Source organism: Salvelinus sp. IW2-2015, linkage group LG7, assembly GCF_002910315.2.
Source record: "Salvelinus sp. IW2-2015 linkage group LG7, ASM291031v2, whole genome shotgun sequence".
NCBI lineage: Eukaryota > Metazoa > Chordata > Actinopteri > Salmoniformes > Salmonidae > Salvelinus > Salvelinus sp. IW2-2015.
In genome coordinates this window covers 24184051-24328229 of record NC_036847.1, presented here as the reverse complement: position 1 = coordinate 24328229, position 144179 = coordinate 24184051, and the positions used below count along the sequence as shown (strand labels likewise).

General features: G+C 43.0%; 7 protein-coding genes and 1 pseudogene across 12 annotated transcripts; 2 read left to right on the top strand and 6 right to left on the bottom strand.

Annotated features, from left to right (window-relative positions):
* The window catches only part of LOC111966957 (double-strand-break repair protein rad21 homolog A-like), an 18191-nt pseudogene extending 6399 nt beyond the window's left edge, over positions 1-11792 (top strand).
* A 1358-nt stretch (positions 11793-13150) lies between these two features.
* On the top strand, positions 13151-19813 carry LOC111966658 (syntaphilin-like). Of its 2 annotated transcripts, none has more exons than XM_023991516.2 (5): positions 13151-13282; positions 14866-14956; positions 15169-15303; positions 15660-15809; positions 16094-19813. In XM_023991516.2, the coding sequence occupies exons 2-5, from the start codon at positions 14913-14915 to the stop codon at positions 17361-17363; spliced, it is 1599 nt and encodes a 532-aa protein (XP_023847284.1). In that variant the 5' UTR covers positions 13151-13282; positions 14866-14912; the 3' UTR covers positions 17364-19813. The 2 variants fall into 2 exon arrangements, with proteins under 2 accessions (XP_023847284.1, XP_023847282.1); XM_023991514.2 differs by having other exon boundaries at positions 14842-14956.
* On the bottom strand, positions 19588-21482 carry LOC111966674 (peptidyl-prolyl cis-trans isomerase FKBP1A). Of its 2 annotated transcripts, none has more exons than XM_023991543.2 (5): positions 21377-21482; positions 21214-21261; positions 20590-20702; positions 20216-20388; positions 19588-20028 (listed from the first exon to the last, which is right to left on the bottom strand). In XM_023991543.2, the coding sequence occupies exons 1-4, from the start codon at positions 21462-21464 to the stop codon at positions 20260-20262; spliced, it is 378 nt and encodes a 125-aa protein (XP_023847311.1). In that variant the 5' UTR covers positions 21465-21482; the 3' UTR covers positions 19588-20028; positions 20216-20259. The 2 variants fall into 2 exon arrangements, with proteins under 2 accessions (XP_023847311.1, XP_070300665.1); XM_070444564.1 differs by having other exon boundaries at positions 19588-20054; positions 21377-21475.
* An 11156-nt stretch (positions 21483-32638) lies between these two features.
* On the bottom strand, positions 32639-40473 carry LOC111966956 (sodium-dependent lysophosphatidylcholine symporter 1-like). Its single transcript, XM_023991892.2, has 12 exons — positions 40360-40473; positions 39924-40048; positions 39680-39812; positions 38953-39031; positions 38709-38798; positions 38052-38173; positions 37888-37971; positions 37520-37603; positions 37315-37427; positions 36840-36983; positions 33492-33665; positions 32639-33255 (listed from the first exon to the last, which is right to left on the bottom strand). Exons 1-12 carry the CDS (start codon positions 40465-40467, stop codon positions 32892-32894), a joined length of 1620 nt encoding a protein of 539 aa, XP_023847660.1. The 5' UTR covers positions 40468-40473; the 3' UTR covers positions 32639-32891.
* Positions 40474-52776: 12303 nt separating this feature from the next.
* Positions 52777-57032, bottom strand: LOC111966662 (protein FAM110A-like). Its single transcript, XM_023991520.2, has 2 exons — positions 56749-57032; positions 52777-55245 (listed from the first exon to the last, which is right to left on the bottom strand). Exon 2 carries the CDS (start codon positions 55043-55045, stop codon positions 53786-53788), a length of 1260 nt encoding a protein of 419 aa, XP_023847288.1. The 5' UTR covers positions 55046-55245; positions 56749-57032; the 3' UTR covers positions 52777-53785.
* A 3215-nt stretch (positions 57033-60247) lies between these two features.
* Positions 60248-101719, bottom strand: LOC111966651 (prickle-like protein 2). 2 transcript variants are annotated; one of them, XM_023991505.3, is made up of 11 exons: positions 101438-101719; positions 84219-84301; positions 68346-68529; positions 67559-67672; positions 67166-67303; positions 66744-66947; positions 64205-64391; positions 63162-63500; positions 62589-62897; positions 61937-62320; positions 60248-61847 (listed from the first exon to the last, which is right to left on the bottom strand). In XM_023991505.3, the coding sequence occupies exons 1-11, from the start codon at positions 101477-101479 to the stop codon at positions 61378-61380; spliced, it is 2454 nt and encodes an 817-aa protein (XP_023847273.1). In that variant the 5' UTR covers positions 101480-101719; the 3' UTR covers positions 60248-61377. The 2 variants fall into 2 exon arrangements, with proteins under 2 accessions (XP_023847273.1, XP_023847274.1); XM_023991506.3 differs by having other exon boundaries at positions 63189-63500.
* A 6723-nt stretch (positions 101720-108442) lies between these two features.
* LOC111966673 (proteolipid protein 2) lies at positions 108443-119834 on the bottom strand. 2 transcript variants are annotated; one of them, XM_023991542.2, is made up of 5 exons: positions 119538-119834; positions 111904-112059; positions 111592-111690; positions 111311-111425; positions 108443-110422 (listed from the first exon to the last, which is right to left on the bottom strand). In XM_023991542.2, exons 1-4 carry the CDS (start codon positions 119631-119633, stop codon positions 111321-111323), a joined length of 456 nt encoding a protein of 151 aa, XP_023847310.1. In that variant the 5' UTR covers positions 119634-119834; the 3' UTR covers positions 108443-110422; positions 111311-111320. The 2 variants fall into 2 exon arrangements, with proteins under 2 accessions (XP_023847310.1, XP_023847309.1); XM_023991541.2 differs by having other exon boundaries at positions 111329-111425; positions 119538-119830.
* Positions 119835-129325: 9491 nt separating this feature from the next.
* Positions 129326-141625, bottom strand: LOC111966663 (synaptophysin-like). 2 transcript variants are annotated; one of them, XM_023991521.2, is made up of 7 exons: positions 141541-141625; positions 140183-140248; positions 134548-134672; positions 134128-134326; positions 132165-132356; positions 131697-132029; positions 129326-131518 (listed from the first exon to the last, which is right to left on the bottom strand). In XM_023991521.2, exons 1-6 carry the CDS (start codon positions 141556-141558, stop codon positions 131727-131729), a joined length of 903 nt encoding a protein of 300 aa, XP_023847289.1. In that variant the 5' UTR covers positions 141559-141625; the 3' UTR covers positions 129326-131518; positions 131697-131726. The 2 variants fall into 2 exon arrangements, with proteins under 2 accessions (XP_023847289.1, XP_023847290.1); XM_023991522.2 differs by having other exon boundaries at positions 132165-132293.
* Positions 141626-144179: the final 2554 nt, after the last annotated feature.

Below are 144179 nucleotides of genomic sequence, written 5' to 3'. Positions count from 1 at the left end.
ATTCTATGTTGTGCACTTAAATGTGTATGTGTTTGTAAATTATTTTAAATGATCAACCTAATGTTGTATCTTATTTTAAATCATCAACCTAAATCTACCTTTTTAATAAACTCAATTATGCAATGTGGATCCCCTAGGAATATACAGTCTCCATCTGAAATATTCAACGTACTTTCATGCGCTAGGCAAATTGTCCCAAATGAACTGTGTCCCTGACACTTCCTTTTAAAACATTCATTCTTGGTATTAGTGCGCCGACTAAATACCCAATGCACCACAATTACACGGCAAACTTATCTTTCTTATTAGACACAACCTTCGCCGTTATATCCACGTTTACCTCACACCTCACATACACAATAGGTTCGCCGACCTATTCTCACACAAATTAGTAGATCTCTGTTCTACTCAGTGCATTGCATTCGCTATCATATGGTAATTTAACCTCATTAGTCCCCGACTATTCTCATATTTCCCACACTCATGTCTTCACATTCACACAGTACATTTCATTTACACATTGCATCTTTGAATGATTTTGATCAAATAAAATTGCATTTACCACTCTCGGTATGATATTGTTTATATACTAGATAGAACGTTAAATTTGGTAACTTACATCAGACTTGTATCTCACAAATAAATTTGGATAATGCCAATATGCAGAACTTTAGTATTTTATACAATAGGTATCTGCTTACCTTTTTAGTAGACCGGTCCTGTTTTGTGAGACACGTCGTCTGACGAMAGTCAGTGCCAATTGGCTGGTACGCCAATGTCCAGCGTTCCTTTTACCAGATCACCGTCGGGGATCACCATGAAAGAGATTTGCGTCAGTTCAAATCTGGTATCAGGACAAAATGTGATTCAGAGTCACCGAATATATTTTAAGTATTTTAATTAAACTCAAGCGATAAATGGTAAATGCAATTTTCGTATATACGGGTTCACTGTATCTCCGCGCAGGGTAGAACAGGGAACTGGCAGGAAGTACGTAAACAGCTGTTCTTATACCRTGATGACGTAGTTCCAACGCGTCTGTTGGCCTATCACAGTAGAGGCTGAGCGCGGTTCCAACTTTGCTCAGCCTATGCTGGCACTCGAACTTGTCCAAGTCCCTTAGTGCTCTCTGTCCACATCTGGTTGTTGGGTAGATTAGATCCGTCTTGTGTCTTCCCCGATGCTACACTCAAACAGTTCCTAATATGGTATTGTCCAGTAATCTACCCTCCCTGGTTGGCTTAGAGATATGCACCCCTCCCCTCTCCAGATTGACCACAGCTTTTATGGCCTGTCACTCAATGTTGGTCAGTCTTTACACACCTACACACACATCTGTATTGTTTGTGTGTGTGTGTAACAAAACAATATTCATCTTCAAACAATATGCTAGCGGGCTATAGTGCATAAACATAAATCCTAACAATAATATGACAGTTTATCGTGAAGCTAATAGCAGTGATGCTATTACTGTGTAACTCCAGTACGGCAACGGGCAACATCTGAAAAATAGCGCACTTGGTAGTGTGTACCGGTGCTCAACCAGTCGGCAAAAGCCAACATCACCCATGACGTGGCGTCGTTAGTCGTGTACTTACTTTATATAGGTATGCACGTAAGATTTGACATCAGTTTTGCACATCGGCAGGTATATGTTCACCGATATATCGTGCATCCCTATTTTCAATAGATCATGGGGGTGTGGAGGCTTCACGTAGCAGTATTTATGATGTTTATATCGAAAAGTAATTTATTTTCTCTCCCCTCTGACCCTAGTGCCATAGGTGTTGTGGACCATTTTTCACTGAATCAGTGCCGAACAGAGGACATCACCCTCAAAGAGGATTTTGGAAATAGCTTTCTCACATTTGATGACTTTGGTAAGGGTTAGGGTTGCTACTCTACAGTGCCTGCCTGTGTCTCTTTCAATGTTATTTTCCTTCTCACCATAGCACACCTTTCTCTCCTCCACTCACATTGCTGTCAGTAACTTACTCTGACTTACTCTGTGTCTAATATTTGTAGGTGATGAGACCCAGTCTCACCAAGGGGGCATGTTAGATGTGAGTTTCCTGAGCCTGGCCTAGCACGGAGATGCTTTTGGCGAYGAGGACAAAGGCATTGACATCTTGGGTAATGTCCCGACCTGGATTTTTAGCAGCAGATTCACTTGAAGATAACATATCTGTTGCACATCTGAACACATCGATAAGAGACAATACTGCGCAGCCGTATTCATCGCCCTGGCCAAGGCTTTCGAGTCTGTCAATCACCACATTCTTATTGGCAGACTCGACAGCCTTGGTTTCTCAAATTATTGCCTCGCCTGGTTTACCAACTACTTCTCTGATAGAGTTCAGTTTGTCAAATCGGCGGGCCTGTTGTCCGGACCTCTGGTAGTCTCTATGGGGGTGCCACAGAGTTCAATCCTCGGGCCGACTCTCTTCTCTTTATACATCAATGATGTTGCTCTTGCTGCTGGTGATTCTCTGATACACCTCTACACAGACGACACCATTCTGTATACTTCTGGCCCCTCTTTGGACACTTTTAACTAACCTCCAGACGAGCTTCAATGCCATACAACTCTCCTTCCGTGGCCTCCAACTGCTCTTAAACGCAAGTAAAACTAAATGCATGCTATTCAATCGATCACTGCTCGCACGTGCCCGCCCGTCCAGCATCACTACTCTGGACAGCTCCGACTTAGAATATGTGGATAACTACAAATACCTAGGTGTCTGGTTAGACTGTAAACTCTCCTTCCAGACTCACATTAAGCATCTCCAATCCAAAATTAAATCTAGAATCGGCTTCCTATATCGCAGCATCCTTCACTCATGCTGCCAAACATACCCTCGTAAAACTGACCATCCTACCGATCCTCGACTTCGGTGATGTCATCTATAAAATAGCCTCCAACACTCTACTCAATAAACTGGATGCAGTCTATCCCAGTGCCATCCGTTTTGTCACCAAAGCCCCATACACTACCCACCATTGCGACCTGTACGCTCTCGTTGGTTGGCCCTCGCTTCATACTCGTCGCCAAACCCACTGGCTACAGGTTATCTACAAGTCTCTACTAGGTAAAGCCCCGCCTTATCTCAGCTCACTGGTCACATAGCAGCACCCACTCGTAGCACGTGCTCCAGCAGGTTATCTCACTGGTCACCCCAAAGCCAATTCCTCCTTTGGTCGTCTTTCCTTCCAGTTCTCTGCTGCCAATGACTGGAACAAACTGCAAAATCTCTGAAGCTGGAAACACTTATCTCCCTCACTAGCTTATAACCTTTCTCACCCGGGGTTCCGCTAGCGGAACACCCACAACATTCCGCTGCCTTCGCAGAGCGCGAATTCAAAAAATATTTTTTTGAAATATTTAACTTCCACACATTAACAAGTCCAAACAGCAAATGAAAGATAAACATCTTGTGAATGCAGCCAACATGTCCGATTCTTAAAATGTTTTACAGCAAAAACACAATATATATTTATGTTAGCTCACCACAATAGCCAAACACACAACACTATTTATCCACCGCATAGGTAGCTTTCAAAAAACCGACAAAATATAGATATATTAACCAAGATACACTAACCAAGAAACAACTTCATCAGATGACAGTCTTATAACATGTTACACAATACATTTATGTTTTGTTCGAAAATTTGCATATTTGAGGTATAAATCATAGTTTTTACATTGCAGCTACAATCACAAATAGCACCGAAGCAGCCAGAATAATACAGAGAGCAACGTGAAATACATAAATATCTCATAAAAACATTTATGAAAAAATACATGGTGTACAGCAAATGAAAGATAAACATCTTGTGATCCAGCCATATTTCCGATTTTTTAAAAATGTTTTACAGCGAAAACACAATATAGAAATATATTAGCTTACACCACAATAGCCAAACACACAACTGCAATTTATTCACCGCAAAGATAGCTTTAGCAAAAACCAGCAATAAATATAAATAAATCACTAACCTTTGGACAACTTCATCAGATGACAGTCTTATAACATCATGTTACACAAAACATTTATGTTTTGTTCGGAGAATGTGCATATTTAGAGCTGAAAACCGTGGTTTTACATTGTAAAAATGTAGCAACTTTTTCCCAGAATGTCCGGATATATTTCTTGACACTCACCTAATCTGACCAAATAACTCATCATAAACTTTACATAAAAATACTGTTTGTATGGCAAATGAAAGATACACTGGTTCTTAATGCAACCGCTGTGTTAGATTTTCAATAACTTTAGTACGACATACAGCTTGCGTTATTGCAAGACAGCGCCGCTAAAAGGGCGGAGAATAGGACTAAACATTTCACACAAAAATATAAAATAACATCATAAATTGTTCTTACTTTTGTTGAGCTTCCATCAGAATCTTGTACAAGGAGTCCTTGGTCTAGAATAAATCGTTGTTTGGTTTTAGAATGTCCTTTTCTCCTGTCGAATTAGCAACCTTAGCTAGCCAAGTGGCGCGAACATGTCCATCTTCTCTCGACGCAAACAACGAAAAACTCCAAAAGTCTCGATAAACGTTGAATAATCTGATAAAACTCGGTTTGAAAAAAACATACTTTACGATGATATTATCACATGTATCAAATAAATCAGAGCCGGAGATATTAGCCGTGTATACCGAACGCTTTTCAGAGGCAATCTGGGGTTCCTTCTCGCGCCTTCGAAGACAATGACCTTTCCAGACCTGTCACTCCAAAGCTCTTGTTCGACCTCAGATCAAGCTAGACACCCCATTTCACCTCCACTGCCTGTTGACATTAGTGGAAGGCATTGAAGTGCATGTATATCGATAGATATAAGCCAGTTGAATAGGCAGGCCTGGAACAGAGCCTCGATTTCAGATTTTTCCACTTCCTGTCTGGAAGTTTGCTGCAAAATAGTTCGTTTTTACTCACAGATATAATTCAAACAGTTTTAGAAACTTGAGTGTGTTTTCTATCCAATAGTAATAATAATATGCATATTGTACGATCTAGAATAGAGTACAAGGCCGTTTTCATTTGGGCACGATTTTTTCCCAAAGTGAAAATAGCGCGCCCTACACACTAACAGGTTTTAAGCACCAGCTGTCAGAGCAACTGTCACGATCGTCGTCTGGAGAAGAGAGGAGGACCAAGGTGCAGCGTGGTTAGTGGTCATTATTTTAATTAAATATAAACACTTGACAAAATCACAAAAACGATAAAACGAACAGTCCTGTAAGGTGAACACACAAAACAGAAAACAAACCCCACAACACAGGTGGGAACAGGCTACCTAAGTATGATTCTCAATCAGAGACAACGATAGACAGCTGCCTCTGATTGAGAACCATACCAGGCCAAACACAATAGAACACCAGACATAGAATGCCACCCAAACTCACGCCCCTGACCAACCAAAAAGAGACATAAAAAGGATCTCTACGGTCAGGACGTGACAGCAGCGCACAGATTACTGCCCCTGTACATAGCCCATCTATAATTTAGCCCAACAACTACCTCTTCCCCTACTGTATTTATTTATTTATTTTGCTCTGCACCCCTTATTTCTATTTCTACTTTGCACATTCTTCCACTGCAAATCTACCATTCCAGTGTTTTACTTGCTATATTGTATTTACCTCGCCACCATGGCCTTTTTTTGCCTTTACCTACCTTATCTCACCTCATTTGCTCACATTGTATATAGACTTATTTTTCTACTGTATTATTGACTGTATGTTTTGTTTATTCCATGTGTAACTCTGTGTTGTTGTATGTGTCAAATTGCTATGCTTTATCTTGGCCAGGYCGCAGTTGCAAATGAGAACTTGTTCTCAACTAGCCTACCTGGTTAAATAAAGGTGAAAATAAATAAATGAAAACATCAAGAATGTTTCAAAGGCAAACCTATGCAATGTCTCAAACCCCTTTCCAAATCCTGAATAGACTTCATGGCCAGTTTGTCACGCCCTGACCATCGTTTGCTTTGTATATTTATATGTTTTGTTTGGTCAGGGTGTGATCTGAGTGGGCATTCTATGTTGTATGTCTAGTTTGTCTGTTTCTGTGTTTGGCCTGATATGGTTCTCAATCAGAGGCAGGTGTTAGTCGTTGTCTCTGATTGGGAACCATATTTAGGTAGCCTGTTTTGTCATTGTGAGTTGTGGGTGATTGTCTATGTGTTAGTTGCCTGTGGCTGCACTGTTATATATAGCGTCACGTTCGTTTTGTTGTTTTGTATTAGTTTGGTTAGTGTTTCTTCTTAAATAAATAGAAGAATGTATTCACTTCACGCTGCGCCTTGGTCCTCCTCTCTTCCACATTACGACGATCGTGACACAGTTCCAGTGAGAATGCTTTTTTGATGGACCTTTTCCCAGCCGAACCACAAAATGTGATTCCAGAGATTGCTCCCATGAACATTAACCAAGAAGGTGATTTTTTGTGTTTATTTTGGTAGTCTTTTAGGAAACTTTATACCCTGTCTAAATATTCAGTGTAATTGTAGATTGATATGAAGTCTCATCTGTATGAGACTACCAAAGACAGTACGGTATGAAGATAAGCAGAAACTGCTTCTCCAATAGATATCCCTGGTAGCGCTTGTAGGCGATGTCATGGCGTCGTTGGCTAGCTAAGCTCATGCGCAGAAACACGTCACCGGGTCTAACAATCGTCTTGTGCCGAACTGCTCGAGCAGTTCCTTTGATGTAAAGTTGTTTTTTACAAAAATGAAAACTACTACTGCTACTTTAACGAGGTTGGAGTAATAATGTTTTCAACTACTTAAGACATTGGCTCAAATCTAGGTTGTGACTTGATTTAGAGGAAAATGTACAACTAAGGAATCATTTTTCACTTCTCTCATTGACTTCTCAAACCCCATCCTGGCTGCTTGGTCTGTTTCACCAGCGTTCCCAGAGGTGTTCCCAGAAGTCTCGCGATGTTGCGCCTCTGGGTTTAGAATCTCTGTGGTTATACTTTGTGCAAGCATTGAAGCACCCTCTCTCACAGCAAGAGGCAACGCATACTGGAAAAKTATAATTTCATTATTCATGTGCTAATTCCACTTTGCTGTAAACTTTGCAGGAAGTAAATTAGATTTTTCCGTTGTTGAAACCTTTCCCAAAATTGGGAGCTTTATCATTATTACGCTATACAGTGAAATATTAATCAATTGTATGCTCTCCGTGTCTACTTTTTGTTATCACAATAGTAGACTGAGACAGCATGCCCTTCATTCCACAACCCTGCATTGCAGGTCGTCCAGACTCTCCTACATCTGTACCCATGGAGGAGGATCGCCTTGTCCTGAATGAGACAACCCCTGTCCTGAATGAGACGACTCTGTTGGTCAATGAGGAGGAGGGCTTCGCTCTGGAGCCTGTCGCTGTGACCCGTAAATATTTACCTGCCTAACAAGCAACATCTTGGCACCACAAGGCCATTCTCCAAAGCACACTTACTGTCCCCCAAACACAATTATCTAACTGGACACAACCTATATCATATATCAAAGCCATAAGTAACACACTACCTTAGTTATTATCTGTGGTGGAAACTCCCAAGTGTGAAAAGCACAGGTAAGGTAAGCCATTGGAGTTAAACCTTCTGTTTGTCCTTAGCGACCTTAGAGAGGAAGAAGGGGAAGAGAAGAAGGAGACTGGTGGTGGACCAGGCCAAGGAGCTGTCCAACCAGGCCATCAGGGAGCAGCTCACTGACTATTCAGATCTCACTGCCCCACTGGACATAGCCCCACCCACCCACCCACCAACTCATGCAATGGAAAGAGAGTGGAGGGGTGGACAGACTCTTCAGTCACCTCTGTGCCCATGTCATTCATCCACACCTTCAACAGGTAATCAGGGTGTGAAATCAACTTATGTCCCATCATAGGTTGACATATTTACCTTTAATCAAATCAAATTGTATTGGTTGCAAACTCATATTTAGCAGCTTGCATTTATAGCTCCAACAGTGCAGTAATATCTAACAATACACAACAATACACACACATCTAAAAAGTAAAAGAATGGAATTAAGAAATATATAAATATTAAGACGAGCAATGTCGGTGTTCGCAGTATAAATATATATACTGTATGTGATGTCATGTATAGACAATATGAATAGAATATGTAGTATATTTGAAGAATAATATATGTACAGCAATAGTTAAATAGGATAGGCCTTGATTAGAATACAGTATATACAGTTGAAGTCGGAAGTTTACGTACACTTAGGTATGCGTCATTAAAACTCGTTTTTCAACCACTCTACACATTTCTTGTTAACAAACTATAGTTTTGGTAAGTCGGTTAGGACATCTACTTTGTGCATGACACAAGTCATTTTTCCAACAATTGTTTATAGACAGATTATTTCACTTATAATTCACTGTATCACAATTCCAGCGGTCAGAAGTTTACATACACTAAGTTGACTGTGCCTTTAAACATCTTAGAAAATTCCAGAAAATGTCATGGCTTTAGAAGCTTCTGATAGGCTAATTGATATCATTTGAGTCAATCGTTGGTGTACCTGTGGATGTATTTCAAAACCTACCTTCAAACTCAGTGTCTCTTTGCTTGACATCATGGTTAAATCAAAAGAAATCAGCCAAGACCTCCACAAGTCTGGTTCATCCTTGGGAGCAATTTCCAAACACCTGAGGTACCACGTTCATCTGTACAAACAATAGTACGCAAGTATAAACACCATGGGACCACGCAGCTGTCATACCGCTCAGGAAGGAGACGCGTTCTGTCTCCTAGAGATGAACGTACTTTGGTACGAAAAGTGCAAATCAATCCCAGAACAACAGCAAAGGACCTTGTGAAGATGCTGGAGGAAACCGGTACAAAAGTATCTATATCCACAGTAAAACGAGTCCTAAATCGACATAACCTGATAGGCCGCTCAGCAAGGAAGAAGCCACTGCTCCAAAACCGCCATAAAAAAAGCCAGACTACGGTTTGCAACTGCACATGGGGACAAAGATCGTACTTTTTGGAGAAATGTCCTCTGGTCTGATGAAACAAAAATATAACTGTTTGGCCATAATGACCACTGTTATGTTGGGAGGAAAAATGGGGAGGCTTGCAAGCCGAAGAACACCATCCCAACCGTGAAGCACGGGGGTGGCAGCATCATGTTGTGGGGGTGCATTGCTGCAGGAGGGACTGGTGTATTTCACAAAATAGATGGCATCGTGAGGTAGGAAAATAATGTGGATATATTGAAGCAACATCTCAAGACATCAGTCAGGAAGTTCAAGCTTGGTCGCAAATGGGTCTTCCAAATGGACAATGACCCCAAGCATACTTCCAAAGTTGTGGCAAAATGGCTTAAGGACAACAAAGTCAAGCTATTGGAGTGGCCATCACAAAGCCCTGACCTCAATCGTATAGAAAATTTGTGGGCAGAATTGAAAAAGCATGTGCGAGCAAGGAGGCCTACAAACCTGACTCAGTTACACAATCTCTGTCAGGAGGAACCAGTGTTCCATGACTATGTACACAGGTCAGCAACCTCTAAGGAGCATGGTAGAGTAACCCGGTGGTAGCCGGCTAGTGACAGCGACTAAAGTTCAGGGCAGGGTACTGGGCGAACGCCGGGTAGTGGTGACTATTCAACAGTCTGATGACCTTGAGGTAGAAGCTGTTTTTCAGTCTCGGTGCCAGCTTTGATGCACCTGTACTGACCTCACCTTCTGGATGGTAGCGGGGTGAACAGGCTCGGGTGGCTGAGGTCCCTGATGATCTTCTTGGCCTTCCTATCTCATTTGTTATACTAAAAAGTACAAGTTTAGCTTAAGAATGTTGTTCCACTTACGTCAAGCCTTCAATATATAAATGTTGGATTCCATACTTAAGTGAGGAAATTGAGTTCACATCTGTAACCAGTGATGTATAGCAGCAGTGCATTTTTTGTTTTAACAACTGCCCCCATTCTGCCTCTGCAGCTCTATTCCAGTGATATGTTTCGGGGGAAAACAGATCGAGTGGGCAATGACGATGACCTTGAAGAGATGAGACAGGAGAGACATGAGGGTAGGAGGTCATATTCACACAGAGCAACAATTTTATAGAAATGATCGTCTGAGAATACAAGTCATTACATTTCATGAAATTGGGAGAATTGAATTTCACATTACCTTTGAACTGTTATGTTTCCTATTTGGGTTAATAAATTTTATATGTGTGTATACAGTGGAAAGCGATGTGAGCGACCTGCCCAGTGAGTTCAGTGTCCTGCATGAGACTATGGATCCTGAGAGAATGGGACACAATGTGGAGCTCACTCCTCTGCACCACCATGGGACTGACAACCCATCTGAGGACGTCTGGAACGCAGTACATGTAAAGAGTTCAACATGAACACCAGCTAAGCTTTTTTTTTCGCCATTAAAAAGTGTTTACATAACCTTTATTCAACCAGGTTTTCCCATTGTCTATAACTTTTTCTGACAACATTCCTTGTTCCCCCTTTCTCCTTTTCTCTCTTTTTCTTGTCTCATAGGATGAGAGTAGATTTGAGGTTTCTCACCCTGAGCTTCCTTTGGAGGATTCCATGCATGTTCATCCTTCTGGAATGGAGAGGGAAACTCCATCGAATGTGACATGGAACACACAGGTTCTTTCACATGCATTGAATACACACACAGAAACACACACATACACACACGCTTACAYACAGAAAAGCACAAACGGGGCCTCCTGATTGGCGTAGCGTTCTAAGGCGTTACTACAGACCCGGGTTCGATCCCTGGCTGTGGCACAGCCAGCCGTGACCGGGAGACCCATGAGGCGGCGCACAATTGGCCCAGCGGCGTCCGGGTTATGGGAGGGTTTGGCCGGCCGGGATTTCCTTGTCCCATCACACTCTAGCGACTCCTTTTGGTGGGCCGGGCGCCTACAAGCTGATTTCTGTTGCCAGCTGGACAGTGTTTCCTCTGACACATTGGTGCGGCTGTCCTCCGGGTTAAGCGAACAGTGTGTCAAGAAGCAGTGCGGCTTGGCAGGGTCGTGTTCCGGAGGACGCATGGCTCTCGACCTTCGCCTCTCTGGAGTCCTTAGGGGAGTTGCAGCGATGGGACAATACTGTAACTACCAATTGGATATCACGAGAAATTGGTTWAAAAAATTGTGTGGTGTGATGTACTACGGTACACTCTGTAATGTGTTGTTATACCAAACTACAGTCTATGGTGGACAGCCAGGATGACTTTGAGGAGAGGAGGATGACCAGCCGAGCACAGGAACTACTAAACACTCTCAAAGTAAGAACTCAGTACCCCTATGCAGCAGGGCATTCATTCTTACCCTTTGTCAGCTTTTTAGCTTGATTACAATCAGACCCAGAAATCCACCGAGTCACAGATGACGGATTTAAAAGATTAAAGGACATGATTAGGGGACAGTCGGTGGAAGTGAAATTGCTGCAATGTGCGATTGTGTGTTGTGTTATAACAAACTGGGATCGGATTTTCCCTGCTTTTCTGACATGTATCCTTTATATAATCAATCCGTAACTGACCTATCCCCTATAAACAAAATTCAAATGTTTCTATGTTGTCCTGATGACATCCCTAAATAGATTCAGAGCAGCAGAAGCAACGCCATGTTCAGCCTGCAGACGCTGTGTGAGAGGAACAGTCGCTCCCAGGCCTCGGCTACCTTCTTTTGCCTCCTGGTGCTGAAGAAACAGCAGGCCCTGGACCTGCACCAGAGCGAGCCTTACGCTGACATTATAGCCACACCTGGACTCAGGTTCTAAGAGGCGAAGACGCCTGCTAATTGTGCCTTGTTCATAGACTCACTGCTATCTGTCAACAACTGCACAAAACTCTAGCGGTCTAGACACCCTCGTCATACGTGGACCTTAGGAGGGTAGCATCTCATAGCATGGACACTAATTAAGAACTGATTACACCAATAAATATTATTTGGATAATATTTATCAAACTGGGTTGTGATATCCAGCACTAATGAGATAGTTATGGCACCTCTATGTATCTCCCAGGACCCAGACCCAAGTCACTCCCTTTGTGAGAAAGCAGGGCCTGCTACAAGACATAATTTGGACTGGAGAGGGTTAACATCTGATTTGTCTCATTGGGTCAGAGTAAAGGTTTTGGAATGTTCTGTTGTTTTGTTCAGGAGCTTTAGGTTTACTTTACTTGTTTAAATAAGATGGTTTTGTTATTGTTCATTATGCCGACAGACTAGGATTTGTTAGATTTACCAATTTCAGTAATTTAATAAGGGTAGTTTTAGTTCAGTGTTGTAATTAAGCAATTGTTTTTAATCTTAACGATCTGTAAGTATAACAGTGAATCTTATTCAATGAAATGTATGAGCAGCCTTCAATGTTTGTAAAGTATGTATATAAAGTCTCAATTAAAAGAAGTACAAGTTCACCATAGAAGGATGTTGAGCTAATACTTTGAAGAGTAATGAGGATACAATGGCAATGATTTTAATGAATCTATTTCAAAATTACACATCTACATACAACACTGTTGCCCTGGCCTGATGCATTTTTGGTTCCAAAAACCCATGCCCCTTGTAAATAAACATGTTGGCAAGATACTACTATCAGACCATCCCCAGATGCCCCACCATCGGTAGGTGTTAGATAATTGCCGAATGATGCGCCATGATTCATTGTGTCAAAGAGAATCCGATGCATTGTACGTAATTACCAAAATATCTTCGTAGCAGGTTCTCAGGCCTGTGTGAAGCTAGCCACAATAAGGATTAGCCACAATCGGAATTTGCGGTTCACCTTCAAAATAAAAGGCTGATACCCCATTTCATGGACTGAAGAGCCATAGGTAAGGCTGTATGTACATTGCAATATGAATGTTCATTACAATAGGCTGAATATTGAGGTGATTTCCCACATTTAAAGTTCCTTAGTATGAGCTATGACGCTATTTGTGTAAACTTCAGAATTGTAATCCTTGGATGTCACTTGAGTATTTTTTAATTATTGTCTTGTTGAATTTATTTAATAACATTCCGACCTTGTTTAGCATTATCTAGTGCAATTATTGCGTGATTCCACTTTATTTTGAAGGCGTTACAGCAAATTCCGCTATTGTGGCTAGCTTCACACAGGTGGCTCCCGGCATGGACTCACATCAGTAGCACAGTAACCATCTACATGCCACTGGTGACGGTTCTCAGGCGTCCATACACAAGTCCGACGGGGACATATTCTACTCCACGATGTAGGACTATTTATCGGCCTGCGCAAAAATGGTAAATGTTGGGAATCGTAACATCTTGTTAGTGTACTGCTATGTCAGAGATCACAGTCAGGTAATCGCTGCATCAGAGAGGAGGCTGGTGTATTGAATCCCAGTAGCCTATGTAGGGCACAGCCAGGGCTAAATTCGTTTGTCACCTATTTCTGCCTCGTCCCGAAGATTCCAAACGTTGGATGGAATGTTTGGGTTCACCGGAAAGTGATGTTGGCTGGTAGGATTTTGCTTTTAGATTTGCACTGGTATATAATCTATGRTATAGTAGTTGTTTTCTATAATGTCAATGTCTCTCGTAGTGACGCACGGAGATGCAACTGATATTTTTAGTGCTAATGGCTTTCTGCGTCTTGTCCATTCATCAACAGCGCACGCGTCTATAGGAAAAGAAGACATTGATTAAAATATTGGCAATTTTAGTGGCAATATTCAGTTTGTTCATGAGCGAAAAGCCTGTACAGCGCTCCTTGCCCTTCTGCATTGTACAGATGACGTAAAGCACCATGCTCAACCTTATTCAGTAATTTCACAGAAACCTAGGTAGGTGGCATTAATGTGAATCAAATGATCAGCCAACATTAAACCTTATTCCCGTTAATTCACCCTCATCCTACAACCCAGTTATGCCGTCTGATGCTGCTCACAATTACATAAGAAGTACATTGCTTGACCCACCACCTGTTGTGCAGGGGCTCTACATTATCCACTGTAGGGTAGGCCTAGTTGTGATCCCTGGCTCTCCCATGCTTTCCTGTATTGATCAATTGTACTGTGTACTCAAATGTCCCATTGGCACAGTGACAGTAGACAACCATATCACATGGCATATCACAGACATGCCATGTCTTTGTATCTCTGAGCTGCTTTGTGCTCAGCAGGGATTTTCTCTTTGATCATACTTTTTTGCTCTATTATTGTTTGAGCTAGGCTGCTCAGCTCAGTCAGCCACAGATGTGCTGATGCTGCAATCCTGTTTGTACAACACTTTTWAAAAATCAGTTTCTGTACCAACTGGTCTGGTTTTGTTTTGTTATGTTATTTGTCATTTTTGGCTCTTGGTTCATTGGATTTTGCCGGTGGATATTAAGATTTCTGTTTATTCCCGGCTGTCTGTGGTTACCAGGGATGGGTTGTGCAGCAGTGAGATGGGCGATGGACTCACAGAATGCCCTGTCTCTGTCCTGGTCTGTCCTGTGAAAGGCTTCTTTATCTGTTGAAGGGCTCCTGATGGCCAGACTGGTTTACTCATCAATGGGCTCCTAACATGCAGGGCAGTCATGGCCACAACAAACAGTAGGCCTACCACCCCCCCCCCCACCCCCCCACCCCCCCCACCCCAAAAAATACTTTATTATCTTATGATGAATGTGTATTTTTAATACACAGCTTGAGACCATGACARAGGATTATGTCCTTGCCCAGGGATTAAAAGTGGTATCTGGTGGGTAGAGGAAATGTCCACAAAATGGATTGCTTTTCTATGTTAGTTTTTAATGGATTATCTCCTGTCTACATCCATTCTGTTTTCTCTATCTTTGTACATTATGTATTGTACAGTCCAACTGTAAGCCATCTTCCTAGACTTCATCTTGGAGCCAGCAGCAGAGTGATAGTGGTGGTCCACACCCATGTCACTTCCTCCCAGTCGGAAGCCCTCTGCAGGTCAGCGCAGGTACTGCTGCTGCCGTCTCTTGCTATTGTCTTTTTTTGCTGTGTGATGATCCCAAGTGATGATGTATGAAAATGTTAGGGTAGTATAGTACCACATGTATATTGAGTGAGTTTTTGGAAGCAATCCATTGATTTTGTTTGTTTTCTTAATGTTTGTGACTGAAGATAAGAGTCTCATCAATGTGTAACATTAACATAGCCTCTCTGTTACAGGCGGTCAGTGGCTACTAGCAGTGGGCGCCATTCCCATAGCAATGCCTCCAATACCAACACTTACCCCACCAACACTTACCCTGGCAGGGCTAGTGAGGGCAGTCCTACAGCCCGGACATACCCTGGCACACCCAGGTAAGACACAGCATCTGTACATCAAATGCAAGACACAAGCAAACATTGTTTTGTTTTAGGAATCTTTTTAGGAATCCTACAGCCCAAAATATCATGCAATAAAAATGATTCAGAAGAATACCAAGCAAATGTTTTCAGAAAAAGGTGCAGCATCTGCCTTGCAATAAAAGGGGGGGGAAAGCATTTAATGTAGTCTTGAGATTCATAATTTATTTTAAAAACCGAAAGACCCCACTGATATCTTCTAGCCTCTTCCCCAGCCTCTGTTATGATGGCAGTTTTTATCTGATGATTGATCTCTGATGCATAACTGGTAACCACTATACACTCTCCTTCACACCCCTATGCAAACCCAGGTGTCAGGCGAAGCACACCACCTGCAGTGATAACCATGGGATCCGTCCCCCCACACCAGAACAGTACCTCACACCCCTGCAGCAGAAGGAGGTGTGTATCAGACACCTGCGAGCCAGGCTAAGGGAGAATGTTGAGATACTGCAGCACAGGTGAGTCCGGAGGGATGTGTTGTGACACAAGCAGAATGTTCCTGATCAATGTGATACTTCAGATCTAATGGCCAATAGAAGTGTCTCATTCACAACCCAGCTCTTGGGTTGCATGTAACCACGCTATGACTACAAAAATAGCAACATCAATAACGGTCTTCCATTTCACTACAGAAACTGGGATTGTATCTCATGCCTCTCAAGGCAAACAACACATTGATTACTTTTCCTTGGGAAGCCCTCATATTCTCAAACCCCTCCCCCTCTCTCCTTCTCTCTCTCAGGGACAGTGAGATAACTGAGATGAGGACCCAGTTGTGTCGGATGCAAGAGGACTGGATAGAGGAGGAGTGTCATCGTGTGGAGGCCCAGCTTGCTCTAAAGGAGGCGCGCAGGGAGATCCAGCACCTACATGAGGTTGTGGAGACAGTACGATCAAATCTCGGCACCCCAGAAAAATCCCCCCACAATCAAAAGCCATACCTTTCACCGCAGGGACCCAGACCTGTCAAGTCCCGCTCCTGTGGTTGCTCCCCAGCCAGCACCCTGAACCGCAGCACCACCTACACCCGGCTGAGCAGTGAGGGCCTGCATCTGGGCCTGCATCTGGACCGCAACGGAAACGTCCCAGGGCCTGACCTGCGTGCAGCGGCACGGGCAGAAGGGGGACGGACCCACCTGCTCCTGGAAGCAGCCCTTCTGTCAGAACAAAACCCAGCCGGCTCGGCCCGTGGCCCCTTCTCCTCCACCATGCCACACTCCTCCGCCTACGAGAGACTGTACAGCGGGGGGGCTGTCCTGCCTGTCTCCCACTCCTGCCATTCCCTAGGTAACAGCTGCAGGTGCAGCGGACACACCTACATCCCGCATCACCACCTCTTCCTGCACCTCCCTCAGGAGGAGCCCCCGGCTGCAATGGCAGCGGCTGCTGCTGCTGCCCCCGTGACAGATGTGAAACCGGAGGTCCGATCCCAGGCCTGCAGCCCCACCATGACCTGGGTCTCAGAGGAAGGAGGGGGAGAAGAGCTAAGCATCATCTCCCTGGCAACAACCGACATCACCCCAGCCTACTCTGAACAACAACCGTTCCCTACCTTCTTGTCAACCTCCCCTCCTCCCCAGCTCTCCTACAACCTAGAACCACTGCCTCCAGATGGCCCAGTGGAGATGACAATAATGCCAACAGTGGCCCAAACCTGCCAGCCCAAGCCTGTGTCATTGTATTCACCAGAGAGGCAAGGGAGCGTGACAGTGGTGGAGAAGGAGGAGGCTGTTGAAGTTGAAATCGTTGTGGAAGGGGAAGAGGGGGAGGAGGGGGCTCCCCAGCGGAACTTCTGGAGCCGATACTTCCTGGTGGACCTGTTGGCGGTGGCCATGCCGGTAGTGCCAACAGTGGCCTGGCTGTGCCATGGGGCCCCGCGGGAGGTCATGCCTGTCTACCACATTGGCTCTCTGCTACGGGGTTGCTGCGCTGTGGCCCTTCACTCTCTGCGACGCAGGGGATGTGGCCGGGGCCATGACCCCACAAGCATGAATGGGGCGAACAATATCTGACAACTTTACTCTTTAGTCCCCTGACTCCCCTCACAGCAACCATGCAACCCCAACCTCTTACGAGCCACAGCCACAAAGGCAATTATACAGACTTTGATTTGGACTTAAACTCCTATTGCTTTTTATTCTCCACCCACCACGTCTGATTTGAGGATGAACTTGAGATTTACATGATCCGATTGTATTGCAGTTGACCTTTGTGAATTTTGTTTATTGGTTACAGCAGACAGGAATTAGGCTAATTGTATAGTTCAAGCCTGTTTCTGTTAGATTTGTAATCATGCCTTGCTATCAAAGAAAATCTAATGCAATAGTGATTTGATGGGGAATGCATGAGCCTGCTTAAATTGACTTTTTGACACTAGTCTACAGTGTCTCCCGTAACTGTACATTGCATGTAACCCTGAGAAATGTTCAGCCTTTTGCCATTACCTCACTTTAAACAGACTTGCTACATTTGAACCTTGAAGACTTTGATGTATGCTTCATGAATCTTCTAGTGTTGTCTTTGAAATTGGGGTGAATATGGTTCATCTTGTTAGAAACATCAGCAACATTTTATTTTAGTTTCTAGAGCTAAGTGAATGAGGGATCTGAGTAGGAGTTCTAGTTGAATGTCTTTGAAAACTTTATTTTCTCAAGAAAATAGATAGAAAGATACACGTGTTTGCACAACGACCAAGAGATAGAGAATCTATTACATTTCAGGGATCCAAAGTTTATCTTCTGGTTTCATTCATTTTATTTATAGTCCAAGGATAAGATAAACATTCTGAATAAGACTAGCACTGTCATTATCSATGCAAATGCTGAATGCCAGTGCAAGTCATAAAAAATGCCAACTAGGTATTTATTGTTGTTAAGGCACATATACCATTTACTAAATTTCGCAATTTACAATTAAGAATATGATCAATAGTTAGCCTAGATATTTGTTTCAAACATTGCACTTTTTTTCCCACCTTTGGGACTATACTGTACTACTTGAAGTTTGTAGTGGCTTTGCATGTCATCAAACATTAACCATGCCAGTCTTCTTTAGAGCCACATCGTGCCGCTAATGCTACATTGACGACAATTATTCAAATTCAGTGGTCAAAATCAATGAGGAAAAAGCAATGATGAAATGTCTTTACTTGGGTTGATAAATTGCACAAAAAGCTGTAGAATGCAAAGTGTAAATAGGTCTGGGTGTATTTCCTCTTCCGTTTGAAAATAAACTGAAAGTTGCCTTTGTGTGTCATCTATTGAAGTGTGCTCTGAGAGAATTAAGGACGCATTAGAGACGCCTGGGAATCAATATGAAATAAAAATAAATTCAAAGTCTCTTTTTGAAGTTGATAGAACATCCTGTCAAAAGCTCTAAGGGATGAGGAACAATTGTTTTCAACCAATGGGGTGAGAGTTGACTCACTGTGTTTGGGGAAATTTAATTTTACAGATGCATAGCTTGCTGAACAAGTTCCTTCAAATCTRGTTTTAGCACTTTACTAATCCTCCTCTGAAAACAAAATCATGCAACTTCACAAATCTTATGGTACAATTATGGAATAGTACTGTGAATGATATTTGGCCCAAAACAAAGGGTCTCTTTTGCATTCCCTTGTGATTACTAATGGTGTTCAAACATGCCCTCAGCACTTCTCAGAGCAACACTAGAAATAATTGGTATACAGTTGTCAGATACTGTGCAGCGTTAAATCAATGATACAAGGAAAATTGGAGAAATCAGACCAAACTATCCTAGTTTAGAGAACAAGGTCAAGCCTACTGGGGAATAAAGGGTGATAATTTTATAGAAACATACCATMTAAAAATTCACCCATTTTGTTGCTTGAGGATAACTACACCTGCCAGCATGTGAGTTCTGCACTATAATAATGACCATCTTTAATTACACATGTAATATTTGGCCTTACCAAGTGTGTGCCACGCTTGTTTGTCTATTCAGTGTTTAATACAGAAAGGTAACGCTACTGGGGAAAATATATATTAACCAAATCTTTAAAAAATGATTTAAAATGAAAATGCCACCCAAAAAACCATTTAGCTATTTGTTTCATTAGTCCATTGTTGGTAGTCCCAAAATATTTTGAATGTCAGCAATCATACCAGCAGTATTTCTGTATTTTGAAATATCTTGAAAACTTGATTGCTGACTTGGAAAACATTTTGGGTGGTTTTCATTTCAGTAAACTTCTGCAATCCAATTACATTACTCCAATCCATTTGGGGAAAGTCATTTATTCATATTTTTATTTCTCAATTATCATGTCCACAATAACACATTTTCTGAAAAGCAAGGCCACTCAGAGCCACAAGAATGAGATCAAATTGAATATTTGTATAATGATACTTTATCCAAAATTGTGTCAGTACCTACCCCTGATGGCAGGTATGACTTACAAATTTCACAACAAAAAAGACCATAAAAAMATACATAACAATAAAATGACATGACATCTGAAAGGTATGGCCTATGACTTGTTAGGGTGTTCTACTACAAGATATATCAAGAATAAGGTATTTTAAGCAAGTGACACATTTGAATGTAAATGGAAAGGAGAGTGAAGTGGTAAAGCTGTAGATGTGAGTCTTTTACAGGAGTCAAGTGCATTTATCTTCCTTTTGCCTTTTCGTCCATGTTCCCGAGATAGGAGTCAACCTGTAGAAGGGGACAGGGATGCAATTCTGTGGTTAACAGAACAGACACGRCATAGGGGATTATGAGAGATGAGCACCAAAGCTTGTTAAAACACACCAATGAGCACTTAAGCTCATACAACTATAATGTACTCCAACAATGTAGTAGTGCAATTTGAACAGGATATTTGTCTGTAGAATTGTCTCACCCTGAAAATCTGAGTGGAATTAAACATGTAAGTGCACACAAACATCACTCCAGGCCCATCAGCTCCACGTCAAAGATGAGGGTAGAGTTGGGTGGGATGATACCAGGGTGCCCTTTGCTGCCATAGGCAAAGTCCGGCGTGCAGGTCAGAGTTGCCCTCTGGCCCACACTCATCTGTGGGGAAGGTGAACCAAAAAGAGAGGTCATAGTATTATTGTCGAGACACCTCTAATATAACCCTATAATGGCTTGTGTCCTTGCAAATCACCCACAAGCCAATTTTTAGATTTTCTAAATGATTGAAACAAGTGGTGCAATCGTACAAGAGAATAATGGGGATATCTAATGCAAACACACCCAGGAGACCCTTCTTACCTGGCCAACCCCCTCCTCCCAGCCACGGATCACCTCCTGCTTGCCAATCTTGAACTTGAAAGGCTTGCCCCTGTCCCGGGAAGAGTCAAACTTGGTTCCATCAGTCAGTGAGCCTGCGATAGGATTGAGAGAAGATAAACGTTAGTTATACTTGCCGAGTTAAATTAAATAAATACAGCCGTGTACCTAAATTACATTATGTCCCCTCCCAAATTGTTAGCTAGTATCCATGGATTAAAATATTTAATTACAGTCCACTGGACAAACATTATCGGCTACTGGCTAACTAGCCAACTTATTTGCTAAAGATACATTCATCTTAATTAAATCCATTCTCACTGATTTGAGAAAACTGTCAATTAGCTAGCTTGCAAGTAGTAGTATGGCAACTAGCTACAAACGTTAGCTTAGCTGGGGTGTAACGTTACAACTACTTTAACCGTAGAAAAATGACTTTATTTAAATTAACTAAGCAAATCGTCTAACTAATTGTTAATGTCCGTTTGTCCGTTTGGCAGATTACACACATTATATAAATATAACATTTACTTTGTTGCCGACGCAAGTGGATAACTGACAATAGCTAGCTAAGCTATCAAGCAAGTGGCTAGCTTGCTGACTCACCGACATAATGCACAACGCATGTCTGTCCTTTTTTGGGAAATGTCTGTCCTAAAAGATGGAAGAAATTGAAAGAATTAGCTATGTATTGTGTTAACGACKTAATATTTTGAATTTAGCAACATCCTCTTGACTAATTTAATCATATTTACTGTTTTTTCCTTACCATCACCCGGGGTTATGGTCTCGATTTCTACTCCCATTTTACTCTCCGACGCACTACAAYGCAAACGGAAACTGGAAGTCAAGCTCATTGAATTCAAGAAAGGGGGAGGGCATTATAAAATGGCCAATACCAGTTATATGATGAGAATTAGTGTATGCCTACTTGGTCATATTTTAGTCGCATCTACATTGATGTAGTGTCATTTTTCAAGGGAGATGATGATAACGTAAAAAATAACAACTGGTTGACAATCAAACATTTCTAAAAAGATACAATAATTCAAGTTGATGTCATTAACACGTTTACAATCTAGTTATGCGAGTAGTCATACCATATTTAAAAAAAAATAAGACAACCGTGATGGCAACATGACGTTTCGATACAATGTTATAAGTGCCTACAGATAACTTGTTCGTTCGACATCTTTTTGTGTCGGTAAAATGTATTATGAAAGAAAAGGCGGTGGAAACGCCTTTATGCGCAAATATTGATATAATAACCATCCTGTTGAAGTAAACTTTGAGTCACGCGATGATATCATAGATAGATCAGATATCCCACCGGATGTATAAGTGTGAAGCATCCGGTTGGCGTTTCTACTCACTACCAAATATGGTGATGGAGGAAGCTCTGTGGCCGGCAGTGGGAGAAGATGGAGCAATATAGATTTCTGCCGACATTTTCTCAACCATTAAACATTTGATATCAATACCGTTTTCTGTTCCCAAAACTAGAATATGTTACGAACAGAGTGGACTAAGTTTTGTAGATTTTACACTTTGCCAAAGTAAAAAAACAACAACGTTGTTTAGGGGTGCAAAGGCGAATGTAGTTATTGCACATGTGCACTTCATGGAGTAGGCGTTACACAACGGAAATATGCAAATATCTTGCTAGCTAGTGCTTGGCTCTGCCCCCCTCCTTGCTTGTCCTGCCCACGATTACTCATTTGTTCCCATTAGAAACGACAGGCTGTGGTCTATCTTGGGTTAGTTATTACAAATATTTTATGATATGGTGAGTGGTCCTCCCACTACAACTTGGAAAACAGTGCAGTTTCTTCTTCTTCTTCTCTGGTATAATGGCGTTTGCAACAATTGGATGTGCATTCCGCCACTTACTGTGCGGGTGGAGAATAAGGATTCCAAAAAGGAAATAATGTGGGGTATTTTTTTTATGTGGGGTATTAATATCTTGACTCATCCTGCCACCAGGCGGAAGGACATGTCATTGAGTGACTAGCATAGTCTATCAAGTGAAATATAACAGAAGACATGTGCTCCGAAGATCAATACAGGTTACTTCTGACTTGGGTAGATCCACGTCTTCTGTTCTATTTCACTTGAGAGACCATGCTAGTCACTCAATGAAATATCCTTCCGCCTGGTGGCAGGATGAGTCAAGGTATTAATATCAGAGTAATTCCGTGCCATGGGTGTGATGCGCCCCATCCCCTATAAATACCTGGGCGGATAGCATCACTTCCTATTTTCTTCCATTGGCTACGCAGGTGAGCGAGAATTGGATATAGAAGGCGAGTTTTACGTTGAATGTGTCGAGTATACTATATTTTGGGTGAAGCATGCTCCTCCCAGCAGTTCTCTGCAGTGTTTTGTCGTCTAAGCTTTTTCTTACAGGTCGACACCATGCTACGAATTAGGGTGAACTGGTTGGTCCAACCTGTTCACGGCGCAAATCTTGTCTGTGTCTTGTCTGTGTCTGTGTCTGTCCGCCGGTTTGCCTCCCGGCTAATTGCGTTACCTGTTGCTTATTAGCTTCAGCTGGATGCTAGCCTCTTCTCTCAGGAGACTGAGTCTGGGTACTGCACCTACCCAGGCTAGGGAAGCCTGTGTGTTATCTAGCTCTAGCTAGATCCCCGGGTCACACCTTAATGTCCAAGCTTTGCATCCTAGCTAGCATACTCTCTTACTGGCTCGAGCTACAGCTGTTGCCGGAGTGAGATTCAGAGCATCTGTTCATAGGACCTATTTTCACACATAGTCTGTTACTGTAACGGCTGTTGGAAGGAGCGCCCTCTTCATCAGCTGATCTGCAGGAGCTCATCTCTAGGATTCTGAAAGCTCTGGATATTAATCCAGAYCCTAACAGCAGCCCAGGGAGAGTGTACATTCCTCAGTTCCCCAAGTACTCCAATGATCTGCATCAAACTTGGGCTCAGGCTAACTCAAGCCAGTGCAAGCCTTGGACATTCATGGCTTCGCCCGAGGAATTGGTACTGGACCAGTACCCAGTCATGGACCCCATTGTTGCGATCATGTTCTCCCAGACAAGGAGATCATTGGTAAGTCTCCCCGCTGTTCTCATCGGGCTGCTGATGACAACTTAAAGGACAACTTCTGGCCATGGTGGCTCGCCTCATGAATACAACCACTCTGCTGCAGGCATACCTGCATGGTCTGATAGCTCGCCTGTCCACCGACGGTGACCCTGAGCTGACAGCTGAAATGACTGGTATCCACACCCCTCTCCCTCTTAAATGGTGAGATGTCACGTGCTAATGGCAAAGCCCTGTATACGGTCATCTCGTCATGCAGACCGCWTTGGCTCTCACAGACAGATGTCAACCTCCGTGAAGAAGGGCACCAAGTGTTACCTTTCGGCCTTTCCCTGGTACCAAGAGCATTCACAAAATGCATGGATGTCGCTATAGCACCCCTAACATCAAAGGGGATGATGGTACTAAATTACCTAGACCAGTGGTTCCCAAACTGTTTATAGTCCCGTACTCCTGCAAACATTCAACCTCCAGCTGCCTAGGCTCTCTTGTTCAGATATCGGTAAGTGGACTGGAGGCAGGGCATGAAAGGGATAACGAATCCAGTTGTTTGTGTCATCCATTTCGGGAAAGTACCTGCGTAATTGTGCACCCAACTCACTCAGGTGCTTCACGATATCACATTTGACATTGTCCGTAAGCTTGAGTTAATTTGCAGACATAAACAATACAATGATGGAAAGAGTGTTTCCCTTGTTAATGCAGACAGAGAAGAGCTCCAACTTCTTAATCATAGCCTCAATTTTGTCCCGCTCATTCAATATATTTGTGAAGAGTCCTTGTAATCCTAGATTCAGATCATTCAGGTGAGAAAAAACATCACCCAGATAGGCCAGTCGTGTGAGAAACTCGTCATCATGCAAGCGGCCAGACAAGTGAAAATTATGGTAGGTAAAGAAAACTTTAAGCTTGTCTCTCAATTTAAAAAACAAAACTTGTCAATACTTTGCTCCTTGATAACCAGCGCACTTCTGTATGTTGTAAAAGCATTACATGGTCGCTGCCCATATCATTGCATAGTGCAGAAAATACACAAGAGTTCAGGGGCCTTGCTTTAACAAAGTTAACCMTTTTCACTGTAGTGTCCAAAACATCTTTCAAGCTGTCAGGCATTCCTTTGGCAACAAGAGGCTCTCGGTGGATGTTGCAGTGTACTCAAGTGGCGTTGGGAGCAACTGCTTGCACGCTCGTTACCACTCCACTATGTCTCCCTGTCATGGCTTTTGTGCCATCAGTGCAGATACCAACACATCTTGACCACCAAAGTCCATTTCATGTCACAAAGTGGTCCTGTCCTTTAAAAATATCCTCTCCTGTTGTCCTGGTTTCCAGTGGTTTGCAGAAGAGGATGTCTTCCTTAATTGACCCCCTATAAACATAACGGACATAAAGTTAAGGTCGGAAGATTACATTACAAGGTTGGAGTCATTAAAACTCGTTTTTCAACCACTCCACAAATTCCTTGTTAACAAACTATAGTTTTGGCAAGTCGCTTAGGACATCTACTTTGTGCATGACACAAGTCATTTTTCCAACAATTGCTTACGGACAGATTATTTCACTGTATTACAATTCCAGTGGGTCAGAAAATGATGTCATGGCTTTAGAAGCTTCTGTTTGGCTAATTGACATCATTTGAGTCAATTGGAGGTCGACCTGTGGATGTATTTCAAGGCCTACCTTCAAACTCAGTGCCTCTTTGCTTGACATCATGGGAAAAATCAAAAGAAATCAGCCAAGATCTCAGAAAAAAAAATTGTAGACCTCCACAAGTCTGGTTCATCCTTGGGAGCAATTTCCGAATGCCTGAAGGTACCACGTTCATCTGTACAAACAATAGTACGCAAGTATAAACACCATGGGACCACGCAGCTGTCATACCGCTCAGGAAGGAGACGCGTTCTGTCTCCTCGAGATTAATGTACTTTGGTGCGAAAAGTGCAAATCAATCCCAGAACAACAGCAAAGGACCTTGTGAAGAGTCTTCCAAATGAACAATGACCCCAAGCATACTTCCAAAGAGGTGGCAAAATGGCTTAAGAACAACAAAGTCAAGGTATTGGAGTGGCCATCACAAAGCCCTGACATCAAACCTATAGAAAATCTGTGGGCAGAATTGAAAAAGCGTGTGCGAGCAAGGAGGCCTGCAAACCTGACTCAGTTACACCAGCTCTGTCAGGACGAATGGGCCAAAATTCACCCACCTTATTGTGGGAAGCTTGTGGAAGGCTACCCGAACCGTTTGAACCAAGTGAAACAATTTAAAGGCAATGCTACCAAATACTAATTGAGTGTATGTAAACTTCTGACTCACTGGGAATGTGATGAAAGAAATAAAACCTGAAATAAATCATTCTCTCTACTATTATTCTGACATTTCACATTCTTAAAATAAAGTGGTGATCCTAACTGACCTAAGACAGGGTTATTTTTACTATGATTAAATGTCAGGAATTGTGAAAAACTGAGTTTAAATGTATTTGGCTAAGGTGTATGTAAACTTCCGACTTCAACTGTATACCAGGATCTGTGCCAGGCCCGCCACGTCTGTTGACTCATCCAGCTGTAGCACATAGAATTCAATGGCTTGTATGTGAAGCAGTAATTGTTTCAAAACATCTCCTGCCATGTCACTGATGCGTTGTGAAACAGTGTTGATTGACGAAGGCATTGTCTGTATAGTTTTTTTGGCCTTTTCCCCCGGCATTGTCCCAGCTATATCCGCTGCAGCAGGAAGAATTAAGTCCTCCACAATAGTTTGGGGCTTGCCTGTCCTAGCCACTCGGTAGCTCACCATATAAGACGCTTCTATCCCCTTCTTATTAATGGTATCTGTTGCTTTTATACATGCCTTACTACCCAAAAGTCATCTTAATTCTCGCTCAAAAAACTCCTGTGGCTTATTTTTTAAATTGGCATGTTTTGTTTCTAAATGTCTGCGCAACTGTGAAGGTTTCATTGAGTTGTGAGATAGTACTTTTGTACATATAACACACTGTGGCAGAGGAAAGGCACTACTCCCAATGTAAGTGAACCCCAAATCAATGTAGTTCTCATCATATTTGCATCTCTTCGATGGTTCAACGTCGCTGTCTGTTGGGAATACCTGACCTGAACGTTTGGCTTATCTGTTCTCAGTCACGAGAACAGGCAGCAGCAGACATGACATATCTCCTGAAGCATATCTCAGCGCTAAGCCTCAGGTTGAACATGCAAAAAATACACCTGGTCCCCACACAAACTGTGATGTTCGTGGGCATATGGATCAACTTGTCTCTTATGAGGGCTCACCAAAAAGCGAGTTCAGAAAACTGTAGCTCACCTCAATCCTTTTGTCCAGAAGGTGACTGTTCTTCAGTGTCAGAGACTGATGGGTCTCCTCTTCGCAGCCTCCCTTTTGACCCCATTTGGCCTTCTACACTTGAGACCCATGCAGAGGTGGTTCAATGCTCAATGTTTAAATCCCAAGCAAAACAGGTATGACTGTGTCTAAGGAATGCACGCGAGCCCTGGCAAGATGGCGATCCCTGAAATTCCTTTTCAGGTGGGATATGTCTGATTCCATCGGAGGGAACAGGTTCAAACAGACGCCTCCTTGATAGGCTGGGGAGTAGTATTGAAGAGGAGGGYGGCCAGCGGGACATGGAGCTCCAGCTGGTCCAAACAACATGCTGGAGTTGAGAGCAGTCCAATGAGCTCTGCTCAACTTTTTCTCACAACTGCGAGACGTGATAGAAAAATTACATATTTACCTTATTTGTTTGATATTAATAGTTAGCAATTAATACTTAACAAATAGGATATTTCTGTCCTGTTAGTGTCTGTGTTTTTATGGTCTCCACTCTACTTCCCTGCAACTAATCTGGGCGTATGGTCACTGGAGATGGTTTGAGCTGACAAATGAGTTAAAGACTGCATTACATAGACAAGATGTGGTGGGTGTAACCGAGATAGAGATAGCCAGGAGGAGTTTAGAACAATTCCTCATTGTCTCAAAATCATCCTTGCATCTGGGAAACTAAGCCAGGGTGGGGTTAAGACAACAACCCACGTGCAGATAACGACAGGATGAGCCCAGAGTGGCTTATTATGCTCCTTGGTTTGAATGAGGGGGGTTGAACCAACAATGACTGAGCATTGCTAGTGTCAGCTATATATAGGACTCTGCATTTGTGTAAAGGTTAGGTTACTCGGTCCAAAACTCAAGGGKGGATCAACCAGCCTCATTATTGAAATAATAAATCGATATTAAATAAAGATGATTGTTTGAAGAAATGACCAAATCTCTCTCAGTACTGAATTTCCACGACAGACAAACATGTGCTGGTACAGACAGCGCCACAGTGGTAGGGTACATAAACCACCAAGGGGGTCTGGGTTCCATCCGCCTCCACCAGATGGTACATTGCCTTCTGCTGTGGTCACAGAAGAATGTGGCCTAACGAAGAGCTGTACACCTCCCAAGGATTCTGAACACTGCAGCGGCAATGCTGTCCAGGGAAGGGCCTCCGGAAAGGGAGCGGCGACTACACCCCCCCCGCCCCCTCCCCCACCCCACCCCCAGTTCACTAGGCCTAGATGCTCTGGCCGAGGAAGAGGCTGTACGCCTTCCCCCCCCGATCCCGCTCATTTCAGCGACTCTGGACAGATCCAGGGAAGCAGGTCACCAGGTCYTTCTGATTGTTCCGAGATGCCACTGGTTCAGCACAATACTGTCACTCCTAGTGGGTACAGCATGGGAACTACCTCGGAGGCTGGACCTATTGTCACAGGCGGAGGGCAGCTGTGGGCCTGGTCGCTGAACAGCGAAAAGCTGTTCAGTCTGGTTGTTGGTCTGGTTGTTAACATCTTACAAAGTGCCAGGGCCCCCTCCACAACGTCAACCTATGACTATCAGGAATCAAGGTAAGACCCAAGTGCAGACTGTGTGAAGTAACAATGTTTATTGTAACCACAGGGGCCCTGTRACCACAGGGGCAAACGACAGGTCAAGGCAGGCAGGGGTCGATAGTCCAGAGCAGAGGCCAAGGTACAGGACGGCAGGCAGGCAGGTTCAGGGTCAGGTCAGACAGAGGTCGGTAATCCAGAGGTGGAACAAAGGTACAGGATGGCAGGCAGGCTCAGGGTCAGAGACAGGCAGTGGTCAGGCGAGCGGGTACAGGGTCAGGACAGGCAAAGGTCAAAAACCAGGAGGACAAGAGAGACTAGGAGAAAAACAGGCGCTGAGAAAACCGCTGGTAGGCTTGAACAAACAAGACGAACCCACAACAGACAGACAGAAAACACAGATATAAATACACAGGGGATAATGGGGAAGATGGACGACACCTGGAGGGGGTGGAGACAAGCACAAGGACAGGTTAAACAGATCAGGGCGTGAAAATGACACAAGGTAGCATGTGTTCTGCCAGTGGTGTGGGGAGCAGGGGGTTGCTCCAGAATTTTGCAGCATAAGAACTGGGCTCCAGTTCTTGAGGTCTTTGTTTGATGCTGGCAGGGCTGCATCCATACTTAAGGTTTACGCAGCAGCCATTTCAGCATGTCATGATGAACAGCAGGATAGTCCGCTAGGCAGCCACCCGCCCATGGCAAGGTTTCTTAAGGGAGTACAACAATTACAACCCTCGAGAGCTCCCTCAGTTCCCAAATGGGATTTGRATCGGGTTCTTGGAGAACTATCCAGACCTCCCTCCAGACACTATAGACATGAAACATCTCTCTCTTAAGACAGCGTGTCTGGTGGCCATCGCCTCTACCAAAAGGGTTGGCGAGCTCCATGCTTTTCTGTTAGTGATGAGTGTTATTGTTGTCATGTTGTGTTGCTACCATGTTGTGTATTCATGTGTTGCTGCCATGCTATGTTGTTGTCTTAGGTCTGTCTTTGCTAGTGTTGTGGTGTCTCTCTTGTCATGATGTGTGTTTTATCCTATATATATWTTTTWWTTTTATTTTTTATCCTCTTTCCTGGCAGGAGGCCTTTTGCCATTTGGTAGGCCGTCATTGTAAATAAGAATTTGATCTTAACTGATTTGCCTAGTTAAATAAAGGTTAAATAAAAATATTGTCTTGGCCCGGGTAAAGCGAGCGTTACTCTGTGGCCTAATTCAGCCTTCCTACCAAAGGTCCTGCCCTCAAGTCACATGAACGGGGAAATGGTGCTAACAGCCTTATCCACCTCCATGCCCACTGGGGCTCATGATGTTGATGTATGCGYTCTGTGTCCTGTGAGATCCCCAAATGAGTACGTGGAGAGGTGATCTGCCGCTCTGATCAGCTGTTTGTGTGCTTTGGAGAAAACAACGGTTGTCACGTTGGATTGTAGACACTAGTCTGCAAGCATATAGCCTAGCTGCCCATCCAGCCCCATCCTTTGCGGTAGCGCACTCCACCGGGGGAATTGCCACCTCCTGGGCACTGCTTAAGGGAGTCCCCCTCTCTGACAGATCTACGGTTGCCAGCTGGGCATCCCCCAGTCCTTTGCAAGATTTTACTGGGTGAATGTTGCTAACCCTTACAGTGTGAGCTCAGCTGTGCTTGGTGCTACCCTTACCTCCCAACAGTAACTTGTGGTTGGTCCGGGTACTGCCTCAAGCACCTATGGTGATGTGTTGCTCTAGGCTGTGCCCTACGGGAACCGACTTACTCTGGTATTGTCATCCCATTGAGTGACTAGCATAGTCCCTCAAGCAAAATAGAATGAAGGTTACTCACTCACGTAACCACAGTTCTATGAGCTATGGACAATGCTAGTCTAGCTGTTTGATCCGTTGTAGGCTCGGTAAGAGTCTTGAGGAAGTGAAGCTACGCGCCCAGGTATTTATAGGGGGTGGGGGCATGCGCATCACACCCGTGGCATGGATTTACTCTGATATTAATATCTTGACTCATCCAGCCGCAAGGATAACTAGCATAGTCCCTAGCTCATAGCACTGTGGTTACATGAGTAACCTTTGTTCTTCATCAACACAATTAACCAAAACAAGGCCGCTTCTAGTCACCTTGATTAAATCCACCTTTCCCACTGCTCTCTTCACAGTCCTCAATATTACCAAAATCTCCAAAATGAAGCTCCTTGTCCTAGAAACGCAGTCTAACAAGAAATGCATTATTGGACCGATCCTTCTCTTCTACTACTTTTGCTTGTTTCGTTCCATTCCTTGATTTCACAATTTTCCATTAATTGTCCCTTTTTATTACCCTGTTTAGATTTAAGCAACAACAAAAAAAAATTGCCAACGGAGACCAACCATGCAGTTTATTAGGCTACAGTTTAAATAAATTATGATGAACTTCACAGAGTGGTGAAAGTGCACTGTGATCTTGATATGCCTTTCCAATAAATATTGAGGGTCTCATACTGGTGACATGATTGATTCTGGACTTCCGTTAGACAAATACAAATATTCTCGCTCTTATCCATAATAATCTCATCCTATAGACCAGCCTACATGCAGAGCCTACCCCCACTGTATCTGTAATCTTTTGGCTAGAGTGCAAGTGCAAAGTCCAGAGTAAGCACATTTTCTATTTAACCCTACAGTTTTTGTGACAAAACTATCAGTAGAGTTAAATGAGATGGAAACATACTAAACTTTAGATTTTTATTCGGTACATGAWTTTTTTTTGTGTGTATTGCGTCATCACGTACTGATTTTTATCCGCAAAAAAGGCAATTTAAATAAAATTCATGTAACTTTTATTTAGTGGGAGGCAACTTCATGTGTGGTGACAAATGGTACATACTGTATCAACATAGAACACATGTACTGTTGGGTACAGTATAAAGGATTAGAAGCATTCTATAAAATCCCAGGGTATATACAAACAAAAACTTAGAGCTAAGGAGTTTGATGGATGTTTGCACAAATTCTTAGATTTGAATGGGAGAGCTCTAAACCTGCACCCGGAGGCTAAGGAGCTAAGGGGCTATACTGGTCATTCAGTGTGTGTGTTATGTCAAATGCTATTTGTTCCCCCTTCTTCCTCACTCATTTTTTGTAAATGTCACTGAGGGTTTTCTGACTTGTTCCAATTACCTTCCTACTGATGCCAGCAGCATACCACCCTGCATACCACTGCTGGCTTGCTTCTGAAGCTAAGCAGGGTTGGTCCTGGTCAGTCCCTGGATGGGAGACCAGGTGCTGCTGGAAGTGGTGTTGGAGGGCCAGTAGGAGGCACTCTTTCCTCTGGTCTAAACAAAGATTCCAATGCCCCAGGGCAGTGATTGGGGACACTGCTCTGTGYAGGGTGCAGTCTTTYGGATGGGACGTTAAAYGGGTGTCCTGACTCTCTGAGGTCATTAAAGATCCCATGGCACTTATYGTAAGAGTAGGGGTGTTAACCCCGGTGTCCTGGCTAAATTCCCAATCTGGCCCTCAACCATCACGGTCACCTAATAATCCCCAGTTTACAATTGGCTCATTCATCCCCCTCCTCTCCCCTGTAACTATTCCCCAGGTCGTTGCTGCAAATGAGAACGTGTTCTCAGTCAACTTACCTGGTAAAATAATGGTAAAATTAAAATAAATAAATAAAAATTCTTATTACCCTGTTCAATGGGTTCTGACTTGTGTTCCCTAGAGCACCAAACCACCTCACAATATTAAAGCCTAAGATGGATTCTATAAAGCATATATAAAATGCTTGTAGGATTGATTGGTGTACATTCAAACTTCCTCAATTTCTGTAGAAAGAACAAGCGTTGTTGACATATTGAATGAATGTGTTCAATGTTTCTTTTGAAGGAGAGCTTGTTGTCAATGCTGGTTCCTAGGTATTTTTAGTACTCCACTCGCTCAATGATCTGTCCGTTAATGTCCAGTGCTTGGATGCTAGTTTGGTCTCTTCTGAAGTCAATGACCAGGTCTTTGGTTTTGGTTGCATTAATAATCGTTAGACATAAAAGACTGACAATCATCAGGAAATCAGTTCAGTGATTTTTATTTAGGAAATCTGTTCCCAAGTATTCCCACACAAATATAGGCATATGTGATTATATCCCAATGTAATCAAGGTTTGAAATGATTTAGTTTTTGTCTAATACTATATCTGTTTAGGATTCTTATGGTCAATTTACAGTGTACAAATTATTTAAAACTATGTTCCGACCCCCCGACCATCCGCTCAAGTAAAAATCGTCTCATGGCTGAATGTAATTGGGGACTGCTGGTGTAGAAGATCCCACCCGTGACATTGGCACAATTGTTTATATATGATTTTTTAGACAAATGTAATTTTACATTTTCCTTCAGACTTGTTAGACATCCTATGATCCGATTTATGTGAGCAGTGATTAGAATTTGGCCAAGAATTCCATAGAAGGTTATCCAAGTTGGTCTTAGATACTTGTGAATGGGAACTAAAATCAGGCCTGAACTCCAGTGGATTTTGTGATTGGTTATTTAACTTTTTGGAGCCTCTGATGTTGTGACTTTTCAAGGTAGGCTTGTTTAAAATACAACAGGACTTAGTTGGCTGTAACTCGCCACATGACTTCAGACTGGACTCATGTGTTTGGTGTCTTGACTGATGAATGTGTGATCCTATCTTCTCTTCTATATCAGTTGAATGTATGGCTTCAACACTGAATAGAGGGAAAACAAGAAAACAGTTAGTGGCGTAGGGCTACACATATTCATATTCATCATCATGCACATACAAACATCAATAAAAGAGGAAGTGTGGCACAGGATGTTTGAGAATCATAAACTCAGGAATGTGTAAGGGAAGTTGTAATGCAGTATGTTGGATTTAGAGAGGAAGCTATAGTCATAGTAGGAGCACTAAGGCAGCCTATTAGAAGGAGTGTGAATGACTCACTCTCTTCCTAGCTCTCTTTGGAGCTGGAGGCGTCGATCCTCGTTGATGGGGTACAGGTGGAAGAAGACCAGCCCTACCAGCAGTAGGGTGATGGGCACAGGGGCAAACAGCACAATAAGAGCAGTCACCACTTCCTCACTATGGCTACAAGCACCTGCACGATACCCCACAAAACTGCAGTACAAACAAGCATACAGTGGGGGGGRAAAAGTATTTAGTCAGCCACCAATTGTGCAAGTTCTCCCACTTAAAAAGATGAGAGAGGCCTGTAATTTTCATCATAGGTACACTTCAACTATGACAGACAAAATGACAGGCAATGACAGAGGTCAAACGTTTTCTGCAAGTCTTCACAAGGTTTTCACACACTGTTGCTGGTATTTTGGCCCATTCCTCCATGCAGATCTCCTCTAGAGCAGTGATGTTTTGGGGCTGTTGCTGGGCAACACGGACTTTCAACTCCCTCCAAAGATTTTCTATGGGGATGAGATCTGGAGACTGGCTAGGACACTCCAGGACCTTGAAATGCTTCTTACGAAGCCACTCCTTCGTTGCCCGGGCGGTGTGTTTGGGATCATTGTCATGCTGAAAGACCCAGCCACATTTCATCTTCAATGCCCTTACTGATGGAAGGAGGTTTTCACTCAAAATCTCACGATACATGGCCCCATTCATTCTTTCCTTTACACGGATCAGTCGTCCTGGTCCCTTTGCAGAAAAACAGCCCCAAAGCATGATGTTTCCAACCCCATGCTTCACAGTAGGTATGGTGTTCTTAGGATGCAACTCAKCATTCTTTGTCCTCCAAACACGACGAGTTGAGTTTTTACCAAAAAGTTATATTTTGGTTTCATCTGACCATATGACATTCTCCCAATCTTCTTCTGGATCATCCAAATGCTCTCTAGCAAACTTCAGACGGGCCTGGACATGTACTGGCTTAAGCAGGGGGACACGTCTGGCACTGCAGGATTTGAGTCCCTGGCGGCGTAGTGTGTTACTGATGGTAGGCTTTGTTACTTTGGTCCCAGCTCTCTGCAGGTCATTCACTAGGTCCCCCCGTGTGGTTCTAGGATTTTTGCTCACCGTTCTTGTGATCATTTTGACCCCACGGGTGAGATCTTGCGTGGAGCCCCAGATCGAGGGAGATTATCAGTGGTCTTGTATGTCTTCCATTTCCTAATAATTGCTCCCACAGTTGATTTCTTCAAACCAAGCTGCTTACCTATTGCAGATTCAGTCTTCCCAGCCTGGTGCAGGTCTACAATTTTGTTTCTGGTGTCCTTTGACAGCTCTTTGGTCTTGGCCATAGTGGAGTTTGGAGTGTGACTGTGAGGTTGTGGACAGGTGTCTTTTATACTGATAACAAGTTCAAACAGGTGCCATTAATACAGGTAACGAGTGGAGGACAGAGGAGCCTCTTAAAGAAGAAGTTACAGGTCTGTGAGAGCCAGAAATCTTGCTTGTTTGTAGGTGACCAAATACTTATTTTCCACCATAATTTGCAAATAAATTCATTAAAAATCCTACAATGTGATTTTCTGGATTTTTTTCCCTCATTTTGTCTGTCATAGTTGAACTACTATGATGAAAATTACAGGCCTCTCTCATCTTTTTAAGTGGGAGAACTTGCACAATTGGTGGCTGACTAAATACTTTTTTGCCCCACTGTACATACAAACACACATTATACACACGCATAACATAAATACATACATTGAAATACAGTGTATTCGGAAAGTATTCAGACCCCTTGACTTTTTCCACATTTTGCTACGTTACAGCCTTATTCTAAAATGGATGAAATAGTTTCCCCCCCATAATGACAAAGCAAAAACTGTTTAAAAAAAAACTACGGAATATCACAAAAAATGAAATCACATTTACGTAAGTATACAGACTCTTTACTCAGTACTTTGTTGAAGCACCTTTGGGAGCGATTCCAGCCTTGAGTCTTCTTGGGTATGACGCTACAAGATTGGCACACCTGTATTTGGGGAGTTTCTCCCATTCTCTGCAGATCCTCTCAAGCTCTGTCAGGTTGGATGGAGAGTGTCACTGCACAGCTATTTTCAGATGTTAGATTGGGTTCAAGTCCGGGCCCTGGCTGGGCCATTCAAGGACATTCAGCAACTTGTCCAGAAGCCACTCATCCGTTGTCTTGGCTGTGTGCTTAGGGTCGTTGTCCTATCGGAAGCTGAACCTTCGCCCCAGTCTGATGTCCTGAGTGCTCTGGAGCAGGTTTTCGTCAAGAATCTCTCTGCACTTTGCTCCGTTCATCTTTCTCTCGATCTTGACTAGTCTCCCAGTCCCTGTCACTGAAAAACATCCCCACAGCATGATGCTGCCACCACCATGTTTCACCGTAGGGATGGTGCCAGGTTTCCTCCAGACGTGACACTTGGCATTCAGGCCAAAGTGTTCAATCTTGGTTTCATCAGTCCAGATAATCTTGTTTCTCATGGTCTGAGAGTCCTTTAGGTGCCTTTTGGCAAACTCCAAACGGGCTGTCGTGTGCCTTTTATTGAGGAGTGGCTTCCGTCTGGCCACTCTACCATAAAGGTCTGATTGGTGGTGTGCTGCAGAGAGGGTTGTCCTTCTGGAAGATTCTCCCATCTCCACAGAGGAACTCTGGAGCTCTGTCAGAGTGACCATCGGGTTCTTGGTCACCTCCCCGACCAAGGCCCTTCTTCCCCGATTGCTCAGTTTGGCCGGGCGGCCAGATCTAGGAAGAGGCTTGGTGGTTACAAACTTCTTCCATGGAGGCCACTGTGATCTTGGCGACCTTCAATGCTGCAGAAATGTTTTGGTACCCTTCCTCAGATCTGTGCCTCGACACAATCCTGTTTCGGAGCTCTACAGACAATTCCTTCGACCTCATGGCGTGGTTTTTGCTTTGACATGCACTGTCAACTGTGGGACCTTATATAGACAGGTGTCTGCCTTTCCAAATCATGTCCAATCAATTGAATTGACCAAATTTGGACTCCAAATCTAGTTGTAGAAACATCTCAAAGATGATCCGTGGAAACAGGATGCACCTGAGCTCAATTTTGAGTCTTATAGCGAAGGGTTGGAATACTTATGTAAATAAGGTATTTCAGTTTTTTATAAATGTGCTACAATTTCTAAAAACCTGTTTTCGCTTTGTCATTATGTGGTATTGTGTGTAGATGGATTAAATATAACAAATCAATTTTAGAATTAGGCTGTAACGTAACAAAATGTGGAAAAAGAGAAGGAGTCTGAATACTTTCCGAATGCACTGTAATAATGAAATTATGTTTTACATAATGAGTAGGAGAAAAAGGGAGAGGGAGAGCAGGAGTAGGTGGATGAATGACTCACTGTAATGTCATGGTTGAGATTCCAACAGACAGACCTCCCCCCAGCTTACTGCAGAAGGCATAGCAGGAGAAAAACAGGGGCTCCAGGTCCTTGCAGCAGGGGTTTCTCAAGGCAAAGTCATCTACCACGTCCGGGAGCATGGACCTACATGAATAATAAGAGACTGGCTCGCAAATCAGACCACACGCAGATTATGCACCAAACACTGTCTGGGTGAATTGATTGAAGTGTAAAACAGTTTATATTAGTCAACTGGCCAAGTGTCAAATCAGCATCAGAATATTCAACTCCTGACAGGTTGTCATGGGGAGTTATGAATGAAGTATGCCCCTCATCACACAAGTCAGCATTGTGTGTGTTTAGAGTCATTCAAAGTGACAGAGGCAGAGACAGAACTGGAGCAGAGTGCAGTACAGAGTGGAGACATGGCCCTGAGCCAGAGTCTTGGCCTTCTAACTGCAGTGTGCTGACTCACCAAGGCAGCAGGAACATGGTTGCCAAGCTGAATCCTAACATCACACACATGGTCACAAAGAAAGGCAGGTTACTGGGTACACAAGCTATGATTGTTACAGCTGGGATGAAGAGCTATAAAAAAAATACAAAAACATTGTAAGTCTCACATAGTAAGTATTTCAGCATAAACATTGTCATAAAGGGAGAAACAATGTTATGCTCACAGATAGGCCGATGAAGAATGTGGTCTTTTTCCCAACTCGTACCAGGATTGCCTGCCACAGTGGAACAGCTATAGTGGCTGTTATCTGTTAGGACGAAGAAACAAACAATATCAAACAACAAGAGGCTGTATTGTGGCTGTAGTTTTCCCTTTAATAAGGAAATGACAGCGGTTAGCTTCCAGAGACGAATACCAGCTACACATATATGTATCACATCATAAAGAGTATGATATGCCGGATTAGATAACAATTGTGTTCTGTCACCTGTGTATTGGGCCAATCAGACAGTCCTTTTTGCAGTCAAGAGGGTGTGGGGTGTGTGATATGACTATGTGTGAGGTCGACGGAACTGAACAGAACTGTCTTACCAGCAGAGCCAGGAGAAGGTGTTGGAACTGGGCCCCAAGCCCAGCTACATGGGTACAGAACAGTGCAAAATTCCCCAAAGACATCTAAAAAGGGACAAATGTGCATTAGCTGATTCAAGATGTATTAGTTGATTTATTTAGATGCAGTCCAGGCTAGCATTTACCTGAAAGGCAAGTGCAGCAAAGAGGAGCCCAAGGACCAGTCGTTGGTAAGGAATGTGGCACACTAGCATCTTTAGAGTGGTGAGATAGGACAGACGCACTCTAGCCAGACTATAGAGGGGAGCTGGAGACAAAATCAGAGAGAGGTATTTGCTTTGTTGTAGAAAAAATTAATTCAAAAGACTTACCAAAACTTTTGTTCCAAGCCCATCATTTAGCCCACTTCCAAAGCTACACAAGCACAAATTATTCACATGTCTGCATAATGCACAAAAAAACACCTAGGCCTATGGGTAAACAAACAAGACAAACGCACATACTTGAAATGCAAACACACACATGGATGCAAGTACATGCACGCACGCACACACACACATGCACACACACATGCTAAGAACAGTTAATTACTGTGTAATGTGATATCCCTGGGACTAGGTAAGTTCACTTCCACTGACAAAGAAATTCTGCTAAACCAACATAGTAGAGGAGTGTTATGTTCTTCAGTGTGTGTGTGTCAGTGCTGGGTTAGGTTAGTGTTTGTAACTGGAGAGTAGTTACTCGTACCATGCCCTGCTGTGTAACTCATAATGGTAGTACCGTGGCCTGTGGTGTGACTCATAGTGGTAGTACCGTGGCCTGTAGTGTAACTGTCTATTGACAGGCTGCAGCCATCTCTGTGTTGTATACAGCCACAACCTGACCCTGAATTGCTGAGGCCACCAGCATCGCCAGCATTTCCACACTCATCCCTATCACATAGAGAGGGAGAGAAATAGACAGACCAAGGGACTGGTGAAGCTGAAAAAAAAACAACTAAGAAATTTATGATTTCATCCATTTTTACTGTATGCCATTCATCATTACAAGATGGAAAACAAGAGAGAGTGGATGTCAAGCTCTTACTGTAGGCTGTGGTAGAGTCTCTGTCTCTCTGGTCTCCACCCAAAAACATGGTCAGCGAAAGATAAGGCACATTAAAACACTGTCAGGAGATAGACACGGAAACCATGGTGATGGTGCAAAAAAAGGGATATGTGATACTGTACTGTGAGTCAATAATTGCACCTTGTAACCATGGACACGCTGACACAGGAAGAGTATGGCACACAGTAACCCTAAAGGAAAGTGGTCATTATCAAGAGGCAGCGATGATAACCCTGCAGAGATCAGGCTACAGAAAGCAGCTAAGTGATTTGTTTGGGATACATACAGTAGTAATGATAGGATAAGTGGTCCTCTGTAGCTCAGTTGGTAGAGCATGGCTTTTGCAATGCCAGAATAATGGGCTTCATTCCCAGGCCCATGTGTGAAAAATGTATGCACACATGACTAAGTCGCTTTGGATAAAAGTGTCTGCGGGTTTGGCCGGGGTAGACCATCATTGTAAATAAAAATGTGGTCTTAACTGACTTGCCTAGTTAAATAAAGGTTAAATAAAAAATTAAAAAATGTTTTTGTATATTATTTTACAGAAATGGAGCAAGGCAAGCAAGGGTTGAGGATGTAGACTAGAGGATTAAGACTTGGAGATGGGGCTGAGTGGTCAAACTGTATGTGAAGAAAGAGAAGAACAGCCTTGATGTTAACAGGTTGAAATGTCTCATCCAGCGGATGAAATTGTAGATCTTACAGTCATGAGGGTCTCAAACAGGCAGCTTGCTGTGAGGTACCAGGGAACACTGAAGGCTTGAGACATGGAGCCTTGGGGCATGAACCACAGCAGGACATAGGAGAGGACCCCAAAAGGCATAGCGAGAACCACCCTGAAAAACACAAAAATACAGAAAGGGATGCTCTGAGAAGGACAGCAAGAATGGATTGCACTGGCCAATATCAATATCAAAATGGAAGAGGTATTATTGAGATCCACTGACCATGGCATGAGTTTGCCAATRGGTGTCAAGCCACTGCGGCTCACCAAGTACCCCACCAGTGGGTCTGTTACAGCATCCCAGGCCCGACTCACAAACAGGATCAGAGAAACATAGAAGGCTTCGATCTGCAAAAGAGCAAGGGACAGACGGGACTCAGACACCCCCTCAGAGCCTGGTTCCTCTCTAGGTTTCTTCCTAGGTTCCTGCCTTTCTAGGGAGTTTTTCCTAGCCACCGTGTTTCTACATCTGCATTGCTTGTCATTTGGGCTTTTAGGCTGGATTTCTATATAAGCACTTTGTGACATCTGCAGATGTAAAAAGGGCTTCATAAMTAAATGTGATTGATTTGATTGAGACAGAGACCAGCCCAGAGAGGTTACACAGACAGACATGAGACAGTGGACTGTACAGACAGACAATGAGTAACATTACTGACCTGTACAACGTTTAGCAGGAAAATCTGTAAGGAGAAGCCAATGGCAGCAGTAGTAATCTGATATGGCACACCTCCCACGGCATAGCACAGCTTCCTGGACAGAGGCATCCCTGCCGGACGCTACAGTGATCGGATATATTACAAAGACACACACAAATTGGTCAGACATGCTTGAGAGAGAGCGCGAGAGATTGTTAGGTTGTTAACAGTGTTATATTTAATTAATTCATACTTTTAAAGCTTACAGGATCTCATGTTTCTCTGTCCTATTCCACAGTGGAAAACATACCCTGTCTTGGTTTACTAAGCACAATAAAAGGTTGTTAACAATGTTATATTTAAGAAATTCAAACGTTTAAAGCTTACAGTGGTCTTGCATTGATGACTGTCCTTGCATGTGTTTCCATCTTGCCGTTCAATGGTGTGGGGGGGTAAATGACTCCTCAAGGTCTGTGGTTGATCTGTCAAAGTTTGGAAGCAGCTCATCCTTTGGAATTAGGACTCTCCTGTGGTTACAGTCCACTCCAGATCACCATTTGCTCCTCGGCAGGGTAAAACTCTGTCCTACAACTTCAACATCTTTCTCTACTTCTGACATGAGAAGAAACAAACTACGAGTATCTGGTAACAATGAACACACATTGGTGCTGTGCGTGCACACGTCTTAATCCCTTGTGACATTGGACTCCTTCCGAACAACCCTGGCCCTTTGAAAGTGAGAAACTCCTGTCACGGTCTATTTCAGCCCTGTGAACCCACCTATTAAAGTACTACATTGTTTTAACACAAACAGGTGTTAAAACCCCTGTAAATTGAAGCCTTTAGATCGCAATATCTACTAAGTTACCATATGGAATTGTTTTAAGATGGTCATAAAATGTATAATTTAGCCATTCGATTTTGAATTTTAGGCCCTCTGTAGGTATAAAAAAATATACTGTATATGCAGTACCGTTCAAAAGTTTGGGGWCACTTAGARATGTCCTTGTTTTTGAAAGAAAACCAAGWTTTTTGTCCATTGAATAACATAAAATTGATCAGAAATACAGTGTAGACATTGTAAATGTTGTAAATGACTATTGTAGCTGGAAACGGCAGATTTTAGTCATAGTTAAGTAAATGGAAGAATACTCTTATTGCAATGTGAATGGCTCTTAAAAGAGCCTTTGGTTGTGCATAGTGTAGTCTACGGTGTTGCCAGGGAACAACACCCTCTTCTCTCTTGCTGCGCGAGCTGCAGATCCACTCCTGGTCCTCGTGTCCATCCTCATGAAGTTATGTAGGACACAGGTAGCCTTCACAGGTAGCCTTCACACACCTGAATTCCTCCAGGAGGCATTCCCAGATGGCCCTGGTCACCCAACCTTGCAGTGCCCTACACGTTAACTGTAGGCAATCGTTTTGAAGGAATCTCCAGTTACAAGGTATCTGTAGAAATATGGAAGACAATGTAATTATTAGACTTTTACATCACCAGGTCATTGTGGATTACAAAAGTATAATATCACTGATTTAAAAAATAACTAGGCAAGTCAGTTATGAACAAATTCTTATTTTCAATGAAGGCCTAGGAACAGTGGGTTAATTTAAAACTGCCTTGTTCAGGGGCAGAACGACAGATTTTTACCTTGTCAGCTCAGGGATTCGATCTTGCAACCTTTCGGTTACTAGTTACTAGTTCAATGCTCTAACCACTAGGCTACCTGCCGCCCCAGGTAACAAATCATGATAACATTGGATTGATAGATGCACGGGCACACATGCATGCATGTGTAGCATGTGTCAAAAACAGGATCATATCAAGGACAGCATCACAAATGAATACATACTTGAAGTTCAAGTCAACTTGAAGTTGATGATGAGTTGATCATTTGAAATCAGCTGTGCAGTGCTAAGGCAAAAACAAAAATGTGCATCCCTTTGAGTCCCCAGGACCAGGACTGAGAACCACTGCTCTTCATTGGGACCTCTTCATATGCAGACAGGCTTTCATAGCTCTCTTTATCTGAGGACAGACTTCATTATAGTCAAATTACACCGCACTGAATATTATGTTACCATTATCTCTGTCCTCACTTCTAGGGACAGGAACTACACAAAAGTACCTGCCCTATCCAGAATAGCCTACTCTCTCACTTTGACAGTTGGGGCTGCTATCCTTTCACCCTCCTCCATGGCTGTTATCTAGCTACCTACAAATGCATTTGGAGTTTGTTTTTTACAGTGATAAATACATCAAGATAGCTAGCTAATTTGAAGTTAGGTAGCTGGTATTTAATTCACTTGGCCAGCAATCTATACAGTATGTGACCTTGGCTAGATAGCTAGCTAATCAACTAGCTAGCTAATTTGAGTTAGCATGCACTGTAGCTACTATAGGTAGCTAAGAATACATCCTTTAAAAAAAAACATTTTTGAAATGTATTTATTCCCTTGAATAGGTCCTCCCAGCCATGTGGACAATTGGAAACAGAGAAGCAAAGTTTGTTTGTCACCAGAGCGTTTTAGAGCATATTACTATTGAACTATTTACCCTTTAATAACCAGACCTTCATACAAACTTACTATGCTTGACGCACAATCGAACCTGCTGCCAGCACACCCACAAGCGAGTCGGCGGCCGAAGCGGCACGAGCAATTTACCGCTTGCTATTGAACATGTCCGTGAAACTTCATATGGTACTGGGCTCCCATGACCTCTTGTTGATCTTTACCATAACTTCAACCATCAGTCCCAATCCTTTCCCAGCTACGCCAGTTTCCACAAGATAACACGGCCACAAAGTCAAAATTGCCTACAAAAAAATCGCCTTTTGGTCTTAATTGAAGTTTTAAAAATCTAATTATGAAGATAAAAAAAATTTAGTAAAAAAAATATTTATTTTCCATTACTATTTTCCCCTAACCCTCCCCTAATTTGAGTAAACTAATGGGGACAACAAGACTTAGGCTTCTACTTCCAGCTTATACATACTATATACACATTTTACGGACACAGTATATTTTACATTAGTTATCTTTTGTTTGTTTTTAGTCCCATCCTTCAGCTACCCCCAACTATCTCTGATGACCATCCAGTTGAGTGTGCTGTGATGTTTCACAAAAGTTCTGAACCTACAGTGCATTCGGAAAGTATTCAGACCCCTTCCCTTTTCCACACTTTGTTACAACCTTATTCTAAAATTGATTAAATAATCTACACACAATACCCCATAATGACAAAGCGAATACAGGTTTTTAGAATTTTTTGCAAATGTATAAAAAAACATGAATATCTTATTTACATAAGTATACAGACCCTTTGCTATGAGACTCGAAATGGAGCTTGGCATTCAGGCCAAAGAGGTGCATCCTGCTTGAGATGTTTCTACAACTTGATTAGAGTCCACCTGTGGTAAATTCAATTGATTGGACATGATTTGGAAAGGCACACACCTGTCTTTATAAGGTCCCACAGTTGACAGTGCATGTCAGAGCAAAAACCAAGCGATGAGGTAGAAGGAATTGTCCATAGAGCTTTGAGACAGGATTGTGTCGAGGCACAGATCTGGGCAAGGGAAACAAAACATTTCTGCAGCATTGAAGGTCCCCAAGAACAGTGGCCTTCATTATTCTTAAATGGAAGAAGTTTGGAACCACAAAGACTCTTCCTAGAGCTGGCCGCCCAGACAAACTGAGCAATCAGGGAGGTGACCAAGAACCCGATGATCACTTTGACAGAGCTCCAGAGCTCCTCTGTGGAAACGGGCCAAGTGTCACGTCTGGAGGAAACCTGGCACCATCCCTACGGTGAAGCATGGTGGTGGCAGCATCATGCTGTGGGGATGTTTTTCAGTGACAGGGAATGGGAGACTAGTCAAGATCGAGAGAAAGATGAAGGGAGCAAAGTGCAGAGAGACGAAAACCTGCTCCAGAGCACTCAGGACATCAGACTGGGGCGAAGGTTCACCTTCCAACAGGACAACGACCCTAAGAGCACAGCCAAGAGAACGCAGGAGTGGCTTCGGGACGTCTCTGAATGTCCTTAAGTGGTCCAGCAGAAGGCCAGACTTGAACATCTCTGGAGAGACCTGAAAATAGCTGTGCAGCTATGCTCCCCATCCAACCTGACAGAACTTGAGGATTTTCAGAGAAGAATGGAAGAAACTCCCCAAATACAGGTGGGGCAATCTTGTAGCGTTATACCCAAGAAGACTTAATTAAAACCTTTCACGAGTCACAAACCCGGATCCGGGATCCCCCCCATCACAAAAGCTGACTAGCATAGCCTAGCCTAAAGTTACAGGGATATCATAAAATAAAATGTTCATGAAATATCAAGTCCAAGACACCAAATGAAAGATACAGATCTTGTGATTCAAGCCATCATCTCTGATTCTTTAAATGTTTTACAGGGAAGACACAATATGTAAATCTATTAGATAACCACAGTAGCAAAAGACACCACTTTTTTTAATCCACCATTTTTTTTACTGCATCAGTAGCTATCACAAATTCGACCAAATAAAGATATAAATAGCCACTAACCAAGAAACAATTCTCATCAGATGACAGTCTGATAACATATTTATTGCATAACATAGGTTTTGTTAGAAAAATGTGCATATTTCAGGTATAAATTGTAGTTTACAATTGCAGCCCCCATTACAACTATCACTAAAATGACTAGAATAACTACAGACCATCGTGTATTAGCTAATTACTCATCATAAAACATTTCTTAAAAATACACAGCGTACAGCAGATGAAAGACACAGATCATGTGAATATAGCCAATATGTCAGATTCTCTAAGTGTTTTACAGCGAAAACACAATATAGCGTTATCTTAGCTTACTACAAGTCAGTCACACAGTAGCATTGATTCATGCCAAAAATAGCAATAACGTTATAAACCACCAAACGCTATTAATTTTTTCACTAACCTTCTCAGAATTCTTCAGATGACAGTCCTGTAACATCATATTACACAATGCATATAGTTTGTTCGAAAATGTGAATATTTAGCCGCACAATTCGTGGTTACACAACGTGTTTAGTGGGCAAAAAATCAAGCAATCTGTCCGGCGCCATTTTGGAAAGGCACCTAATCTTATCGAAAACTATTCATAAACTTGACTAAAAAAATACAGGTTGGACAGCATTTGAAAGAGAAATTAGTTCAATTAGTTGCAATCGCTGAATTACATTTTTAAAATTAACCTTACTGCGCAATACTGGGTACAATACAGGGTGCGATAGCGCAACGCTACATGGAAAATAATGGCGTCTAATACATTTTTCTTTTTCAACAGAACAACGTTTTATCAGCATAAATAGTACCTACTATTAGCTGAACTCCCATCAGAATCTTGTGAAAGGTGTCCGTTGGCCAAAAKAATCGTTGCTGGGTTGGAGAATGTTTCCCTCGACGTTGCAATTAGCAGTACAGAATGGCATTCGAGAGAGACACCCACGTTTCTACAGCGCCATGGAAATAAATACCTGAAAATCGCAATATACTGACCTAAACTGGTATAATTCGGTTCAAAATAACAAGATTATGATGTCTTTAAAGCCTAAAGCCTAGAGCCGGATACTTCTAGGAGCTAAAACCAGACGTTCTAAAAAGACATGCCAAGACCCTCTTTGCGTCAGCGCGAAGTCCCGAAAGGTCGGACACCTCGTTCCAAATCAATTTAAAAACTTTGGGAAATACGTAGGAACGTCATTTCAACCTCCCTATTCGCTAACAGCCAGGGGAAGGCGTATGCAGTGCATCTCAACCAATAGAAGACAGGCAAAGTTAAAGACAGGTCTCAAAGCAGATGATAAAATTTCCCATTCTCACACAGACATAGGAAAAGTGCTCTAAGTCGAGTTCTGTTTCACTTACAGACATAATTCCAACGGTTTTAGAAACTAGAGAGAGTTTTCTATCCAATAGTAAGAATAATATGCATATTGTACGAGCAAGAATTGAGTAGGAGACCGTTTACATTGGATACACATTTGTGCTATGTCGAAATAGCACTCCCCTAGTGGCAAGAGTTTTAAGGCTGTAATCGCTGCAAAAGGGGCTTCAACAAAGTACTTAGTAAAGAGTCTGAATACTTTTGTAAATGTAACATATAACCTTTTTTGCTTTGTCATTATGGTTATTGTGTGTAGATTGAGGAATGTTTTATTTAATTCATTTTAAATTAAGGCTGTAACATAACAAAATGTGGAAAAAGTCAAAGGTCTTGAATACTTTCCAAATGAGATTATATACAGTTGAAGTCGGAAGTTAACATACACCTTAGCCAAATACATTTAAACTCAGTTTTTCACAATTCCTGATACTTTATCCGAGTAAAACTTCCCTGTCGTAGGCCAGTTGGGATCACCACTTTATTTTAAGAATGTGAAATGTCAGAATAATAGTAGAGAGTTATTTATTTCAGCTTTGATTGATTTCACCACATCCCAGTGGGTCAGAAGTTTACATACACTCAATTAATATTTGGTAGCATTGCCTTTAATTGTTTAACTTGGGTCAAACGTTTCGGGTAGCCTTCCAAAAAGCTTCCCACAATAAGTTGGGTGAATTTTGGCCCATTCCTCTTGACAGAGCTGGTGTAAAGAGTCAGGTTTGTAGGCCTCCTTGCTCGCACACGCTTTTTCAGTTCTGCCCACAAATTTCAATCAGATTGAGGTCAGGGCTTTGTGATTCCACTCCAATACCTTGACTTTGTTGTCCTTAAGCCATTTGCCACCTCTTTGGAAGTATGCTTGGCGTCATTGTCCATTTGGAAGAACCATTTGCGACCAAGTTTTAACTTCCTGACTGATGTCTTGAGATGTTGCTTCAATATATCCACATAATTTCCCCCCCTCATGATGCCATCTATTTTGTGAAGTGCACCAGTCCCTCCTGCAGCAAAGCACCACCACAACATGATGCTGCCACCCCGTGCTTCCCAGTTTGGGATGGTGTTCTTCGGCTTGCAAGCCTCGCCCTTTTCCCTCCAAACATAACGATGGTCWTTATGGCCAAACAGTTCTATTTTTGTTTCACCAGACCAGAGGACATTTCTCCCAAAAATACAAGTTGCAAACCGTAATTGGGCTTTTTTAATGGCGGTTTTGGAGCAGTGGCTCCTTCCTTGCTGAGCGGCCTTTCAGGTTATGTCGATATAGGACTCGTTTTACTGTGGATATAGATACTTTTGTACCCGTTTCCTCCAGCATCTTCACAAGGTCCTTTGCTGTTGTTCTGGGATTGATTTGCACTTTTGTCACCAAAGTATGTTCATCTCTAGGAGACAGAATGCGTCTCCTTTCTGAGCGCTATGAAGGCTGCGTGGTCCCATGGTGTTTATACTTGCATACTATTGTTTGTACAGATGAACGAGGTACCTTCAGGCGTTTGGAAATTGCTCCCAAGGATGAACCAGACTTGTGGAGGTCTACAATTGTTTTTCTGAGGTCTGATTTCTTTTGATTTTCCCATGATGTCAAGCAAAGAGGCACTGAGTTTGAAGGTAGGCCTTGAAGTACATCCACAGGTACACCTCCAATTGACTCAAATGATGTCAATTAGCCTATCTAAAGCCATGACATAATTTCTGGAATTTTCCAAGCAGTTTAAAGGCACAGTCAACTTAGTGTATGTAAACTTCTGACCCGCTGGAATTGTGATATTATAGTTTGTTAACAAAAGATTTGTGGAGTGGTTGAAAAACAAGTTTTAATGACTCCAACCTAAGTGTATGTAAACTTCCGACTTCAACTGTAGATGTGTGAAGGTTAGTGTTTTTTCTGTAGGGAAGGTAATTATCCATCATGTTTGACATTCCTGGATGTGCGTAAACTTAACATTTTTATTATCATAGCATTTTGTTATGTTCTCTTTTTTAATACACAAACAGTCATGGTAAGCACAAATAAAACATCACAAATCACTCAGCAAAAGTTACATTCCTCCACAAATAATCCCCAATCAATACTTTAAATTGACTGAATGGCACAACATCAAGATTAAATGTATTTTGTTCCAGCAGTACGGTGTATTAAAACTAAAAGCAGATTTACCTAGCTCGGTGGAAACCCTAGGAACCTTGAGTGTAAACCAATCCTGTGAACTATTTGGTAACTCCAGTGGCTATCCTAAAACAGAAAAATTAGGTAAGACAGAAGTTTATAAAGTAGGACCTTTCAAACAAAAAGGGAGTAATGTAGAGACCTACGGGTCTTTTGTGAAGTCCAGCCAACCTTTTGATACAGGATACAGTGATGAGTATCAACTGTCGCCTGTAACAAAACGAAGGGCACTATGATAGATGGTATCCAAAGGTTTAAGAGTAGTAGCAGCTGCACTTTGATAAATATCACCATAATCAAGAACAGATAAAAAGGTTGACTGACAAATCTGCGTCCTACTGTTAAAAGAAAAGCACGATCTGTTTATAGAGAAAAACCACGTTAAAATGATTTCTTCTTAACCAGCTCATCAAAAAAGAAATGTCCTCTCACTGTCAACTGCGTTTATTTTCAGCAAACTTAACATGTGTAAATATTTGTATGAACATAACAAGATTCAACAACAGAGACATAAACTGAACAAGTTCCACAGACATGTGACAAACAGAAATTGAATAATGTGTCCCTGAACAAGGGGAGGGTCAAAATCAAAAATAACAGTCAGTATCTGGTGTGGCGACCAGCTGCATTAAGTACTGCAGTGCATCTCCTCCTCATGGACTGCACCAGATTTGCCCGTTCTTGCTGTGAGATGTTACCCCACTCTTCCACCAAGGCACCTGCAAGTTCCCGGACATTTCTGGGGGGAATGGCCCTAGCCCTCACCCTCCGATCCAACAGGTCCCAGACGTGCTCAATGGGATTGAGATCCGGGCTCTTTGCTGGCCATGGCAGAACACTGACATTCCTGTCTGCAGGAAATCACGAGCAGTATGGCTGGTGGCATTGTCATGCTGGAGGGTCATGTCAGGATGAGCCTGCAGGAAGGGTGCCACATGAGGGAGGAGGATGTCTTCCCTGTAACGCACAGCGTTGAGATTGCCTGCAATGACAACAAGCTCAGTCCGATGATGCTGTGACACACCGCCCCAGACCATGACGGACCCTCCACCTCCAAATCGATCCCGCTCCAGAGTACAGGCCTCAGTGTAAAGCTCATTCCTTCGTCGATAAACGCGAATCTAACCATCACCCCTGGTGAGACAAAACCGCGACTCGTCAATGAAGAGCACTTTTTGCCAGTCCTGTCTGGTCCAGCGAAGGTGGGTTTGTGCCCATAGGCAACGTTGTTTCCAGTGATGTCTGGTAAGGATCTGCCTTACAACAGGCCTACAAGCCCTCAGTCCAGCCTCTCTCAGCCTATTGCGGACAGTCTGAGCACTGATGGAGGGATTGTGCGTTCCTGGTGTAACTCGGGCATTTGTTTGTTGCCATCCTGTACCTGTCCCGCAGGTGCGATGTTCGGATGTACCGATCCCGTGCAGGTGTTGTTACACGTGGTCTGCCACTGCGAGGACRATCAGCTGTCCGTCCTKTCTCCCTGTAGCGCTGTCTTAGGCGTCTCACAGTACGGACATTGCAATTTATTGCCCTGGCCACATCTGCAGTCCTCATGCCTCCTTGCAGCATGCCTAAGGCACGTTCACGCAGATGAGCAGGAACCCTTTCTTTTGGTGTTTTTCAGAGTCAGTAGAAAGGCCTCTTTAGTGTCCTACGTTTTCATAACTGTGACCTTAATTGCCGACCGTCTGTAAGCTGTTAGTGTCTGAACGACCGTTCCACAGGTGCATGTTCATTAATTGTTTATGGTTCATTGAACAAGCATGGGAAACAGTGTTTAAACCCTTTACAATGAAGATCTGTGAAGTTATTTGGATTTTTATGAATTATCTTTGAAAGACAGGGTCCTGAAAAGGGGACGTTTCTTTTTTTGCCGAGTTTAGTATCATCCGCATATAGATGAAGTTTACCATTTGTAAACAGATTGACCAATGGTGTTTATATAAATAGTGAAGAGAACAGGTCCCAAAATCGAACCGTGGTACACATTTATGCACTTCAAGAAATTTCGGACTTGAGCCTGAGTTCTGAGTCCTTTYACTAAAATAATCATGAAACCATAAACAGGCGTCAGAGCTCAGGCCTATCGAGGACAACTTATTCAATAAAATAGCATGATCAACAGTATCAAAAGCTTTGGACAGGTCCACATACAAAGCAGCACATTTCATTYTAGTGTCTAAAGTATTGACAAGATCATTAACAACTAAAGTGGTTGGAGTAATATTGTCAAGACCAGGTCTAAACCCTGACTGGTTTACATTCAAAATACATTTCTCAGATAAAAGAGCAAAGTTGTACATTTACCAAGGATTCAATAATCTTAAAGAGACAAGGAAGCCTTGAAATGGGCTGATAATGATTAAGATCACTAATGTTACTATCCTCACCATTATGGAGTGGCAGCACAAGAGCTGATTTCTATCATTTTTTAATATTTCCCGATAACAATGTTAAATAAAAAATGTGGGGTATTGAGCCAGCTATGATGGGCTCTGCAGTTTTCGAGAATTTGGCAGGGTTCTTACAATCAGAGAGTGGTTACATAATAATCCATTTGTTTTTAAACAATGGTTCCTCAGTTGCTTAAAAGCTTGCCAGGCCAGGCCTACACCTGTGTTCCTGGCCTTGACCCAAGCATCATCTCTTTTATGAATGACTTAMAGATAGTATCTAAAACATTTTGGCAAGGGAAATGGATTTCACCTCTACCCTGTCTGTCARCTCTGAYCTCATGATAACCCTCAATATTAATATCAGAGTCGAGAATGTCCAGAAAGTTTCAGTCAATACCAGAATGTCCGAATTCATTTGCATAGCCCAGATCTTAATGTAATTCAGTTCAGGAAGTAAGCGCCTAATGTTCAGATGCATCAACCCAAGTCCGTTACAATTTCTGAAGTCACATGGAAATTCCAACTCAAACAAGCAAGTATGTTCAATAGGCGGTTGCGGGCCCTGTCTGATGGTTGATATTGATTTAGTTGGTTTGGCTATAAGATTGCATAGAACTAGACCATTAGTCTATCCCTATTAGTAAAGAGGAAGAAATTGGAATTACCTTTCCAAGGTTAGCATCATAGGGCCTGAGGCCRCAGCCAATGTCAATATGAGGAACTCTCAGAGTAACCAATGATGGAATGTTATAAACTGACTTACATGGGCTTTGRTTGCTATTGTGCAACAGCCCAAGCCCTCTAAGTGATTTGAAACCCGAGGGGGTATTCAAGTTTATGKTATTCACATTTGAACTTTAAGCACTGGGTGAGCAGACCACAGTGGGCTCCCCTTTTGAGCTAACAATAGCAGATCTAAGAGTGGAATTCAATCGAATGGGTACAAAATTACAACTGACAACATCCCTGGCAGTATAGACAACAGTACGAAGATAACGCTTAGAGAGGATGGGCGGTTTTACCCGAGTGGGGCTTGGTCTGTCTCTGAGTCAATATCTTAACACAGCTTTAAAATGTGACGAGAGAGTCCGGGCTCCTACCGTAGATGGTTTGGGTGGAGTCCATCATCCCTGTATAGCATCTTTTGTTCCAAAAAGTTTTTAAAAATTATCAATTAAAGTTATGCCAACAGAATGGCAGTAGACTTTAACTTCTTAATAGGGGGCGCTGTTTTCACTTTGGGAAGTGAATATCGGCAGTATTTTGCTGCGCACCAGAGAGCACCATATTGTTTTCTGCAATGCATTAGGTAGACACAACGAAATGCTCCGTCTTGGACGTTATTGGATACATATGAGAAAAACATCATAAAGATGGATTTTCAACCGAGTTTACCAGTTTATTCGACTTTTATTATGACTTTTGGAATTTTTCGTTCCATGCGCCAAGAGTTCATGGACATGTGCGCTCCACCATGCTAGCCAAAGTTGCTAATTCGACAGAAGAAATGGACATTCTAAAACAAAACAACGATTTATTGTGGAACTAGGACTCCTTGCACTGCATTCTGATGGAAGATCATCAAAGGTAAGAGAAATTTATGATGTTATTTCGTATTTTTGTGGAATATGTTGGCTCCAACATGGCGGAGAATGGCTGGGCGCTGTCTCAAATTATTGCATGCTGTACTTTGTACTAAAGTTATTTTTTAAATCTAACACAGCGGTTGCATTAAGAACCAGTGTATCTTTCATTTGCTGTACAACATGTATTTTTTAGCAAAGTGTATGATGAGTTTTTTGGTTAGATTACGTGACTGTCCAAAATTTCTCCGGACAATTTGGTGCATTTTGCGCCATATTCACAATGTAAAACCAGGATTTGTAGCTATAAATATGCACATTTTCGAACAAAACATAAATATATTGTATAACATGATGTTATAAGACTGTCATCTGATGAAGTTGTTCAAAGGTTAGTGATTCATTTTATCTCTATTTCTGGGTTTTGTGAAAGCTATTTTTGCGGTGAAAAAATTGCGTTGTGTTTGGCTATTGTGGTGAGCTAACATAAATATATATTGTGTTTTCGCTGTAAAACATTTTAAAAATCGGAAATGTTGGCTGGATTCACAAGATGTTTATCTTTCATTTGCTGTATTGGACTAGTGATTTCATGAAATTATATTATATGACATCCCCGTGGCGCTATGCTAGTCAGCTTTTTTGATGAGGATGATCCCGGATCCGGGAGGGGGGTCGGTAGAGTTTTAAGCCAGATATGAAGTGCTAAAAGCCTGCTGAACCTTTCACAGTCGAGACTCAGCGATGGCACGGGGCCAGATATAATCGGCTGCTTTTCAGAGCCTTTTAGGGTGTTGATCAGCKCAATAAAATCCTGTTTCATTATCTCTGATTTACCATTTTTGATATAATTTGTTCCCACATGCACTACAACAGCAGCCGCTCTTGGCTGGGAACAAATAAATCCTGTGATATCTTTCACCGTAGCCCCCAGGTAGCACAGGGTTTTAGCTCCAGGAACTAAGATGTGCTTCACCATGGAACTACCAATGATAATGGCTGGAGGAAGGTGAGTAGCCTTGGACGTCAGGCCTTTTCTGAGCCTCCTTGAGGACCGATGGGAGATGAGGTACAGAGGATCCACATCATCAATAGAAGCGTCATTCACCAAACACTGCTGCTTTGCGCTGGATGAAACAGGTGTTAGTACCAAGTACCATGCAATAAATAATTTGCACAAATGATGTCCAACACTGTATCAAACTGCATTGACAGACAGTTTCCTTCACTATTAGTCCAGATCAGTCCCTTCCTTTCATTTTCATTAGTTGGTTTATACCGGCAGTCACACTTCTCCTGCTTTTTTCTCTGTACAGGAATTGTGTTTAAAGTGCACCTCCATGTTTTTCTCCCCTGCCTCTATTTACACCAGTCTCTCATGGCCCTACATGTTGGTGCTCCTGGCACTATCCTTGGATGTGCGGATACCATAAAGCCACTTGATAACTCTGGCGTTCCTCTCAATTACTGAGACGCCATAGGGTGCCGGCTCTGCAGCCCCACCTTCCTCTTCACCCTCCTGGCCTGCACACTCTGACCCAGGAGCGCTGGCACTGCGGATCTGTGCAAGGGAGGCGATGTCTGAGCCTGGCCCCTTCAGCACCTGCATCTCCGAAGTGTCCAAACCACACAGGTTGAAGAAGCGCTCCAGCTCAGTACTGGCCCGGGAGTAACGGTCACTCATGTCAGATTTGGAGCGGTTCAGAGAGGGACGTTTCCTGGAACTACCGGACGATAAGCAGGTGACCGACGGGGAGGGCGGGAGTATGGGGGGGTTGGCTGGGAGCTGGACGGGGCTAGACTGGGAGGTGCGGTTTGGGGTGTGGTTTTGTGGTGGAGGGGCTGGGACAGGTTTAGGAGACGCAGGGCCTGGTGCATAGGTAGTTCGGGGGTGGAAGAGACGCAGAGGTGACATTGCGTTGTGGATCTGGGTGTGTGGATGCAGAGCCATGGGCTGCAATGGAACGCGCATCTGCTGCTGTGCTCTAAGGGGCGTCCTCACTGGTGTGGTGTGGTGGGGTTGGGGTATGACGTCCACTCTACGTATGGTCACTGCAGTAGGAGACCCTGTAGGACTTAGTGGGCCAGAGGCATTTACCCTTACTTTGACTGGGGTGGACCACTCAGGACAGAGGGTCTGGATACTCTCAGCAGCCCCTGACCCAGCCCCAGCAGAGATTGGAGAGGGACAGGGAGAGTTGGTAGTGGGGCAGTCAGGGGCCTGACTACTCTCCACTGGGTCCATGGTTGGGGAGGTAGGGGGAGTTTCAGCCTCACCCACCCCGTTGATCAGGTTACTCAGGTGCTTCAGGTCCAGTGGGGAACTCCCTTGCTGGGTGAAGTCAGGGCGAGGCAGTTGGGCCTTACGGGTGGGCCGCAGGGCAGGGGACATCAGAGGCTTGCGCATGATAGGTGGAGGCACTTTGATTGGCTGTTGCTTAAAGAGGGCCACCTGGTTCTTAATATATTTAGCCTTGTCTGCTGCCAGTCTCTCCACTGCACTCTGCCTGGGCTCAGCTGCTTCCAATGTTCTTGGTTGGAGGAGGCGGCGGTTGGGCATGAGAAGGCGGTTGGGCGTTCCAGCAGCAGCAGCCCTCACTGCCACCGGCTGTCTCAGGCCAGGCTGGAGGGTCTCCACAGGCATGCTGCAGGTGGGCTTGTTTGTCCTTGACTCCTGTCTTTATCCTGCTTTCTTTGGCCACCCAAAGTCAAAATTATTCAGATGTCTTCACTCCAGGATTATACTGTCCCCAAAGGCTGACAGGATTTTGCTTGTGGCTGATATGATTCCGTCTTCTTCCAGTTCCCATAAGGGTGTCACTTGAACCCTGGTGCCCTAAAGTCCTGGATGTCCAGCAGAAAAAGGAAACAGCATCACATCAGATAGCAACTTACACACCATCAGATAACTGTCATCAGAGGGACAGCATACAGGCAAGCAATCAATATAAATACCAAATATACCTACCCAGTTACCTCAAAGACAGAGGGAACCCCTCTCTGCCAGATCATTTACCTTCTACAGAGATACTACCCCTATGGCATTGATACTTCAACTCACACAAATCACTTTAAAGTGCTGTGGTTGACTCAGGGATATTATAAGTCAACAGTAATGGCCCCAACCGCTGTACTCACAAAACCCCAGGATGCAGTCAATGACAACACAGAATGTTATACATCTCCACAGCTGTCAACAAACTATTGTTTGGAGAAATACTCACAACAGCTGGTAGAGGGGAACAATGCATGTCACCTTTAAATAACGATTCCCAGTTGCTAGGGCGTTGTGCTGGGCTTCCTCTAGACCAGTGTTCCCCAACTCCAGTCCTTGAGTGTACCCTACAACACACATTTTTGTTGTAGCCCTAGACAAGCATACCTGATTCAACTTGTCAACTAATCATCAAGTCCTCAGTGAGTTGAATCAGGTGTTTGTCTGGGGCTACAACAAAAATGTGTGCTGTACTAGAGGACTGGAGTTGGGAAACACCGCTCTAGACCGCAGACCCCGCAATAGAAGTCTTCAGTATCTCTGAAACCATACCACTTGATCCACCCCTCTAGAAGTTGACTGTAGTTATCATCAATTCATTTCTGAACATTTGTTTTGCTTAGAAGAACACAAATCATGTATTATTTTTGTCTGCACCAGTAAATGTATTGAAGATCGGTGACCACAACAACATAAACATTAACTTGGGTCAGACAAAGGATTCCATTAATGTGGCACTTCTGGGGAACAAGAAGTTAAGATTGTAGGCCTACTATTCACTTCTAAAGATGTTCCTATTGTGTGGTGTCATGCGCTGTTGGTAGATAAAGCGCAAAGATATGAATGTTAAACCAGTAATCTGTGCTTTATGAAAGTGTTTAAGACACTGGTCTAATAGTCTGTATCTGACAGACATTCTGAACAACATGTTTCTCATTCCACCTAGAGCCATGCCAATCCCCTACTGAGGTTAGAGCTGTCTCACTACACTCTCTTACCTGCATGTCCTTTATCTCTTCATCAATGTCGCTCCTCCTCTCCCTCACACACTCCTACTGTACACACAGTACAATTTATCAGTCAATGAGGGCAGAGGACATTCTGTTTTATTAGGCTAAGTTCTCAGAATACAGTAATACTGAACACACAGAGGTATGTAAAGTGGTATGTAAAACAAAACAAAAACTGATCCTTCTCCTTCAACCCAGTGTCAAGTGTCAGCTTCTTCTATTTAGGAAGAAAAAAAAATACACGTAACACTGAAAGGATCTCTCACATTCACACACCCAAGGCTTATAGATTAATTGTCCTTAATTCCAAATAAGGCATTGGTTACTTGGACACACACATACCTTTAGAATGGAAGTAAAATCTTACAGGTCCCCAACAGAACTCTAGGCCTCTCCACAGCTCAGCACGCCACAGAGGATACAAACTGCAGAATTCTACTGCAGAGACAGAATGGAAGGGAGCAACAGACCAGCCAAACCTGTCAGACAGCTCACATGCTCCTCCTTCTCCTTCCCCTACCTGACTACTACTTCTTCTTCTATGGTATTATGGCGGTCTGAAAACATACGTTAAAGGTGCATGCCGCCACCTTCTGTGTGGGCTGTGTGTCTGCCTACTGTTCTGGAAGAAAACAATGTGCCCTGCCAACTAACTAACTAACCCTACACCCATTAAAACCTCACCACTATTCCACTACTTTGGCTCTATCTGATCCTACACCAGGCTGGCAGGATGGGACACTATTGCTCAACACACCTTCTGCTGTAAAATCTTGTACACCCAAGTACTTCTCTGCAGCTGCCACCACAACATATATTTTCTGTGATTTTACATTCCATTTCTGCGGTACAGTTGATAACCATGGCTAATAATGCTAAGAAGCTAACCTTACTGAAGAACATGTTATTCCTATCACTCTCTATTTGCCTCGGGCTACTCACAGGTAAGTCTTAGGATCCCTCGCCCTGGACCCATCTTCCTCTACTACTCTCTTCACTGCCTCAGCATATGACACTTTCTGTACTACTCTCACCCTAGCAACCTCGACATACCTTTCTCTCACCGGACACTTCTGATCTTCAGGACCATAGGTACCCCTACAGTTAACACACAACATTTCCCACCGATACCACACATTCCTTTGTCTCATGCCCTCCTGCACACTTTTCCCATCTAGGACTCTCCACACTGTTGCAACATTACCATAAGTTTGGCACCTAAAACACAGTAATGGGGTTGGAACAAAAGCTCACACGAGAACTGACAAATCCTAACTTGACATAGTCGGGTAAAGACTGCATCAAAACTCAGGAGGACAGACAGTGGGTGTGTTCGAGCGGTAAGCCTAACAAAGCCTACTGTAGACGAAAGTCGGCGAGTGAAGTCGGGGGAGGTTAATCTGCGACAGCCGAAAGTTGGACACTGTAGTGGTTCTCCAACAGCAAGGCTCAGATCAACATGGCAGTGTTAACATAGCTGCTATTGTTTCGAAAAGTTTGTCTGTATAAATGTCGAAATAAACCTTTCTGTACTTCCATATCACACACTCACAAACTGGACACATAACGTGTACAATTCATTGGTTAGAGAGAGGTCTCAAATATCACTTTTCATTTGTATCCTGAATCAAAGCAAAGTTGGTTCCTGTTTCAGTCATGTATTTGAAAAAAGTTGACAAATAGTGCCTCCCACAATGCAAGTGATGGCTGCATGGTGCAGTTGGTGAGAAGCAACTGCAGTGACTTGGTGACTTCCTAAAAAACTGCATGACCTTTTGATCACATGATTTTTGTAAAGTTCATGCAGTCGTCATGTAGTTACAAGTCGGACAATTTTTATAACCATAATGCAACACACTTTGAAAGGCGATGACCAATGATAGTCAACGACTTGACAAAAGTAATTTGCTCGAACGCGCTCAGTGGCCGTGTTTCGAAAGCATCAAAACGACTGATCTACAAATTACCTTGCATCATAAATAACTTATCATTTGTAGATCAGTCAGTCACAATTTACCCATGATACATTGCGGTTTTGATCCTCTCTAACAAGGCCAGTGTCTTTTCTGTTTCACCACGCTCTCCACCGGGTCTGCGTCATCCCACCTGGCTGCTCTGAGCAAATTACTCCTACATAAGGAAGTAGACTTGCTTCTTCTGTCATGTGATAATATCAGTTTCCTATTCTCTAATGATTTCAGTAATCAGAAAGATTTTTTTATATGAAATGAGAACAAAGTTTTTTTTAAATAGATGTATTTCCCCTATTACAGAATTTACAGAATCGGTAATTTCCTCATAAATTCTGAAAAGTGACAGTTTGATTGAAGTATTTTATATATATTTTTTAAACATAGAAAAACAGGAACCAGCACCAAAGAGTACAAAAATAATAACTGGACAAAAAAAAATCTACCCTTTACCTTAACAACAGCTTTGCACATTCTTGGAATTCTCTCAACCAGCTTCACCTGGAATGCTTTTCCAACAGTCTTGAAAGTTCCAACATATGCTGAGCACTTGTTGGCTGCTTTTCCTTCACTCTGCGGTCCAACTCATCCCAAACCATCTCAATTGGGTTGAGGTCGGGTGATTGTGGAGGCCAGGTCATCTGATGCAGCACTCTCCTTGGTCAAATAGCCCTTACACAGCCTGTTGGTGTGTTTTGGGTCATTGTCTTGTTGAAAAACAAATTATAGTCCCTCTAAGCACAAAACAGATGGGATGGAGTATCGCTGCAGAATGATGTGGTAGCCATGCTGAATTCTAAATAAATCACTGACAGTGTCACCAGCAAAGCACCCCCACACCATCACACCTCCTCATCCATGCTTCACGGTTGGAACCACACAAGCAGAGATCATCCGTTCACCTACTCTGCTTCTCACAAAGACACGACGGTTCGAACCAAAAACTCAAATTTGGACTCATCAGACCAAAGGACAGATTTCCACTGGTCTAATGTCCATTACTCGTGTTTCTTGGCTCAAGCAAGTCTCTTTTTCTTATTGGTGTCCTTTAGTAGTGGTTTCTTTGCAGCAATTCGACCATGAAGGCCTGATTCACGCAGTCTCCTCTGAACAGTTGATGTTGAGATGTGTCTGTTACTTGAACTCTGTGAAGCATTTATTTGGGCTGCAATCTGAGGTGCCCGTTAACTCTAATGAACTTATCCTCTGCAGCAGAGGTAAATCTCGGTCTTCCTTTCCTGTGGTAATCCTCATGTGAGACAGTTTCATCATAGCGCTTGATGGTTTTTGCAACTGAACATGAATAAACTTTCAAAGTTCTTGTAGTTTTTCAGATTGACTGACCTTCATGTCTTAAAGTAATGAGACTGTCGTTTCTCTTATTTGAACTGTTCTTTCCATAATATGGACTTGGTCTTTTACCAAATAGGGCTGTCTTCTGTATACCACCCCTACCTTGTCACAACACAACTGATTGGCTCAAATGCATTAAGGAAAGAAATTCCACAAATGTACTTTTAACAAGGCACACCTGTTAATTGAAATGCATTCCAGGTGACTGCCTCATGAAGCTGGTTGCGATAATGCCAAAAGTGTGCAAAGCTTTCATCAAGGCAAAGGGTGGCTACTTTGAAGAATCTCCAATATAAAATATATTTGGATTTGTTTAACTCTTTTTTTGGTTACTACATGATTCCATGTGTTATTTCATAGTTTTGATGTATTCACTATTATTCTACAATGTAGGAAATAGTACAAATAAAGAAAAACCCTGGAATGAGTAGGTGTGTCCAAACTTTTGACTGGTACTGTACATGTTGCACTATTTCCTCTTTTGAACATATCATACACTTACATAGGGAGGCTTTACGTCAAAATGGAAACAAAGTTTACTTTACACAGACACACATGAACATACACACCATTCACAGCCCAGGTTATTGTGTACAGATAGCCTTTGAATCTCACTGTGTGGGCCTGACATTCTTAATTTTGGTACTCACTGCTCTCCCAGAGTATTTAACCAACTATTTGGTGATTCATAACTGTGTAACATTGCATATAACACCAAAGACAAAACCAGTAGGCTACAAAAACATTTGAAAAAAGTCAATCTTAGTTTATATCGGATTGGCTTGGTGGAAGAATGTGGTTGAGAACAACTGTCACCACATTCTTTGCTGAAGAACTCTGTGTGGAAACTGTGAGAGAGGGCCAAATGCCCATGAAGACTCAGTTACTGGGCTCCCGAGTGGCGCATTGGTCTAAGGCACTGCATCTCAGTGCAAGAGGCACAACTACAGTCCCTGGTTCAAATTCAGGCTTTACCACATCCGGCCGTGTTTGGGAGTCCCATAGGCTGGCGCACAATTGGCCCAGTGTCGCCAGGGTAGGCCGTCATTGTAAATAATAATTTGTTCTTAACCGACTTGCCTAGTTAAATAAAGGTTCAATTTAAAATGTTTAAACTACAAAGAAAGGTAGACTCTGAGAAGGAATCCTCAAATCCTTACTGTATGGTCAGTAAGAATAACTTCCCACAATAAATGCATACATGTTTATACTGGAATGAGAGTTCTCTCTCCACAAATTCACTTGAATAATATAATGCAAAGTGAATTTCCTGCCTTTTTGGAGTAAATCCTTTGCTTGTTCTAATGCTGTAACATGCACTACAGGCCCACAGTGATGTTTCCTTACAGAAGCATACAGACTTCCCAAATGGATGCAAGTTTCATTTTACTGTGCAAAAACGTGCCCGAAACAATATACAAATATAAAACGCATAAAAAAATATTTTAAATCATATTCTGAACACTAATATGTGATACGTCATAGTACAGTAGTTTACTCCATCTTTGAATAAGTCTGCTGCATAGGAGTATTGTGTTCAAAGTATCCCAAAGGAATACCAACATATTACAGATTTATTTTTGTGATATTGAACATTGGCTTGCTTGTTGAATAAGAATAATTTTCACTGGGTCTGTGAGGGTCAAAGTTAGGAGATTGCACAGTTTGTGTCTTTGTCCTTTGCGCCAAGGCTATTTGCTCTCCTCTTCCTCCTTCTCAGGCTGTTCCTCAAACCCCTGTCCTTCACTCCTTTCGTCTCTCCATCCCCCTCTCCGTCCACCGACGGGGGCCTTCGGGTTAGCTGGGGGGGCAAGGGGATGGGCTGCCCCAAGAAGTAACCCTCTTCCTCTGATTCTGAGGAGGAGGAGCAGGTTGAGCAGGAGTCCTCGTGTTTGTTGTACTGGGCTGGCTGGAGGGTGAGTGACAGGGGCTCTGTGGTGCCAGGGGAAGAGAGGGAAGCACTCTCCCGCTGTCCTCTCCATTCTAGAGCATCCAGACGGGGCCGATCAGGCAGAGAGTGACGGAAGCGTGTCTCTGTGCCTAGGTGGAGAATGGAGTCGGAGGCCACACGGCCGCGGTTCCACCCCCGCCGTAAACTACGATGTTGGTATGAACCATCTGTGAGGGGACACAAAAAAAAAGAGACACAGTTGGCAGTTGTGATGAAAAGAAAAAAATTACAGAAAAAATAAAGAAAGTGGTCTTACCCAGTAGGTCCATTTGAGGTGGAATGCCCTTTTCCATATGTAACCTGCGCCCAAAACCTCCATCCTCTTCCTCCCTCTCCACCTGTTCTTCTTCCTTTTCTCCTTTCTCCTCATCTTCTCCTTTCTCCTCATCTTCTTCTTCTTCTTCCTCCTCATTCACAGAGTAGCTGCAGCTGATTGGCTCTCGGAAGCTGACCCTGGCTGTCCCACTGCGAAATGATTGGGGACTATGGTCAGGGGAGCTTGGTTCTGGTTGGTGCAGATTTGGCTTGGTCATCAAATCACGAGACTTGGTGGGTAGAGGGGCTGGGAGGGGCGGCGGGTCAGCAGGACTGGGGTGGTTTAGTGATGCAGGTAAGGAGGAATTCCTCGGGGGAGGAAACACTGGGAAGAAGGAGAGATAACAAATAAAATACCTCAATCTATAAAAAGGCAAAGGATTCAATTACTGTTCAATCAACTCACAATAACAGGAGATGAGAAAGATTTGGAAACGGATTTATAGAATACTACCGCAACTATTGCATCTAACAGAGCTCTACAGTTAACTGTTTCATTCTGAACACAATGCTTTAGCTTAAGACCCACATTTATTATGCATGTAATTGCCTTGAAGTAGCACTTTGTAGAACAATTCACCAATGTGTAATACCTTTCGTAACTTGACTACTCTTCTCCACCCAGTTCCCACAGTCCTTTGCAGTAGAAGTTCCTCTACTGAAACTGGTGAGGGGGTGTCCAGCGTAGCCGTTGGGCTCTCCTAAAAACTCCAGACTACTGCCTGGATGCTTGTCACAGTCTCCAGTGTGCAAACTGTTGAGAGATTGGTCGACAGGCCAAGATGGTGCCCAGCCATTGGMTAAGCGACAGTGGGGAAGTGGAGAGTAGGACCTTCTGAGGTTACGATGACCGTTGGGTGGTGGGGAGACTCCATTTGGAACRTCAGTAGAGATGTGAACACCTGGGAAACAGAGATGAAATGAAGATAAAACACACCTTGCTTGAATAGAAAAGGCTACGTAATCTTTGGCAATTTCTAAATGGTATTGTTTTGATAATTTGATCAAAGTCGCTTTGGATAAAATAACCTGCTAAATTACTCAAATTATTACTTCATTTCAATTTCATTCCCTGCAGGCTATGTTATGTTTGTATGTGTATGAGTATTACAAGGCTCAGGCATGACCTACATAACATGTAAATGCCATCTGCAGTATAACGCTACCTTTATTTTCCTGTGCAGCATGAACACAGTCTTTTCCTGGGACAACAGGGATGTTGGCTCCCTCTGGTGGTTGCTGTGGGGAGCAGCGCTGCGACTGTTGGATCTTCTCTGCAGTCTCACAGTGTCTGTGCTGCGGAGGCCGGCTCTGGAGGGCAGAGTCACACGAGTCTGAGTTATCTGGGTCCTCTCCCAGGGAGCAGGGCCTGGAGCAGAAGATAAGGCCCCCACGCGGGAGGAAGGGCCGCCCCAGCAGGGGGAGCCGACAGCGGGCACAGCAGAAACACGACTCGGCTGCATGCCAGTGCTGGCCCTCATAGGTCATCTGACCCTGGTCTATACCTGGAAGACAAAGAGAGGCTCTAAGGAAGTTGTCTCTATGCGAGTGTGTATATTTCTCTGTGTGAGTGAGCATATGTTTCTGTCTGTGCAGCACACGTGTATATTGTTTTTTATGTGTACAGATGGCATATCTTAAATTTGATCATCCTGTTGTTGCATGAAGTTTCCTGCACAGCAGGAAATGCTAACTTGTAGTGTATTCAAGGTTTAAAAAGGCTTCTAAAGGTTGTCATTTCCTTTTTAAAATGTCAGACAAAAAATATGTATCAACCACTACAAAATGTATAGTCCACAACAAATGTTTTCCTGCTTTAGTAAACTGGCTCATATTAAGATCCTACATCTGTATGTGTGTAAACACTGAGTATACCAAACATTCTTAATATTGAGTTTCACCCCCCCCCCACCCCCCCTTTTGCCTTCCGAACAGCCTCAATTTTGTCTCGCCCATTCACCCTCAATGACACACATACACAATCCATGTCTCAATTGTCTCAAGGCTTAAAAATCCTTCTTTAAACCGACTCTTCCCACTTCATCTACAATGATTGAAGTGGATTTAACAAGTGACATCAATAAGGGATCATAACTTTCACCTGGATTCATCTGGTCAGTCTATGTCATGGAAAGAGGTGTTCTTAATGTTTTGTATACTCAGTGTATGCTTCCCTTTGTGGAAACATGGACCTGTGTAATTGCAGTACCTATGTGTTCCCCACAGGTGTCACAGTACTCTGCATAGAAGGACTCATAGCAGGAGCAGCAGTACGGCCGGCTCTCTCTCATGATGTACCGCTGCCCTCCCAACGCTGCCTCACACTCAAAACAACAGAAATGCTTCATGTGCCAGTGTCGGCCCTCTGCCTCCGTACACTCATCTGCTAGAATGATCTGCATTTCAGGGAGAGACGGAGTGAAGAAGAAAGAATGTGGGTCAACAAATCATATCTCAAGAAAATACTTCTGGTTGTTGAAAGACTGTCATTCCTCTGGCAAACAGGTTTTCCCAGGGTGTCCGTGTGACAGGGCCAATGGTGTGTCCTCTAAGGACTTCCCACTGGGCACACACTGGTTGAATCTTCATTGTTTCTACGTCATTTCAATTAAATTACGTTGAAACCAACATGGAATAGATGTTGAATTGACGTCTGTGCCCAGTAGGTTGTGAAGGTCAGTCATGACTAGGGCTGTTGCGGTGACCGTATTACCACCACACCGGTGGTCACGAGTCATGAAGGTTAGGTTTAGTCCCTGTAATTATGCTTTTACAAGCTCTGATGCTGCTGATGGTCATTAGTAGCCTACCAAACTTGCTAACTGCCTGGGACTCAGCACTCTATAGTCCCTCTAATTATTCTGACATCAATGCAAATGTATTCAAAAATCAAATCAAACACTTAATGAGAGCCCGTGAGCTCATGTTGCTCAACATTTCAATAGGCCATGCAATTGCGTGACAAAACAGAGTGATGGCCTCAATTAAAAAGAGGATCAGCTTTCTATAGGCTAGGCCTACTATATTTATTTCTCAACTTTTCTAAAATTAAGCACATTGCTTATATTTACAACAGAAGTATAGTCTGCCTGGCTGGCATGAAAATAAACCACGGGGAAAAGCGTCCTCCATTCGCTATTTAAGTGCATAGATGACATTTATTTTTTTCCSCTGCCCCTGTTTCGATACAGGTGCATGATAAATGGTCCATTCTAAATCAAAACAAATTTCACACATATATTTAGTATATGTAAAGACAAGATTAAATCAAGAATAGTTTGATGGGTGACAATATTAGCCTATCACTTGTGAATGATATATTATCATTCGTGGATGTTGCCCAGCATAAGAAACAATGCCTTTTTTTGCGACTTTTTCAAATCAGGCCTATATGTTTGATAAGATTTGTATCACAACTTCATAAAATAAAATTAAGCACATTAATCAGCTTTACAAGGGGTGTATTGCCTAACTGGTTACATAAGCAGCACGTGAGTTTCAAGTTTGGGGAAGTATATTTTCACCATACAAATGCACCTTTATAATAAAAGCATTACATGCATAATTGCATTTGCAGGCACTTTTGATAATGGTGTTTTCAGCTAATGGAACATTTGCACTTATAGCCTACTACCATGTGCGCATTGCTGTGCCTATAATGTGAAGAAATAGCCTAATAGTTTATCAACATTTTAAGCTAAACGTTCTGATCTGTTGCTTCAGCCACATTGCGTAAAAAAGGTTTTTTKAATCTAGTGGTTGTATTAACTTGGGATCTACCGCATCCCACAACTGTCCCAGACTATGTTTAGAATATTTATTTCTCGCACAGAATAGGTGGACCTTTGTACTATGATGATGTAGGCTAGTGCTTTTGCTGTTCGTTAGGCCTACGCATCTTGTTGGCTAACAAAAAGTAAATGTGGACAGTTCTTCCAACATCTTCCATATGCACCTCGGAAGAACGCGTGCAGTTGCGTCCCCGATGCGTCTGTCTTCACTTATAGCCTGTGACAAAGACCCGATCACGTGATGGAGTGCGCGCCACTCAGAGGGCACAACGCAAAAGGCATGGATTTTTTTTAGAGTGCATTACGGCCAGACAAAGGGGATGCCGCCGGGAAATTCTAGGCATTATCAAGTGCTTTTATCAAGTGCTTATCAAATTGCGAATGTTTGATTGATGTTGTGTACAGCCTGCGCAAAAAACTAAGTAGAGCTTATGCCTTTCAAGGTACTTTTTTCAAATCATCATTAGAGTCGCATCATGCAGCCTGTATTGAAAATCAAAACATATAGCCCAACGTTTGTAGAACAACTAAAGTTACATTAATAACTCTAAATGAAGCATATAGTAATAAAAAATTTCGTTATATTTCGTTAACACAGAATAGCCGCACTCCCTCAAATCGTTTGGAGAAAATATTTATATTTTATTCCGATTTGTTCAATTGTATTCTTCATACTATAAAATTATGTTTGACAATCCTGGTCTACAGGCACGTAAATCAAAGAAAGAAGACATACTCTCCCAGCCCAGAGTAAGAGTACACATCTCCTCATAAGAGTCAGTGTTAGAACTGGACAGGGCAGATAGCATGTATAAACAGACAGTGGATCCACAGTTTAGAGAGCTTTGTGGATAGGACAGACAGCGGTTAAACAGTATGGAGAAATTTGTGGACTGGACARGGCAGGTCAGAGTGTATGAGCCAGTGCGGAGAGATTTGCGTTGTAGACACAGTCACCTCATCACAGGCCTGGCAGCGTGGTTTCATTCTCTCAGCGTGGTGCCGGCCGCAGTAGATCTGTCCGTCCTGGTAGAAGTAGATGAGGTCTACCAGCAGCTCAGTGCACGAGGCACACTGGAAACACTGAGGGTGCCAACAGCTACCGTGCCCCGCTCGGCTGGCAAACACTGCAATGTCCCCACCATAGATCTGTCTGCCACACTGAAACACAGAGAGAGAAAGAAAGAGAGCGAGAGAAAGTGAGAGACAAAACAACAGGTAAACAAAATGCAAATGTGCTTGAGGGAGTACAGAGAATACATACACTAAATACCAAGAAATTCCCTAATTCCTCGTCTCCATCTCCCCAATCCCTCACTTTCAATGTTTCCGTCCCACCCTAGTCTCCCCCCTGATCCCCCACCCCCAGCAGTGTCTACCTGTTGGCAGATGGCTCCGGTCATGGTGACAGGGAACAGTCTGACCATGCCTCTGCCCAGGTTCTCCCTCTTCCTCTGCTGACTGAACAGACAAAGCTCCTTCTTCTCCTCCTCATCCAGATGGTTACAGTACTGATGCTGGAAACACAAAACACATACAGTTATAATGCTGACTCAGACAAGCAGAACAGTAGTGAGGAACAACACAAACCAACTAAATTACAGCCCAGAAGCTAGGAAAACCAACATTTCACACAGAGTTCCAGTCTAGTATTAGAGAACAGTTACAATGCTGAGTCAGACAAGCATCCCAGCAGAAAACAATTATATTACAGCCCAGGGGCGTTAGGTCACCAAAACCTCACACAGAGTTACAGTATTAGTGACCGTTACCTCACTGTCGTGGGCTGGTAGCTGGTGAAGGAGCTGTTTGATGCGGTACCTCTCTCCTGAGCTGTTAGCATAGGGCACTCTGTCCTCCGGGATACAGCTGAAATACTGATACACCTGGATTAAAAAACAAGAATGTTCAGACACACACACTCCAAGGATGTTTTTGACCCTGTGTGTTGAAGTTTAAACATACACTGAGTACAAAACATTAATGACTCCTGCTTTTTCCATGACAGAGTGACCAGGTGAATCCAGGTGAAAACTATGATCCCTTAATGATGTCACTTGTTAAATCTACTTCAAATCAGGTTAAAGAAGCCTTGAGACAATTGAGACATGGATTGTGAATGTGCCATTCAGTGGGTGAATGGGCAAGACAAAATATTTAATTGCCTTTGAAAGGGGTATGGTAGTAGGTGCCAGGTGCACCAGTTTGTGTCAAGAACTACAACGCTGCTGGGTTTGTTAAGCTCAACAGTTTCCCATGTGTATCAAGAATGGTCCTCCACCCAAAGGACATCCAGCCAACTTGACACAACTGTGGGAAGCATTGGAGTCAACATGCGCCAGCATCCCTGTAGAATGCTTTCGACATCTTGTAGAGCCCATGCCCTGACGAACTGAGGCTGTTCTGAAGGCAAAAGTGGGGGGTGCAACTCAATATTAGGAAGTTGTTCTTAATGTTTTGTACACTCATTGTATATGCTGAGTGTTAATGTATGCATGTATGTGAGAGAGTGCGTGCATTAATGTATGTATGTGAAGCATTCTCTGTACTGGTTCTGACCTGTTCAGGCTTGAGTCCAGGTGGGACCCAGGCGTACTCCTCGGATGCACAGCCCGAGTCGTCATCAGAGATGGAGTGTCTTTGGAAGTCTGAAACCAGCTTCATCATCATCCTCTCCAGCTGGCCCGGCACCGCCCGCACTGCATGCTCCTCACGCACACACTTACAGTGCACACAAATCTTTCTGTGGAGAGAAAAAGAGGCCATTGGGTTCAATACATGGCAACTCAGAGTATTGCACAGATGCAACACCAACCAAACAGAAGGCTAGGACTGAACAGTTGGCAACAGTGTGACTAAGTTTTTTTTTTTTTTACACATCTAATAATCTAATCATAAAAACACGCCATTGATTGCCAACTCAAAAACCCATACTGTCTGTAGTCAAGTATTGCATGGCAGGAACATAATTTGCGTTGGAGACATGAAGTAATTAGCCAGCCCACAAACATTATTGAGCTTGACTCAATATGACTCCCTACATTACAATTACTAACACAACAAACAGGTGTTCATCCAAGGAGAGGCATGTCACCAACTCCGATACAGTCAAATATACACTGAACAATCAGAGGCTAAAACAAGCATGGAGTAAAACTGCAAACTGACACGCACACGCATTCAGTCTAACAGTGACACGGTTGGATACACACACAACTGGATGAGGAAGCTGACCATTCTCTGAATACCTGCTGAAGGAGACCCCAGCCCATTGAACTCAATATTAGGACGGTGTTCTTAATGTTTTGTACACTCATAGGTTAGACAGTTTTGATTGGACAGTGTTTTTCTTCTTCCGTTTCTTACCACGGAGCTACCGTACACTGAATGTTTGGACTTCTGTTATGAAGCCAGAGCATGAGTGAGTCATATTTCACTGTTAGTTTTACAAAAATAATTCTACATTTTCAGTTATAAAACTGATGATTGTTTATTTTTGATTAAAAGGTATTGATGATGGGTGTACCTTTTGCTTCATGCGTTGTAAACTCAGCAAAAAAAGAAACGTCCTCTCACTGTCAACTGCGTTTATTTTCAGCAAACTTAACATGTGTAAATATTTATATGAACATAACAAGATTCAACAACTGACACAAACTGAACAAGTTCCACAGATATGTGACTAACAGAAATGGAATAACGTGTCCCTGAACAAAGGGGGGTCAAAATCAAAAGTAACAGTCAGTATCTGGTGTGGCCACCAGCTGCATTAAGTACTGCAGTGCATCTGCTCCTCATGGACTGCACCAGATTTTCCAGTTCTTGCTGTGAGATGTTACCCCACTCTTTCACCACGGCACCTGCAAGTTCCCAGACATTTCTGGTGGTGAATGGCCCTAGCCCTCACCCTCCGATCCAACAGGTCCCAGACGTGCTCAATGGGATTGAGATCTGGGCTCTTCGCTGGCCATGGTAGAACCCGGACATTCCTGTCTTCTAGGAAATCACGCACAGAACGAGCAGTATGGCTGGTGGCATTGTCATATTGGAGGGTCATGTCAGGATGAGCCTGCAGGAAGGGTACCACATGAGGGAGGAGGATGTCTTCCCTGTAACGCACAGCGTTAAGATTGCCTGCAATGACAACAAGCTCAGTCTGATGATGCTGTGACACACCGCCCCAGACCATGACGGACCCTCCACCTCGATCCCGCTCCAGAGTACAGGCCTCGGTGTAACGCTCATTCCTTCGACGATAAACGCGAATCCGACCATCACCCCTGGAGAGATAAAACCGCGAGTTGTCAGTGAAGAGCACTTTTTGCCTGTCCTGTCTGGTCCAGTGAAGGTGGGTTTGTGCACAAAGGCGACATTGTTGCCAGTGATGTCTGGTGAGGACCTGCAAGCCCTCAGTCCAGCCTCTCTCAGCCTATTGCGGACAGTCTGAGCACTGATGGAGGGATTGTGCGTTCCTGGTGTAACTCGGGCATTTGTTTGTTGCCATCCTGTACCTGTCCCGCAGGTGCGATGTTCGGATGTACCGATCCCGTGCAGGTGTTGTTACACGTGGTCTGCCACTGCGAGGACGATCAGCTGTCCGTCCTGTCTCCCTGTAGCGCTGTCTTAGGCGTCTCACAGTACGGACATTGCAATTTATTGCCCTGGCCACATCTGCAGTCCTCATGCCTCCTTGCAGCATGCCTAAGGCACGTTCACGCAGATGAGCAGGAACCCTTTCTTTTGGTGTTTTTCAGAGTCAGTAGAAAGGCCTCTTTAGTGTCCTACGTTTTCATAACTGTGACCTTAATTGCCGACCGTCTGTAAGCTGTTAGTGTCTGAACGACCGTTCCACAGGTGCATGTTCATTAATTGTTTATGGTTCATTGAACAAGCATGGGAAACAGTGTTTAAACCCTTTACAATGAAGATCTGTGAAGTTATTTGGATTTTTATGAATTATCTTTGAAAGACAGGGTCCTGAAAAGGGGACGTTTCTTTTTTTGCCGAGTTTAGTATCATCCGCATATAGATGAAGTTTACCATTTGTAAACAGATTGACCAATGGTGTTTATATAAATAGTGAAGAGAACAGGTCCCAAAATCGAACCGTGGTACACATTTATGCACTTCAAGAAATTTCGGACTTGAGCCTGAGTTCTGAGTCCTTTCACTAAAATAATCATGAAACCATAAACAGGCGTCAGAGCTCAGGCCTATCGAGGACAACTTATTCAATAAAATAGCATGATCAACAGTATCAAAAGCTTTGGACAGGTCCACATACAAAGCAGCACATTTCATTTTAGTGTCTAAAGTATTGACAAGATCATTAACAACTAAAGTGGTTGGAGTAATATTGTCAAGACCAGGTCTAAACCCTGACTGGTTTACATTCAAAATACATTTCTCAGATAAAAGAGCAAAGTTGTACATTTACCAAGGATTCAATAATCTTAAAGAGACAAGGAAGCCTTGAAATGGGCTGATAATGATTAAGATCACTAATGTTACTATCCTCACCATTATGGAGTGGCAGCACAAGAGCTGATTTCTATCATTTTTTAATATTTCCCGATAACAATGTTAAATAAAAAATGTGGGGTATTGAGCCAGCTATGATGGGCTCTGCAGTTTTCGAGAATTTGGCAGGGTTCTTACAATCAGAGAGTGGTTACATAATAATCCATTTGTTTTTAAACAATGGTTCCTCAGTTGCTTAAAAGCTTGCCAGGCCAGGCCTACACCTGTGTTCCTGGCCTTGACCCAAGCATCATCTCTTTTATGAATGACTTAMAGATAGTATCTAAAACATTTTGGCAAGGGAAATGGATTTCACCTCTACCCTGTCTGTCAACTCTGAYCTCATGATAACCCTCAATATTAATATCAGAGTCGAGAATGTCCAGAAAGTTTCAGTCAATACCAGAATGTCCGAATTCATTTGCATAGCCCAGATCTTAATGTAATTCAGTTCAGGAAGTAAGCGCCTAATGTTCAGATGCATCAACCCAAGTCCGTTACAATTTCTGAAGTCACATGGAAATTCCAACTCAAACAAGCAAGTATGTTCAATAGGCGGTTGCGGGCCCTGTCTGATGGTTGATATTGATTTAGTTGGTTTGGCTATAAGATTGCATAGAACTAGACCATTAGTCTATCCCTATTAGTAAAGAGGAAGAAATTGGAATTACCTTTCCAAGGTTAGCATCATAGGGCCTGAGGCCACAGCCAATGTCAATATGAGGAACTCTCAGAGTAACCAATGATGGAATGTTATAAACTGACTTACATGGGCTTTGATTGCTATTGTGCAACAGCCCAAGCCCTCTAAGTGATTTGAAACCCGAGGGGGTATTCAAGTTTATGGTATTCACATTTGAACTTTAAGCACTGGGTGAGCAGACCACAGTGGGCTCCCCTTTTGAGCTAACAATAGCAGATCTAAGAGTGGAATTCAATCGAATGGGTACAAAATTACAACTGACAACATCCCTGGCAGTATAGACAACAGTACGAAGATAACGCTTAGAGAGGATGGGCGGTTTTACCCGAGTGGGGCTTGGTCTGTCTCCGAGTCAATATCTTAACACAGCTTTAAAATGTGACGAGAGAGTCCGGGCTCCTACCGTAGATGGTTTGAGTGGAGTCCATCATCCCTGTATAGCATCTTTTGTTTCCAAAAAGTTTAAAAAAATTGTCAATAAAAGTTATGCCAACAGAATGGCAGTAGACTTTAAGCCAGATATGAAGTGCTAAAAGCCTGCTGAACCTTTCACAGTCGAGACTCAGCGATGGCACGGGGCCAGATATAATCGGCTGCTTTTCAGAGCCTTTTAGGGTGTTGATCAGCKCAATAAAATCCTGTTTCATTATCTCTGATTTACCATTTTTGATATMATTTGTTCCCACATGCACTACAACAGCAGCCRCTCTTGGCTGGGAACAAATAAATCCTGTGATATCTTTCACCGTAGCCCCCAGGTAGCACAGGGTTTTAGCTCCAGGAACTAAGATGTGCTTCACCATGGAACTACCAATGATAATGGCTGGAGGAAGTAGTAGTACTAGTAGTGACAGTAGTGCTTGGCAAGCGGGAGCAAAGGGCACTGTGTCCCAGTGTTGTTACCATTCATGCCCACCCCATTGAGTAGTAGACTGTATGTATATATCAAGGTGACATCTAGATGGTTAATATTAGTTATTTCTTGTGTAGGCTGCTATCCTGACCTGGCTATGTCATATGGCTGTGAGCTACACTAGTTCATTTAGCAGACAAGATCATTTTATTGTATAAAGAATACAATTGAATATAGCTGAATAAAACAGAAAATATATTTTCTCCAAACAATTTGAGGGAGTGTGCACATGTAGCTATTGTTTTGATAATGCCTCGAATTTCCCGGTAGCATCCCCATTGTGTGGACGTAATGCCCCCTAAAAAAATCCATGCTTTTTGCGGCCATTGGCCGTTGTGCCCTTGGGCTGAATATAATAATTAGAATTCCCTTCTCCTGGCTGCATGCTCCGAAGCACCTCTCACCCACACGGCTCTCTCAGATAGCTACATTTTTATTAGCCAATGCAGTCACATGATTGGGTCTTCCTCACAGGCTGAAGACAGACACATCAGGGACGCAACTGCGCACGTCCATATCCAATTCCGGGGTGCATATTGAAGATATTGGAAGAACTGTCCACATTTACATTTCATCAGCCAACACCATTCTCAAAAGTGACCGAAAATGTAATTATGTATGTATTGCTTTTATTATAAAGGTGCATTTGTATGGTGAAAATGATCTTCCCCAAACTTGGGTATGATACTACAAGCTTGTCACAACTGTATTTGGGGAGTTTCTCCCATTCTTCTCTGYAGATCCTCTCAAGCCCTGTTAGGTTGGATGGGGAGCGTCKCTGCACAGCTGTTTTCAGGTCTCTCCASAGATGTTCGATCGGGTTYAAGTCCGGGCTCTGGCTGGACCACTCTAGGAAATTCAGAGACTTGTCCCGAAGCCACTCCTGCGTTGTCTTGTCTATGTGCTTAGGGTCCTTGTCCTGTTGGAAGGTGAACCTTCGCTCCAGTCTGAGGTCCTGAGTGCTCTGGAGCAGGTTTTCATCAAGGACCTTTCTGTACTTTGCTTCGTTCATCTTTCCCTCAATCCTGACTAGTCTCGCAGTCCATGCTGCTGAAAAACATCCCCACATCATGATGCTGCCACCACCATGCTTCACCGTATGGATTGTGCCAGGTTTCCTCCAGACGTGACGCTTGGCATTCAGGCCAAATAGTTCAATCTTGGTTTCATCAGACCAGAGAATCTTGTTTCTCATGGTCTGAGAGTCCTTTAGGTGCCTTTTGGCAAACTCCAAGTGGGCTGTCATGTGCCTTTTACTGAGTGGCTTCCGTCTGGCCACTCTACCATAAAGGCCTGACTGGTGGAGTGCTGCAGAGATGGTTGTCCTTCTGAAAGATTCTTCCATCTCCACAGAGGAACTCTGGAGCTCTGTCAGAGGGACCATTGGTTTCTTGGTCACCTCCCTGAGGTTTGGCCGGCCAGCTCTAGGAATCTTGGTGTCCTTTCTACTCCCTGACCAAGGCCCTTCTACTCCGATTGCTCAGTTTGGCCTTCACTCAGTACTTTGTTGAGGCACCTTTGGTAGTGATTACAGCCTTGAGTCTTCTTGGGTATGACGCTAAAAGCTTAGCACACCTGTATTTGGGGAGTTTCTCCCATTCTTCTCTGCAGATTCTTCATGTGCTTTTTACTGAGGAGTGGCTTCTGTCTGGCCACTTTACCATAAAGGCCTGATTGGTGGAGTGCTGCAGAGATGGTTGCCCTTCTGGAATTTTTTYCCCATCCCCACAGAGGAACTCTGAAGCTTTGTCAAAGTGACCATCGTGTTCTTGGTCACCTCCCTGACCAAGGCCCTTCTCCCCTGTTTGCTCAGTTTGGCCAGGCGGCCAGCTCTAGGAAGAGTCTTGGTGGTTCCAAACTTCTTCCATTTAAGAATGATGGAGGCCACTGTGTTCTTGGSGACCTTCAATGCTGCAGACATTTTTCGGTACCCTTCCCTAGATCCGTGCCTCGACACAATCCTGCCTCAGAGCTCTACGGACAATTCCGTCGATCTCATGGCTTGGGTTTTGCTTTGACATGCACTGTCAACTGTGGGACCTTATATAGACAGGTGTGTGCCTTTCCAAATCATGTCCAATCAAGTTGTAGAAACATCTCAAGGATGATCAATGGAAACAGGATGCACCTGAACTAAATGTTGAGTCTGATAGCAAAGGGTCTGAATACTTATGGAAATAAGGTATTTTTTTACAAGAAATTTGAAAAACCTGTTTTTGCTTTGTCATTATGGGGTATTGTGTGTAGATTGATGAGGAAAACAATTMATTTCATTAATTTAAGAATAAGGCTGTAATGTAACAAAATGTGGAAAAGGGGTCTGAATACTTTCTGAATGCACTGTATGTGTGAAATTTGTTCTGATTTAGATTGTACCTGTCTCGAAAAAGGGTCAGGGGGAAAAAATACATGTCATCTATGCACTTAAATAGYGAATGGAGTACCCTTTTCCCGTGGTTCATTTTCATGCCAGCCAGGTAGGCTATACTCCTCGTGTAAAAAGAAGCAATGTGCTTAATATTAGGAAAGTTGGGATATAAATATTGTAGGCCTAGCCTATAGAAAGCTGATGGGATACTCCTCTTTTTAATAGAGGCCATCAATCTGTTTTCTCACGCAATTGCACAGCCTATAGAAATGTTGCGCAACATGAGCTCATGGACTCTCATGAAGTGTTTGACTAGATTTTCGATTAGATTTGCATTGATGTTAGAATGATTAGAGGGACAATAGAGTGCTGAGTACCAGGCAGTCTAAGGGTTGCTCCCTCTCATTGAATAACTCAAGCTGGTTGATCCGTTGCCATTAGTAACTTAATTATTCTTATAACTTCTTCTGTGTGCAATTTTTAAATAATGGGTTCAAGGACATACATTTGGTGTATTATAAGCAATTATTGGTACCATGATTGTCTTTGAATTTGTGAAATGTATTTACACAAAGACTGACCATGAATATTGCAATTTTTCCATTCAATATAATGGTGGATCCTGTTTTCTGCTAACAATGCCTGCAGTACTGCGGCCGTCCTTAAACTTCCGTGGCTACAATGAGAGGGGGCAGTCGTTCTCCCCTGTCCCACAGTGGTTAATAACTGTTGGAGGAAGAGAAGATGGAGATGGAGGGAGTAATCCTCCCCCTTGTCACCACCTCTGGGCTGTCATATCTTTCCTCTGAGTAATTGTTCCTGTATGTGGGACTGACTGTGGCAGTGTGAGAAAGGGTTTGTACAGTATGTGTTCATGTATGTGTAGGCATTACATGTGTGGATGCATCAGTGTGTGGATGCATCAGTGTGTGGATGCATCAGTGTGTGGGCTCCTGTATAAACAGTATCTCTCTGGTTCTTGTGTGATTGCATAACAGGCCCTCAGCTGGTATTTGCGGCTCAAGGCCTGTTCCTCAGGCACAGATGGAGGACAAAGCCGCTTTGCGTAGACATCCCCCTTAAAACACACACAAACACCAATCCTTTCATGTGGATAAACAGCATTCACTTTCAATCCCCTGTTCTAAAGTCTCCCATCTCATCCTTACTACTATTCCCTTCCCAATAAAATATTAAACTGAACAGCTCTCCTGCGGATCGTTTCCAACCCTGGCTGCCTGAGCTCCTTATAAGGCCAGGTTGTAGTGCAGTGGGTTCAGTATAAATCATGGTAAACATAGCAGGTCACCTCAGGGTAAGCCATGCTGGCAAAACTCACAAGCCACAATCTAGCCCCAGCTGTTTGTCCTCAGAGCGTGTGTACACTGTACGTGTGTGGATGTAAGAGCCACCGTTCAACACAGAGTCACTTGTGTGTGTGTGTGTGTGTGTGCACGTGCTGGTACAGATGCCCCGCAGCATGCAGGCAGCTGGAAAACCATTACATGTACCAGGGAATGTTATCCAGCCACCCACCAGCTCCTCAAAATAACAGGGAGATTTATCAGGAAAGTAATCAGCAAAGAGTTGTCCAGAGTATAGTTTCCAAGTCCAACATGAAATGCTATTGCACCAGAGCAATTCATTTTAAATGATGTGTAGGTCTGTGCTTGCAAATGGGCTTGATTGTTATTAACCCACTTGTATCTCTTTGCCAGCCTGGAAAGACATCTAGCTTGCCATTTAGAGTATATTTAGCTTGAATGCCAGGATGGCACACTCAGCCGCCAGACCCAGCCACTGCCAAGAGACCCTCAGAAATGACCGGCGGTGCTACTGTGGTCACAGAGCAGATGCTGATGTGATATGTTTGGCCTGTAATCCCTCTTACGCCTCCAATTCTCAGGTTACGTCACAACCGGCTGGGAGTCAGCGCACTGTGGCTGTTAACAGTTGTTGTTGTTGAGGCATCTTTCTTTGTGTTGATATGTAAACAGTGACTCTGGTTGTGGATAATCCCGTACATGACTGACTGCTGGGCAGAAGGATACAGTAAAGTAGTGTAGGCTGCTTCTCTGTGATGGTACTGAGGTCAGAAATCATTGCTCTGCCACATGGCCTAAATGTTTACTATGACCTCTCTGGTCTTTTCACACAGCACTGATGGCTTTAGCGTAGTTCACTAGTATTATATATTAGAAACATATACAGTATATCCTTCTTTTATACTCTACATTTTTTTAACGAAGCACATGTCTAAAAAATTATTAGAATAAAATACCTATTAGCTTGTGGTACTCTAATCTGGTCTTAACCACTAAACAGAGTAAAACATTGTGAACTGGGCCAGCATGGAGACTCTGTAACTTCCATTAGTGCACAGTACATACTGCACAGCAGGACCACATAATCCTGACACATAATCCTCAATAACTTCCATATTCCCTACTAGCCCTCTTGGAGGGGAGCAGAAATAACTCTCTCTCTGCTTATTTTCACTTTTGGAATGCCACAACACAAATTACAATCATTAGCGGTCCTGTTTTCAAATCTGCTAGCAGTGCTAACAGGCTCAATCTAAATTCTAAACCCTCTCCCTCTGGCGAGTAGGGACCCCACTATCCACTTCCTACTATCCGCTGTGAGCTAACACATTCAAGTACACACAAGGACTTTTACTTTCTGTTTGATGAGTGTTAAGCCTTCCAATTAGTGGCTACATACAACAAAACAAAAAAGTAAAGCAGGAATTATCCAAGACGTTTACCTTTCGTCATCAACGTCACAAAGAAATCCATGCTGACTCTGTAACATCCTCCTATCCAGACCGGTGCTATAGTGAAGCTTCTCAGAATCTGATCTCAGATTTAGTCACATCGTGCTGCTGCCTGTCTGTCTGTCTGCCTTGTCAGAGCTGAGTTCAAGATGAGGCAGCTCCTTACCAGCAGAAATGTGTTTTCTCTCTCAACATGTCTCTTTTCAATGTATCCCTCCCCCACACCATCCCTCTACCCCCATCTGATAAGAGTTGACCAAACAATAAGTCTCTGGACACACACACACACTACATTCTTTCCATTCACTGCATGGTTTCTCCACACTTCTAAAAAGCGTGCAATAGTTAAATTTGACCTCTCACATTTTCAGAACACACATACACACCAATGCCGTCAGCTTTAATGTTTGAAATAATTGGAGCAGATTCTATAACAACTTCATTTGGGAATTAATCATTCTATGTTCTGACAAGTCTAATCAAGATGAGCAATGCAGCACAGATAAAAAAGGCTTATGTTTGGACATCAAGCCATTTTGACCAATTAAAGGATGGCATTTCAGAGAACATCTTGGCCTGGCTACAGACCTCTAAGAAGTCCAAAATCATAACAGCTCATCTGACCTCACTGTCAATCACTCCAGGATGACCTGTCAATCAACAGATCCAACCCAAAAGGCCCTTTGTCCTTAGATCTATGTTAAATTGCCTCGCTTGTCAATCTCTCTTTTATCTTTCTCTGTTCATGCCCCTTTTCCGGTTTCTCTCACTCTTGCCTGGAATAACTATTTAACTGTTCAAACATCAACAAGTGTGCCATCAACCCTGACAAGATAAGTAATAAGATACTCACTCTTCCATACAATCACAACTTATAACAAATTCAAGTCACTTTTTAGATGTATCATTAGCCACTCAATCCATCCCCATTTGTTTTGGCCATACATGTGTCAAATGGGTAATGTACTAACCAGTTTGTACAGTACAGTGACCAATAACCCTCTTGGGATGAATGTGTCTGCTCTGCTCTTGGTGTGACTAGCTGTGATTTAAACTGAGTAGCTACAGTATCTCTCTCTGTGGCCTGATAGTGCTCTGAGTCCAGATTAGATATATCCATCTATCCCTCTGAGAAACAGATGGACACTGTCCCAGAATGCTTGCTCTGTGGTCACTAATTAGTGCCTGAGTAATCACCACGCCACCTGCCTGCTCTTACCAACTAATAGGGGAGGCTGGCTTTGAGCACTCTGTGTCTCAGTGTCACTGACTGGGACCTATGGGGTCACAAGTAACTTAATTCCTCCTCTGGTGGATGGGTAGTGGAGCCATCTGCACCCTGCCTAAGAGGCCTCTGCCCCGGCCCTGCCTGGGAGAGAGCAGGTTGATGATGGATCACTGCCCTGACAGTGTGGTTAAACAGCTGAGCTCTTTGGTCACTTGCCTGTTTGTCTTCCATGGGGGTAGGTGTTACTGTGAATGGGTTAATAAAGGAGATGCCATTTGTCCTGAACTCTGGAGTCTTTAAGATGTTAAACAGTGACCCCCATACATCTCAATCATTTAACCATTCTGCTCTGTGGTAACTGGGAAGTAACTGTGGTTCTGACACCTCCTGCTTAAAAGGATTACACATCTCTCATTATTCTTGCCCTGATATCAGACTGGAACATTCAACAAAAACTCCCTGTCACCAGACCTCAAACCAAGTACCCTCTCTATTCTGCCCAAATGTCTTTCAATAACTTCACCATACCAAAGATGAATATAACCATACCAAAGATGTATGGTAAACACATCAATGATATGATGACAGTTGCAGTTTTATATCTGGTTCTTTTATCTGGTTTGTCTGTGTTTTTAGCACAACAGTATAAAGTACAGTAGAGTCACCATGTGCTTTAGATTAAGGACTGTTTGTCTTCAAAGCCTGTTGACTTGACCTTAACACAGGGACATAATAACCAAGGGCGCAAGCACTCAATTAGAATAATTTGATAGAAATGAATACCCTCCTTGCAGCCTTTATTCCATTTTATAAACTGGGTGGTTTGAGCCCTGAATGCTGATTGGCAGACAGCTGTGGTATATCAGACCGTATACCATGGGTATGACAAAAATGTATTTTTACTGCTCTAATTACATTGGTAACCAGTTTATAATAGCATAAAGGCACCTCGGGGGTTTGTGGTATATGGGTAATATACCACGGTTAAGGACTGTATACGCGTTTCATCGTGCTTAAGAACATATCTTAGCCATGGTATATGGGCCATATACCACACCCCCTCGTGCCTTATTGCTTAAGTAGAACCCAGTCTGTGTTTCTTCTGACTCTTTATTAGTTCAATCTGCCAGCCAGGGTTGGCTTATCTTCTGAAGGCCCAATGTGTGTTTGTGTATGCTGCATTGTTTAACCCAGAACTCTCTTTCTCTCTGTCAAAACTACCATGAAATGTGGCTATTGTCTCAATTCACTAAAACAACTAATAAAGGGAATACTTCAGAAAATAGTCAGAAGTGTGTTAACTTCAAGCCTTGTGCGAATGTACATTGCGTCTACAAAAATATTTTTTAAATGTACCGGTCCAAACTCAAAACCTTCTAAACTGCCCTTCCTCAAAGTGCTTATTAACTGTATGAAGACAGTGAAAAGTCAGAGAGGGATGGGTTGAAGGAGGGGTGGCTCTATCACAGCAGTGGTGGCTCTATCACAGCAGGATCTGAAAGAAAGGGATGGGGAGGAGGGAGGGAGAGATTCAGGGAGGGGGAGAGAAGTTTAGGGCTTCATCACAGCGGTGGCGGCAGTAGCCGGATCTGAAAGGGCTAATCTTATTAGGGTGACGTACAGGATTAGGACTAACTAAGAGACCCAATGGGCTGGACACACTGAGGAGGAGAGGGAGGACAGGATTAGGACTAAACTAAGAGACCCAATGGGCTGGACACACTGAGGAGGAGAGGAGGACAGGATTAGGACTAACTAAGAGACCAATGGGCTGGACACACTGAGGAGGAGAGGAGAGGACAGGATTAGGACTAACTAAGAGACCCAATGGGCTGGACACACTGAGGAGGAGAGGAAGGACAGGATAGGACTAACTAAGAGACCCAATGGGCTGGACACACTGAGGAGGAGAGGGAAGGACAGGATTAGGACTAACTTAAGAGACCCAATGGGCTGGACACACTGAGGAGGGGAGGGAGGACAGGATTAGGACTAACTAAGAGACCCAATGGGCTGGACACACTGAGGAGGAGAGGGGGATGGGAGGAGTGAAGAGGATTCATTCAGGGAGACTGCAAACACAGAAGAAAGGGGAGAGGAAAACTAGTTGTTCCTCAGAAAGACACAAGGACACTGACTGGACACCTAAATGACCATAGGTGGTTGAAAAACACTTCAACAGACAGACACTCCTTTTCAGGGGCACAGTGAGCTGTATACTCTCTCCATATTTATTTGGTCAGTGAAGCTTCAACTTTCATTTTGGCTCTTTGAGATCAAATGTTTTATTTGAGGCGATAGTACAGAATGTCACTTTTTATTTGAGTGTTTTTATACATACACTACATGGCCAAAATGTGTGGATTTCAGCTATTTCAGCCAAACCCATTGCTGACAGGTGTATAAAATCGAGCATACAGCCATGCAATCACCATAGACAAAGATTTGCAGTAGAATGGCCCGTACTGAAGAGCTCAGTGACTTTCAACGTGGCACCGTCATAGGATGCCACCTTTCCAACAAGTCAGTTCGTTACATTTCCGCCCCGCCAGAGCTGCCCCGGGTCAACTGTAAGTGCTGTTATTGTGAAGTGGAAACGCCTAGGAGCAACAACAGCTCAACCTCGAAGTGGTAGGCCACACAAGCTCACAGAACGGTAGCGCCGAGTGCTGAAGCACGTAAAAAGTCTTTCCTCTGTCACAAGACTCACGACTGATGTACGGGAGTGTATATACTTTTAAAATGTGTGACACCGAAAGACAGAGGCTCAAACCTATATGTACACTACCGTTCAAAAGTTTGGGGTCACTTAGGAAATGTCCTTGTTTTTGAAAGAAGAGCAAAAAATTTTGTCCATTAAAATAAGATCAAATTAATCAGAAATACAGTGTAGACATTGTTAATGTTGTAAATGACTATTGTAGCTGGAAACGGCAGATTTTTATGGAATATCTACAATGGCTTGCGAAAGTATTCACCCTCATTGGCATTTTTCCTATTTTGTTGCCTTACAACCTGGAATTAAAATAGATTTTTGGTGGGTTTGTATAATTTGATTTACACAACATGCCTACCACCTTGAAGATGCAAAATATTTTTTATTGTGAAACAAGCAAGAAATAAGACAAAAAAACTGAACATTTGAGCGTGCATTACTATTCACCCCCCCAAAGTCAATACTTTGTCGAGCCACCTTTTGCAACAATTACAGCTCCAAGTCTCTTGGGTATGTCTCTATAAGCTTGGCACATCTAGCCACAGGGGTTTTTGCCCATTCTTCAAGGCAAAACTGCTCCAGCTCCTTCAAGTTGGATGGATTCCGCTGGTGTACAGCAATCTTTAAGTCATACCACAGATTCTCAATTGGATTGAAGTCTGGGCTTTGACTGGGCCATTCCAAGACATTTAAATGTTTCCCCTTAAACCACTTGAGTGTTGCTTTCGCAGTATGCTTAGGGTCATTGTCCTCCTGGAAGGTGAACCTCCGTCCCAGTCTCAAATCTCTGGAAGACTAAAACAGGTTTCCCTCAAGAATGTCCCTGTATTTAGCGCAATCCATCATTCCTTCAAGTCTGACCAGTTTCTCAGTCCCTGCCAATGAAAAACATCCCTACAGCATGATGCTGGCACCACCATGCTTCACTGTGGGGATGGTGWWCTCGGGGGATGAGAGGTGTTGGGTTGAGAGGTGCTGGGTCAGACATAGCGTTTTCCTTGATGGCCTAAAAGCTACATTTTTGTTTTATCGGACCAGAGTACTTTCTTCTATATGTTTGGAGAGTCTCCCACATGCCTTTTGGCCCAGAAATGCTGTTGCTCCAGATACTCAACTAGTCTAAAGAAGGCCAGTTTTATTGCTTCTTTAATCAGAACAACAGTTTTCAGCTGTGCTAACATTATTGCAAAAGGTCTTTTTAATGATCAATTTGCCTTTTAAAAGGATAAACTTGGATTAGCTAACACGACGTGCCATTGGAACAAAGGAGTGATGGTTGCTGATAATGGGCCTCTGTACACCTATGTAGATATTCCATTAAAAATCAGCCGTTTCCAGCTACAATAGTCATTTACAACATTAACAATGTCTACACTGTATTTCTGATCAATTTGATGTTATTTTGATGGACATTTTTTTTGCTTTTCTTTCAAAAACAAGGACATTTATAAGTGACTCCAATCTTTTGAACGCTAGTGTAGATATTATTATTCCATTACTTTACTTAGATTTGTGTGTATTAGGTAGTTGTTGTGGAATTGTTAGATTACAGTGTATAGGCTACATGTATAATCAGAGAGCTCCGTCCATCCACAGCATGTCATAGGTCTCTGCTATGAACCCTGTCAAAAGTTTTAAATGTGCTAAACCACATGAAGCTAGCATTTCTAATGGTAAACCCTTGCACTCAGAGGTTGTTTGTGTTGTGTGTGGATAACGTCCACTCACACAAAGTGCAGCTGCTCTCAGTTTTTTCCCCCGAGATTCTCTATGACCTTTTCTTTCACATTACTGAATGCTTTATCTGTTCTGGATGTGGTAAATGTGTTGTGTGTGGATAATGTTTGAGTCAATATCTAGACCTACTCTCCACATGGACAGTTTGGTTAATCAGCTCTCCAATCCCCAGTCCACTCTAACATACAAACACACAGAGAAACCATATTGTTGTCAGAAATCACCCAATAAAGAATGGAAGTTAGCCATATGACTCTTCCTCAATAAGTATGTTACAACCAAATAGTGACGGCCATGCGACACACAAGAGAGCACTGCCTACACTGTGATCATACCTATCCTACTTATGAGTTATGACTCCAAAATGAAAAGGAAAGACACCCATGGCATGAAATATAATCACATGAAACATCTTGAAAACAGTGTCTATGTTCCTGTGAGGAGTATGTGACAGGAGTATGCGAGGCCTACCTCCAGCCATGCATGCGAAAGCCAGGACACTGGTCTCCACATCTTATACATGGTTGTCCCCGGTCTGGGTCTTCCTCCTCCTGCTGAAATCACCACAACACGACATTAGACACCCAGTATGATATCATTCATGCATCACAAACAATTACAATAAAATTATCAACAAATACAGCATTTATTTATTTCACATGACAGTAAGTGAGTGGGAGGAGAAATGGTCACGTGTCAATGGTCATTCCACTCTAATCAAAAGCAGTATGGATGGTGAGAGGGTCATCCTTGAGGTCATTTATTGCATAGGATTAAAGTCGAGTGATCTTTCCCAAAAGATTATTCTCTGGGAAGCAAAATAAATTCACAGAGATCCAGTGAAAAACATGGACATATCCCTTCCCTTACCCCCTCAATTTAAACATCTGCTGTTTGATTCCATGATTGACAGAGAAGTAGAATTGTATTGGTTAAAATACACATCAGGGTACTTACTGTATGTAATATTGGTCTTGCTCATAATCCATGGGTGTGATGTCATCTGTGAGTACATGCGTGTAAACAATGTGCATGACTGTGTAACAGGGTGTGTTAATAGGGTTGTGTATGTTTATGTGTACACACAAACTCAGCAAAAAAAGAAACGTCCTCTCACTGTCAACTGCGTTTATTTTCAGTTTATTTTCAGCAAACATAACATGTGCAAATATTTGTATGAACAAAAGGTTTCACAACAGACATAAACTGAACAAGTTCCACAAACATGTGACTAACAGAAATGGAATAATGTGTCCATGAACAAAGGGGGGGGGGGGGGTCCTTTCAGGACCCTGTCTTTCAAAGATAATTTGTAAAAATCCAAATAAACTACACAGATCTTCATTGTAAAGGGTTTAAACACTGTTTCTCATGCTTGTTCATTGAACAATATACAATTAATGAACATGAACATGCACCTGTGGACGGTTGTTAAGACACTAATAGCTTACAGATGGTAGGCAATTAAAGGTCAGAGTTATGAAAACTTAGGACACTAAAGAGACCTTTCTACTGACTCTGAAAACACCAAAAGAAAGATGCCCAGGGTCCCTGCTCATCTGCGTGAACGTGCCTTAGGCATGCTGCAAGGAGGCATGAGGACTGCAGATGTGGCCAGGGCAATAAATTGCTATGTCCATACTGTGAGACGCCTAAGACATCGCTACAGGGAGACAGGATGGACAGCTGATCGTCCTCGCAGTGGCAGACCACATGTAACAACACTAGCACAGGATCGGTACATCCAAACATCACACCTGCGGGACAGGTACAGGATGGCAAAAACAACTGCCGAGTTACACCAGAAACCACAATCCCTCCATCAGTGATCACACTGTCCGCAATAGGCTGAGAGAGGCTGGACTGAGGCTTGTAGGCCTGTTGTAAGCAGGTCCTCACCAGACATCCCCGCAACAATGTCGCCTATGTGCAAAACCCATCGTCACTGGACCAGACAGGACTGGCAAAAAGTGCTCTTCACTGAGAAGTCGGGGTTTTGTCTCACCAGGGGTGATGGTTGGATTCTCATTATCGTCGAAGGAATGAGCATTACACCGGCCTGTACTGGAGCGGGATCAATTTGGAGCGGAGGGTCTGTCATGGTCTGGGACGGTGTGTCACAGCATAATCAGTCTGAGCTTGTTGTCATTGCAGGCAAGACAGGGAAGACATCCTCCTCCCTCATGTGGTACCCTTCCTGCAGGCTCATCCTGACATGACCCTCCAGCATGACAATGCCACCAGCCATACTGCTCGTTCTGTGCTGGATTTCCTGCAAGACAGGAATGTCAATGTTCTGCCATGGCAACAAAGAGCCCGGATCTCAATCCCTTGACACTGCTGGACCTGTTGGATCGGAGGGTGAGGGCTAGGGCCATTCACCCCAGAAATGTCCGGGAACTTGCAAGTGCCTTGGTGGAAGAGTGGGGTAACATCTCACAGCAAGAACCGGCAAATCTGGTGCAGTCCATGAGAAGGAGATGCACTGCAGTACTTAATGCAGCTGGTCGCCACACCAGATACTGACTGTTACTTTTGATTTTCACCCCTCCTTTRATCAGGGACACATTATTCCATTTCTGTTTGTCACATGTCTGTGGAACTTGTTCAGTTTATGTCTCAGTTGTTGAATCTTGTTATGTTCATACAAATATTTACACATGTTAAGTTTGTTGAAAATAAACGCAGTTGACAGTGAGAGAACGTTGCTTTTTTTGCTGAGTTTATTAACACTTGTGAAGGATGCCCAGCGTGTGCGTTAAGGCAATAAACAGCATATGCCTTTTTTTTTTCTTTTTCAAATCATATTCGCACACCTCATGTAGCCTAGCCCATAGGCCTATATGTTTTGTATCACAACTAAAGTATCCAAGTAACTTCTTCAAATTAAGCACATTATTCCGCTTTGCAACCGGTGTAGAGCATAACTGTAGAGCATAACATGGTCCCAGACCATGACAAACCCTCCACCTCCAAATTGATCCCGCTCCAGTACAGGCCTCGGTGTAACGCTCATTCCTTCGAGTATGTAAACTCTGGGACAGTTGTGGAATGCCATCGATCTCACTTTTTTTATGTAGATGTTCCAAAGGTCTGCATCAGTGGCTTGTAGGCTATGTGTGGAAGCCAGGAGATGCTAAACGTGTTTATGTAAACGAACAGTCAAATACCGTGTGACCGGCAGTTATTTGCTTGACAATCACTGGCTGACAAAATGTCCTGACCGCCACAGCCCTAGTTAGAGGTAGGGGAACAGGTTCTCCTCCAGTCCAGAAGTAACAGCCCAGGCACTGAGTCCAATCCCCATACAGCAGAACTACAGCTCCTGCTGGGAGTGGGACTACAGCCACACACGACCCAAACTATCACAAGTAATTTTGTGAATTCAGAATATCTCAAAGTACATTCAACAAACCATAAAAAAAATACAAATGTTTTTGCACATTAGTATTGGTGTCTATTCATGTAAGTAGTCTTTGAGAGTGTGTGTGTCACACTACTGCTCTATTGTGGTGTCTCTTTTTAGAGATGAGAGGAAGGAAACAGATACAGGAAGTGTGCTGCACCCTTTCCTTTCCCTCTCCGTGTAGTCACTGTCTCCACTTTCCTTTCCTCTGACATCCTACCTCTCCTCTCCCACATTCTGATGAATAATTTTCTCACAATAATGTGCTCTTTTCTTACATTCGTCTAAAGGTGTTGAGAGATACAGTAGATGATAAACAGTTGGTTCACACCATACAAAAGGTTTCCCCAATAGACACCCCGCGGGCCAAATTCGTCTCGTGGGTGATTTTATTTGCCCCCCAAGTTTTCCAGCTCATAAAGTTATACAAGTATAGCGAGTAGCCATTTTCAGTGAGTGTGGACATTTACAAGCGAAAGGGAACGAGAGAAATTGTGCAAATGAACAAAGTTGTGATGTATGCTTGTCTGATGGAAGAGCAGCATGTGTACATGGAGCAGAGGGGGGAAAAAATGCTAGTTGGAAGCACAGGGAAAAAATTGGCAGCTGTACAGATAACTCATCCAGAGGTCTTTGACTTCTCAAACACGGCAGAAAGCTAACACCCCGTCTCCTTATTAATTCAGCCACATACTCAGCTAACAAGTAACTACATACACAGCTGGAGAGTATAGCACATCTTAGACAGTTATAAGATATGATGGCAAACATTTAGTAGTGAATTGCATACAAGTCTAACTTCATTACCTCATATGTGCAGCACAACAGAGAAGGACTCACCAATAAATATAGAACGCTATGGATTCACTAGCGTCCGCATTCTCCAGTTGTACACTTTACAACGAACACGTGACTGCCTGCTGTTCTGGGGAACTACGGTAAGCTTCATAATGAAAAATAATGTGGCAGGCAAAATGAAGAACGCAATCTCCTTTATCTCCTAACTTATTCCACGAGTTCACTGCAGGTATTTACTTAAAAAGTAGCTACAAATATTGAAATGTATTCAAAAACCTCAAAGAAATAGTTTCAACGGTATTGACGGTATATGAAAACCATCCTGTGGGTATTTCCAAATAACCTGGAATACGGTATATACTAGAGATGCACAATATATCGGTGAACATATCGGAATCGGCTGATATTAGCTAAAAATGCCAACATCGGTATCGGCCCGATGTCTAGTTTAAAGCCGATGTGCAAAACCAATGTCAAAGCTGACGTGCATACCTATATAACGTAGGTACATGATGTAATGACGCCACGTAAAATGTTGCACTACACGTGCAACACAGTATTCCTAACCTAGCCCACAATGTCTGCTGTGTGGACCGAGCAGTCAAGTCGAGCAGTCATTTGAAAGCGTAAGGAAATTTCAGAGAGAGAACTCAAAGGTGAAACCCATTAAAGCCAAGATAATGGAATTCATTGCCCTTGACAATCAACCGTTCTGTTTTTTTGTAGTACTATTTTTCAGATGTTGCCCTACCGGAGTTACACAGTAATAGCGTCATTGCTATTAGCTTCATAACTGACTTTTAGACCAGCGATATCAGGCCCATAAGCATGCAGAGTCTGACAGCACAGTGGGTCATCGAGAATTTTGTACTGAGGAAAGTCGTATTGCATGCTCATGAATATGCTGGTTGTCATACCGCTGCTGCCATTTCAATGGCATTTGAGAACATGTTTRAAACTTGGAAACATGAACACACTAGKTAGCKCCATTCGAACAACTGACTCGAGGAATAAGCTCATCAACTGCGCCTGCAGCAGACGTGATACCCTCTGTCATGGCATTGAAACACCTGTTCAACAAAACTGACAGGAACGTAAACAAATGTGCACAAAATTTGAGATAAGCTTCATGTGCGTATGGAACATTTCTGGGATATTTTTTTTTTTTTTAGCTCATGAAACATGGGACATACACTTTACATGTTGCGCTCATATTTTTGTTCAGTGTGTTAGGATTTATGTTTATGCACTATAGCCTGTTAGCATATTGTTTGAAGATGAATATTGTTTTGTAGGTGTGTAAGGACTGACCAACACAGGCCATAAAAGCTGTGGTCAGTCTGGAGAGGGGAGGGGTGCATCACTCTAGGCCAACCAGGGAGGTTGGGAGATCACTGATCAGTACATATTAGGCATTGTTTGAGTGAAGATTCAAGGGGGAGATTCAAGGGGGAGACACAAGACGGAGCTAATCTACCCAGCAACCAGATGTGGCAAAGGAAAGCACTCAGGGACTTGGACAAGTCCAAGTGCCACCAAAGGCGGAGCAAGAGTCTAACCGTGCTCAGCCTCTCTACATGAAGGCCAACTGGACGAGTTGGAACTAAAAATGTCATAGTATGAACTGCTTTTTTGAGTACATTCCACAGTTCCTGATCTACCCTGCGCCGGAGATACAGTGAACCCGTATATACGAAAATTGCATTTACCATTTATCGTTTGAGTTTAATTAAAAAACTTAAAATATATTCGGTGACTCTGAATCACATTTGTCCTGATGCCAGATTTGAACTGACGCAAATCTCTTTCAAGTGTAGTATTCGTGTTGTAATTCCTAATTCTAACGCTACCGTGATTCTGTCACATAACAGTGGAGTGCATGCCCATTCTGACTTCGTCAATGCTAAGCTAACCAGTTAGCTAGCAGCTAGCGTGTGACGTTAGTGCTGACTAGTTTCTATGGGAGTGAAGATAGCCCCTTTTCCCAACGAGGTGGATATTTTTACTGGCCCACATTGGTGAATGAAACGTTGCTCTTGACAACAGTTTGCCCCGGCAACAAAACTGCCCACACAGGCTGTGAACAAGCGATTTGGGTGGCATTCCTCTTTATTGTGTCGCCACCATGCTCGATGCTATGTACGAGGACCGCTACTTCGATGCAGACAGAAACAGGGTTTACGTGAAATGTTACATACACAGCTGGACAAGATGGAAACAGACACAGTGACAGTGCGCACCGAGGAAGAGGCCACGGACAGACAGAGCTGAAACTTCACTGCCTGACATGTATGATGCAATCCTGGTTGAGAATGAAATGACTGAACAGTGAACAAACGAAACAGCACAGCAAGTAAGTGAAAGAAATATTGTTTTGATTATGTTTTACTGGTAATGGGGACATACGTAAATGCAACAAAAATACTTTTTGGTCAGTGTGTGTGTGTAACCTTTATTTAACTAGGCAAGTCAGTTAAGTCAGTTACAAATTCTTATTTACAATGACGACTTACCCCAGACAAACCTGGACGATGCTGGACCAATTGTGCGCTGCCCTATGGGACTCTCAATCACAACCGGATGTGATATAGCCTGGATTCGAACCAGGGACTGTAGTGATGCCTCTTGTACTGAGATGCAGTGCCTTAGACCGCTGTGTCCATGTGTGTTAACTATTTGACTGTATTAGAATGCTTAAAAGGCAGCTAAAATGTTAAATATCAGATATTGGTGTCGTTTTTTTTAGCAAGGAAAATATTGGATATCGGTATCGGCCAAAAATGTAATATCGGTGCATCACTAATAAATCGCTAACCGCTACATACAGCCTACATCATTGTCACCATATTAGCTCTCTCTCTGTCTTGATCTCCTTCATTTTAGAAGAAATCTATTTGTTCAAAACTGTTCAACTATTGTCTTTCTCTCTCTTTGAAACAACTACTCACCTCATTTTAGGTACTGCAGATCTAGCTTGTGCTTTTAGTACTAGATTCTTTGATCCTTTGATTGGGTGGACATGTCAGTTCATGCTGCAAGAGCTCTGATAGGTTGGAGGACGTCCTCTGGAAGTTGTCATAATTACTGTGTAAGTCTATGGAAGGTGGTGAGAACCATGAGCCTCCTAGGTTTTGTATTGAAGTCAATATACCCAGAGGAGCTAGCTGTCCTCCGGCTACACCATGGTGTTATCCTACAGAGTGCTGTTGAGGCTACTGTAGACCTTCATTGCAAAACAGTGTGTTTAAATCAATTATTTGGTGACATGAATATATTTACTATAGTTTTATCTAAAGGAAAACTTTAATGTTTCACTATCTTTATGAAATTCACTGAGGATGGTCCTCCCCTGAGGAGCCTCCACTGGATACGGTATCCCGCCCAACCCTATTCCCAAGTATTCCCACGCATCCCAATTTAATCAAGAGTTGAAATGATTCAGTTTTTGTCAAATTCTATATCTGTTTGGGCTTCTTGCAGTGTACAATTATGTATTACTATGTTCCRGCCCCCGACCATCCACTCAAGAAAAAAAAGAATATTAATAATATTATCGACCCACGGCTGAATGTAATTGGGAACCCCTGCCACACACCATAACCTGATACCCCGTCTTGGTTTGTGTACATGACAATTTGTCAGTCTACTCTTGTTTCATTGTGCAAAACATTAGCCAGCCCTTCAAACAATAGAAAGGGAAGGATTGGGTGGTTAACAAAACAATATTTCTTAGATAAGTGAGAGAGACAGGGAGAGATAATCACTGCCACGAAACAAGAACACATAGAAAGAACATTGCCAAACAACTGGAGACTCCCTCGAGCAATCTCACAAACTAGACAGACATGCAGACGCACCACTTATCCTTCTCTCTCACATACACACACCCAAATCAACCAAACCCATGTGATATGGGAATTGGGAAGGCACCTGTGAATACCTGCTCAACTTTGTTCTCAAACCACATATCAGTACATAGGGTAAATGTAATGTTAGTATTCACGTCAAGCCAGTTATACCATTTGGGTTTTTATTGCTTGTGAATCTGGGTTATTATGATGGGACTGCAGTGCTAACAATAGACCAATCTGTTGGATGTTGTTGTCTGTATTTTACTCTTTTCATTAATGAGTCTATTCCTTCACTGAGTCCAGATGTTGTGATGTTTGTGTGTCATTGAGAAACTACACAACTGATACACTTCAACACCAACCTACCAATGGCGCCATTCCCCTGCTCTGAGCTCAGATGCCCAATCTATGAACAGCATCAACAGGTTAGTCCACAAGAAACAGTCACAAGCTACGGAAAGAACATCGAATGGTTCACATACCGTTTTATTGCATCTGGTGTGTGTGATTTAATATCTACACAAGGACATGTACATGCATGCTCACACACAGACATAAGTACTCAAAGTTATCTAAATCAATCAGTACAAGGTAGAAACATAAATTAAAAAGTTAAACATAGCCTGTTTGAACGTCTTGTGTATACACCCAAATGTATAATGGCAAGAAGGTGGGGATAAAGGGACTGTACAAACGACTTCTGGGTGACTGGAACTTTCTGTTCTTTCAGACATGGTGACTGATCTCAGGGGTACAGGGAGGGGGAAACCCCCAACTCTAATCACACAAGCTCAACGGTACGGAGTACTGAGAAAGTAAGTCCTCGTCAAACGTTCCCCTCCAAGTTGCTATTAATAAAATACGAATTCAAACATGAAAATATCTGTTTTGTACTTCATATCTTGTACAGAACACACACGCTCACACATAGTCTCTCACAGTCAGAGAGCTGACTCTTTTGTCTCTGGGGAATGCGGCGACCCATGTTAACACGTGTGCTAAAACAAACAGTTAGTGAAACCACATTGCCCTCTGCCACACCCACTGATCCTTGACATGTGCAACTCTCCACCAGAGCATGGGACTTCCTGGGAAAGTCCAGCAAAGTGTGTCATAAATACAGAGAGAAAAACAGGGGAGGAAAAGACCAATCATGTTGGATTGACAAATGGAGGATTAGAATACTGGGGAGAGAAGAGAGGAATGGAGAGAGAGGGCATGCAAATCATGCATTGTGGGTAGAGCAAATAACAGAAGTACTACATACTGTATAAAGCCTGCAGAGAAAGGGGCATAAGTAAATGCAATAAAGACGCATAAAATGTTAACTAACAACTGTTAGGCCAGTACAGTAATGTTCGGTTCAGTACAAGTGTGGTTAAATCAGCATACAGTGCATTCGGAAAGTATTCAGACCCCTTCCCTTTTTGCAAATACTGTTACATTACAGCCTTATTCTAAAATGGATTTCTAAAAATTAAAAGGAAAGGCACACACCTGTCTATATAAGGTCCCACAGTTGACAGTGCATGTAAGAGCAAAAACCAAGCCATGAGGTCGAAGGAATTGTCCGTAGAGCTCCAACACAGGATTGTGCCGAGGCACAAGGCACAGATCTGGGGAAGGGTACCAAAAAATGTCTGCAGAATTTTAGGTCCCCAAGAACACAGTGGCCTCCATCATTCTGACATGGAAGAAGTTTGGAACCACCAAGACTCTTCCTAGAGCTGGCCGCCCGGCCAAACTGAGCAAACAGGGGAGAAGGGCCTTGGTCAGGGAGGTGACCAAGAACMCGATGGTCACTTTGACAAAGTTCCTCTGTGGGGATGGGAAAAAAATTCCAGAAGGGCAACCATCTCTGCAGCACTCCACCAATCAGGCCTTTATGGTAAAGTGGCCAGACAGAAGCCACTCCTCAGTAAAAGGCACATGAAGAATCTGCAGAGAAGAATGGGAGAAACTCCCCAAATACAGGTGTGCTAAGCTTTTAGCGTCATACTCAAGAAGACTCAAGGCTGTAATCACTACCAAAGGTGCTTCAACAAAGTACTGAGTGAAGGGTCTGAAAACTTACGTAAATGTGATATTTCCGKTTTCCTGTTTTTCCTTTTTCATTATGTGCTATTGTGTGTAGATTGATGAGGGGAAAAAACAATCTAAGCAATTTTAGAATGAGGCTGTAACGTAACAAAATGTGGAAAAGTTCTAAGGGTCTGAATACTTTYCGAATGCACTGTACTCAGCAGTGAAATCCCAAACATATTGACGATAAAAGCACACTGCTCTCTGACCTTAAAATCAATGTAAACATTTGTGAGTTGATCAATGCCAGGAGTCATATGTTCAGATAATGGTTGTAGGCCTTGAGTTTATGTACTGCATATGAATGCCTTTATAATAGTGCATAAACAAGAAACACAAGGTCAAACTCCATCCTCAAAAAGCTGATCCATTCTGCTCATGGAGTAAAAGCCGGTATTAGAACAGTCCCATCTGTAAACTGATCCAGAAAGAAATGCATCCAAACCTGCCAATCTGGTTCTAATTAACTCCATGGTGCAAACAGAGAGAGAGGGGATGTTATCTGCATATCATTACCATGACGAATAAAGTTTGTAATGGAAACTTCAGATCCATCATACAACTYTGGCTCCTTTAGCTTATTTTTCCTTGAATGAAGACAAGAGCCACGAAGAGAAATGCATCATGTGCTAGAGAACATGTGAAGGAGATGATGTCAAGAAAACTCTCACATACTAAGTCAAAGTACTGTGGATTATTGTGGGTTTCATGCGTTTCCTTCACATTTCTTAGAAAGAGATGACATACTTTAGGTTTATGGCCCTGCAGTGGGTTGGGCTATTTTGCGATCTGAAGTAGGGGATGTGATGGGTGGGGACTGCTGACGAAGGAAGTGAGGTAATAAACTGCATGTGTGACGTACAGTTGAAGTCAGACGTTTACATACACAAGGTTGGAGTCATTAAAACTCGTTTTTCAACCACTCCACAAATTTCTTGTTAACAAACTATAGTTTTGGCAAGTCGGTTAGGACATCTACTTCGTGCATTACACAGATAATTTTTCCAACAATTGATTACAGAGATATTATTTCACTTATAATTCACTGTATCACAATTCCAGTGGGCCAGAAGTTTACATACACTAAGTTGACTGTGCCTTTAAACAGCTTGGAAAGTTCCAGAAAATTATGTCATGGCTTTAGAAGCTTCTGATAGGCTAATTGACATCACTTGAGTCAACTGGAGGTGTACCTGTGGATGTATTTCAAGGCCTACCTTCAAACTCAGTGCCTCTTTGCTTGACATTATGGGAAAATCAAAAGAAATCATCTAAGATCTCAGAAAAAAATTGTAGACCTCCACAAGTCTGGTTCATCCTTGGGAGCAATTTCCAAACGCCTGAAGGTACCACGTTCATCTGTACAAACAATAGTACGCAAGTATAAACACCATGGGACCACGCAGTCATCATACTGCTCAGGAAGGAGATGCGTTCTGTCTCCTAGAGATGAACGTACTATGGTGCGAAAAGTGCAAATCAATCCCAGAACAACAGCAAAGGTACGTGTGAAGATTCTGGAGGAAACGGTTACGAAAGTATCTATATCCACAGTAAAACGAGTCCTATATCAACATAACCTGAAAGGCCGCTCAGCAAGGAAGAAGCCACTGCTCCAAAACCGTCATAAAAAAAACAGACTACGGTTTACAACTGCACATGGGGACAAAGATCGTACCTTTTGGAGAAATGTCCTCTGGTCTGATGAAACAAAAATATAACTGTTTGGCGATATTGACCATCGTTATGTTTGGAGGAAAAAGGGGGAGGCTTGCAAGCCGAAGAACACCATCCCAACCGTGAAGCACGGGGGTGGCAGCATCATGTTGTGGGGTGCTTTGCTGCAGGAGGGACTGGTGCACTTCACAAAATAGATGGCATAATGAGGATGGACAATTATGTGGATATATTGAAGCAACATCTCAAGACATCAGTCAGGAAGTTCAAGCTTGGTCGAAAATGGGTCTTCCAAATGGACAATGACCCAAAGCATACTTCCAAAGTTGTGGCAAAATGGCTTAAGGACAACAAAGTCAAGGTATTGGAGTGGCCATCACAAAGCACTGACATCAATCAGATAAAACATTTGTGGGTAGAACTGAAAAAGTGTGTGCGGGCAAGGAGGCCTACAAACCTGACTCAGTTACACCAGCTCTGTCAGGAGGAATGGGTCAAAATTACCCGAAACATTTGACCCAAGTTAAACAATTTAAAGGCAATGCTACCAAATACTAATTGAGTGTATGTAAACTTCTGACCACTGGGAATGTGATGAAAGAAATAAAAGCTGAAATAAATCATTCTCTCTACTATTATTCTGAGATTTCACATTCTTAAAATAAAGTGGTGATCCTAACTGACCTAAGACAGGGAATTTTTACTAGGATTAAATGTGAAGAATTGTGAAAAACTGAGTTTAAATGTATTTGGGTAAGGTGTATGTAAACTACTGACTTCAACTGTTTACACACATCCTACTTTAGTTACTGCCTATGACCTTGATATCATCTTTAACTAAAAAGCATTTTTTTTGTTATTGCAAGGTGGGGATCAGATATTGTGTGTTTGTTCTCAGGCTCATGCATGTTATGGCTATGTGAACACAGCAATCAGATAGATTGGGAGGGCCACAGATAGTTAGGTAAAGGGTTGAACCTAAAAGCTGACTAGTGCCATCATAGTCATATACAGTCGTGGCCCAAAAGTTTTTGAGAATGACAAATATACATTTCCACAAAGTCTGCTGCCTCAGTTTGTATGATGGCAATTTGCATATACTCCAGAATGTTATGAAGAGTGATCAGATGAATTGCAATTAATTGCAAAGTCCTTCTTTGCCATGCAAATGAACTGAATCCCCCCAAAACATTTCCACTGTATTCTAGCCCTGCCACAAAAGGACCAGCTGACATCATGTCAGTGATTCTCTCGTTAACACAGGTGTGAGTGTTGACGAGGACAAGGCTGGAGATCACTCTGTCATGCTGATTGAGTTTGAATAACAGACTGGAAGCTTCAAAAGGAGGGTGGTGCTTGGAATCATTGTTCTTCCTCTGTCAACAATGTTACCTGCAAGGAAACACGTGCCGTCATCATTGCTTTGCACAAAAAGGGCTTCACAGGCAAGGATATTGCTGCCAGTAAGATTGCACCTAAATCAACCATTTATAGGATCATCGAAAACTTCAAGGAGAGCGGTTCAATTGTTGTGAAGAAGGCTTCAGGGCGCCCAAGAAAGTTCAGCAAGCACCAGGACCGTCTCCTAAAGCTGATTCAGCTGCGGGATCGGGGCACCACCAGTACAGAGCTTGCTCAGGAATGGCAGCAGGCAGGTGTGAGTGCATCTGCACGCACAGTGAGGCGCAGACTTTTGGAGGATAGCCTGATGTCAAGAAGGGCAGCAAAGAAGCCACTTCTCTCCAGGAAAAACATCAAGGACAGACTGATATTCTGAAAAAGGTACAGGGATTGGACTGCTGAGGACTGGGGTAAAGTCATTTTCTCTGATGAATCCCCTTTCCGATTGTTTGGGGCATCAAGAGGCGGGTGGACAAACAAAAACCCACAAATTCTGACAAACTCCAAACATTGATTATGCAAGAATGGGCTGCCATCAGTCAGGATGTGGCCCAGAAGTTAATTGACAGCATGCCAGGGCGGATTGCAGAGGTCTTGAAAAAGAAGGGTCAACACTGCAAATATTGACTCTTTGCATGAACTTTATGTAATTGTCAATAAAAGCCTTTGACACTTATGAAATGCTTGTAATTATACATAGTATTACATAGTAACATCTGGCAAAAATATCTAAAGACACTGAAGCAGCTAACTTTATGGAAATTAATATTTGTCATTCTCAAAACTTTTGACCACGACTGTAATGGCAATTTTGGGTAACACTTTGGGGTACTATGTCCTGGTAAAATAAATATTGGGGGTACGCCGTACCGGTAAAAACATGAGCCTATCACAATAATTAAAAACAAAATCAAAAAAGCCTTCAGTTATTATACAACTATTTATCATTACCTCATTAAAATGTGCGAATGGTCTTGAAAACGGGTGGTATAGCCTACACTCCAAAATGTGATGTGGTTCAACGAAAACACTGACATTTTGACAAGGYAGAGATGAGTGGCCGAGACACGCGGACAGCGGTGGATGCATAGATTCTGGCCTACACTTTTAGAAAAAAGGGTTCCAAAATTGTTATTTTGCTGTCCCCATAACAGAAACATTTTTGGTTTCAGTTAGAACCCTTTTGGGTTCCATGTAGAACCCTCTGTGGAAAGGGTTCATCATGGAACCGAAAAAGGTTCTACCTGGATCAAAAAAACGGTTCTTCAAAAGGGTTTTTCTATTGGGAAATGCCGAAGAACCATTATAGGTTCTGGATAACACCTTTTCTTCTAAGAGCGTAATGACAATTGCCAAAATGTTGTGTAACAGATGTTTCTTTCCATTCACCACTGTTTGGAGGCTGAAAATACAATGAGTGTACAAAACATTAGAAACACCTTCGTAATATTGAGTTGCACCCCCCCTTTTGCCCTCAGAACAGCCTCAATTCGTCAGGGCATGGACTCTCCAAAGTGTYGAAAGCGTTCTACAGGGATGCTGACCCATGTCCCACAGTTGTGTCTAGTTGGCTGGATTTCCTTTGGGTGGTGGACCATTCTTGAGACACAAGGGAAACTGTTGAGCATGAAAAAACCCAGCAGCGTTACAGTTCTTGACACAAACCGGTGGGTCTGGCACCTACTACCATACTCAGTTCAAAGGCACTTAAATCTATTGTCTTGCCCATTCACCCTCTGAATGACACACATACAGAAGCAATGTCTCAATTGTCTCAAGACTTATTTAACCTGTCTCCTACCCTTCATCTACACTGATGAAGTGGATTTAACAAGTGACATCAATAAGGGATCATAGCTTTCACCTGGATTCACCTGGTCAGTCTATGTCATGGAAAGAGGTGTTCTTAATGTTTTGTACACTCAGTGGATGTATGTTAGTGATGTGCAGTTCGCAAACTTTTTTTTATTTTTTTTAACAACTCTTTTTACTGACTCGAGAGTCATGAATCGTTTTTCGGAGTGACTTCATTTTAGTTGTTCGTTAGTCCTGCTAGTGCTGGCCGCTATGAGCCCTACAGCAGGATTAATACACCCTCCTCTAGCTCAACGGCTCCAGACACGTGCTCCGACCACCAACTGTCTGTCATTATGCACGCAGGGAATAAATAGATCATGAGTGTAGAGAAGAAAAATACCTGTTTAGAACTCATAATTGATCGCATGCTGCAAGAATGAATGCAATGAATTGATTATTGAATGTTACGATGGACACAGCTTTGTAGAACCAAAACATACATAGCCTCTGCTCAACAAACTCAAGAGGATTCATTTGGGGGGCTGCAGTTCACAAACAACATTGTGCTTATCACCCTCACGGCAGTCAAGCAATGCATTGCGCCAAGAGTCGTTCACAATCTAGTCTGGTTGCGGCCACTACTACGTGCTCTGGGCATTAGGCCTTACTGACTCAAATGAACTAAATGGGTTGAAAGATTTGTTATTTTGACTGAACGAGTCGAAAAGTTCAGAGTCCGTAAAAAGAGCCGAACTTCCTATCACTAACAAACATGCGCGGGTAGCTTAGTAAAGGAGCCCTGAAGTGATTATTTGACAAGCACGTGCACGCATACGAGGTCCCTTACCGGGAAGTAATGTATTCTACTTTCACCCCTCCTTATACTCATGTTATAACAATGTAACTATATAGTAACATTGTTACAATGCATATAAGAACAGATGCTGRAATGGAGCCAGCAGGGTGTTTAGCTTAGTCATAAAACAGAATGTTTTACGTATAGTTTTCCCGCTGTGTTTGAGGAGTTCAACGTTAACAGTGGAGGGGTCAGGGGTCACAGGCCTGTGCAGCCTAAATCACTAAAGGCATGCTGGGTTGAGTTGTTACACTCCTCACTGGGCTGGATACATCAAACACACAGCCTGCAGGGAACGCTTCATCTAACCATCTTTCTCTTCTCTCGGGAATGGTCAGGAACACATCCCCATCCCTTTTGAGCGCTGACAATACCATACTGCATGTTAACATCATACAGCCTTTTGTTTATCTTTGCAATTCACAGGTTCTGTACCTTTTGTGATGCAAGTTGATAAGGTGATCAGGTGTTTACCTCAAATGCATCTACTGTACACCTGGGATTATATTTGTTGTCGTCAATAGGGATTTAAAAGAAGTACTTCAGTCAGGGATATATTTTCTGCAAAGAATGCTTTTATTGCTTCCTGAAAATGTATCCTCTCTTTGACTAAGAGAGGCTGACACCAACTAAACTCACCAGCTGGCTTACTGTGTTGTGTCTTGACCTCAAAACCACCCTTTCAAGTGATTCATGACAAAACTGAATAGGCATAATTCTGCAGCTTTTGCATGTCTTAACTACCTGTGTTTTTAGTTTCCAATGGGAGGATTGCTTCAGGCTACTAAAATGACGCTGACTAAAAGCTTTATTCACATTTTGGAAGCTCCTGCAGAGGAAAGGAGACACGTACTCCCTGGATATGCCTTTTTATGTGCCTTCTTGAAATTGCAATAATAACTCTTTAAAATGTGTATGTATGAATGTCTTATATAATGTCCACATAACATTTCAACTTCTACTGAAGTTCTTATAGAATCGATACTGTAGATACAGAGCAGTCATGAATACAGCAGACCCTAAATGGGACCATAGTGTGGATCCGTTGTGTGTGGCGAGTTCCACATGCCAACAGCCCAGTATAATTATAGTGGTATTCACTTTTAAGGGCATTGGAAATGCTCCAAGTCTGCTAGAAGCCAGATGTTTAGTATAACAACAGCTATACTAGTCCTCCATGACTGAATGTTTCAACTCCCTTACAGACAAAAAACAATGTCCTCCCTGGCACTAGTCGTAGGTGTAAACTCAAATGCATTGGTGAGTCAATGTTCTTAAATAAAAACATTTTTAAAGACTACCTTGCCTTTGAGCAACAAGTGTGTTTACATTTTAAAAGCGATATGAGTGTGTGTCACACAGAGCTCCCTTGAGTGTGCGGGCTGGGGTCGGTGAGTGGTAGGCTATACTTTGGGCTATAAGTTGCCTACCTAACCTGTGCAGGTAAATGCCAATGACGTAGATGACCGTACGCCCCTCCCACGCAACCATGATTCATCTCAACTCAGAAAACAAAGAACGGAATATTTGTAAACTAAATCAAGAGAAGTAAAGTAACTTGTCCAATTATATCATAACGCATAGGCAGGTCTATAACCAATCCGAATAACACAACGTTAGCAAAAAACAACCACATAGCCTATTTTGTTCTGCCAACTTTGATTATCTGTATTTGTAAGTTAACTAGATACACTTCGAAAAGCTATTATATGTCAATAATGTCTTAAGTACGTTCCAGATAACAGTAGGCCTATACCACGGACTGAAAAACCAAAAAACGAAGTACAATGTTTTAACCTGTAGTTCTGGCCATTCTACTTACCGAGCGATTCGACCGTCGTTTTTTAGATCCGCGCTTGAACATGTCGATGGTTAAAGAACAAGCGGCTTCGTTGTTTCCAGATAGTCTGGGAGAGTATTTAAATAGGTATATACATGAAGCATCTACATTCACACAACGTAAAATATGTTCCGATAARTTGTGTCCCAAATACAGTACCAAAATGTACAAACACCCTCTTCTTGGAGTTTTACGCAGTCAATTTGCTGGAGTCGTCTGAAAATTACTGACGCATACGTAAGCACGCTACACCGAGATGACTGCACTTATTGAGCACGGAAGAACACTGTACTGGCGTTGAGGTTCTTCAATATTGCCCATCTGTTGCATTAAGAAAACACTCGGGCCATGAGGAGTCAACTTTTTAAAAGGTGGAGTGAACCAGGGGCATCATGCACCCCAAAACATCTGAAGGGGAACAAAGTACATGAGGATGGCTGCGGGGTGGTCCTGAGGGGGGCTAGGCCCCCGTCCATAATTGAGAATTTCGCATTTTTTCAAATACCCATATAATCATTATGCTTAAGTCTATGTAAAATATGTATATTTTCCTGCATATCTAAGCAAACCTCTTGAGCTGTCTGTAGCCTCCTGACTGGTGGCATTTTTTTGTAAAGAAGCTAAATATGTGTTATGAATACTCCATACGCTCCTCTTGCTGGGTTAGGCGCCACTGTAGCTCTGCTGAATCCATTGCGTTTTTAGGTGAGGTATTCTATAATGAATACTCAGCGAGAAAAAGGTGTAGATTCATGCGCAGAGCGCGGCAGATGTTTATTACGCCTTCGCAGAAGGCAGGAATCATGGTCGCAGGCAATGGTCAAACACAGGTAGGTAGTCAAAAACAAACAATACCTCACAACCATACAAACAGAAAGAACTAAACTAAATAGGGAGCTGATGAGACCAGGTGAGAAATGAACACAGGTGAAATTAATGAACAAAAATGAAAGACAGGGCTACGTTCCAGAACACAAAGAAACAGGGCTACGTTCAAGAACCCAATGAAAAATAACACAAGGTTGACTAAGAAAAGAAAAGCAGAACCTTACAATATGCTTCTCTGCATCTCTGCTAAAATCTGGGTAAAAGATTGAAAGGAATGTGAGTCTTATTCAGTACATTTAGTTATTGCTTGCTTTTCTAAAGCAGGGGTCTTCAACCTTTTCTTGCCCAGGGAACCCTGCCCAGGGAAACCAGTGAMCCCCATAATATGTTTGCAAAACATGTTTCTTTCCACATGTCTTGTCTTACCATCCGATGAATGATAATGGCAAGGACAAGTAATCAACATTTTAAAATGCATAGATCTGGTAGGTAAACAGTTTTTTTCATTATTAGTCAAACAATACCTCACAACCATACAAACAGAAATAACTAAATAGGGAGACACAGGGAGAGCTGGATGAGACCAGGTGAAAAACAGACACAAGTGAAATCAATGAACAAAAATGAGAGACACGGCTACGTTCAAGAACACAAAGAAAAAGAACACAAGGTTRACTAAGAAAAKAAAAACCTTACAGTACCCCCCGGACGCCTACCTGAGGGGCTAGGTCCGGCAGGTTGGTTCGACGAGGTCGGGGACTGACCCGATGTTCTGCGTCGAGGCTGATGTCCAGACGGTTATGGTGAAATGCCTGAATCATCTCTGGGTAGAGGATGTCTTGATCGGGGACCCAGGACCGGTCTTCAGGCCCATAACCTTCCCAGTCCACTACGTAGTGGATGCGACCTCTCAGGCGTTTGGAATCAAGGATGGCCCGTATGGCGTAGGCAGGTTCCCCTCTGATGTCCAATGGTGGGGGCGCACTGCGGGTAGAGACTGGAGGATGAAGAGGACTGGAGGTGACCGGTTTTAACAGAGACCCATGGAAGGACGAGGAGATTTTATAYTGACGGGTTAACTGGAGGCGGTACATGACAGGGTTGATGCGATGGGTTATCTTGAAGGGRCCAATGAAGCGAGGACAGAACTTTTTGCAGGGGAGGTGGATGTCTCTGGTAGAGAGCCACACATGCTGCCCAGGATGAAAGAGTGGCATAGGTCAGCGGCGTCTGTCGGCAAAGCATTTCTGGGTATTAGAGGCTTCCTGCAGATGCCGGTGAGTGGTCTCCCATTCCCTCTCACTACGCCGAAACCAGTCATCGACAGCTGGGACAGTACCAGGCTACACCTCCCAGGGAAACATGGGTTGGTTGGTAACCAAGGACACACTGAAATATAGTAAGGAGGAGGGATGAGTGCATGAGTGAGTTCTGAGCGTATTCGGCCCAGACCGTATAACGACTTCAGTCGTGTGGAGAGGCAGAACATTGTTGGCAGAGATACTTCCCTATTTCTTGGTTCAGTCGTTCCGTCTGCCCGTTGGTCTCGGGGTGGTACCCGGAGGAGAGGCTTAGGGCGACCCCCAGTCGGTCACAGAAAGCTCGCCACACCCGGGAGACAAACTGGGGCCCCGCGGTCAGAGACAATGTCCTCTGGGAATCCCATACAGATGGAACACCCGCTGAAACATACACTCAGACAATTCCATGGYRTTAGGTAAATGAGGAAGGGGAACCAGACGACACATTTTTGAAAAACGGTCTATGACAAGGATGGTGGTGTTACCAGAGGATTCAGGAAKGYCTGTKATGAAGTCCACAGCTACGTGGGACCAGGGTCTGTGAGGGATTGGCAAAGTTTAAAGCTTCCCGGAAGGGAGAGGAGGGCTTTTGGTTTGGGCACAGACTGGACAGGAGAGTATGTAATCCCTTACATCGGATGCAAGTGAGGACCACCAGAACTTCCGGGCTAGAAGGTTGGTGGTTCGTGTAATGCCCGAATGTCCTGACCCCAAGGACGTGTGGCACCATTGCATCAGTTGGGGTCTAACAGCTGCTGGTACGTAACTCCTCCCAACTGGTGTCTCAGGARGAGCCGGGTCTGAGGTTAGGGCTTCTTGTATGGCAGAGTGAACCTCCCACTGTACCGGTCCCATAATGCAAGAGGAAGGAAGAATGGGTGTAGGGTCTGAGTTATTGGTCAGAAGGTCAAACTGACAGGAGAGAGCATCAGCTTTTACGTTTCTTTCCAAGGATGTAAGTAACATGAAAATGGAAGCGTGTGAAGAGAGCCCAGCGGGCTTGTCTGGAGTTAAACCTCTTGGCCCCTCTGATATATTCCAGATCAGTTTACCATGATCTGTTAGGACGAGAAAGGGATGTTGTGTGCCCTCCAACCAGTGGCGCCACTCCTCGAGGGCCATCTTGATGGCGAGGAGTTCTGTACCCCACATCGTAATTCCTCTCAGCGGGGATAACTTCCTGGAGAAGAAGGCACAGGGATGTGATTTGGGAGGTGTTCCCACCCGCTGAGAGAGTATGGCTCCTACTTCGGAGGCATCCACCTCCAGTGTGAAAGGAAGGGTCGGATCAGGTTGGCAAAGGACAGGAGCTGAGGTCAARAGGTGTGTCAAGTTGTTGAACGCAGTCAGGGCGGTATCAGTCCATTGAAGGGTATTTTGGCTGGTAAGGGCAGTGAGAGGAGCAGCGGTAGAACTGAAGTTCCGAATGAACCGACGATAGAAGTTGGAGAACCCAATAAAACGTTGGAGTTACTTAACGGTGGTGGGTTTGGGCCAGTTACTGACGGCGGTGACTTTGTTCTCATCCATGCTGACCCCTCCAGGTGTCAGTACGAAGCCGAGGAAGTTTACCAAGGTTACGTGGAAKGCACTCTTTTCAGTCTTCACATAAAGGTTATGGTCAAGGAGCCGTTGAAGAACCTTTTGCACATGCTGTRTGTGTTYCTTCAGGGAGTAGGAGTAAATCAGGATGTCATCAATGTAGACGATGAGAAAGCGGTTGATCATATCCTGGAAAACCTCGTTCATAAAGGATTGGAAGATGGCGGGGGCGTTCGAAAGGCTGTAGAGCATGACCGGRTATTCGTAGTGCTCTCGAGTGGTGATAAAGGCCATCTTCCATTCGTTGCCTTCACGTATAGGGACAAGGTTATATGCACTTCGCAGGTCGAGTTTAGTTTAGATGTTGGCGCGGCCCACCTGTTCAAGGGTCGCTGGGATCAGAGGGAATGGTTCTTGACCGTGACRTCATTCAGGAAATGATAATCAACACACGGACGAACCCCACCGTCCTTTTTTTCAATGAAGAAGAAGCTGGACGCAGCCGGGGAAGAAGAAGGATGAATGAAACCGTTTGAGTGATTCATCAAATGTAGTTCTCCATTGCCTCATTTTCTGGGATAGATAGGGGGTAAACACAGTCCTTCAGTGGGGACACTCCAGGGAGTAAGTCAATAGCACAGTCTCCTGGGCGATGTGGTGGCAGAGTGGAGGCCTTGACTTTGCTGAAGACATTTCTGTACTGGGCATATTCAGATGGTATGGTGGGTGGCACTGCTGAGGCAGAGTCCTCAATGGTGGTTGCTCTACAGGGTAGGCTGAGACAACTGGAGAATCAGGTAAAGACCAGGACAGTAGATCACCTTGTTGCCACGAGATGGCAGGTTCACGACGACAAAGCCAGGGGTGTCCAAGGATGAGTGGCTATTTGGGGGGATGAGAGTTCCATGAGTCGAATGGTTTCGGTGTGGAAGACGTCAATCTGGAGGGTGACGCTCTKTGTCAGGTGCGTGATGAAGCCCGTGCCCAATGGCTGCCCGTCCAGGGTGTTAATCCTTAAGGGAGGGGTGACAGGTGTTAGATCAATGTCAAGCGCTTGTACTAGCTGGTGATCGATAAAATGACCYGCTGCTCCCGAATCTATCAAGCCTTCTACTTACTTGATAACTCCCTTCACGGTTATCAATACTGGGATGGAGAATTGCTTCTGGGAGATATTTAGAAATAAGGACACAGCTACCTGCATGGCAGCGGGGGGACCCTTTCTCATCCCTCCGTGGGGGGCGAACAGGGCAATGGCTGAGTAGATGATCTTTCCCTCCACAGTAAAGGCAGAGCCCTTCTTGGATCCGCTTTTGACTTTGATACACGAGAGAGGAGCATGGCCCAACTGCATGGGCTCTGGAAGACTCGGACGGGATGATGGAATCATGGAAAGAGAAGGTTTCGGATCCCTGGGTGGCAGAGTTCTTCGGGGGTCGGCGGACATACGAATGTATTGATTTAAATCCTGAAGGTCATCTCTACAGGCCAGCTCYGCCTGAAGTTCCCTTTGAGCCCTCTTCGGTAGACGGTGAGTAAAGCAGCCTCATTCCATCCACTCCCTGTAGCCATGGTGCGGAACTCGAGGGCATACTCGGCAGTGTCACGTTCGTCATAAGGAATGGACCAAGGCGCAGCGTGCGTAGAGTTCCACATATTTTAATAAATAGAAACTCACCAAACAAAACAAACAAAACAAACAAACGAAACGTGACGTTCTGGACTACTCACAGGCAGCTACACAACGCACAGACATTCCACAAGGCACAAAGGGAATGACTGCCTAAATATGATCCCCATCAGAGACAAAGTAAAACAGCTGCCTCTGTTGGGAACCATAACAGGCCAACATCGACATATAAACGCCTAGATGACCACCCTAAATCACACCCCGACCTCACCAACATAGAGAATAAAGCTCTCTATGGCAGGGCGTAACAGTACCCCCCCCCCCCCAAAGGTGCGGACTCCGGCCGCAAAACCTGACTCAATAGGGAGGTCCGGTGGGCATCTACCGTCGGGGCGGCTCCGGTGCGGGCGAAGTACCCACTCGCTCGTGGACACGTCATCGGGGAATGGACCGTGAATCGTCGCCGAACTACTCGCGGGACGTAGGCTCTCCGCGGACCGGCGTGGATTGTCGCCGGAGGAAGCGGACCGTAGATCGTCGCCGGGGACTCCGGACCGTAGATTGTCGCCGGAGGGCTCCGGACTGGGAACCCTCGCAGGAGGCTCCGGACTGGGAACCCCCGCTGGAGGCTCCGGACTGGGAACCCGCTGGAGGCTCCGGACTGGGAACCCCGCTGGAGGCTCCGGACTGGGAACCCCCGCCTGGAGGCTCCGGACCGCAGGATGCCGTTAGACTGGAGGGCTCCGGACCGCAGACCGTCTCAGGAGGTTCCGGACCGCGGACCGCCGTAGGAGGTTCCGGACAGTGGACCGTCGTAGGAGGTTCCGGACCGTGGACCGTCGTTGGAGGTTCCGGACTGTGAAATGTCGCCGGAAGCTCCGAACTGGGACCTGTCGCCGGAAGCTCCGGACTGGGAACTGTCGCCGGAAGCTCCGGACTGGGAACTGTCGTCGGAAGCTCTGGACTGGGAACTGTCGCCGGAAGCTCTGGACTGTGGAGGCGCACTGGAGGCCTGATGCGTGGGACCGGTACAGGTGGAACCAGGCTGATGACACGCACTTCAGGGCGAGTGCAGGGAGGAGGCACAGGACGTACTGGACTGTGGTGGCGCACTGGAGGCCTGATGCGTGGTATATATATATATATTGGTTTATGGTCTAACAAAAGGCCTACAAAGGGTCATGGGGTTTACTGAGGAGGATCAACCAAATACAGTGAAATGGCATTTGTTTATCTAGTTTCCTGAAAATCATACTAAATATGTTATTTAGGTCAAGTCAAAATCTAAACAATGATTAGTAATTGTTGATAGTATTTTGCAGCATTCCATTTTATTGCTATTATTGGGCCCATTTGKGAAGAAGAAAATGAAGTACAGAATGAACCCTGGTCATGTTGAAAGGGCAGCTGCTTCCATCTTGTGGTAGCTTGAGAGACAGCCCTCAGGTCCTTGTACTTGTGCATGCCACAAACCAGTAGTTGTTAGCCTGGCTAACCAGAATCATTGCTCTGGCCAACCGCTACTCCAAGCCAAACGCTACTCCACACCAACGGAGGTATGTAGCAAACAACAAAGCAGAATAATTTAGTGTGAGTCGTCAGGCTAGTAAGTACTATGTATATAACAACAATGTGATTATACAATTTGTAATAGCAGTTATTAGAGAGGTTCATAATTATTGAGAGTAAAACAAATGGCTTTTATTGTACAAAGCATTGTGAATGCTTCAGTGTTCCAAACACACAAAAAGGATGAAACAAGAAAAAAAAAATCCTGTTAGAAATAAAACATTGAGGCCAAATTTTACCTTGAAAAATTAATTTTATATTTTGGAGGCAAGATAGCATTTACTAAAGCATATTAAAATTATAACATATGGATCCTGAAATGTCAACCACACAATTGATAAAATAACCTTCTCTTCTAATTAATTAAATTAACTGCTAATTCTAAATAAACAATTTTCTAAGCGTTTACTATAACTGCATACAGACTGTCTAAATCCCTTAACAATGGTGCACTAACTGAGGTAACATTTCTCTTGTACAACACAAAATGTCATTAAAATATCTTCTTTACCATTGGTTAAAAAAACACACAAAAAAACAGGTAAGAAACACACTTAACCTGAGTTAGATTTGTGAAAACCAGGATGATGAAAACATGTGTGTTTCTTATGGCAAGAGTAGCCTACTAACGAGAAGTTCTTTGGTGGCAAAGGAACATCTAACCTTACTATGGGTGCAGAATGAATGGTGGTCAGTAACAGTGCGAGTTGAGAAGAGAGGCAAAATAACAACCCATAAAATGAAGGCACTACAAATGTTTCCAGGTAGGCTACAACAAATGGTGTATTAAAGGCACTGTGTGAGAGAGATGTAGCGCTCTATTGATAGTATGCATTACTGTACAAATAGCACTATGCACTGAGTGTACAAAACATTACGAACTCCTCTTTCCATGACAGACTGACCAGGTAAATCCAGGTGAAAGCTATGATCCCTTATTGATGTCACTTGTTAAATCCACTTCAATCAGTGTAGATGAAGGGGAGGAGACAGTTTAAATAATGATTTTTAAGCCTTGAGACAATTGAGACATGGATTGTGTGTGTGCCATTCAGAGGGTGAATGGGCAAGACAAAATATTTTAGTGCCTTTGAACAGAGTATGGTAGTAGATGCCAGGCCCACCGGTTTGAGTGTGTCAAGAACTGCAACGCTGCTGGGTTTTTCATGCTCAACAGTTTCCCGTGTGTATCAAGAACGGTCCACCACCCAAAGGACATCCAACCAACTTGACACAACTGTGGGAAGCRTTGGAGTCATCATCGGGCCAGCATCCCTGTGGAATGCTTTCGACATCTTGTAGAGTCCATGCCCCGACAAATTGAGGCTGTTCTGAGGGCAAAAGGGGGTGCAACTCAATAGTAGGAAGGTGTTGCTAATGTTTTGTACACTCAGTGTAGGTAGCGATATCACTGGTCACAAGGAGAACATTGACTAAGGGGCGGCTAAATTTGACCAGCACAATTATAATATATTACAGTGCGAATATTGAGAGGGCTTTGCCGCTGAGGTGAAATGTTGATAGAATGCCGTTTGCAGTTTTAGTACAAATTACTACAAAGGTAAACAGCTGATGTTACATTATGATGTTATATTAATCGGTGCACCTCTATGGATGTAATGCTACAATCTCATTACTAATAAACCAAACCTTTAGTAGTGAATGTAATACAAACGACATCTTTTGACACAATTAATTAGATCAGAAAACAAATGATGTATGAAAACTGACCAAAGCTTTTCACCTCCTCATGCTGCATAATATTTACATCTTTCCCTTTTCGGTAGATGGTAGAATTGTACACCGAGACTGGAATAACGCGTGTCGAGGGAATCCCTCCTGGAATTGACATAATTCTTCTGAACATGCTGATCTCAGTGCAGTGTAACATTCTCCTCTGGGTCWGCTATAGATGTACTGCAGATGTTTCTCTCTTCGGACCCTAACATTGGTTCATTTCGGCTATTAATCTCTTMATTTGAGCATCAAACTTCCTTCCAACCTGCTGCACTTCTTTCTCTCTTCATTGTCGACTCCTGCACAAACTTCCTTTTTCTTTTTTTGGGGGTATAGCTTTGAGTGCTTAAACTCTGTCGTCTGTAAACAAAGCAGAGAATAGAACAAATCAAATCAGGTGAGAAAATGTCTGTCAAAACTGTAGTTGGGTCGTTCCACGAAATGAGTGACTTTTGAGTCCCTTTGATATTTTAAGTAAAAATTGTGCACCAATATTGCATTTTAAATGCCCGTTAGATTCAATTAAGTGACCTTTAATATAGACCACATGGAGAATTCAATAAATCAGATTTTCAATATGAATAAAGACTTGCTAAAGTGCCAAAATTCAGCAATGTGGTTCAGATTGGCACCCTCTGTGACTTCTAGGAAGATTTTAATCCACTTAACCCCAACATTTCTCCAAGTTTCCACCATCATTGTAAAGCCCTAGTTATTTTGTTGCTTTGACAAAGTAATTTCTGAAGATGCTTATTTATTTAATGTGATTAGTGATTCACTTACATCTGTCCCTCATATTAAGGTCAACCCTGTTACGTGAACTTAACTCTAATCTTTTTGTCCATTTTCTGGTGTTTTGTGGTGGAAAACTGAGCAGGTCAAGCACAACACATCCACCCTATTACCCATATACAGACAGGATAGAAATGTAGAAAAATGTATAATAATTGTGAAGCTTGCATTGCTCATCCCTGTTTCACACAACAAGCTTCCATTTCCCCTGTCAAAAGGGGATTTATGGCTGATTTAAGATGAAATCATGAACCTTGTTACTATCTCCCCTGTTACTTTTTTTGGCACGTAATAGGCACTTACTATAGTCATTTTTATTTATTTAACCTTTTGCGATGGGAAAATGTGTTTTTTTATGAAAATTAGGTGAAATCAAATGTTATTTTCTTTTTACGAAATTCATTCTCTAAAGGCACCGAATTGGTGGAACGACCCAGTTCATAGCAAAGCTGCAACCTTATCTAAATCACCCACCAGTGGGCGCTGCTGTGTGCTGCCTGGTGCTCTTGATGACCAGAAAGATGGTGTAGGCATCATAGGCAAACAGGATCCCAGCCAGCAGGCCAAACACCTAAGGGAATGGAAGAACTGTTAATATAAACATATTCTAAGCACCAAGTTCTACTTTTCAGTGATTAATTGGTCTGAAGTATTGGAGAGCTGAAGAAGCAGGCAATTTGAGATGCTCTAGTTTGTTTCTATTAAAAAATCTCAGGGTGGTTAGACATTTGACTCACCCCTCCTGCAATACGGGCGCCGTCCCCGGCTCCACCAATCACACAGATCAGAGAGGTGATAAGGTACAGGGCTGCACCAATAGCAGCACGGATAAGATCCTGAGAGGAAGAGACCAACATTAGTGAATGATTGTCCTTCTAATGGCAATTGGAAAGTCCTTGTGTTACTGTCTGTTTTTATGTCTGTGTGCTTCTCTTTCTCTGTGTGTGTGTGTGTGTGTGTGTGTCTCTAGGTATGTGTGTCTAGGTGTGTGTGTGTGTGCATGTGTGTTTGTGTGCGTGTGTCTGTGTAAACATATATACTGTACTCACACTCCAGACCCAGTTGACCACCTGAATGGACTTGTCCATTTCCATCATGAAGACGACAAAGAAGATGATGGCGAACACCATCTCACAGATGGCCACTGCAGAATAACCTCCATACAATGACGCAGCATAGCAGATTAGGATGATAAAACTGATGAGCTGAAAGAAAATGACAGACAATTAATTTGGGGGAAAGGTATAGTGAGAGAAAGAGGAGAGAAAAAAAAGCCTGCATGAAAATATTCAGTGTAATATGTTTATAAAGGTACTTAGAAAATGCCAAATCTGTAGGGCAAAAATTGCTTTTATGCTCAATTAATCTGTAGCCGAAATGCTTGAATTTGGGATGTTATTCATAACATTTCCTTTTTAGGAAATTACTGCTACGTATCCCAGAATCCTTGGGGAACGTCTCGCTGTAGTTTACAACAAACGAACAATTTGGCTCCAGATTCCTCCCTTTCCTTTGAATTAGCAGTGCAGGTTGAATGACATGATTAAAACTCATTCCAGACAGCAGATCAGCAATGATAGGAACAGTCATCTCAGAGTCATTTCCACCACATGAAGATGGTGTGACGGTTGACTTAAGACCATATTTTATCCACGATAGTCTTCTACTCCAAGACCCAGGCTGAGTGAGACCAGGGGGCAGCAATGTCAAATTGACAGACACCATAACTGCCATGTCACACACAAACACTAGCATCTCCCACATCAAACAGGACACAATAAACACAGTCTATACGGGGTTAAAGACCCTGTGTTGACACAACGAAGTTCACAAACAACCGAGGCTGTCACAAAACACATGCAACAAAAAACATAGTAGCCAACAGAGCCAATCAGTTTAAAGGCCTATATCACACTGAGTAAGATCCCCAGTGCTGGGATTGATATTTTTTATCCTAAACATTCGCATGTCTTTCTTTAACATGTTGCTTTAATTTTATCTACAGAGGGGTCTGTACCAAGTCAAGAATGCATTTTTCCATCAGAAAAAAACCCAGCTGGCATTCCCTTCAGTCCATTCCAGTGAAATAGGGTCAGTGTGGAGAGTACATAAACTTGGACAGCCCACAGTGTAGCAGCAACACCAGCCCTTACTGAATCTCTCTATTGTTGCTGCTGTTGAGCTATGATTCTGGGTGGGTAGATATATTTAAATACAACCACAGGCAGGTTTTGAAAGAATGGTCACATTTCATGGTGCCACTTGACATCACAAAGCCTTTGTGAGGATGACAAAGATGTTACTGACTTAGATGTTCAGGGAAGATATTGGAGATTGTCAACCTTGCTTGCAATTGCAAAGCTACCCTTTTTTTATTTGATTTGTCACAGAGCAGTAAGCCAAGTTAGGGCAAACCCAGTCAAAAGCGTGGTAGTAGCCTACAGATGATGCAATAAACTGCCCCCCCCCCCCCCCCGGCACACATCAGTGCTTCGTGTGTTCCAGAGACTGGCACGAGCTGCCTCTGTGCACTTGTGGGGTGGCCGGGGCGAGGGGCCTACACAATGAGGCTCTATTCTATTCTGGCCTCAGCCAGCTGCTCTAAGGGGAACCGGCTAATGAAGAGGCCGTCACACGGAGAAAAACCCACTATCCAAAAGCCCTTCACAACAAAAAAGGACCTGCGATGTTGACATCTCACTGTTACACCACAGGAAAAACTGCTCCGTTTCTGACCAGACTGAAGACCCAGATGGAATCTGTTCAGTCCTCCTATGGAAAATGACCAACATTTTGTCAATGATTACAGTCAATATATTAACAAACTAAAAACAGGAACAGAGTGGCAACCAAAAACACAGAGAGATGTAACTATACACACAATCTCACACAAAGAAATGCCAGGAAAAGTTCAACTGATGTTTCAATGGAACTAGCTTCTCTGAATAGTATCGGGATGAGAGGAAAAATACAATTTCTAAGCACAGTAATAAGAACAGAATAAGCTACTGCAATGCCTACATCACTCAGCTTACATGGAAGCGATTGCTCATCATCCAGGGAGTGTCACACTGACTATGTTTCACTTTGACATTAGCTAGCTTCTCACAGAGCATGTTCAAAACCAATGAACCAATTCATTGTTTGCGCTACAAAGGTAAAAAGCATATCAAACATTCTTCGTCCCAATTCAGTTTATATGTGAGAATTGGCAGAACAATCTGAGATAGCTCCAAAAATATTTTTGGTATGCTGGCATGGAATCACCCTTTTGGAGTATGGCTTCCATAGGCCCATTTAAGTTCAGAAGCCAAGTACCATAGTGTCAGAGTGTCAATCCTTTACAGTACATGGGGTTACTATGAAACATTGGGTGAGGAAATTAGTATTTCCCGACTGATTAATGATGGCAAGAGTTGTCTTCTTGTGTATCTCACATCACATGATCCTCCTCTCCCTGATGGAGTATTCTTTGCTCTGTATGAACTACAGTATGTAAACTGTCTGAGACACCTACCATCTCTCGTCCTGTGACTTTCATACTTTCTCCCGGGCTGTTGTGATGTTCCACAAGGGGGGGTCATCCACCTGACCTGTGTCTCCAGAGAGGTGTGAAACTGTCCTTGATTGCCAAGCCAGGTCAATAAGAGTTGCAAGCTAAGCGATTCCTGCATTCTTTATCCCAGGCTTCAGCAACCTCACACATCCTCTGGAATTTCCATTACCTCTGCAAAGCACTGACTCTTAACATGTGGTGAAACACTGACCTCCGGGATCTGAGTCTAGGAACCCCCTTGCTAGAATAAACTCTACACATACACTACATGACCAAAAGTACCTAAATCATGGGCATTAATATGGAGTTGGTCCCCCTTTGCTTCTATAACAGCCTCCACTCTTCTGGGAAGGTTTTCCACTAGATGTTGGAACATTGCTGCGGGGACTTATTCAGCCACAAGAGCAGTAGTGAGGTCGGGTACCGATGTTGGGCGATTAGGCCTGGCTCGTAGTCAGCATTCCAATTCATCCCAAAAGTGTTCATCTGTCAAACCCAGATTCGTCCGTCTGACTACCAGATTGTGAAGCGTGATTCATCACTCCAGACAACGCGTTTCTATTGCTCTAGAGTCCAATGGCATTGAGCTTTCCACCACTCCAGCCGACGCTTGGCATTATGCATGGTGATCTTAGGCTTGTGTGTGGCTGCTCGGCCATGGAAACACATTTCATGAAGCTCCCAACGAACAGTTTTTCTGCTGATGTTGCTTCCAGAGGCAGTTTGGAACTCGGTAGTGAGTGTTGCAAACGAGGACAGAAGATTTGTACGTGCTACGTGCTTCAGCACTAGACGTTTGCACTTGACAATAACAGCACGTTCAGTTGACCGGGACAGCTCTAGCAGGGAAGAAATTTGACGAACTGACTTTTTGGAAAGGTGGCATCCTATGACGGTGCCGTGTTGAAAGTCACTGAGCTCTTCAGTAAGGCCATTCTACCACCAATGTTTGTCTATGGAGATTACATGGCCGTGTGCTCGATTTTATACACCTGTCAGCAACGGGTGTGGCTGAAATAGCAGAATCCACTCATTTGAAGGGGTGTTCAAACTTTTCTATATATGATGTATCTATTTTCAGAAAAGGTCAATTATCTTTGACTGTTTAAATAACTTATGAAAGAGATTGGTGTGTTTTTTCACCACCTAATCATGGAATGGGGTTGTTCAATGACAGAAATGTATTTGGTTTAAATCTATCACTTGATGGTTTCATTTCAGAGAGAAAAAATGATCATGTTTTGCGGCAAAGCGCTATATATCCGCCTCACTCTCAGAGAAATAAGTAGCACTGCTAGGTTTTACCCAGTCAAATAACAAATAACATTTTTAATAAAGAACTGTACAAATGATACATTTGTGACATCAATACGAAACAATCTTTTTTTAAATTAATTAAAACAGTAATATGAGATCTGTATGTAAAATAGCGACATACAGTTAGTCCATTCATTTTAAGATCGCTAGGTGAGACAACCACATATAACAGTCAAATATACAGGATACAAATATTCAATTCCAGCTAAACAATGGATATATAGTGTTTGCAACAAAACCCATTTTAATGGATATCTAAAATACTTGAATTAAAAATCTGAGTACAGTAATATTTTACACACACATGAATGCACCCATAAGCAATCATTTCTGATGAAAAAACACAAATGTGAAAAATTGGAGGATATAGTGTTTCAGAAAGAAACTCTTAAAATTCTAGAACTCGCTAGAATTATAATCTATTCTGTTCCATTTTATGAGAAAGCTCAGTCTGTGAGTTACTACCCCCTTTAGAACAGAACACCTATCATACTCAATAGTGCTTATCTTTACAAAAGGAGAGATTCACCAGTGCTGATTTCTTAGGGCAGTGAGAACACTGAGCAACAAGATAGGCAATCAGTATGCATGCAGCAACTCCACCAGAGTAGTGGGATAGCCCTCTTCAATGCACTTAGACATGGGTAACAAAGCCCCCAAAGGACACTTACCCTACAATACATCTCATGGATGTAGAGCACATTAAAAGGGGTCTACTGTGTACAAAAACACTAGGCCTGCTTGAAGTTATTCATGTCTATTCCTGGAGTGCCTTTACATACATCCTGGTTAACTCAATCCAGATGGGTTTAGCATAATGTTGAAAAAAAAAATWGTTTGATTGGCCTGTGCATAATTTTGGATGTCATCTGCAGTGCATTCCTCTTTCCATCAAACCATGTACCCACTTTGTCTCTCTCTGGTTGTGCTCAACAGTTGTGTTTGTTCTACATTTGATGGGCTCCTGTGTGGCGCAGCGGTCTAAGGCACTGCATCTTAGATCGATTCCAGGCTGTATCACAACATAGGGCAGCGCACAATTAGCCCAGCGTTGTCTGGGTTAGGGTTTGGCCGGGGTAGGCTGTCATTGTAAATAAGAATTTGTTCTTAACTGACTTGCCTAGTTAAATACAAAAATATAGGCTGGATTTCAAATGTCCATATATGACTGGACATAGGCTACAGTTTGCTGAAAGATGATTAAATAAACCTTTATTTGAATTTGGCCACAGTTACATGCTGACCAGACCAGACAAGTCGCGTGTGCGAGCACCGCAAAATAAATGTACTCATACATGTTATTCAATTATTGCAACCACACTGCTCGCGCGTGTCAGCGAGCTCATGCGTGGCCAGGTCGCTAAAATAGAAATTGGTTCTATTTGTGACGCTCAACATGCTGCAAGGTACATCCTCTCCCATCGGGTTTTTAGAAGCATATACCCACGTGGGGGATTGAAAGATGAACTTAGGTTCATTCCGGTCAGTTGTAGTAATGCTGTAAAGTTGGTTGCCAACTGCCATATAAAGTCCAAAGAAGAAACTGCCATATAAAGTCCAAAGAAGAAAAGCCATATAAAGTCCAAAGAAGAAAAAGAAGCCTGAAGGAAGGAGGAGAGATGACGAGAAACAAATTCTGTTTACAGTTTTATCTGTGGATTAATTGTCAAAGCAWTTCAGGTAAAATAACAACCCAATGTTTATATACCAGGACAAATAAACAAGCAACAGCAAGCTAGCTAGCTAAATTGGCATAAATGTTTAATGCTTTTTGACCTGTCCCCAAATTAATATAATTGGTTCAGTGTTTGTTTTGATATTTCAACCTGCGTGTCCTGATCGCTTCTGGTGTAGGTGAACAAAATCAATGTGCGCGCAATGGTGCACGCGCGTGTCCAGTTTGGTCAGCTTGTTAGTCTACATAACAAGGTTTTCATATTTTTTTTAATTCTTATTTGTTTTTCTATTTTTATTTGAAATTCAGTTCAGTTTAAGTTAGTTTTAGACCTGTTTTGCTWGTTTATTTATTTATATTTTCATTTCAGTATTAGGGACAGAAASCATGCGTGGGTAACAAGATCCCAATTTGACTTAAGATTCTGATGATTATCCACATTTATCCAAAGTCAAATCCAAAGTCAAAGTCGGTCCAAACATCAAATTTCATAGGCGTTTTCAAAAGCCTGATTTGCTGCTGCAGCTGTCACTCCTTCATGTGGCTCCTCCTACATTAATTCCAAATGTTTAAATTAAGGATTAAGGTTTGCAATATCCCCATGAAATTGATTGAAAAGAAATGGTTGATATGCAGATGCTGCATGGACATTTCACCAGTAAAATTTGAAGAATTATTATTATTATCATTAATTGACAATGAGAAATGTGAAGGGAGGGTGACCACAAAAAATGTATTGGTAAAGTAGAGGTAAAGAAAAACATGCGCAGAACGTGATTCGGATGTCCAACTCCGGGTAAAATTGATCCAGGGGGGCGGGGCAGTTACCTAGGAGCCGCAGCCTTAATTTATAAAGTCAACCTCAATGTGACTTGGATTTAAAATGAATATTGTCGAGACAGGTGCAAAAAATATGGTGGAAGGAAAAGCTCTCTAGCCCATATACTAATCCATTGCTTTTTAAATTTAGTAGTACATGTAAGAATCAAGTTAGCTACCTAGACATTTTTTCCCCTGTTAGCTAGTGATAGCTAGTGATAGTGATGCATAAATTAGGCCTATTTGAAACAACGTCATCTCCTGACCACATTTTTAACAGCCACATTCAGTAGCATGAAACCCCCCTAAAGCTTGAAACTCCCATTACAGTTTAGATTTTTTTAAACATTTATATCTGAACATAATTCATGGTGGTTATTTTATTTTAGTTCGTTTTGGGGTCAAAGATAATCATTTCAGTATAGTTTTAGTTTTTTTAGATGGGTTTGTTAATTATTTTATTTCAGTTTTTTTTTTAAAGATTAGTTTGCGTTTTAATTTCAGTTTTAGTTTACTATAATAACCTTGCTACATAACGGAGCATTAATGAGCACAACATCAAAGAGAAGGTGTTTTACACATTTACAGCTAGGTAGTAAATGTGTAAAATTTCTTCGGCATGCCAACTCCTTATCAATCTTAGGGAGAGGTCTGTCATCCTTCCATGACTAATTGTCACACATAATCATAACTATTATGGATATCCTGTAGTATGTGACCCTATGTACACTCTGATTTTCAACCTAAAATGTCAGCATTTGACTGTTGCGTGCCAAATAAGGGGAGCTTCACGCACAACACCACATTAGAAGTGACAGGTGGAAGCTCTTAACCCTTGGCCTACAAACCCAGCCCTTGGTCTGGCCCCTACCTCCAAGCGCACATGGTTCTCATTCTAGGTCCAGTTCCTCTAAGTCCAAATAACTGTGTCAACGATTTTAAAATGGCTCCATTCATTATCATGCTATGATCAAATCATTGGAATAACATCATGGAAATACTCACAGATCTGTATAGCAAAAACAGCTGTAGGTAAATGAACTACGCCCACATAGCCTATTCAGTTATGATCTAAGATACATTTTTGTAAACTAGAAGGTTTACTTATTGCGTAATAGAGGCCTATGCTAAGGATATGAATGCAAMCCTAAAGTAGTATGTCATCATAACAAGGATATATTCTAGGGAATTATATTATATTTCTACAACAGAGCTTTCATTCATAGTTTGGAATCTCCTAAATAGCAGTATGTTTAGGTTGCAGCAGTAGTCTACTCCTTGTGTGAGGCTTTAAGAGTAAATGGAAACAAACGTACTATTTCTGCAGCAAGAATAGTTCCTTTTCGGGTCCTCACGTAGCCCTTCAGTTTCTCCAGGCAGCCCGCAGCGACACTGGCCTCTGTATCAGCCATAACGAAATTAAATGTATAATTTACCAGCTAAGTATAACGGCTGATATTGCAGAACTCAACGAAGACACAAGTTACATTCAGTARGGAAAAAGCGGACTGCTGTTGCCTCCTAACTTCGGGTTTTTTCTTCTCTCCAACTTGCGACTCCTTCGAATGGGTGAGTAATGGCAACTTCCTGGACTAGAGAACAAAATTGGAAGGAGGGAGTAAAGACGGGCAAACGGGGCGTTGGCTTTAACTTTTCTCTAGAGATTTAGGTGGTGGTGGTGGTGGTGGGGGAACGGAGGTGGGTTTGCTCCAACTGTTGCTGTGATTCATAACTGTTGCTGTGATTAATTTATGGAAGTTATTTATCGTTCATTAACATTATAGCCATCAGCAATATGTTTTCTCAAGTTCAGTGATTAACATTACAGTATAGCCATCAGCAATATGTTTTCTCAAGTTCAGTGGGCAGAAACTAATGGAAAGCATTAGACATATCCTATGCAGTTGCTGTATGACAAGCCTCTATTTGCTTTGGCAACACCGTCGACTATGTTCTTGACAACGTAACTAGAACTGCCTACTGGTAGGCACATACGGGAACCACTTCTTAGTGCGCAGCTTTCTCACCCAGGGGGTGCAGCCCAGCCTCACATTCAATTCGCGCATATATGTACAAAATGTATTTCAGCAGATTTCGTGCGTTTTTGTGCATTTTTGGGGTGGTTCAATTCGTTTGAAAATACACGTATTTCTGTGCTACTTAATTCGTGCGAAAATACACGAATTTCTGTGCTACTTAATTCGTGCGAAAAGACACGAATTTAACCAGTAGGCGACACACAAGCCGTTGCAACAACCATAGACGCGATCGCCTGTATTTATTTATTTTACGTTATGAATATATAGATATTTTGTCTTTTTTTAACCATTTAACCAAAGAGTTATATTATATTATTTCTTATTTAATCCCTATTAAAACATTGTGGTTTTATGCCTATATGTACTGTTTTCGATTTTTCTAACAGACTTTTCAGGATAGAATAATGTACGCAATGCATGATGGTTAATGGTGTTTATTCGGTTGTAGTTCCATGTATTCTTAAAAAATAAACGTGTAAACCATTTTTATTGAACAGAATGTAACTGAAAATACAATGGCAGCCTTGCCATTGTCCATCAATAACAAAACATTTTTTTTTCGTATAACATTTGGGGAAACGTATGCAGTCATTGTAGTCTTACATTTTGTTGGCCAACCAAAATTACCAAAACGTTAACCCGTAATAAGGCTAGGGTGGCTGAGTGTAAATACATGGCTCTGAGTGTAAGCACCTTTTCACTAGAAACGTTCTTGTGTCAAATTACGCTCAGTGCGAAATAGCTAGAAAGCTTTCGTATTTCCACTTGGCTGCACTACGGTTACGATAACGATAAATCAAGTGCAATACCTGCGTCGACCTGTGTCGAGCAGCAAAACACCGGAAAGCTTCTAGCCTACCGGAAAGTTACAAGAAGAACAAGAATAGTTACCTCATCCGGTCATGTGACACTCTGGATGCCCCTAAAAGCAATTCAACGTTTTGAAAAAATGACGCCTGGTAACCCAAAAAAAATACCAGGGGCATGAAAAGTTTGGACTAATATTTTTGAAACCTCCATAAATCACTCAGGCCATTGACTCGAGAAGAAAAAACATAAAATATTCCAGAAAGAAAAAACAGAATAATTTTTGAAAACGCTCCATAAATCACTCAGCCAGCACCATTGATTTGGGGCGGTAGTATAGCGCTCCCAGAGCGGGTATGGAAGTCTGGATCCCCCCTAAAAGCATTCAAGGCTCTGTGTGTCTTTAGAGCACCATACTTTTTCACTCCATCCTGGTGTGTGTGTGTGTGTGTGGTGTGTGTGTGGTGTGTGTGTGTGTGTTGGTGTGTGTGTGTGTGGTGTGTGTGTGTTGTGGTGTGTGTGTGTGGTGTGTGTGTGTGTGTGAGAAGCTTTTCTTTGACATCTGTTTAGCGAAATTACTGATTTACAGTTCATGAGGGTTGACCGGATTCACACATATAAGTTTTGGAAAGATCTGACTTTTTTAAACCTTCGAAACAGCACCTATGACCCCATTTTAAGGCACTTTCCGTTGGCACAGGAAGCTATAAGTAAAGACATATCCTGATTCGGGGTATGCTTTTACAGAATCCTGAGTTTTAACTATACTTAAGAACTGACTATTTTACACAGGGTTGAATGCACATATATCACAAAACTGCTGGTTGGGTATGGCAAAACACTTTTAGGGTGATTTATCACTTCCGGTTGCTCCAGGAAGCTTAGAATCAACACAGGTAGACCCTCATAGTGGCTTGAGGGATTGTCATTGAAGACAGGTCATAAGACATTCATAACCCACATAGGCTTCAGGTTGAATTTAGGGGTGCAGCAATTGCCTATGGGGTGAGAGTGTCATTGAAACTGTGTATGTAAACACCTTCTTTTAACTGTTAAGGGTTATGCCACACGGTCAATGTTAGCTTGCACAGAAGCCTTAGGAACGTTCTGAGGTGTCAATATTGTCTTCTAAACCTAACAGTCTTTCTCTCAGTCTCCCAAAACGACAAAAAGACTTGAAATGTAGGTCAAGTCATCTTCTTGTCAACTGTCGCTGCGCTCAGACGCAGCAAGCTACGGTCAAAGGGGCATCTCGTTGAACTCGGCACGGCTATGTGATGTCATTTTAGTGTGATTTCAGAATGCTTATTTTGGAGTTTTTTCACTGTTGAAACACATTGCCAAATGCACAAAAGTCAACTAGCAAGTCAGTGTCCATCAGCCAATTAGATATTTTCAGACACCAAAACTGATACCATCTGACTCCAAACTCACTTTTTCCAATCTCTGAATAAGAGAGGCAACTATTACAATATTTCAGAGCAGGCCCAAAATTCACAGCGCCTTCCATTATAACCATAATAAAACAAATATATTACGTAGTTATGTTCTAGCTGCGGGTCCAGTGTTCACATTATAGTGTCTACCTTATGTGAGAGGCGACTCGAATCCCAAGTTTCGGCTCGATAGGTCATTCGGTGCCCGAGCAAAACCTTATATGGTGCTGAAATTCCACTTTTTTCCATGCCTTGCTACGGGGTCCTTGAATGAGCTATCGGACAGAAATGTCGGGTCCGTCTCTATGGCCGAGCCGTTTCAATGCACCTAGTCTTGCAACTCTGGACTTTTCTAAATGTCACCATTTTTGAATGCTCAAAATGAATTGAAGTCAATGCAAAGCACCGAGGCTTTTTATCGGTCCGAGAACCTTCTAGAGCCACATAAACTCACCGTGCTTAATCGCACCTGAGCTCTAGAACAGTTTGTAAAGTTTCAGAACTCTAGTCTGACGGTTCTTTAAAAGTTCAAACAAAAAGTAACTATTGCAGGGCACTGTCTTGCCTCTAAGCCCCTCAGTGTGTCACTCCATCCTCTGGTGGGTGTGTAAATTTTCCTGAAATCTGATGGATGAATGACTGATATTACAGTCATGAGGGTTCCTATTCACATATATTAAGTGTTGGAAAGATTTTACTTTTTTAACCCTTCGAAACAGCCCTTTTGACACCACATTATGCGCAACTTCCGGTTGCACAGAAGCTGAAAGTAAAACATATCCATTGGATGGGCTTTTACAGAATCCTGAGTTTTAAGTCTATCGTTAAGAACTCACTGATTTACATATAGGTTTGAATGCACTATTTCTCTCAAACTGCAGGTTGGGTATGGCAAACACTTTTAGGGGTGATTTAACCACTCCGGTTGCTCCAGGAAGCTTAGAATCGACACAGTAGACCTCATAGTGGCCTGATAGATTGTCATCGAAGACAGTTCATAAGGCATTATTAACCCACATAGGCTTCAGGTTGAATTTAGGAGCAGGCAATGTATTCCTATGGGGAGACATGTCATTGTAAACGTTTTGATGTAAACACCTTCTTTTAACTATTAAGGGTTAATGCCACAGCGTCAATGTGAGGCTTGCACAGATCAGGAGACCTTAGAACTTTCCTGAGGTCAAATTGTGCTTCTAACCTTAACGGTTCTCTCTCTGTCTCCCAAAAACAAAATATAGAATATGAGAATCTGAGGTCAAAGGGTCATTTGGGTCCTTCTTCTTGTCCCTGTCGCTGCACTCAGACCGAGCTAGCTACGGTCAAGCGGGGCATCTCGTTGAACTCGGCACGGCCTGAGATAATGGCAATGCCATTGCAGGCTTGTGTGTGCTTTAAGCACCGACTTTTTCACTCCATCCTTTATCCCTTTTCTTCGTGGTATCCAATCGCTAGTAATTACTATCGTCTCATCGCTACAACTCCCGTATGGGCTCAGAGAGACGAAGGTCGAAAGCCACGCGTCCTCCGAAGCACAACCAACCAAGCCGCACTGCTTCTTAACACAGCGCGCCTCCAACCCGGAAGCCAGCCGCACCAATGTGTCGGAGGAAACACCGTGCACATGGCTCCTCTGGTAGCGCGCACTGCCCCCGCGCCCCGGCCACGGCACTGGTGCGCATGACGCGATGAGACAAGGATATCCCTACCGGCCAAACCTCCCTAACCGGACGACGCTAGGCCAACGGACCTCCCGGTCGCGGGCCGGCTGCGGCAGAGCCTGGTGCGAACCCAGAGACTCTGGTGGCGCAGCTAGCACTGCGATGCAGTGGCAGAGCTTCGAGACCCACTTAAAAAATTCGTCTGAACACACTGCAACTGGATCTGTAACTTTTTATTTTTTTACTCCTTTTTGTGACATGACCAATTGTCAATGTACGATTTCTCTTAAATTACGATAGATAAATGGCTGTTTCTTTTTTTCCTGACACGTATGGCTTATGTACTGACGTGAAGCGGTCAATTAGCACCCTACTTTACGTTTTGACCTTTAATCCCAGAAAAATGGCCATAACCAGAAAAGCGTTGAGGCCTCGACGCCATCTTGTTCGGGGCAACGTCCATTACGTCTTCGAAATATTTTCCGTTTAGGAGAAAAGGCCACATGCATTTGCAATGTGCTTGTGCATTTGCAATATTATTTATTTCCCTCTGGTGGGAATTTCCTAGACTGCGGAAAAATGACCAAAATGTGTTATTTTTATAAAAAGCGAAACCGAACGTCCGAGAGATTTAGTTTGAGACTCCTGAAAGATCTCCCCCCGCGCACGGCCCGACGCCGCCGCGAATTTTAGAAACGTTGCAGACGCTGTAAGGGACCTTACATTTGTAATGTGGCGTTTCTCACTAACCATATGGCGAGTGCTAAAATGTTCCCTTAAGGTATGGAAAGCCTTGGAAAGGCCATAAGTAAGCCAACATAATTCATTATTTTACATAACATGTAATACATGCATTATGAAGAAAATGGTGTAATTTAGAGCTCCACGAAATATGAAATGGGTTATGAAGAAAATCGTGTATGGTTGCCTACATGACAAAAAGGCGTTCTTGATTACAAGTGCACCAGTATCCAAAGTAATAAGCGAAATCAAGCACAGAAAACAGCATTGCATTAATAAAACAATATTTCCCACGAATTAAGTCGCAGGTAATGTGCGTCTTTTCTCAAATTCTGTTCACAAGTCTAAAAACATGTACAATATAGCATACAACGACACATTTTAAAACATGGTTAAACAAAGACAACATTTCTGTATATTCATGACGTTGAATTAGCCATTAAGAAGAACAAAAATGAAATACAAATTATCGCGTCTACATGGTTGTTGCAACGGCTTGTGTGTCACCTACTGGTTAAATTTGTGTCTTTTCGCACGAATTAAGTAGCACAGAAATTYGTGTATTTTCAAACGAATTGAACCACCCCAAAACACCCCAAAAATGCACAAAAACGCACGAAATCTGCTGAAATACATTTTGTACATATATGCGCGAATTGAGCGAATTGAATGTGAGACTGTGTTGGGGGGTGTGAACAGTAGTTTTTAGAGCAAACAGATTCGGAGCAGTTGCCCACGGCTATGCATGACACGTTACCTTTTTGTAAAATGTGTAGTTTCATTTACTTTGCTCTATGCAGAATAGAATAGGAATAGAACAGAATTGTATTGTTAATTTATTGTTCATTAGAGGGGCAATCTCAGTGGTGTAGTGGAGGGTATACCCACTTATTTTTCAATAGGCATTGCGCATACTCACTTAATCCTCATTGATACTTATCAAGTAGTGTAGTGCAGGTATACGCCCTATCAATGAATCGTGCTGATGAAACAGAATGTTTTACTTAAAATGTTGATAAGCTATTTCTTCACATTTTAGGCACAGCAATGTGCACACGGGCAGTAGGCGAATTAATGCACAGAGATGGAAATATCCGCGAGAAAGAGGAGGGATTTAAAGATGCAACAACTATCTTGGGTTGCTAATATGATTAACATAATGCATTTGGCTGCTAGCCAAGTAAATAACGTTTAAAGAAAATCAATAGAACAGAACGCATATGAGTAAGTCTTTATAAAAACAATTGCCTGCACGTTTCTATGTTTTTTTGTGTGGCTATAGGCTACTTTGAAGCAACGTAAGACATGCCTCATAATATGAAGTAAAACGTCCAGGTTTCAAACAATTGAGGAACAAGGAAAATATAGCGATGCTAATGATAGGCCTAACTGTCTTCTGCTAGATGGAAAGGCTTTCCCAAAAACCTTCTCTATTAAATCTTAACTAGCTACAAAGTAGCCCATGCCTACCGGTCAGAATTATATCATTATTATTATTTGCATTAATCAAGTGGCCATTTATTTTGCAAACTACATGTCATGTGCTACAGAAACAATGCCAATCAAATAATAGTGGTAGGTGCCTGCACACTTGAATTAAAGGGTAACTACCTTCAAAAATCTAAACTGTGAACAACCAATATGGAGTGTATGTCACTGTTTCTCATAGAATTTTTCACACAGGGCACATTTCCTTCGCCAGGCTTGCCGTTTTGATTTTTTTGTGTGCAAAATTAGAGCATACCCACTTCTCCAGGCACAATTACACCACTGGGTAATCTGGAGTTCAAACAATAACAAAGCAACTTCCCCGCCACCTTTTTGGGCAAACAGTTTAAGGATGGTGCTGGAGAGGACCTCCCAAGTAGCACAGCGGTCTAAGGCACTGCATCGCAGTGCTAGAGGTGTCACTACAAACCCGGGTTCGATCCCAGGCTGTGTCGCAGCTGGCCGCGACCAGGAGACCCATGAGGCTGTGCAAAATTGGTCCAGCGTCGTCCGGGTTAAGGGAGGGTTTAGCCGGCCGGGATGTCCTTGTCCCATCACCCTCTAGCGACTCCTTGTGGTGGGCTGGGCTCATGCACGCTGACTTTGGACGCCAGCTGTACGGTGTTTCCTCCGACACATTGGTGCGGCTGGCTTCCGGATTAAGTGAGGAGTGTGTCAAGAAGCAGTGCGGCTTGGTGGGGTCGTGTTTCAGAAGACGCATGGCTCTCGACCTTTGCCTCTCCCAAGTCCGTACGGGAATTGCAGCGATGGGACAAGACTGTAACTACCAATTGGGGAGAAAAAGAGGTTAAAAAAAAGGATTGTGCTGGAGAAATGTAACCACTCTCAAATTCATAGATGGGGCAAAGGGATCAAAATTAGTGTTTTAACCATGCTTTGAATTTAAAAGTAAAAAAAATGTATATATCAATCACAGCCACTTTAAAGGATTTGAAGATTTTCTGAATCATATTTTACAAACCCTGATAATGAAAAAGCATTCAATGCATTACAATAGTAGCATTCTGGAAAACAGAGATATCATGCCATCATGTGGCACAGCAGCAGGACTACATGTGCCAATATTAGAAGTTGTGTCACTCCATTGCTGCGTTTAGACAGGCAGCCCAGTTCTGATCTTTATTTCACAAATTTATMTTTTGACCAATCAGATTAGCTCTGAAATAGTTCTGATGTGAAACGAACTGATGTGATTGGTTAAAATACAAATGAATGGAAAAAAGATCACAATTGGGCTTTGTCTATGCCGGATTAAGTGATATGACATGCTATTCTATAAAATAATTTCTCTGTAATTAATATTACATGATTAAGCTAATCAGGCAAAATAATGTTTATAGAGCTGTTATCTTCCGAATAAACTCTTAAAGACCTGGTAATATTTTACCTCAACAGCAGTCAATATTTAATTCACCATATTTAGTCTCATCTGAAAGTTGTAAATTCTTGGTTATCTTCACAAACCCTGGCTAACAAGTTGAATCAGCAATACAAAATGTGGTTTAATTATTTATTTRCTAAATACCTAAATAATCACACAGAACTAAATCTACACAGAATGGATCATACATTGATTACAAATKATGTCATAAAGGAAAACGTCCCTAGCGGACAGAACAGATATGACGGCTGGTTACACAAAGAAAGGGGGTTGGGTTTTGAATGAAAGAGCGGGAAGACTGAGGAACAAAAATATTTTGTGTCTCTATCGGGCCGTAGGCAGCTACTCTATCGTAARTACATAATCTTATGCATTCTAAATAACCGCCCATTTGGAAAAGGAAAATGCAATAAATATTTACTCTATTTACGCTGCGCTTCGATCGGTTGGTCGTAGATGGAAGGCCGGGTTGTTCTTTGAAGAATGTCTGGTGGTAGAACGGTACCCGTTCTACCACCAGACATTCTTCAAAGAACAACGGTAGTACCGTCGTCGACATTCTTCAAAGAACAACGGTAGTACCGTCGTCGTGTGGTAGAACAGTTACTCTGTCCGTCCTCTCCTAGCCCATGTCTACAGTTGCTGCGCTAACTCAACAGCTAGGAGGTATCACTTCTTTAGTGAATAAGAGTATACCAAGTTGCCATGCTATATTCTGGCTGGTATAGTCAAAATTCATCCTTCCGGCGTGTAGGTCGTCACCTTCACGTTGAGATTCAATGCTAATTTTGTTAGGTTCCTGTCGTTCAACCAGAGCTCACGCTGAGGTTGGCTGAGTTCAGTAGGTGGTCTTTGTCCTTTCAACGTGGAGACCGCAAGTCCTCACGTCCTTGGAACAGGAAGTTACATTTTCGTCAACGGGTTTATATAGTGGTGACAGAAGGGTGTGTTTCAAAGTTTACAACCAAAGTCTGTTCACTTGGGCGGGGCTTCTGAGCGAGCAGAGTTTCTCTCTGACAAACCGTTCTCTCATTTAAGAAGCTAAAATTACATTTAATCTTTTCACAAATAGTTTCATATTTAAACATTTAAATAGCACAACAATTCCATGTGAATCTGATAACTAGAATGTGTCTACTTTCCAAGATACAGTTTGTCATCCTGTCATTAGTAATAATGTCTCAGACGCCAACTGATCTGACATCATATTCATTAAGTACCAACGCATATTTTCAACTGGTTGGATTACCGAAATATAGTTCAGTTTCCCACCTTTTGATGTTACCAGACTCTCTATGTTAACAAAGGGATTTTCAATAGTCACATTGGTAGAGTAGAGAGAGGAAAAAGGGGAAAGGTATTTATGGGGGTCATAAACCTCCCCCATCAGGCCAACGTCATGACATAGCCTAGTAGTAGGCATGCCTTATACCCTCAGACATGGGACCTCCCCATGCTACTGAACATCAATCAGTAAATAGTACAGCATGAACAATGCATATGATCTACAAGGTTAGAGAATTAGACAAGACATTTAACCTTCAACAGAATAATTTCAAGTTTATTTGATTTTGTTTCACAGGGATTCCATAAAATAAAAATACAATAGAATTCTGGAGAATCTTGGATATTTTTTTCTCTGAATTGTAATAGTCATTATCATAAATAGTAATAAGAATACATCATAAACAATAACCACAACTATCCAAAGGCATAGAGTATCACAAGACATCATTCACCACTAACGACTAACTATACATATTTCATTGAGCATATTTATAAGAGCTACAAGAGAGAGAGATGGAAAGAAAGAGAGAGAGAACGATATAGAGAAAAACACAGGAGAAGGGAGAGAAAGTGAGGTGCYTCTACACCGACTGATAAAAAAAATATGTATGGATCCAAAACTGCATAATGGAATAACATGGATGAAAAACAATTTAATTGTGATGATAACTGTGGAAGCTATTGATCTATCTATCAAGACACCCCTGTCCTGTTTCCATTTGGCAATACAGGTTTTCTATCCAAAGAAAGGATTGGCAGTATGGCAGGTAAGCCTATCTACATGACCTTGAAAAGAGTGACCATTGCAACATGTGAAGTCCCTGTAGTTTGTGTAAAATATAGCAGAGCTGCACTGTGCTGTGTTGTCACCTTATGATGAGCCAAACATACTATTACTGTAACACTTGTTTGCCACTTGCACCCCCCCCCTCCCCTAACTCCAGGAGTCAGACACATGGTAAACCTGCTTTTGAGAGTGAATGTGTGGTTGTGGGGGGATCGGGGATGCAGGATATTTTATTTACATGGAAACAAGATACAGTTCAGGACAACTCAGTTGGCTATATTAATATGTAAAAATACTTATTTTCTATGGCTTGTATATGGTCTTGAAAATGACACATTTTGCCAWACTGATTTAGTTCTATGTAAATATATGGATGCGTTTTGATCAGATAACCAAAATAAATTGTGAATAAACATGATTACTAACTCTGTCTTATGACTCATCTCTAGACTAGATAAATAGTCGATCGAAACATGACAAGGTTCTGGGCCCAATCTATCCGATGCCAAGTTCTAAACTACATTAAAAATAATGATCCCCTTAACATCAGTTGACTTCACAACCTCAAATCATCTTTAAATAAGAGTGTTGATAGCATAGTACGTACAGCAGTTTTTAGGAACAGCATAGTATTAGCAGAATACCAATTCTTACCATGCTAACTACTTTTTCATTATCCTAGATGCATTTTCTCCTTTTTGCATTTCAGCTTTTAAGAGATTCTCTGGAACAAACATAGCTAAATCCTTGAGTAATATTTAAATGGAAAATATAAGACAATGAATACAAGTTGTAATGAATACATAAATCACTGCTAACACCTCTGCACTGCTAACACCTCTGCACTGCTAACACCTCTCTCATTCTTCTCTACTCTCTCTCTGAATTCGTCGTTCTTTTTGCTTTCTTTTTTGTCTTCATCCTTTGCCATCACATCTTCTCTACTCTATGCCGTTAAACTCACTCAGTAATGTTGAACAAATAAAAAAGCACAATGAGAAAATAGAAAATATATAACTCTATTCTGAAACTGAAAATATGAAGAAACACACATGGAGAAATAAAATAAACACAAAACATAAATATAAAAAAACGACGAGGGTTGAACTATGTGAGCTCCTAAACAGAACTGAAGTAAATACAACTGAATAACTCTGTTCTCTACATTTGTTGTATAACAACTAATATGGAGTGCACAATTATTCAACTGTGTACATTTCTATATGAATATGTTGATATTTACATAGCACAGACAAATACATTCTCCCACGTTAAATATTACTACCATTATTGTCCTTCATGTAAGTGTTATTCCTTTAGAAGATTGATGTTCATGTTTTGGTTTTGTATTCAAGTTTGTCCTTGTGCGATCAAACTGTCAATCAATCCCCTGTTGTCTTCTACAGTTAAATACATCACGAGAATAAACAGCATGTTACAGTAAGGACCCATTTCCCCCTCAACAAAATAACCCTCTCCCAAGGGACACAGTGTTGATAACTTCCCCTTCCAAGAGCCCACCTTCCTCCACCCCTCGCTCCCTGCCTCCCTCCCTCCTCTTGTCAACTCACAGATGCACAAACAGACAAACAGAGGAGTGTGGAATTATGGGTGGTGGTCAGACACCACACTCCTAAATCACATGGTGGCCCCTGGGGTTGGGGGGGGAGAGAGAGAGAGAGAGAAATATTACAACTAATGCATACCTAAAGATTATGAAGATGTCATAAAGCCACAGTCTGTATTTCCCTTTGGAAGAGTAATGCAGTATTTCTCACAGTCATTTATCAGTATTCTCAGGATTTCTCCATCATATGCACTGACACTCACCAGCTTCCAGCTGCCATAGGGTGGACCAGCTCACATCTGATTGGCGTAGGAGGTGGGCTGCTGTTCGTATCCCCCCTGCTGATAGTCTCCACCTCCCTCGGTGTAGCCACCCTGGCCATAGTCGGGCTGGTAGCCTCCCTGGTTGCCGGTATAGGCATCCCCCTGCTGTGCATAGCCCTCCTGCCCATAGCCGTCCTGGCCGAAGGACTCTGGGGCAGGCGCTTTCTCCCGGGAAGGTGGGTATGTGCCTCCGAAAGCTGCTAGCCAGCCAGTCTCCTTGAACACGAACCACAGGTTCCCTCCCCACAGGATCAGGTTCAGGAAGCCAAATGCCTACGGGGTGAATGGAAGAAAAAGACGAAGAAAAAGAAAAAGGGGGTCCATATATTGTAGTACAGGATTTTTCCGTCATATCCTCAGCAGTCCATGCCCTTTTACAAATCACAACATTACAATTGAATTCCGTACCACAGATGTGTTGAGACCAGAGACGACAGGGTCATGGACTTCACGGCAGCGGTTCTCCGGTTCGTCGCAGGCCTCGATCAGTAAGAGGACCTTGTCTGGGTCAGTGGATGCCTTCACATCCGACAGACCCTTAGCCCAGGCAGAAGAAGCCACCAGCCAGAAGAAGGTGAACACACAGGTCACAACGAAGTCCTGAGGATAATCACATTATAAAGCATTAGCAAATTACAGTACCTTCGGAAAGTATTCAAACCCCTTGACTTTTAACCACATTTTGTTAGGTTATAGCCTTATTCTAAAATGTATTAAATCGTTTTTTCCCCCTCATCTATCTACACACAATACCCCATAATGACAAAGCAAAAACTGGTTTTTAGMCATTTTTGCTAATTTATAAACAAATAAAAACATCACATTTACAGAAGTATTCAGTACTTTGTTGAATCCCCTTTGGCAGCGATTGCAGCCCCGAGTCTTCTTGGGTATAACGCTACAAGCTTGGCACACCTGTATTTGGGGAGTTTCTTCCATTCTTCTCTGCAGATCCTCTCAAGCTCTGTCAGGTTGGATGGGGAGCGTTGCTGCACACCTATTTTCAGTTCTCTCCAGAGATGGTCGATCGGGTTCAAGTCCGGGCTCTGGCTGGGCCACTCAACGACCTTCAGAGACTTGTCCTAAAGCCACTCCTGTGTTGTCTTGGCTGTGTGCTTAGGGTCATTGTCCTGTTGGAAGGTGAATCTTTGCCCCAGTCTAAGGTCCTGAGCGCTCTGGAGCAGGTTTTCATCAAGGATCTTTCTGTACTTTGCTCCGTTCATCTTTGCCTCGATCCTGACTAGTGTCCCAGTCCCTGCCGCTGAAAAATATCCCCACAGCATGATGCTGCTAGCACCATGCTTCACCGTAGGGATTATGCCAGGTTTCCTCCAGACGTGACGCTTGGCATTCAGGCCAAAGAGTTCAATCTTGGTTTCATCAGACCAAAGAATATTGTTTCTCATKGTCTGAGAGTATTTAGGTGCCTTTTGGCTCCAAGCGGGATGTCATGTGCCTTTAACTGAGGAGTGGCTTCCGTCTGGCCACTCTACCATAAAGGCCTGATTGGTGGAGTGCTGCAGAGATGATTGTCYTTCTGTAAGGTTCTCCCATCTCCACAGAGGAACTCTAGAGCTCTGTCAGAGTGACCATCGAGTTCTTGGTGACCTCCCTGACCAAGGCCCTTCTTGCCCGATTGCTCAGTTTGGTCGGGCGGCCAGCTCTAGGAAGAGTCTTGGTGGTTCCAAACTTCTTCCATTTAAGAATGATGGAGGCCAATGTGTTCTTGGGGAAATTCAATGCTGCAGAAATGTTTTGGTACCCTTCCCCAGATCTGTGCCTTGACACAATCCTGTCTTGGAGCTCTACGGACAATTCCTTCAACCTCATGGCTTGATTTTTCTCTGACATGCATTGTCAACTGTGGGACCTTTATATTGACAGGTGTGTGCCTTTCCAATTCATGTCCAATCAAGTTGTAGAAACATCTCAAGGATGATCAATGGAAACAGGATGCACCTGAGCTCAATTTCGAGTCTCATAGCCAAGGGTCTGAATACTTACATTATGTAAATAAGGTATTTTTGTTTTTTATTTGTAATACATTTTCAAAAATGTCTAAACCTGTTTTTGCTTTGTCATTATGGGGTATTATGTGTAGATTGCTGAGTTTTTTACGTTTTTATATCAGTTTTAGAACAAGGCTGCAACGTAACAAAATGTGGAAAAAGTCAAGGGGTCTTAATACTTTCCGAAGGCACTGTACATGCTCATCATCATAATCCATTTCAAAGTTCTTATCAGAAACATCATCATGATCAAGCTCAAAGTTAATATCATTATTACTATGATATTAGTAGCAGAGGTAGCGGAATATGGTATGGAATAGTGTAGGCCTACTAGAAACAAGAAGTGCGAAAGACAAACTCACAATCTGGGCTCCCTTGCAGCCTTCACGGTATTTCTCCAGAATGAAAACATACACAGAAAGRGCTGCCATGGAGTAGAGGAAAGAGAAGACACCGACGGTGACAAAGAACCCAGCTGAGGAGGAGTAGTCTCCGATCAGGAACAGACGCTCAGGGTTTCCCCCCTTRCAGGTTGGGGCATCGAAGTACACCTGATGTAGCCTGGAAAGGACAAGCGACATAGAAAGACAGAAGATGGGAGACAGTGAGAAAAGGGGAGAGAGAGAGAAATAGAAAGAGAGAGACGTCAAACGGGGTTAATATAGTTTACAGATTAATGTTCCACCACTGACGTTTGCAGCCCAGTGGTACTGTAGAAATTACAGACGGACCATATTTGTGCGGGTTCAGGGGGTTACGTGTGACTGAATAGGCATACTGACCTGAATGGATACTCAAACTCCACCTCAATGCTCAGGTCACTATCTGACCGGTTTTTACACTCCACACTCATCTTGAACATGCCAGAGTAGCTGCCGCATGTCGAGAAAGCAAAGATGGCAAAGATCTGAAAGACACAGAGGGAGGATGAGAAGAGGAGGAGAATTACAGACAGCAAGTGGAAGTAAAAGGGAAGTGAAAGGGAAGGGTAGGGAAAAATAGAGTAGTGAGATCAAAGGAATGGGGAAAGAATATGACGCAGACAGAGAGACATGTAGGGAGAAGCAGAATACATCTATTAAATGGCCCTTATTTTGGGATGATTTCTTCACAAAGATTGTGCTCTGTSGAGGAATTGGCATAACTCTAGTTTGGTCTGAAATAGGTGTTGATGTGAACCAAAGGAAAGCCCATGCAGTATAATGGAACACCCCAATAAAGCTATGCTGTTGCTGAAAGACCGGACACTGTGGTTTCACCATCTGCTGTGTCTCCTGCACTCCAATGTTTCTCCAACCACTGCAGGCTGCTGACAAAGCCACACAGACTGCAAATCAATGCAGCTATATTGCCAGGTTACAGCGCTACACATGTTGCCATGGTTACCCCGACACCTAAAGTTGTGCGCTTTTGTATAAAGAAAATACAAGAAATGTAAAATAACATGTTTGGTTGATATATCTGTTTTACTAAATAAGTTATTCTTTACGGCCCAGGCTACAGTTCTACAGGGGGGTGTACAGTAATGCAAACCAGCGCTTGTGTACCTGACCACTAACCTACTGTCGTACACACAAGCATGCAGATACACACACTTGCACACACTGACATAGGAGGTTATACAGTCAGCCTATTTTTACCACACCCTCCCTTCCCTGCAGTTCAGATCCCATTGGATGGAAAATCTGTCTATTACTCTGACTGAGGACCTCCACCATCTGTCACTAAAGGACGCTGCACAGGGCTATTGTACACACACCCTCACGCACGGACACACGCGCACACACACAGACCCACAATCGCAAACACACACACGCACACTCCCACACACGCACAACCACAATCACACATGCGCGCTCGCGCTTGTGCAACGGTACACTCACATTGACACACACACACGCGCAAACACACAAACACCTAACTTACTCCCTTGTCTCATTACTCTTTAGCGCGCCAACACAGCCCACCTCCACCCCATCTCCTTATTAACAGGTTTTAATAATCATTGGGAGGAGTGTGAGGGGGGAGGGTGATAATGAAAACCTCAACAGATTGGATATAAGCATGCATGAAAGATGGAAGGAGGAGGACAACAAAACAGAACATGGAATCATCTCTGACATGGAAGAATCAAATCTGTTTATGCTTTAGCTGACTACTCTTTGCCGTGTTCGGTCGTTGTCATAGTCAGATGAGTTGAAGAACATACAGATCTGGCACCAGGCTAGTTAACTCTCCCACACCCTCCAACGTGGATAGTCCACAACGTATGCCAAATGATCCTCTTGTAATAATTTAGCTCTCACTTAGGTAGTCTGGCATGCACAGTAACATAAAGTATAATCATTTTCCTGGTTCATAAAGATGCTGTGTCTGTTTTCACTTATTTGCAACATTCATTAACACGCTCTTAGTGCAAGAGGTTGAGGTATATGACTATGGTCTCCCTAACAAGAGGTTTAGGTATATGACTATGGTCTCCCTAACAAGAGGTTGAGGTATATGACTATGGTCTCCCTAACAAGAGGTTGAGGTATATGACTATGGTCTCCCTAANTATGACTATGGTCTCCCTAACAAGAGGTTGAGGTATATGACTATGGTCTCCCTAACAAGAGGTTGAGGTATATGACTATGGTCTCCCTAACAAGAAGTTGAGGTATATGACTATGGTCTCCCTAACAAGAGGTTGAGGTATATGACCATGGTCTCCCTAACAAGAGGTTGCGGTAAAAAAGGAAGGTTGGAGTAAGGGCAAGGGAATGAATGGGAATATATTGAAGAAAGACAAATGGAGACAGGCTGGCTAGTTGAGAAAATACATAGCTTCACACACATTGTCAGATACCATGGTAATGCTATTGGCAACATACAATGAGCATAGAGGGGGGTGGGTGGGGGTTCCCACTCATAGAAATATAATGAATAGAATGGGCTTGGAACTTCTAACCATGCCAATTTGACTGGTAAACTCATGGGTAAAACTCGCAATGGCTGCCTGGTATTGTGATGCAATAATTTCCATGGTAATGTTTTCAAAGGATGTTAACTGATGTGGCTCATGCAATGGAATWAATTTTTTTGTCATGTGAGTTGAGTTCAATCAACAAATCACAGCACATATTGATGGGTACACTTACTTCCTGCTTTGATCCTATGGGTACACTCGCAATGGTCGCCAGTCCACCCATTATGCCATCATTGACTTGAATGGGGACGCCCGTTCTGTTCATTCTATTTCTATGTTCCCACTAACATGGTAAATGTTGCAGTCTCTCACATAAATCCACTGACACACTACCCCTGTTCAAGCAGGCACACACACACACACCCTCTCTGTGTTAGAAGCAGCTGCATTTATAAATACCTGCTTATCACCGATTTTATAGCCAAGTCCGACAAGACTGAAAACCACAGGTATTCCAAAATTAACTCAAGTAAATGAATAACTGAACTTAATACATTGATTGATACACAAGCATAAATGGATGTTGTAGGACCACAATTCTAGCCATCACAATGTAATTACTGTATGTATGCTCACCAGCATCTTTCTGTCTCTGAGTTTGGCAGGAATCCAAAGTGTGACAGCTTCAACCAATCACATCTCCTCTAAGCCAGGGGCAGACGAGTGGGCAGAGAGCCCTGGCAATGAGTTTGCAAAGGTTTAACATGTAAACTCCTTACCATATCCTACAATCAGCAGCTTTGATGATCAACAACACCAGGAACCACTTATAGAATACTGGGCCAGATTATCACAGATCTCTACTGTATTGACCACACAGTATGAAAACTGTTCTTACAGCACAACAGTGCACTGAGTGAATCAGTAAAGCAAATATGTAAACTGTAACAGAGCATTTAACTGTAAATCCCAAGGTAAGACAAAAATAACCTAGTTCCCAAGCGTAACCCGGGGCAGGATGTTGTTAGGGTAGACACAGTGGTAACCAAAACATAGAAGGCTTGCATTCTAAAACATCGCAACAAATATAGTTAGCCAAAATGTCTGTGTCAGCGTCCCTCCTGTGTGTACACTACATACACACGTTGACAGAAAAACATACGTGTATATTGGAGAGCAGGAATGTTGAATGAGAGGTCAGTAGGGATGTGTAAATGGAGTAAAAGATGAGTATTGATATGTGAATGTATAAATGCTGAATGCTGATTTAGAGTTACATATGGATCTGTTTAGGCCAGGGGATTAACTCCTTTAGGCTCACCTCGATCCAGATGTAGAAACATGCAGATGTAGGCCTTTATGACTTATGATTCCTGAGCTCTGGCCTCCTCCCTGTGTGCTGCTTCAGGCATGGAGGTTTGTTAACCATGTGACCCAGAGAAGTAACGATGTGATGTTCAAGCACTAGCAGTGCTCCGGGGAAGGACTACAGACAAGGTCATGCTGTCAGAACTGTCCTCTCAGTGTCTGCTACCCTGTGTTACTCTTACCTGCTGTGATTTAGAGTAGAACATTTGTTTGGGGATCTTTTATTTAAATCCTGATGTTGCTTTTTGTATGTAGGTCTATGTGTCTTCTCATAAATTAATCCTATTCTTTCAATCAGCCAATCATCATGTTATTCTAGCAAAGTGAGTCCAAATGGAACATGGGAGGAAGAGATTTCATTACTTTACCTTCCTCAATGAGCACATACTGTACATTGATTTGTTCTGTTGAGTGAGAGTGGTGAGTCAGTGGTGAGTAATGACTATGTATCGTGTTTGTTTGTGTGTGTGTGTGTGTGTGATGTGGTGTGTGTGTGTGTGTGTGTGTGTGTGTGTGTGTGCTAGTTCTGATGCTATCACAAATGTGTGATAACAAATAGATGAGAAAGAATTGGTAATGATGTGGTTGAGAGGTGTTCCTAATTACAAGTTACATACGTAGTACACATTACATTCATATTTTGTCCAAATTATTACAGCTCATAATTTCTGCTTAACATCATCATGCTGGACTCAGCGAGAGTCAGAGGCTACATTTACACAGGTAGCTGAATCCTGATATTTTTGCCACTAATTGGTATTTTGTCCAATCACATCAGATCTATTCACATCAGATCTTTTTCAGATCTGATTGGTCAATATACTATTTAGTGAAACAAATATCAGAATTTGGCTGCCTGTGTAAATTCAGCCAGACTCCTCTTTGTACAATTGAGAGAGCCTATCTACATAGAAGAATACCTCTAGCCCCTGGCACAAAACAAGTTGGAAGAGGGGTCACACTGTGCCTCGAGTGTTACTGAGTAAAGAGAACATAAAGCATGCAGAAACCATGATGTGGATGTATGAAGTACATTTTGTGACATGAATGTGTGGAATGCTTTATTACAGATTCATCATGAATTGCCAATCAACGATTGTCATGCTACAGCACAGTACAACAAATAGAGCATTGAGGCGACATGAAGAATTTTAAAAGGTAAACAAACAAGCAAATAGTGGAGATTCAGATTCAGCACCATGGACAGCGATCAATTGGAACCCCGCGATTTTGACGTTTCAGAACCCCMGAAAGTGGACAGCGCCTTCTTCAGGTGACGCTGCAGCAACGTCAATTACTACTACTACCAAGGTTTAAATTCAGTGTAGGCCTATTAAATCATTATGTGCCACTTCTAAAACATGAAATTATAGCGAAAATGATTAGCCCTAGGAGGGAACAACTACACAACACAAAGAAGTGCGAAAATGATTAACCCTAGAAGGGCGCAACTACACATAAAGAAGTAACTACACCCAAATGCATGAGGTGGTCACAAAATACTCCAGATTAGATTACAGAGCGAAAGGCTAAAGTGACGTGAGTTAATTATCTGGTGGATCAGGTAGGCCTACAACAAACTTCACAGGAGAGGACACATAAATACAGTGGCCTGGATAGTTTGAACAAAGATTTATCACAATTACCATGATCGATTTACAGTAACATTGTATCACTGAAACAACGTCGAGTTTTCATGAGACCTGCCTGCCGGTGGTAACCGAGAGGAAGCAGCGAGTGGGAGAATGGGCAGTGTCAGCCACCTCGCGCTGCCTGTTAGTCGTCACGAGCACAAAGCTTCACCTAGCTTTGTGACCTCTGTGTGACAGAAGGACATGTTCTGACACAGTACAAGGGCCCAACATCACTATAAATTCATAATCTATTCTCAGAACAGGGCCAACCATAGCATAATATATGGGCCTATCATTTATGGCTTTTAAGTGTATTGGTTAATATCATCACACTCATCTGTAATCTAGATTTTACGCATGCAATATACAATACCAGTACATTCTATAGTCTTCCACACCCACTCATGCGCGCGGAAAGGATACTGGCGCGCACTCACCTTGGCCTCTCATACACTCAGTCACAAGCCAAATAATGAAACATTGTAAAAAAATAMAACAGTAACTTACCCATTGTAGGATTTTCATAAATCCCAAAGGCTGTTTGATTATGGTGAACTGTCCGGTGGCCACCAACTGTCAACACAGAAATCAACAATCAACAATTAACATTGCTTTATGAATTTGTCGCGAATTATCTTTTGAACGTTTGTAGTGTGTACTGTGTAGGCCTACATGCATTGTCAGCATAGCCTATCTGTCGTTACTCCACAGTTTGCACCTGTCAGTTAATTTAAATGTATCTTTCAGGAGCGGTGGAGGAGGCAGTGATACGATCAATTTTTTCATGCTGCCATTTGTTCGCTAGTACAGTAATTGGACTATTTGACTTGGGGCGCGACAGCCGTTGACAAACACTATCGTTTAGTGGAGACGAGACGAGAAGTGGGAGAGAGACAGAGAGGGGGGGGGGGAGAGGAGAGAGAGAGACTTTGCCAGCATAGAATTAGACAAAGCTGCTTATCCCACTGTTTTCGCTGTCGCCAAAGCTTGACAGACAGCAAGCACTCTACTAGAAATGTATACAGAAAGAAAACCTCGAGTCACCTCGATAGTAGTTGGCCCTATAGTGGATATAGCTAGCCCTATAGTTTAGGCTATAATTTGTAAAGCCTTGTCATGTGCGGTTGAAAGCAACACATCAGTCGCATTTGTGATCGTCCCCAAATAAACTGTGTCCTGTAGCCTATCGATKCTGTCTTTAGCCTATCGATTCACCTCGCAATATCTTACTTTTAACTCCCAGTCGGTCTGTCGCCCCTCGTAAATTGATAGGCCTATAATACAACTCGCCACAGGACTAAGAGACGGACGTCGTCTGATATTGCGATATAGATTAAATAGGCTTTCCAGCTAAACAATCAATTTCTGTGTCCACAATTCAAACGGAATATATCTTCATATAGCCTATAGCTTTCACCTCAACTAATACCCTGGATGTGTTAAGCCTATTTGTCTGGGTTATTTGAAATACTGTTGAAATTATGTTGCGCAGGGTGTCTTGATAAATTATTTTGACTTTTGGACCATGGTCTATTTATGAGCCAACCGTTCCAATGCACCAGTCAATTACTGGTGTGAAATTGGTTAAATCACATGTAATCTATCATGCCTGTATTGCGCTGTTTGGAGCTCAGTGCTCGCTTTTCGTTCACATGAGTCGACCACTGAAAGCACTGTATTTCAAACTAACGGTCCGCGGATTTACAATTACAGCGGCCCCTACCATAATGATGTCCTGTTATTTTTTCCCCTAAAACGCTACCGCGTCAAAGTGCGCATTCTGCAGGCGTGCGAAATTATGGCTTTTCAGATAACTAAATCAAATGAAAACATTGGTATTGGTGATTTTCATCCCAGAGCCCTACCTGGTTCACAACATCCATCTTGGCCGTCTGCTTGCCGATAAGAGGATTAGCCGGTAGGCGGGAGGGAGGAGTTACATCCGGAACAGCCCACGGGGGGACGAGGATAAAGAGATGGGAATAGCTGTATTACGTCACGAGCTCGTCTAGGGCATCTGGAGCATAGAGACGTCAGATAAATCATTGGACATACAGTAATGACGATTTCGACAGCTTGGCCAATCAAATGGCTGCTTTATTCTAGTAGACTACAACGATTGCCACAAGGATAAGAGACTACACCAAGGTATGCAGGCATATGTCTTTTACTACGTTTGTTGGGAGGTGGGCACAAGGCAGGTTTTTGCATTTCTACATGATATTGGAAAGGCAATCGAGTTGCACTGCCAAGACTAGTCTGAGCTTCAGGGCTTCAGGTTGACGCTCATAAGCCTGTAAAGCCTGTTTGATTACCATTAAACATACTAAATACCGACTCATCATTACAGAAAACGGGTCTAAAATAGCCTGATATGATGTGAAAAATCAAACAAGAGCTTCAGTAGCCTAGTGGACGCTGACCATGATGGTGGTGACTGGTAATGGTTTTGACTAGTCGGGATACAGTTTATGTGAGATTTGACTTTTCGTACCAGGTTAAGAAAACTTATGCAGAGGTTTATGATAATTATTGTAAAAAGGAAAGSTTCCTGGAGGATCCTTTAGGGGTTATTCAAATTGAAACGGTGGGGGAACCCCTATAAGTTCTTCAAAGAACCCCCATTAATGGTTCCACAAATAACCTTTTGGGGTTAATTATAATTTTTWATCAGCATAAAATAACAACAATAACACAATATTTTAGTTGACAGTGTTAGTTATGATTTTAGTGGCAAAGCAGACATAAAACCCAAACATGAGGTACACTCCCAGCCCCAAGTACAATAGGTACAGTATATCCTCTGGCTGTCACGCCCTGATCTGTTTCATCTGTYCTTGTGATTGTCTCCACCCCCTCCAGGTGTCGCCCATCTTCCCCAATATCCCCTGCCTGACCACTCTGCCTGAGCCTGCCTGCCGTCCTGTACCTTTGCCCCACCACTCTGGATTATCGACCCCTGCCTGCCTTGACCTGTCGTTTGCCTGCCTCTGTTGCTGTAATAAACATTGTTACTTCAACACAGTCTGCACTTGGATCTTACCTGTAACGCTATAGTACGAATTGGCCATGATTGACCCAGCAGACTTTGACCAGCTCCGCAACGCCATCTCCTCTCAAGGAGCTACCATTGGAAGGCACGAGGAGTTGTTTCGCCGTCTGATGGAAGGGTTCTAGGCCGTGGCCGAAAGTCCCAACCTAGCTTTGGACGCATTGCGGGAGCAAATCCGTGGGTGACCTACTAGGCAGTCTACCACGACGGTAACCTCCCAGCCCCTCAGTAACCCGGCTGGTAGCAGCGCCGTCACCCCGGTTTCCCGGGAACCCCGCTTACCTCCCATGGAGCGCTACGATGGAGATTCCAGAACCTGCCGGGCCATTCTCTCTCAGTGCTCCCTCATTTTCGAGCTGCAACCTTCTTCATTCCCCTCGGACCGCTCTAGGATAGCGTATATCATTACGCTGATGTCCGGGAGGGCACTCGCCTGGGCCATGGCATTGTGGGAGCAACAATCAGTCTGGAGGTATTCATGGCAGAGGTGAGAAGTGTTCGTGGCTGAGGTGTCTGGGAGAGAGGCAGCCCGGAGGTTACTCCAGCTTCGGCAGGACTCCCTCGGTGTGGCAGACTATGCGGTGGATGCTAGCAGCGKTACCTGGAACCCGGAAGCGCTGTTCGACATGTTCCTGCACAGAGTATCGGAGGAAGTAAAGGACGAGCTTGCAGCCCTGGAACAACCGACGGATCTCGACTCACTCATCGCTTTGACCATCCAGATCGATGGACAGCTACGGGAACGTAGGAGGGAGAAGAGGTCTGATTGCGGTCCCAATTGCTCACTCAAGGATCCCACCTTGCATCTGATGGACTCAGGAAGTCCCCGGTGTCTATGTCCCCGAGAGGATCCGGGCTTACCGGAGTTTCTCCAAAATCCTCTGAAGACTGCCGATTTACCTCTTCCCGGGCTGATGCAGCTCGGCAGGGCTAGGCTGTCTCCAGCTGAACGCGTACGCAGACTTAACACCCAGAGTTGTCTGTATTGCAGTACTGCCGGTCATTATATKTCTACCTGTCCCTTCAAGAGACCTAACTCATTGGTAGGAATGAGTACACTGGTGGGTCCTAAGGACAATTTAGCTTCACCCCCTACTCGCCCCCCTCTCCATGCCACCCTGCTGTGGGGTGACCAGTCCAACTCTTTCCAGATACTCATCGACTCGGGGGCCGATATGAGTCTTATGGACGTTACCCTGGCATTCGAGCTGCGCATCCCCACTCAACCCCTCTCCTTTCCCATGAATGTTAGAGCGCTGGACGGGCGTTCTATAGGCCGGGTCACCCACCATACCACCCCCATCAACCTACGAGTGTCGGGGAACCACAGTGAGACGATCCAATTCCTCCTATTTGAGTCTCCACAGGTTCCTGTGGCATTGGGATTCTCTTGGCTCCAGCGACATAATCCCTCGATTGACTGGTCTACTGGTGCCATTGTGGGCTGGAGCC

Excerpts from the sequence above, each read along its gene's own strand:
- LOC111966658 (XM_023991516.2), top strand. The coding sequence starts at position 14,913 with ATGTCACTTCCTCCCAGTCGGAAGCCCTCTGCAGGTCAGCGCAG. Across the intron at positions 15,304-15,659 it reads ACATACCCTGGCACACCCAG|GTGTCAGGCGAAGCACACCA; the intron begins GTAAGACACAGC and ends ATGCAAACCCAG. Across the intron at positions 15,810-16,093 it reads GTTGAGATACTGCAGCACAG|GGACAGTGAGATAACTGAGA; the intron begins GTGAGTCCGGAG and ends TCTCTCTCTCAG.
- LOC111966662 (XM_023991520.2), bottom strand. The coding sequence starts at position 55,045 with ATGCCTGTGGAGACCCTCCAGCCTGGCCTGAGACAGCCGGTGGCAGTG.
- LOC111966673 (XM_023991541.2), bottom strand. The coding sequence starts at position 119,633 with ATGGCTGATACAGAGGCCAGTGTCGCTGCGGGCTGCCTGGAGAAACTG. Across the intron at positions 111,691-111,903 it reads TGGTCAACTGGGTCTGGAGT|GATCTTATCCGTGCTGCTAT; the intron begins GTGAGTACAGTA and ends TCTTCCTCTCAG. Across the intron at positions 111,426-111,591 it reads GCGCCCGTATTGCAGGAGGG|GTGTTTGGCCTGCTGGCTGG; the intron begins GTGAGTCAAATG and ends CCATTCCCTTAG.